At 40.6% G+C, this 144,179-nt stretch overlaps 3 protein-coding genes across 10 annotated transcripts in view; 2 read left to right on the forward strand and 1 right to left on the reverse strand.

The window, feature by feature from the left end:
- The first annotated feature begins 13,236 nt into the window (after positions 1 to 13,236).
- Positions 13,237 to 72,283, forward strand: slc4a8 (solute carrier family 4 member 8). 3 transcript variants are annotated; one of them, XR_002289655.2, is made up of 26 exons: positions 13,237 to 13,518; positions 30,175 to 30,256; positions 34,260 to 34,412; positions 34,793 to 34,928; positions 40,023 to 40,183; positions 40,409 to 40,585; positions 43,949 to 44,052; positions 44,605 to 44,762; positions 44,854 to 44,941; positions 45,022 to 45,168; positions 45,242 to 45,342; positions 45,870 to 46,044; positions 46,124 to 46,257; positions 46,365 to 46,610; positions 49,441 to 49,546; positions 50,724 to 50,885; positions 52,259 to 52,372; positions 52,448 to 52,609; positions 52,692 to 52,943; positions 67,091 to 67,159; positions 67,799 to 67,972; positions 68,050 to 68,181; positions 68,265 to 68,368; positions 68,537 to 68,639; positions 68,795 to 69,915; positions 70,603 to 72,283. XR_002289655.2 is itself a non-coding variant. In XM_011494584.3 (25 exons), the coding sequence occupies exons 1-25, from the start codon at positions 13,480 to 13,482 to the stop codon at positions 68,798 to 68,800; spliced, it is 3,285 nt and encodes a 1,094-aa protein (XP_011492886.1). In that variant the 5' UTR covers positions 13,237 to 13,479; the 3' UTR covers positions 68,801 to 72,283. The 3 variants fall into 3 exon arrangements, 2 of the variants coding, with proteins under 2 accessions (XP_011492886.1, XP_020557101.1); XM_011494584.3 differs by having other exon boundaries at positions 68,795 to 72,283; XM_020701442.2 differs by lacking the exons at positions 68,537 to 68,639; positions 70,603 to 72,283 and having other exon boundaries at positions 68,795 to 69,650.
- Positions 72,284 to 79,702: 7,419 nt separating this feature from the next.
- LOC101162664 (fidgetin-like protein 2) lies at positions 79,703 to 96,648 on the forward strand. Of its 2 annotated transcripts, none has more exons than XM_004086150.5 (3): positions 79,703 to 79,879; positions 80,416 to 80,541; positions 93,094 to 96,648. In XM_004086150.5, the coding sequence occupies exons 2-3, from the start codon at positions 80,517 to 80,519 to the stop codon at positions 94,233 to 94,235; spliced, it is 1,167 nt and encodes a 388-aa protein (XP_004086198.1). In that variant the 5' UTR covers positions 79,703 to 79,879; positions 80,416 to 80,516; the 3' UTR covers positions 94,236 to 96,648. The 2 variants fall into 2 exon arrangements, with proteins under 2 accessions (XP_004086198.1, XP_011492885.1); XM_011494583.4 differs by having other exon boundaries at positions 79,740 to 79,879; positions 80,334 to 80,541.
- Positions 96,649 to 103,598: 6,950 nt separating this feature from the next.
- Positions 103,599 to 144,179, reverse strand: part of scn8ab (sodium channel, voltage gated, type VIII, alpha subunit b) — a 53,448-nt gene continuing 12,867 nt past the window's right edge. For 2 of the 5 annotated variants that reach the window (XM_078946794.1, XM_078946796.1), the window contains exons 3-28: positions 141,510 to 141,630; positions 140,349 to 140,436; positions 140,140 to 140,268; positions 137,571 to 137,662; positions 133,554 to 133,775; positions 133,365 to 133,428; positions 130,398 to 130,539; positions 129,193 to 129,399; positions 128,838 to 129,119; positions 127,352 to 127,708; positions 126,308 to 126,440; positions 125,947 to 126,185; positions 124,362 to 124,535; positions 123,902 to 124,258; positions 123,638 to 123,811; positions 123,212 to 123,508; positions 120,972 to 121,089; positions 120,644 to 120,798; positions 120,036 to 120,209; positions 115,825 to 115,947; positions 109,772 to 110,056; positions 109,626 to 109,679; positions 109,402 to 109,539; positions 108,995 to 109,099; positions 108,629 to 108,899; positions 103,599 to 107,117 (exon numbers count right to left, since the gene is read on the reverse strand). In XM_078946794.1, coding sequence (XP_078802920.1) covers positions 105,952 to 107,117; positions 108,629 to 108,899; positions 108,995 to 109,099; positions 109,402 to 109,539; positions 109,626 to 109,679; positions 109,772 to 110,056; positions 115,825 to 115,947; positions 120,036 to 120,209; positions 120,644 to 120,798; positions 120,972 to 121,089; positions 123,212 to 123,508; positions 123,638 to 123,811; positions 123,902 to 124,258; positions 124,362 to 124,535; positions 125,947 to 126,185; positions 126,308 to 126,440; positions 127,352 to 127,708; positions 128,838 to 129,119; positions 129,193 to 129,399; positions 130,398 to 130,539; positions 133,365 to 133,428; positions 133,554 to 133,775; positions 137,571 to 137,662; positions 140,140 to 140,268; positions 140,349 to 140,436; positions 141,510 to 141,630 — 5,667 coding nt within the window. In that variant the 3' untranslated portion in view covers positions 103,599 to 105,951. Of the gene's footprint in view, positions 107,118 to 108,628; positions 108,900 to 108,994; positions 109,100 to 109,401; positions 109,540 to 109,625; positions 109,680 to 109,771; positions 110,057 to 115,824; positions 115,948 to 120,035; positions 120,210 to 120,643; positions 120,799 to 120,971; positions 121,090 to 123,211; positions 123,509 to 123,637; positions 123,812 to 123,901; positions 124,259 to 124,361; positions 124,536 to 125,946; positions 126,186 to 126,307; positions 126,441 to 127,351; positions 127,709 to 128,837; positions 129,120 to 129,192; positions 129,400 to 130,397; positions 130,540 to 133,364; positions 133,429 to 133,553; positions 133,776 to 137,570; positions 137,663 to 137,925; positions 138,018 to 140,139; positions 140,269 to 140,348; positions 140,437 to 141,509; positions 141,631 to 144,179 lie in introns of all 5 variants that reach the window. The other 3 variants (XM_078946797.1, XM_078946798.1, XM_078946795.1) reach the window with 3 other exon arrangements.

Below are 144,179 nucleotides of genomic sequence, written 5' to 3' on the forward strand. Positions count from 1 at the left end.
GTTTTTCACAGTCTGGGAAAGCTGCACTGTAGTGCTGATGCTATTTCAATGTTTCCAGCTATTTAGAATCTCCTTGACACAAACAGAACACAGACATAGAATGTGTGGTTCACTGCTTCTGTGAAGGATTTTTTATTTATTTATTTTATTTTTTTAAATTTATTTATTTAAGTCGGACAACAGGACAACAAAACAAAACAAAACAACAAACACTTGAAAAAACAGATCTGACAAACACAGACAGCTATCAATACTAACACATAAAGTGTGTGTGTGCTGGCGTTAGTGTGTGTGTGTGATCTAAGGAGAACGAGTGAGAATTCCATCCACAAGCTTGAACTAACCGTCACACATTCTGTTAACTATACATATTTATGGTACATTATTAGAGAATCATCTATAGACCTGAAAGGCTCGAGACGTATAATTATGCATTCATTGTATTCTTGATACTGGAAAAGAACAATAGCGGTCTCTATCCTGGAACCCACTCTGTAAATAATCATCTTGTCATTGTTTCAAAAATAAATAAATAGATAAAACAAATAAACAAACAAAGTTGAGAGTGATTACACATAACCATCAGACAGACGCCTGCAAATGAAGTGAATAGAACATAATAGAGAGAAAAAGGTGAGGACACACGACAGTCACATATTTGATTCTCAGATGAAACTTTATATTGGTCTAGGAACTCCATGAAGGTGACCATACTGATAGTGGTTTGGTCGTGTCGGGGGGAGAAGGCGATAAACTGGCTAAAGAAATATATTCAAGAAATTAATGTTTCCATAAAGATAGGTTTATGGTGTTCTTTGATTTCCAGCTCATGAAAATTGTTTTTTTAGCTATTGTTATTGCTACAAGAGTGAATTTAATCTTAGATGGGTCAACATTCGAATGTGTTAATTCTGATAGGTCTCCTAAAAGACACAATGAGGGTGATAAAGGAATGAGGCAGGCCAAGAAGGTAGATAAGGTTTGGGTAATTTCTTCACAAAATTCTTTATCGGGTGTGCAGTCCCAAGTTGCATGAATATATGCGTCCGGAGTATTCTGAGTGCAAAATGAGCAGATCTCTGAATCAAATCCCATTCTTGATATTGTCTCTCTTGTGTAGTGAATTCTATGGAGGGTTTTGTATTGTATTAGTTGTAAGTTAGTGCTTTTTTGTCATAACATAGATGTTTTTACACATTTGAACCCAGAACTAAGTGTTACCAGAAATGGAAAGATCGTTTTCCCACTTTGTTTTGGGAAGTGATAAAGATTCGTCTGAGAATATGATTATTTTATATATTTTAGAGAGAAGTTTCCTTCTTGAAGTTATTTTTATTAAATCTGTTACTGCAGGTGGAAGATCTAGATTTATTGTAGTTACGTATATTTTAAACTCAAACTCAAACTTTATTTATATATATAGCGTCTTTCATTTCAGTTAAAAACACAAAGCGCTTAACATAAAAGCAGATAAAACAGTCATAAAAACCGAAAATTGTTAAAAACAGCAAACAAAGGACAATCACACAAAGATGGGACCCCTCCCTCACCCCCCCCCCCCCCCCCCCAACCAATCCACCCACACCCCACCGACCCAGTTAGAAACAAAGAACTGCAGCTTAAAGAAGGTCTGGCTTGGTACTGCTGCGAGGAAACGATATGATGGGGATCCATTCATTCCAAGGCCCAGCCCGACCACAGGGGTCACTACCACAGCGCCCGCCCAGCACAGAGCAGCCCAGGGCCCACTCCATGACTATTAGACCACAGAGCGGGACCCCAGCCCGCCCAACGAGAACGGGCACCGCAGTAACAGCACCCCCTACAGGTTAAGCTGGTGGTGCCCCGGAACAATGGATCCCCAAGAGGAAACACTGGAGTAGAAAACATCAGAATAAAAATTATCATAAAATAACAACACTAAAAATAGAAAAAAGATAAACAATAAAATAAGATATAACAATGTAAGTAATTAAAAAATAAAAAAGGGAAACTGATTAAAACATAACCTACGTATCATTGGTAAAATAACAATAAAAACAATAGCATATTAAAAACAGAGATAATAATAGTCCTTACAAAAAAATAAATGAATAAATACGTAAATAAATAAATAAATTATTAAATAGACAATAAAAAAAGACATAAGAAATGATCAAAGTCATGTCAAAGCCAGACTAAAAAGGTGGGTCTTGAGCCTCTTCTTAAAAACCTCTACGGTCTCTGCGGCCCTGAGGCCCTCCGGCAGGCCGTTTGTTCCACAGGTGAGGACCGTAATGGTGGAACGAAGCCTCACTGTGTGTCTTGGTCCTCACCTTAGCTTCTATTGAAGATTTAAGTTGTAGGTATTCTAAAAATTGACTGTTCCTAATGCTGTATTTTTGGATAAGATAAGAAACTAGGACTAGACCACTGGAATTAAAAATATGTTTGAGATGTGTAATACCCTTTGTAGCCCAGAATTGTAGATTGATTGGTTTTTTATTGCTTAAAAAATCTGGATTATTCCAAATAGGTGTAGAATAAGATACAGATAGACTTGAGTTTGTAATTTTATAGAGTTTCCACGAGGCATTGAGAGTGGAGCCTATTGTCATTACTTTATAACATGAATGACTCTTGATAGATTCACTTAGAAATGGGATGTCAGAGATTTGGAGTTCTTTGCACAATTCTTTTTCACTATCTAGCCAGATGGTGTCTGACTGACTCGGATGAATCCACTCATAGATATATTGAAGCTGGTTAGCTAGCGAGTAATATTAAATGTTGGGAGAGTCTAAACCTCCCTGAGATTTGGGTTTTTGCAAGGTGGCTAATTTTATTCGTGGTGTTTTATTTTTCCAATAGAATTTTGTAATGATTGAGTCTAAGGATTTGAACCAGCTGCGAGGGGGTGGCACCGGAATCATTGAAAATAAATAATTTATTTTAGGAGGAATTGTCATTTTAATTACTGCTACTCTACCCATGATGGAGATAGGTAGATTTACCCAGCGTTGCAGGTCATCCCTTACTGTTTTCAACAGAGGTGTAAGGTTGAGGCTAATCAGCTCTGAAGCCACTGGAGAAATTTTAATACCCAAGTAGTCAGATGTGATTAAGGCACACTGGAATAGCTGAAGTAAAGGCTGTATTTTCCCATTTAGTTTTATTCAGCGGAAGGATAGCTGATTTGTTGCAGTTAACCAAGTAATCTGCAATTTTTGAGAATTGATTAATTAACTTCTTGTAATGATGATTGAGGATTTTGTAGAAACAATAAAACATCATCAGCATATAAACTAATTTTATGGTGGGCTAGAGACGTCTAGATTCCAATTATGTTGAGGTTCTGTCGTATAGCTGCTGCTAAAGGTTCAATAAAAATAATAAAGGAGAAAGTGGGCATCCTTGTCTAGTTCCTCTGTGCAGCGTAAAGCTCTGTGATGTAATGCCATTGGTGGTTATTGTGGCTGAGGTGCGTTGTAGAGAGTCTTAATCCAGTTAATGAATGACTCCCCAAAACCGAATTTTTCCATGACACTAAAGAGAAATGTCCAATTGACTTTATCAAAGGCCTTTTCTGCATCTAAGGTAGCTAAGATGGTGTCTTCTTGCTGTACAGTAGAATGATGTATTAAATTAAACAGTCTTCGTGTGTTGCTAGAGGAAAGTCTTCCTTTAATAAAGCCAGTTTGATCTGGGTGAATTATATGGGGGTTACTTTTTCAATCCTGCAAACTAGAGCTCTGCTGATGATTTTAAGTCTACATTAATAAGAGAGATTGGGCGATAATTTGATGGGAGGGTTGGGTCTTTATTAGGCTTTGGGAGCAGAGAGATGACTGCTGTATTCATGTGTTTTGGAAGTATTGAGGTTTGCTTTATTTCTGTAATTGCTCTGATGAATAATGGAGATATAATATTCCAAAAGTGCTCATAGAATTCAGCAGGGAAGCCATCCGGTCCTGGTGATTTATTATTTTCCATGCCATTAAGTGAAGTTACCAGTTCATTATCTGTTAAAGATTTGTCTAATTTGTCCGCTTCTCAATGACTTTGTTCTTTAATTTGTAAAATTGAGGGTCTTCCTCAGGACAGTTTGGAGTTTAAACTTGCAAACCCACAACTTGTGCATTTTGTGTAGCTGGTATGGCACCAAAACACTCAAATGTGCGGTATCTGTCAAGCTGTCATTGGTCCAGAATGCATTGAAACGCCGCAAACGCTGAGATACTATGAGCCAATGAACAGCCTCAAAACATTTTGAAACATTGAATTTTGAAGGGAAAGAGAGATGTTCGTGGCTTTGCACTGTCATGTCGGTGTTTTGACCCAAGCTCCACCACAACGCTTTAAAAACCTCATTTTCAGGAAGTGACACAAGCTCCAACGCCTACCATTTGACTATCACTGGAACTCGGTTTTTCTACTGTGGTTTTGCTGGTTTCCCGACTCTCACCTATTCTCTGACAAGTAACCTTTTTGACATCCTGACCGCTGCCTCTCTCTTCTTTCTGTTGTCATGTCAAGTACCGGACCAACATCTGTTTGGGAAACAAGCCTCACATTCTAAGTCTAGTGTCAAGGTGCTTTTTCAATTCAATTAAATTACATTTTATTTATGTAGCCCAAAATCACAAAAACGGTCGTGTTTCTTGTGAAAGAGAACGTGTTTCAGCGTTAAACCACGGTGCTACTCGGTTTTGTCTAACGAACTTAGGTTTCAGGGGGGCAACAACATGGAGTGTACTCCTGAGGGATTGTAAGGCATCATTAACAAAGTGGTCATTTATACTAGGACTGATGCTATGGGAGCTGGTCTCAGAGTATTTTCTCAGAATATCACTAAGTACTGGCTGAACTGTGTGTTTAAACTCAGACACAGAACGGTCAGTTAAGGTTCTTCTAAGCTGTTTCTTATTCACTGGGGCAGAAGGATGTTCTAATGTAAACTGGAAGGTAATCATAAAGTGATCAGAAATGATGGGGTTAAGAGGAAGGACACTCAGCTGGCTGATCTCTATCCCATGGGTTAGAACAAGGTCCAGGGTGTGCTTATGACAGTGAGTGGGTTCATTCACACTTTGGGTGAAACCAACATCATCTAATAAAGCTGCAAAAGCCTTTCCTAGGCAGTCACTGGGGTCATCAACATGAATATTAAAATCCCCTAATATTATAGTTTGATCAGAATCTAAGACAATAGTCGATAGGAAGTCGGAAAACTCAGTTAAAAATTCTGAATATGGGCCGGGGGGGCGATAAATAATTATGAGTAAAACAGGTTTTGGAGTTTTCCTGTTTGGGTGATTTATAGACAATATGATGCTTTCAAAGGAGTTATAAGCATTTTTAACTTTAGGGCTGAGAAGTAAGCTAGACTGTGATATTACTGCCAAACCACCTCCTTTCCCTGAAATCCTGGATTTCTGATAGTTAGCATGAGTGGGGGGGATTGCTTCATTCAATCTAACATAGTCATCCTGTTGGAGCCAAGTTTCTGTTAAGGCTAGAAGACTAAGTTGAAACTTAGTTGTTATCATTGATTAACTCATTGACTAAGAGGGACTTAGAGGAAATGGATCGAATGTTTAAATAACCATATTTAATGACATCATAGTTCTGCTTGTTGTTATTGAGAGGACTGCTGTCTGTTCACTTTAAGGTTTCTGTGTCTCACTCCTTTCACTTGCCTTTCAGCACATAAGCTAAAGCTAGGAACTGCTCGACTGTCCCTGCATTGGGTTTTGCACCAGCACTAACCCTAAGGGAGGCTGCTGCTCTGTGCCGGGTCTCGTCTCTGGGTTGTCAGGCTGCACGATTAAGGATAGCAGAACTGTTCCTAGAAAGGAGAGCGGTTCAAAGTAGGATGGATGCCATCTCTCCGCATGATTTTTTTTTACATTTTTTGTTAGAACTTTAAAATATGACTCTTTTTGTAACTGACAGCTTGCCAGAAAAATTGTTTGGTAATATAGCGACCCCTGCTGATTGGTTGGTGTCATGAGAAAAGTAGATTTTGTCTCCCCACTTATTGGACCAAAACTTTTCATCATTCTCATTGGAGTGAGTATCCTGAAGACAACATTGAACATTCTTGGCTTTTGCAAAACAAAAAAAGTGATTTTCTTTTAACAGAGTCCCTAATACCCCTAGTATTTAGTGAAATAAAAGACCACACAGAACTTAAATACATAGTTAAAATAATAATAATTAAAAAAAGAGAGAAAATTTAAGATGAAAGAAGCTGGTAATTTTAAATAAAAAATTAGCTGTGCCCTAACTATTTACTAAATTTAAAACTGAGAGTTTTAACATTAGATGGTGAATTTCACTGAAATATTTCAATGGAAAAGACTTTAGAAAAGTTTTTAGATTTCCAGTGCAGTTATATTTGGCGTCTTGCTATTAGAGAAGCAGAAGCAAGTACCAGTCTATCTTTGTGGCTATTTCTTAATGTATCTGGCCTGTAGCCAATGCATAATTTTCTTTTTAATAATTTTAAACTGACTCTTGGGTTTTTAGTGCTCCAGATGAATGAAGAAAAGCTTTTTTCAACTGATTTAAAAAAAAAAATAGGGATATAGAGGGGTACGCGCTGAAACAGGTAAAGGAATCAGGGAAGTGTGTTCATTATTATACAGTTTACTTTCCCTGCAAGAGACAGTTTGAGAACTTCCCAGTTCTTCAGGTCTGTTTTGACTTTCTCCAGTAAAGGAAATGTTACTGGTACAGACTTTGCGTGTCTCGTGTAATGGGAATTCCTAGACATCTGAAATGCTAAAGTAGCGTCCTGTAATTGAAGCACTAAATTATTGGGAGGGAAGCTTTGACTTTTACTGAAGTTTAAGTTATATCCAGATATAGCAACAAATTTTTGTGAGACATCTGTAATGTGGGGAACAGCTGGGACAGGGTCAGAGATATACACTAGAACAGTGGTTTTCAAACTGCTGAGGCGCGAGCCACCCGGTGGGACAAGGCTGGGAAATGAGGGGGGAACTAACTCTCTCTCAAATATTTCCCAGACAACAGTGCTCAACACGACTGGCTGAGAGCACCTGCTGATTTTAGTTCTGCTTTTTTTTTTTTTTTGGTATAACGGTTGGTATTTTTTTAATGCTTTATTGTTCAAAACATATAGAATGTGTGACAATAGTCATAACAATGGGAATGCCAGGGGATGCCATATATATTGCAAAAGAAATATTGTAAAACACGTTAAAATGCATTGGAAATGTTCAAAGGCAGACAATTTTCATACATACTAAAGAATAAATAACCCACAGAACTGGTTCAGAATCATTTTCAGCAGATTAAGCATACATACATGTGAGAGGCCCCCTGCAGTTTAGAGGAACAGACACATGGGAGGAGAGGCTATGGAGGTGGGTGCCAGGCACTCATGGCATGGGGGAAGGCTCTTTGTCTTTGACAAGAGATTGACCTCCCCGCTTAGGGTGTTGATCCTGCACAGCCTCCCTACAAGGAGTCACTTGTTTTGTAACTTGAAAGGTCACATAGGGACATTTACAATAATATGAAGTAAACACTGTAAGCTCCAAGCATTAACATTTCTTCAATCTAAATACCATTGAGACCTGCCACCGGCTCCCCAGGAGAAAGGAGATGGATAAACCAGCGATCCTCATCAGGTTTGTGAATGAAAACCACAAACTAGCTCTGATGAATCAAATGAGGAATCTGAAGGGATCTGGTGTTTATCTGAACGACCATCTGACCAGAAGGAATGCTGAAATCACCAAACATGCCAGGCTTCTCAGGAAGTGAAGCAGATTGAGAACACTTGGGTTAAAGGCTGGAGAATCTTCCTAAAACCACTCGGTCCATCGGACCGGTCCAAGGTTCTGGTTGTGAAAAACACGAAGGACTTGGAGAAGTGTTTGATCACGGACGCCTGAAGCAACAAATGCAGTGATAAATAGTCATAAAGAGTCAAATATGATTTCAAGAAAAAAGGCACCTGGGATCAGCGCTATCTCTAAAAGTCTGAAGTGACCCTGATTTTCAGCAGAGAGTTCTGACCTGCAGACAACTTGACCTCAACTTTCAGCTGCACTGATAACAGCCGCAGAAGGATTCAGACTTTAATCTAATGTCTGCAGACATAACAGCGAAGAGAACTATAAACTCTGTTTAAACGCAGAAGAACAGCTGTTAATCAGCAGAAGATGGAAAACCAACCTTGGACAATTGACAGAAAATGGACCCTTTTTCATTTTACAGATTTATTATTATAAAAAAAAGCTTAGTTAACCCTTGTGTGGTGTTCATATTGTTGTTACTCAGCCAGTGTTCGTGGGTCTGGTGGACCCGTTGCATGTTGTGGTTTTTAATGCCTCACAATCAAACACTTTGATGTTAAAATACTCGACAGATGTTTACCTCATCCATTTACAATCAGTATATTTGGTTAATATTTGCCCTTTACCTTTGTTAGATCACATTCATAACTCATTATCTAAAACGTGATAAAGAAAATCAATTAAAATCAAGATATGAGTGGAAACAAATTTTCAAGTGAAGCAAGAGGTTTTCAAAACTACTGACTTTTATTTATTTGAACACAGAAACTGAACCCATTCAGGTGCACAACACAAGCTGAACACATAGAGTAAACCTATTAGTCTAGACAACACATCAGTCCCATTGAACACATGGCCTTCTAGCCACTAGCCTGTACAACACATGGTCCTGGCTGCTGACGGCCTGGTCCTGTGGCTGGGTGCTGATGGCTTCGTTTTGGAACTGGCTGATGCTCAATCTGAATGGTAAATGGTAAATGGCATATACTTATATAGTGCCTTTCTTCCTACAAGGACAAAACACTTTACAGTCACAGACCCATTCACCCAGTCACACACACATTCACACACACATTCAGACACTGGTGGCGGCTCCGCTGCCAAACACAGGCGCCCGCCTACCACCAGAGGCAAGGTGGGGTTCAGTGTCTTGCCCAAGGACACTTCGACTCATGGGCGTGCAAGGCGGGAATTGAACCTGCAATATTACGATCATGGGCCAACCACCCGACCGCTGCTCCACGGCCGCCCCAATCTAATCATCTTCTTCAGAGTCACTGTCAGACTCTGAATTTTCAGAAATGTGATCCTCCAATTCTGAAACCTCCTCTTCTGAATCGTCTCCCTCTACATCATCATCAAAAACGTCTCTCTCTTCTCAAATCAATTCCAGGGCCCTCTGCGCAGAAAGCCTTTTGGCCATTTTGATCAGTTGTGATAAGAAACCACACTGGCAAAGCTATATTTAACGTGTCCCGCCTCCAATTTGTAGCTGATAAAGATTGAGATATTAAAGATTCCCGTAAGAAAGTCAAATGGTCAAATGTGCGGGAGAACGAGAGCAAACAGAGTTGATGCTTGAACTATTCTAACAATGTTGCAACCTTGTGCGGGAACCGCAGGTGCAGAAACAGAACTCACATTTACAGTGAATCTTTCTCTCTCTGCCACTCTCTCTCTCTCTTTCTCACTGGTCACACACACACACACACACCTACACACACACAGCAGGCCCAGACAGGTGGAGGACAGAGTGTAGGTACATAAAACATCAATTTCCACACTTCTATTAGCCCCGGGTCCAGTGGACCCGAACATCTTATATGTAATAGAAATGTGTTTGGGGGGGTATACGGTGTGTGGTCATTAAAAATGTATTCTGATATATGTTCTTCACAGAAAATGAGCCAAGGCCAGTGAGTCTGAGTTTGAAAATTAATTAATTGTATCATTTTTCTTTTGATAAAAAATGAAAACGGGTCCCACAGACCCGAACACCACATAAGGGTTAAGTATTGAAGATGGTTAAAATGATTGATTTTCTAATTATATTTCTTCACTTGCTTCAAAAATTCATGATTTGTTTATTTTCTGATAGTGTTATTTTTAATCACAAACGTGATTTTTCTAATGAAAATATCTGAATATATTTTAAATAACTGATCCGTAGGTGGTATGTTGTTATACAAAATAGTTTTATCTACTTTACATAATTATCAAGTAATTCATCATTGTCATGTGATTTATTGATACTTAAGCACACGTAATGAACTAAAACTGTGTTGGTAAGGCATTGATACCAGATGAAAAGTTATGAACCGGATAATGATAAATCATGTAATAACAATGGTTACGGTAGAACAGGGGTGGGATTATATAAATTTGCTTCCATCCACTCCTCTTCAAGCAATCTTTGATTTAATATCTAATTATCCTAAGTTTGATACGTCTTTGAAATAGTGTATAAATGCTTATTGTATTGTTTTGTGCATTATTCCTTGATTGCTTGAAATAAACCATTTCAAATAAAACAAGAAATAAATCAAAAATACTTGGATTTACAGCAGATACCTTCACATTTCTGTGTGTATGTCTCATTACAATGCATAGAAGACACAGAGGATGTTTAGAGATCATATTTATTTATTTTAATAAGTTCAACAAAAGCCTCGGTAATCACGTCTGCATATCTAGGTTCATTCACATCCCGGTACGTTCTCCATCCTGCAGCTAAAGCTGCTTTCCGCCGCTACTTCTGTGTCTCTGTGACCCACATTAATTCAAGAGGGGAAAAATGAAAAACAAGAATCAAAAAGGGGATCTATTTATTATTGTCTCGATGAAAATAGTAAAAATGTCAGATTAATGATTAAGGATGCCAGAGCTGCATTTCCCCTGTCCGTCTGCCAGGAAGACAAGCAAACGAGCTTCGGCGGGCTGGTGCTCTTTTGCTTGTCACAGCTCCGGGGTAGCTGGGTAGCCGGCAGGCGGAAAGCCGCTGCGGAAGGCGATTTCTTTTATTACCATACTCGTTAGCGGTCACTTTTCATCCGAAGGCTACATGCTGCCTATCCCATCATGCATCACACATATCCCATGCATCTGCATAATGCATCTCGACCAATCAACGTGTCCCTGTAACTGTGGTGAATTCAAATACAGCAGGATAAATGTATTTTCGTGGGAACAAATTATTTTATTTTTATGCCCATGTCAGATCACGGGCTCCATTCTGTTTTCTTTATACTATTAGAAATGATACGTCAATGAGATTCTAATTCTTTAATTATTAAAGGAAAAAAAGTTGTGATGAAGAAAATATAGATTTGTGAATGTGAAACTTATCAAATAGGAATTCTGAGTCCGGCAGCCCGGACTACGTAAACCGTGCGAACGGTTTATTCGATTTTTTTTCTTTTTAACCACCGGCACCTGGAGGGCTCCATACTAACCAGTGTCAGTAGCTTCACATGTGAGCTACAGTATTTAAGACGGACAGTTCTCCTTCCAGCAGTTCATGGTTTTCACATGGCTGGTTTTGACTGATGTTAATTGCTTTTACTGCAGCAAAGAATCTCCTGGTGCATCCAATCTCAAGATTTAGTCGGTTTCCTTGATCTATTGGTCTGTTTTTACTGTCTCTCAGTGTTTCCCTGTGGATCGCTGACTTTGGATTTATTTGCCCTCTTTTGTAGATTTTAGTGCACGAGCTTCTGCCTTGCTGACTGTATTTCCATTGCAGCCCTTCCTCCTGCCTCGACGTGAGCTGCTAAGGAGATTCAGGTTTCCCTATCCTCTCATGACATCAGGTCTCCAGGATGCTTCCACCAGTGGGATTTCCATCTGTTATCACAGTGTTCCCAGTGCTCCCCCATGCAACTGATGATGCAGGGAATCAGTCACTCTTTAAGATCTAACAAGTTATTACACAGCTAAAAAAAATTAAGGTAAGGGGTATAATATGTTATAGTGGTTATTATGAAACAGCACATTGTTTTGCGCAATGCTCTCATTGAACACAAGAGGGCGATCTGGTGCGTTCTAGAAAACTCCATCAGGCCAAAGTCCCTATTTTCTCACATCCTTATTTACTTTTCTTACAAACTTACAAACTATCTTAAAAGAAAAAATATCTTGCATTAGTTTTTTTTTTCTTTTTTTTTTTGAAAAAAAATAAATATATATCTTGCATTAGTTTTACAACTTTAAAAAAGTAATTTAAAATGCATTTGATGTTAAATGGCAGTACTTTCCCTGCAAAATATTAAAGGATTAACCAATAGGAGAATGTGGAAAGTTCAAGCCTTTGGAATTCTTTCTCCATTTTTGAAAAAATAATAAAGTTCGAAGTAGTTTATCATTTTTCAATATAAGGTACTTGTTAGATTTTTTAATCTAATCTGTGGCTAGTATTTTTCGCTTTAGTGATTAATTTGCTTTCAGCCGTCAACATAAATCACTTCACTCCACGTGAACAAGACATGGGAGAGGCTGGTAAAGAAAGAAAAAAGAAAGTCAGACAGAATAAAACTGAAAAATTCACAGTTTTCTCCCAACATAAAAATCACATACTGAACAAGGAAAAGGGGATGAGATCCCTAATTTAAAGGATTAGGCTGCTAGGAAGACTAAATGAAAAGGTTAAAGTTAAAGAAACAATTATCTATTCAGAAATAAACTGACAACTAATCATGTCAGCTACTAGTGTAAAAGTTATAATAATGGTGAACAATGCACCAATTTAGGAAAACTGCATTATGTAGGCTACTTTTTTTTTCTAACTCAAGGAAAACATGGTGACTCTATAATTAAGATGTCTCCCAAAAAAAACAACAAAAAGAATTATAAGCAGTGACTACAAATAGACATTTTGTCCAGGTCTGTGCACTACATTGTTATGAAGTTTTGGATCTGGACAGTTTTTTATTTGTTATTAACACAGTGATATAAAAATTGTCTTTTTTTTAACTTGTCCTGTCCAACAGCTGGGCAAACAGATGAAGGCCTCTTGTGTTGGACATATTTTGCTTTAACAATAGGGGTTATAAACCTTCAGACAAACCAGGGGTATGTCTGAATAAACTCCTTTGTAATCGAGGCCAAACTTTATTCATTTTAATCATATTTGAAAATCTTTTGTGTTGGACCGGACGGAAAAGGAAAGGAGGTGAGAAGAAAGCGGGGGGGGGGGTTGGAGGTTGAATATAAAAATTGTCTAATGTTGTAAGTTTGTGTGTAACCGAGCTGCAGTTAGACTACAAACAGGAAAACTTGTCGGGGACATTGTGTTCCATGAGAAGCTCTGCAGACAATTAGCTTTGATGGTAGGAAGCGGCGCGTGCCGTGGAGCCAATGAGCGCGCTCGCGCTCATCGGCTGCACCGATGCCGCCTGCATCCTGCTGAAACACACAGGACGGGGGGAGGGGGGGGGGGCTGAGCGAGAGGTGCGGCTCGTTACCGGCAGGCGCGTGCCACATCCATCCCGCTCACCGCTTTGGTCACGTCAAAGACATGCCCTTCGTCCTTAGATCTGCAGCAGGTGCCTCTGCGCCTGCGTCGTGACCGTTTTGCTCCATAAACAGCCTGATAGCACCGGAAAGAGAGGCTTGAGGTTCAGTGACAACTCTCTCACTTTTACACACCGGGAAGCAGGTTCACCCAGAAGCCATGACCGCCAACGACCCCCAAAGTATTCTCTGTTATCAGGTAAAGCATTTTCATCCACTTCTGACTGTGCTTGGCCGCTTTTGGCGTTGGATGTCTTTATTTCTGGCTCCATCCATGATCTGCGCTCAGCTCTGTGCTCCAGACTGAACCCAGACTGCGTGAACACAGAGACGTTCATGCTTCCAGGGATGTGCTGACCGGTTCAGGTGATGTCCCGCTCTTCTGATGGATGCTCTGATGACGTGTTTTTAGGAGCAAACGTCACCATAGTGCTCCAAAAAAAGCACAGTGGCTTCAGGTTAAGAGTCTGACTGTCAGAGGTCACATGCAGGATGATGACGTGTTGACGTGTGAGGGTGAGACAGGAAAACTGTCTTTAACCAGGTTCATATTTTAGAAAGATTCTGATGAAAGCAGATAGTCTGCCTGAAGAATCAGCACTCCAGCTCTGAAACCAGGCTGGCTTTGGCACAACAACCGTGGCACGCAGAACTGGAGCCTAATGGACCCCCCCCATGCTGGTTTAGAATAACATCCTGTCCGCTGTGTCTGAAGACTGCATGGTAAAGAACCATGGGATCTGGCTAGATTCTGAGACCATTATGAGCAGCACCTTTAAATGACAGGTCATTTTAAAATCTGACGTCGTTCCGCCCACCTGTTGAAAAGATTGCTGAATTTAGAGGATCATTTTAACAAAAGATATGATACGAAAAAAGGCAAGGTATAACTGTTATGTAATCTTTAATTTGAAAGGGCCTATGTCATGCTTCAGCCTTTCAGAGTAAAGTATATCCACATATATGATAATATATTACCTTTGGCACACTAAAGAAAGAGCTTTTTCATGAAATATGAGTTCTTTTCGCAGCTCATTTTCCTACCTGGCTCTCCATCTCTGAGGCCCCTTGTGGGTACCACTCATTTCATGATGTCAACCTAGAGTCAGCCACGGCAGCGTGTTTGTGTTTTGCCCATGAAAACAACAACATGCTAACTTTTTCAAAGATGGATGTGCATATTGTGTATATAAATAAAAGAGTTTAGCCAATCACTGCTAGCTCCACGGACAAAGTGGGTGTGTGTGTTAGCCTGGGGGCGGAGCTGGCCAAATGACCTCTTTGAGGTTGTTTTTTTGGTGAGGAATGAACATTACAATACACTTAAAAATTCAAAAAGTTGATTTTGCGTGATATAGGCCCATTAAGAATTGTAACAGAAACTGAATGTAAATGTATACAAACTGTAAACTACAAATCTCCAGGACTGATCTCAGCTGCTTACTGTAACAGGGTTGGTTGTGAAAGATGGGAGACCAGGTATGGTACTGCGAATACAACAGTAGCCTTTTCCAGTGGTCCATGTACCACTGCTAAGTCCAGGGGGGTGCAGAGGATTGGGTCAGGAAGGGCATAACTGAAGCCAAATGTGCATGTCTGAATTCGGAGGTGGTCAGCTGGGATGGGAGTAGCTGAAGGGAAAGACGATGAGCACACCGATACCTCCGATTTTGATGTATTTTTCCCTCTAACAAATTTAATTCGTTCTTTGTTTATTTTTAAGTTGATACATAAATGTAAAGTTTGCGGTGTAGTGGTTCTTTCTGGGTTCTTTCTGTCATGTTCTCCCTGTGCTTGTTGTCAGGACAGATGTTGGATTGGTAACTCGACACTGTTGATTTCTCACTAACCACAACCTTGTAGGAGACACAAAGAATTTAAGCATTTAAATGTTTTAATTTTCTCAAAAATCAACAGTGAGCTTAATGTCTGAATTCTGGTTGTTCTCACTACCTGGAACTGATTTCCTGTGCTCCATGGTGCTCAAAATTCTATCCAGATGTTTTAGTTGGACCTTGGAAAGGTATAAATCCACAGTGCCTGGTGGATTGTTGGAGCATTGTGGGTACTGTAGTCAGGTGACTTGCTGAGTGATAAATACTGTGCTTCCTCTGTTTGTGAAGGAGTTGAATAAAGTTTGACTTCTCTTCCTGTTTTGTTTTATTCAAAGCGCCTTGTAATCCGGTCCGCCTCCTGGTTTGAAAAATGTCTTATTATAAAAAATGATCTAAAAGAAACCTTCTTTAACTAGATTAGTTGGGTCGAAGAGCCGAATGGAGCCTCAGGTTACTGCCTCCTGCCTCCACTTGGATAGGCCCCAGCAATCATATAAGGTTGTTTTTTAGATTAGTAACCATTACATTTTAAGTACTATAGCTACTGCAAAATGTAACAGTTTATTCAAATTATTTGACTTTAACATTTTAATTAAAAAGTATTTGATTTGATTAAAAAAGAGAATTTTATTGTTTGCTTGAGTATCCAAACGGCAGTCAAAGAATGACAGTCATAGTCTGAGCAACAGTATGCTAACATGGAATATTTCTGTTGATTTATTAACTAGAACTGACACTTATTTTCAATCAGGAATAAACATAATCATGTTCAGTAATAAATGTCTGTGTTGGAGAGACATTGAACAGATTTTTTTTATTACCGGTAATTAAAACTATATATTAGAAGTTTCAATGTTGACTATTTTGTGTGAAAGTAATGACTTCATTTGAGTTTGTAAGGTTCCAATGACATTTGTAGTTAAAAAACAATGAACAGAAACTGTAGAGAGTCAACGTTAAATCAAATAAGGTGTGCATGACTCACGGCGACTGTCACCCAGACTAAACGGCCACCTCCCTCATGCTCTCCAGCTCTCCTGTCTCGTCTGTTTTCCATCTTTACATGTGAGGGTCTGTGGCAGGAGAAGGGTTACTGAGGGGGGGCGATAATCCCAGCTCCTTTTAGAGTTGGGATCTTTGTTGTCAGCTCTTGCTGTTTTGGAGACAGAACAAACAAGAATAAACTACAGATCATATCATAAAGAGAACATTGTGTTTGGATTTATAAGCTGTTGATGTCATAAGGAAGAGATTTGCAGAGTTTATGTGCAGAGCGACTAAAAGCTCTGAGCAGGTAAATGGAGAGGTTAACGGAGGAGAAGGACCTGAGAAAATCAGAAGATCGCTAGATTTTAAAGACTTGAAGGAGACAGGAAATGGGTGGCTTTGATTTTTTTTACTTGGATTACCTGAGAGCCAGTGAGGATGGTGTAGAAGAGGTGATGTGGTGAAAAGAAGGAGTCTTTAGTGACGGTGAGCGCTGCTGAAGGGTTGTTAAAGGAAGAGGAGAGAGTTTTAAAAATCAAGACAAGAAATAACAAAGATGTGGACAAGAATGGGGGTGGGGGTTGGAGACTGAAAGTGAAAATGCGCCGATTGAGTGACAGAATTAATGTACCGTAAGAATGAAAAGATAAGGTGCCGTCAATGATGACACCCAGGCCAGACCAACTCGCAACTGCAGAGGACGGGGGAGGGGCTTAGACTTACCGCCTAAGATTCCAGAACCCGCAACAAACTGACTGCTGCTTCCAAAGACATACATTCATAAATTATTATACTTTAATTGGTTTACTGGATTTTTTTCAAAAGTCAAAGAAAAAAAAAGGAGTCTGCATCAAATCTGTTTCCATCATCTCACTCATCTTTACTCTGGTGTTTGACAGACAGAAAAGTCTGTTCAAGGTTGTGGAAAATGGACAAAAGACCAAAGGAAACAGTTTAGAAAAAAAGAAGTAAAGAGGAAAAAGAACTTCAATAATAAAAATGCAGGTGGTGTCCAAAATGAATACTCACTAATACGACCAAATTTACTGTTTGAGGAGTAAAATGTTGAGCAACTTTTGGCAAATGAAGGTTTGCAGTTAGTTAGACTAGTCTTGCTAATTATCTTATTGGTGGATTTCATCTAAGCTCTTCTGCCGTTCTCTTATACAGTCAATGCTTCAGATGCAATGTCCACAATCGTTTGTCTTTTTTTGTCAAGTTTTATGTGACACTTCAGTACAAAAACACAGAATATGTCCTCTAGTCTCCATTGATGTTCATTCATGAAGCCAACGGAAATGACCAGAATTAGTTCATTCATAATTCGTGTCAGGGTCTATTCAGCTCAAGAAAAAAACTAACAGCAAAATGTGACAATTTTTACCAGAAGCCAGCCAACCTTCAAAAAGAAAACAAACTCATGAATTCAGATTCCGCCCCAGACTATCGTGTGGTATGAAAGACTAAGTGGTCAAGGATGGATGTAAGAAGCAGTTCAAGTAAGTTGAACATTCAGGATCAAACTGAACTATTTTCTCATGTGTTTGGAGATGAATCAATCCATCCTCTTCTTCTCTTTCATCATCTGGAGGCTTTAGTTGTCATGGGGCAAAGACAAAAGACACCACAAGCCCTAACCTTCAATTCCCAAATTATATTCTAACCATAAGGTACTCAGTTCCTCCAAAGACCACTGGAGGCTGGTGTCAGAAGGGGCAATTTCCTATAGACTCCCAACTTAAAAAGTCATGTTTAACACCAAAAAGTAACAATATTTATTTGGTGCCAAAACACAACAGAATTGTGTAGATTCCATTGGAGCTCAAGTGTCCACATATTTAGGGGTTTGTGTTTTGGTACGAGTGGACCCCATGGTAGGACCCTCAGAGCTTCAGACTGACCTTTTGGGAACATTGTTGAGTTTGTCAGAGTGAACACTGGTAAACAGAATTTCACTGTACTGAATCCATTTGACACTAGATATTTGTCTAGTGGGGAGCAAACTCAGACACCAGGAAACCTAAGAAAACTGTTCTTGGTTCAATGTTTATTTGACTCAGAATCTTAGTTTTACACCTAAAGTGCCTGTCTTCCTACAATAACTGCAAACATACGGCAAAAGTAGAATAGTGTGCTCGCTGAAAAATGCTTTAAGTCCACATAACTGAGACAGAACCTTTTGAAATTAAGTTGCAATAAATTTGGTTTGGGCCTTGCCCTTCACAGATATTCACTTCAGCCTTTTAATGCAGCTTTGAGCCTTAATCACATGCATCCACATGGGTGTTGACATGTACATGTGCTGCATGTTTTCTTGGGATGTCTGGGGTCGTGGAGCATCCTAGACGGGAATAGCTGCATCTTAAGGGGAGCACAGGTGTGTCTTGCAGTTCTCCTGAGACTCGTCTGTCTCTCTACAGGCTCAACGAGCGGTCTAGGATCTTAAGGCGGTGTCACTCAGCAACTACGTAAATTTTCCACGTATGAAATTTCTGTCTTTTGTGATACATGCGTGATATATGTCATTCATAAATGTTTCTTGCATTTGTCGATGTGCGCAGATGTCTGTTGAGGGTTTCAGCCAACAGGTCTTTACGTGAAATTGGTTTTGAGCTGTTCAAAATTTTTGTTTGGTCAAGAATGATGCATTATGTGCAGTTTATGTATATTTTACGTAGTTTTACCTAATTTTTGCGAAATGCATGGAAATTTGTGGCTCTATACGACTGTTTCATGTCTGGCTAACGGACTTTTCACGCATGTACCACTGATGTATAATGTTTATATTGTGTATACGGCACACATATCACATTAAAATTACGTAATTGAAGCACAAAACACTAATGAATTGCATATAAACAGTGTAATAATCATCCACAATTCATGCTGGTTTACATGTTCTATGCGTGGTTTATTCATACTTCTTCTGTGGTTTTAACAGACTTCATTAGTTATAAATCTGTAAAAATTTCACGTACAGACCACAACTTTTCCCACTTTTTCCACAAATATTCACGTATGACAAGTTTTCATCAATGCAATATGCACAAAATGTGTGCAATGGCTGTGTGACATGGCCTTTAAAATTCATGCGGGCCACCTGAATGCCCAGTGCAGGTTTCACCATCATTTACACGCAGACGGCCACCAAAAAGGGCAGTTGTGACTTACAAATTCACACAGTAAGAACTGTAGCCGACAGAGGTGTGCAATGAAAAAGATGAAAACTGAACCACAACTGTGATATTTGACTGCTAAATTCAGAGCAAAGGAAGAGGTCAGTGACATTTACTGGAGTGTCACATGATGCTGTGATGTGAGATTTGTGCTGCTATGTGTTTTGGTGCAACACATTGATCGTCCTGCTCAGCCAGGGCATTCAGCCAGGGCATGGGGAAACTACAAATCATTGCTGCTCTACTTGTTCAGATTGAAACCCTGGTGTTGGTCACTTTTTGGTGCACCTTTATGTTACCCTTCATAATGGACTGTTGCTTAGCTTTTTATTTATTTATTTATTTATTTTAAAATGTTACATTTTGACTGTTGAACAGCTCTGACTGTGTCTGGAAGTAAACGGCTTCATTTAAAAGGAAAAACATTGTTACTTTAAATAAGTGAAAGAAAAGATGACTTATTCATGTTGTTGCAAAGCTGTGGTTAATCAACAATTGTTCAAAATGTTGCTATGATGGGGTAAAGAGATGTGTCTGCAGTTGCTTTCTGCTCGATAGTCAGAGGCCTATTTAGGACACTCCATGTTACTGTGCTGCTCCATACTACTGTGGAAATCCACAATCTTTGAAGCTCTGCCCCATTTTTGCTTAAGATTAGTTCCCTTTGATTTGAGGATTGGTTGGTTGTCATCACTGCACTGTAGACATTTAGGGGCCCTTGGTGGGGAGGGGGTTTGGACATCACTGTGAGCAATCAGGATATGTCCCCTCAGTGCCCTACCCACCAATTTTAACTGCACCCTTTAGTACACACACCCTTTACCCCTCAAAAATATACACTCCAACACACACACACACATGCTCACAAACACACACATACATAACACAAGGAAGGTGGGACCTTTGACCATCTGTCCCCTAACCCATCCCTGGTGGGCGGGTACTAGGCCCTCGGCAGTGGTGGCTGTGTCACTTGGGTGTTGACTTCCTGGGCCCAGCAGCCCTCTCTCCACGCAGGGATAGGGATCCCTGAGTTCTCTGGGAAGACCAAGAGCTCGGGATTACATCACATCTGACCCTGGGGTGTCCATGTCCCTGTGGTGGTCCTTGCCCTCAAGCGCCGGCCTTCTCCAAAATTCCAACAGGGGGTGAGCCTGGTCGGGCCATGTTTACAACACTCCGTGTGGACCCCACTTCTCTTGGGCGTCCTCCTCCTGTGCAGGAGTGGCCGGCTCCTGCCTGGCTCTCTCCTGGACGAACCGTGGGCAGGGTGGGTGGCTGTCTGGAGCGTGGGACGGATCTCCATTGGGGGGGCCCTGGCTCGTGCCTGGGGTTGGGGGGATGCTCAGAACTCCTGGGTGGTAGAGGGCTGCTCATCTGGGGCTGGGGGTGCTCTCCTGGGGTGGGGCCCCGCGTTGGGCCCTCCGGGCATGGTGGTGGGGGGGGGGGGGGGGGGGGGGGGCTGCTCTTCTGGTTGGACCGGAGATTGCACTCTCTGTCCCCCTCTTCTTCCGCTCCTTTTCTTTTCTGTCCGGTCCAACAAAAACTGTTACAAATATGATTAAGATGAATAAAGTTGAGTTTTTATTACAAAAGGGGTTTATTCAAACATACCTCTGGTGTGTCAGAAGATTCATAACCCCTATTGTAAAAGGTAAAATATGTCCAACACAAGAAGACTTTAGCTCTCATCTCTTTGCTCAGCTGTTGGACAGGACAAGTACAAAATAAATTAATAAATAAAAAAATGGAAAAAATGTCAGCATGTTTAAAGTGCATGTAGTTCTCCAAAAGGGTTGATATGTAAAACATTCTCAATTGTGTAAGTTTTGAAAATTTCTATGCCAATTTTTTAAGTCTGCATTATTAATGTAATTTCTTTTACAAACTATACTTTTAATAGTTGCAGTTTCTCAGTTTTCAATGATGACTACAAAAGACAGCATTTGAAGCCTTTTTGGATCAGTGGACTGATTCAGGAAGGAACTAGTCTCCGTAGAAACCAATTCGTCCTCCAACCCACCCCAGTGCTGTTGCTGATGTTGCGCTAGAGGACATGAGCGAAGACTGAGGGGACGTTTGCCAGGAGAAATAATTAATTACTCTCAGAGGAAAATCCTACAAGCATCATAGTTTTCACATATGTTCACACTCATTAAAAACAAACAGATTTTTCCAAGTCAAGTCAACTTTATTGTGCTTTTAAGTGCTTTTAAAACAGCAGAAGCTGACAAAAGTGCTTAACAACGCAGAATAAAACAAAACAACAAACTAAAACAAACAGCATAAAATCAATAAATTCAATAAATAAAACCAATAAAAACATCAACTCACACTGATTTAAAAGCCAGGGAGAAAAAGTGAGTTTTTAACTTGGATTTAAAATCATTCAACGAACGGGCCTTCCTAACCTGCATAGGCAGTGCATTCCACCAGCTGGGGCCAGCAACGGCAAATGCTCTTTCCCGTCTGACTTTCCGCCGTGTCCTTGGCACATCCAGGAGTAGCTGGTCAGCTGATCTAAGTGAGCGGGAAGGGGAATGCAGCTGCAGCAGTTCAGAGAGGTAGGGTGGAGCCAGACCTCTTAAAGACTTAAAAACAAATAAAAGAATTTTAAAACAAACTCTAAAAGCCAGTGAAGAGAAGCCAGAACTGGTGTGATATGCTCTGTCTTCCACGTTCCAGTTAACAAGCGTGCAGCGGCGTTCTGCACCAGCTAGAGACGGGACAAGGATGAGTGAGGGGCACCAAAGTAAAGAGAGTTACAGTAATTCAGCTGAGTTGTAACAAAGGCGTGGATTACTGTCTCAAAGTGCTTTCTTGATAAAAACGATTTGACTTTAGCCAGCTGCCTTAACTGAAAGAAGCTGGATCTCACCACCGAACTGATCTGCTTGTCCAAATTAAAACCATTGTCCATCTTCACTCCTAAGTCTGTGACAGTAGATTTAACAGATTGAGTGAGAGAGCCCAGAGCTATAGGGTGTGACTCACTGTTGCCTTTTCCTCATTGAGGTGGAGAAAATTAAGAGCAATCCATCCATCCATCCATCCATCTTCCTCCGCTTATCCGGGACCGGGTCACGGGGGCAGCAGACTGAGCAGAGATGCCCAGACTTCCCTCACCCCAGCCACTTCCTTCAGCTCCTCTGGGGGGACCCCGAGGCGTTCCCAGGCCAGCCGAGAGATGTAGTCTCTCCAGCGTGTCCTGGGTCTTCCCCGGGGCCTCCGCCCAGTGGGACATGCCCGGAACACCTCTCCAGGGAGGCGTCCAAGGGGCATCCGGACTAGAAGCCCGAGCCACCTCAGCTGACTCCTTTCGATGTGGAGGAGAAGCGGTTCTACTCCGAGCTCCCAGGTGACCGAGCTTCTCACCCTATCTCTAAGGGAGCGCCCAGCCACCCTACGGAGGAAGCTCATTTCAGCCGCTTGTATTCGGGACCTTGTTCTTTCGGTCATGACCCATAGCTCGTGACCATAGGTGAGTACTGGAACGTAGATCGACCGGTAAATTGAGAGCTTTGCTTTTCGGCTCAGCTCTCCCCTCACCACGACGGACCGATAGAGCGACCGCATAACTACGGACGCCGCTCCGATCCGCCTGTCAATCTCACGCTCCGATCTTCCCTCACTCGTGAACAAGACCCCAAGGTATTTAAACTCCTCCACCTGGGGCAAGGACACTCCACCCACCGAGAGATGGCAAGCTACCTTTCTCCGGTCAAGGACCATGGCCTCAGATTTAAGAGCAATCCAGGGTTTTAATTCCTCCAAGCACTCAGTTAAAGAGCTGATTGAATAGGCATCCTCCTTGGTTATTGGCACGTATATCTGGGTATCATCATAGCAATTAAAAGCACAGTTGTGCTTTCTAAGAATGAAACCCAGGGGGAGTAAGTAAAGGGAGAAAAGCAGAGGCCCAAGGACTGAACCCTGCAGGACCCCGTACAGTTGAGGAGCAGAGGAAGACTGAACATTATTGAGGTTTACACAAAACGTTCTATCTTCTAAATATGACCTGATGCCTACAAATTGCTGTAATCGGGAGATCAAGTTGTTGTGATCCAGTGTGTTGATCCAGTAGTACCAGAACCACATGCTCCCCAGCATCTGTAGCTTAGAGGATGTCGTTAAACACCCTGAGCAGAGCTGACTCGGTGCTGTGTAGAGATTTAAAGCCAGACTGGAAAACCTCAAGGTTGCCATTTTCATCTAGAAAATCCTTCAATTGGACATACACAATTTTTTCAAGAATCTTCGACAGGAAAGGGAGTTTGGAAATAGGCCTAAAATTGGACAACACAGAATGATCCAGGTTAGGCGTCTTGATCAATGGCTGTACTGTAGCATGTTTGCAGTTTCTAGGGAACACCAGAGGAAAGGCTGCTGTTTACAACAGCAAGAACTGCAGGTCCCAGAGTAGTGATAACCTCTTTAAATAATCGGGGTGGAACCACATCAGAGGGGGAACCTGAGGGCTTCAGGTGTTTCACAGTCTCATATAAAATGGACAGAGTCACTGGTTCAAATTGGTGAAAAGTTCCAGTGCAAGGCACAACAACAGAGGGGTCAAATGTAGGTGGTGATATGAGGGCCCTGGCATTATTCACCTTGTCCACAAAGGACTTAAGGAAGGTTTCACATGTCTCCAGCGTAGGTTGGACACAGACAGACTTGGGGGTGTTAAGAGCTGCATCTATGGTCCTTAACAGGACACGGGGCTTGTGACAGTGTAACAGGATAACATTTGACAGATGTTCCCTTTTTGCCTCTTTTACAGTAGCCTGATAATGATGCCAGCTGGCCTTCAACATCTGTAGTGACACCTGTAGCTTATCCTTTTTAAACTTCTGTTCAGCTTTTCTGCGCTCACGTCTAGCAGCAGGAGTTACATTGTTAAACCACTGCTCAGTTTTAACTTTAGGCTGCCTGGATTTAAGTGGAGCCACTGCACCCAGTACTGTCAGGCAGGTGGAGTGTAACCAGGAGCTGAGCTCATCCATACTAAAACATGTGGACTGTGGGATGACACTGGTTTGAATAAAAGAAGCAGAGAAAAGAGCTACAGTGGAAGGATTGATGATACGGACGCACTGCGCTGGACCTCGAGGCCTACAGGTGTTACAGGGCAGAGTGATGTCGAATAAAACAGGCATATGATCTGAAAACACTGCATCACATATCACCAGGTTAGAAACAGAGAGTCCATATGTCAGCACCAGATCAAGTGTGTGTCCACGTTCCTGCTTGGGTTCCGACTCATGCTGAACAAGTTTAAAAGAGTCAATAAGACTCTTTTTTCCCCGGGGTTCCCCCCTCCTGGGCGGGGGCGGCGGGCCCCTGCCTCGCTCCTCCCTGGACCAACCGTTGGCCGGGCGGATGGCTGCCTGGAGTGCGGAGTGGGTCTCCCTTGGGGGGTCCTGGCCCGTACCTGGGGTTGGGGCGGGGGGGTGCCCGGAACTCCTGGGTGGTGGTGGGGTGCTCGTCTGGGGCTGTGGGCGTCCTTCTCCGGTGGGGCCCTGCGTTGGGTTCTCCCGGCGCGGCGGGGGGGCTGCTCTCCTGGTTGGGCTGGGGCGGCGCCCTCTTTCCCTCCGTGCCTCCCTGCTCTCTGGCTCTGGGGGCCTTGCGGCGGCCCTGCTGGCCCTGGCCTGGGTGGCGGGCTTGGTCGCCCGGGCGGCGGTTGTTCCCTGCCGGTTCCCGTGTGGTGTTGGGGGGAATCCGGCTGCCGCTGCTGGTGCGGTGGGGGTCTTGGGGTGGGGATGGCTGGGCACTCTCCCTCCTTCTTTTCACGTTCCACCATCCATTTTAGAAGAACATAAACACTCACCTGAGCACAGGTGTCAGCTCAACAGACTGAATGACTGAAATATTTCACACTAGTTGGTTTTAAGGCATAAGTATGCGTGTGAACACTATCTGTTTTGTGTACATGTCGACAGGTGGACATTTTTGCAACTAACAGGTGTGTTTATAACATTTGAGTGTGTGTGTGGACAGGCTCCGCCCTTTTTTTTTTTTTGTTTTTTTTTTTTACATTTGAACCTTACCATAATGATTAACAACCAGTAAACTTGTTGCTTTATGCTGCTTCATGGTCTTATCCCCCTTCCCCTCCTATTATCACCCCCTACCCCCCCTCTCTCTAACGTCCCTCTTTCTTCTTCCCCTCTTTCCTTTTCCGTCCGGTCCAACACCAAAGATTTTCAGACATGTTTGAAATTAATAAAGTTTGGCCTCAATTACAAAAGGGGTTTATTCAGACATACCTTTGGTTTGTCTGAAGATTAATAACCCCTCTTGTTAAAGTAAAATATGTCCAACCCAAGAGGCCCTCAGCTCTCATCTGTCTGCCTAGCTGTTGGACAGGACAAGTTAAAAAAAAAAAAAAAAAAAAAAAAAAAAATAAGACTCAAAAAGTCCTTAGACATTGTATGGTCTGGACAACAAAATCGATCATATTTAACCAGGACTTCAGCCAGCAGCCCAGAGAATTCATTTACAAAGTCCTTATTGTATTTTGGTGGACGATAAACCACTGCACACAGCACAGGTGGAGAGCAGCCCAGTTCAAAAAGTTCAAGTTCAAAGCTGGACAAGGAAACCAGCAGAGAGTATGAGCAGAGATGTATGTACAGATGTATGTACAGATGTATGTACAGATTTCTAAACGGTGGCGATTCCGCCTCCTCGGCCTGATGTGCGCGTGGAGTTGAAATGGTAAATGGCGTATACTTATATAGCGCTTTCTACCCTCTTTCGAAGGCCCAAAGCGCTTTACAGTCACAGTCCCATTCACCCATGCACACACACATTTACACACACATTCACACACTGGCGGCGGCTCTGCTGCCGAACACTGGCGCCAATCTCCCACCAGAGGCAAGGTGGGGTTCAGTGTCTTGCCCAAGGACACTTCGACACATGGGCATGCAAGGCGGGAATCGAACCTGCAATCTTACGATCATGGGTCGACCCCCCTACCGCTGCACCATGGCCACCCAATAATCACAGTCCGGCAGTAAAAGTTCAGAAAATGCGCTGGACTCACCAACGTTTAGCCACGTCTCCGTCAGACAAAGGAAATCCAAGCCCTGAGAGGTGAAAAGATCCCTGAGGATGAAAGTTTTGTCCGCCAGGGACCTAGTGTTCAGCGGGGCAAATCTGGCGGGGCCAGGGTGTTGATGGTCCGGCTGGCCCGGGGGAGCGGCCGCAAGCTCTCCGGGTTCACCCTGCGCTGCCTGGGGCGAGGAGAACAGGGACCGTCAGGCTGGAACAGCTGCTCTGAGCCGGCGACAGTTAACAGCCAGGTGCTGACAGGCTCCAAAGGGCGCCGGGAAGGAAAGAGTCGATAAAGCGGTCCAAACGCATCCAGCGAGGCCACCGCAGAGTGCCTGAGACTGGTTGCAGCATCTGCTTCAGATTCGCCAGCTTACCCTCACGTTTTAGCTGTCATGGCTGACGAGACTGTGGCAGACCCAGATGCTGAAACCCGGAAGGAATACTCGACAGGCGAGGCGGAAGAGTAGTAAAGGATTTAATGGAGGAATGACAGGGTTCCAAGAGAGGATGTTTTGTGGATGGTTGGAGGCTCTTGGCGGCGAACACCGTGTTTCCAGAAGGATGTCCAGAGGGGCGACGAGGAGGGACCAGAGCGAAGGTGAGTCGGAGTCCAGAACGTGACAGGCGTGATCGTGACCCTAGGCAGGCAGAGACAAGACAAGGTTAGGCGAGGCAGATAATACATGGACTAGAATAGCGAGCAAGGCCAGAGAGTGCACCGTGGAGTACAACGAACTAGCGTCGAGTACGGGTCCTGGTTCTCCTTAAGAGTCCCCCGGCTGATGAAGATGATGAAGCGCAGCTGGAGTCCTCAGGTGAACCTGATGAGGAGGCGGGGCCAGCAGGGGGTACTATGACATTAACCGATAACAACGATGGCGTTTCCTTCCCTGAAGCGTCACTGAGGTGCGGCACAGGTAAACAGGTACGTCGGACAGCAACGGGTGCAGCGTCTCCTGACCATTGTGACTAAACTGCACCAGCTTTGTAGGAAAAAAGCTCAGATCCAGGAGCGTCTGGCGATCATACACCAGTAAAGAGTTGATGATTTTAATGACAGTTGTCAGACGTAGCACAAACACAAATACCAGTGACAGACGGCAGGCCGTGCACACTGGCGCCATCTTAAAAACCATTGGAAATTAGCTGAAGAACTTAATGTGGCTCATAGGAGGTGAAGTGTGAATGACAGGAAACTATAAACCACTTCAGGAAACATAGATAGATAGATAGATAGATAGATAGATAGATAGATAGATAGATAGATAGATAGATAGATAGATAGATAGATAGATAGATAGATAGATAGATAGATAGATAGAGAGATAGAGAGATAGAGAGATAGATAGAAACTTTATTAATCTCCCAAAGGAGAAATTCAGGTGTCTGGGAGCAAAACACACAACCACACACAACAAACAACAGTAAAAAGAAAGTTCACAAAATAATATCAGTTCATATCAGGCAGGTTCATTAAACAGCCTGATAGCTGCAGGGACAAATGAGTTCTCAAAGCGCTCTGTCCTGCAGCGCAGTGAAAGGAGCCTATTACTCCGTGAGCTCCTCTGACCAGACATTGTGTTGTGCAAGGGATGTCTGGGATTGTCCAGGATGCTCTGAGTCAAGGCCCTCATCCTCTTCTGCAGCACAGATCCCAGAGAGTCCACCCTCCTCCCGATCACAAATGCACATCTCTTAATCAGTTTGTCCAATCGAGTGCAATCCCTTGTGGTCATACTGCCACCTTAGCATACAACCCCATAGAAGACAGCACCCGCCACAACCGACTGATAAAAGAGGAGCAACATGTCAGTGCATACATCAAAGGACCTCAGCTTTCTCAGGAAGAACAGCCTACTCTGCCCTTTCTTATACAGAGCATGAGCCTGCTCCGACCAGTCCAGTTTGTGGTCAAGGTGCACACCCAAGTACTTGTAGGAGTCAACCACCTCGATTCCCCCTCCATCGATGATCACTGGCTGGTGGGAGGACTTCCTACTAAAGTCAATAATCATCTCCTTGGTCTTTGATGTGTTCAGCACAAGGCCATTGTCCCTGCTCCAGGAGGTGAATATGGTGATGAGCTCCCTGTACTCACTCTCATCCCCTCCCTTTACACAAGCCACAATAGCAGTGTTGTCCGAATACTTCTGGACATGACAAGCTGCAGATGCATAATTAAAGTCAGCAGTGTAGAGTGTGAAGAGAAAAGGCAATAGTACAGTTCCCTGTGGTGCTCCGGTGTTGCTCATCAATGTCCCAGATACACAGTCTCCTAGTCGGACAAACTGTGACCTAAGAGTCAGATAGTTGTGGATCCAGTGAACAAAAACTGCATCAACTCCCATCCTCTCGAGCTTCCCCTTCAGCAGCTGAGGCTGGACTGTATCAAAGGCACTTGTGAAATCGAAAAACATCACCCTCACATATCTGCCAATCCCTTCCAGAAAGGAGAGCACCCTATGGACCATATACAGGACTGCATCCTCCACTCCCATACTGTCCTGATAGGCAAACTGAAGGGGGTCCAGCGCCCCCTCCACCTGGGGTTTGAGCCTTCGGAGTAGTAGCCTCTCAAAAGTCTTCATCATGACAGATGTCAGGGCAACTGGTCTATAGTCCTTCATCCCTGCAGGCCTTGTCACCTTGGGCACTGGGACAAGGCATGAGGTCTTCCACAAGCCAGGGACACATCCTGTCTGAAGACTCCTGTTAAAGATGGTTTGAAGAGGCACAGCCAGCTCTGACGCACAGTCCTTTAGCAACTGTGGTGATATTCCATCAGGACCAGCAGATTTCCAACCGTGTCAGCTGTTGTCAGTAGTCAGTGCTGTCTCTCCCACTGTTCACCGGCGGGAACTATCTCCAGAATTCTAAACACACTTCATCTTCCAGAAACTCCAGCACACAGTTTGGATGCCACACACACCTGACTTTCATTTGCATTGAATCACAGTACACACCAGCACTGCACTGAGCCTCGCTCAGTGTGAAGTATTGTTTGTGTCACGCTGCCTGCATTACCACGTGTTATATCTGCATCTGCAGACATCTGCTGTTCTGTCTCTGACTCCGTTTGCCTGCCGCCTGGCCCCTGCCTCGAATATCGCCTGGATCCTGACTACTCTACTTTCCTCTCTGATGCTTCTATGCTTGTTATTGACCTCTGCCTGCCTGACCCGGATTTAGCTTTGTGGACTTTTATCTGAGCTAAAAAACCCTGCTGCAATTGGAACCAGCTGTCTGTTTGGTGACACGTGAAACTGAATGTGTTCAGTTTAAAACTGACTTAATTTTCTATAAAAGTATGAAAATGTATGAAAATGAAAAGTGTGAAAATGTTCATGAGTGTCTGAGAAAAGTGTTTTTTTTAGAACATAACACTTTGATAAATGAAGGAACACTGTGCTGTTTTTGATTGATTTATGGTAAAAGTCATCTCAAGTTTATGGGATCAATAAAGTTCTTTTTTATTCTACTCTGTATGTCAGTCCCCCCACATTTATGCTGATTTTCATCCCCAGCTGTCAGCAGTTAATTCTCCTCACTGTATTTAGGTGTGGGGTTTGCAGGTCATCCTGCTCAGGTCATCTGCTTCCGTCACTCCTTTTGTTCATGCATTTGTCTTGTTTAGGTGTCTTTATTCATCTTTTAGGTTCCTACCATCAAGCGGGTCCTCTTGTACTTTTGGGTCCTTCACTCCTGGTCCCTGATACAGGCAGACGTGGGATCATTTGAAACAGTTGCCACTGCATGTGGCCAATTGTTTGTTCACGTTTTTGTGTGTTTGCCTTTTAGAGACCAGATGAGGAGGTGGTAGTAGACCAGGGTGGAATGAGCTCAGTGATGAACATTCATTATGAGAAGGAGGAGCTAGAAGGTGAGTTATATCCACACTTGAAAGGAACACACAGTGATGGTTTATTGTTTTGTCTTTTTGACTCACCTCTCTTGAAACTCACCGTTCTTTTGGCCTGGGTGACGCTGCTCATGTCTGTGGGGTTTAGTGGAAGTGGGCCGGGGCTGATCAGTCGGTTCTGTCCTGGGGGGATGGTTGTGGGTTGGGGCGTACACTGATGGGACAGAGTCTGAGTTTGACCTGCCGGGGTCCTCACTCAAACACTCATTGTGACTTCAACTGGTTGAGTGCCTCGGCTCAGGCCGTCCCTGACCACAGCTCTCACAAGGGTGAAGTGCATGGGGGCGGGGCCTGGGTTTGCCTCTGGGACAGACTCTTGGCTCCTCTTTGTGTGGGATAAAAAAGGGTTTGGTCTGGGCAGTTGGTTTTGTAGCTGTGACTTTGTTTACCATCTTTTTGTCACCTCTTTATTAGAACTGTAGTCAGCAACACTTTGAGCCAATTATTTTGGTAACATAGTGTCTGTCAACATATATATCGTGATATTAATAATACGTTTGTGGCCAATAATGTCTGAGTTGCTCAGAAGTGTCCCTAATGTTTGTTAATGTTTTACATTAGAGCACTCTGGACCTGGTGTTTTGTTTTTGTATTATTTTTTAATTTTTGAAGATTGAAAAAAATCTGCCTTGTTGGTGTAAAAGGAAAGGTTGGAAGTCAATTATAATAAAAAAAAAAACTTCCTAAAGCGACTTTTTTAGTAGTATTTTGATCTTTTAATGTCCCAATTTTAAATGAACTTACCCCAAAATGAGGCTTTTCACAGTAATTATCTGGTTAGAATAAAAATACATTAACTAAATTAATTAAAAACATAGTCATAATTAATTAATCACTCAAAAAATGAATCACATGACATGGTTTCATAAAATTACAAGACCTCTGGGAACGCTTTGAAAATAGATCAAAAGACGATAAGAGTGAGACTTTAAATAGTAAGAATCATGATTTGGGCTGTTAATTGTTTATCTTGATTTGTTAATCAAATTGGACCTAAGGAATGATCCACAGCCCTGATAACATGGTGGATATTTGAAAACCAAACAAATATTAAAGGTCAATCTAAAAAAAGCAAGAAATGACCAACAGAGATAAATTCAGAGAACAAGTGGAGACAAAGCTCCTCCTGAAGTTGTTAACACAGATCCTAAAGGCTTGATGTGAGTAGGGCTGTGACGATAACCGCATCACCGCATCACCGCGGTGATGAGGTCATCACCGCGGTGATGACCTCATCACCGCATCACCGCACTTTTTTTTTTTTTTTTTTTTACGTTTTGCATATGGTGCGTGTTTGGAACTATAATAAACACATTCATCTTTGCTGATAATTTCCTTTTTCTGCTAGTCCTGTGTTCAGACTTTCTTTCTTTCAGACTGTTGTCTCCTTTTCTCCCACGCGCTCGTGCTCTGTGTCTGCCTTCGCGCTGCACGTGGCACGCGGCTCCGTTTACACAAACAGGCGCGCGCTTTCAGAAGCACACATCCTTATTCTACAACAGAAGTTTCCGTCTCGTGAGGAAATACGACAAATTTACTGCTTTCTATGTATTAATTTCCATTGTATTCATTTCCATTACAAGCTGCGTGCGTTCCTAAGTGCGCGACACGGCCGCCCACCGGAGGATTTTGTGTTTTGGGGGGGGGGGGGGGGGGGGGGGTAACTGTCCTCCTTCAATCCGTAACACCAAACATGAACGCGCACTGTTAGATTTCCATAAAAATCACTACATGTTTTGTTTGGGAACTATTTTTTGCAGCGTAACGTTACGTTACGTGTCTGTATAAACAAAGGCGGAGCCTCCTGCCCCGCGTTCTTCATGGGTGTCAGGCTTCACGGCTACCGGAAAGGTGACAGCGTCTGCAGTCTGTTTATTACTGGGCAATAAATAATATTCTGAGAAGATGTCTGTACCAGAGAGCACTGGTGAAACTTGCGTGCAGCTCCAGAGCGGTCCGCTGCAGAAGAATCAACACGCACCCCCAACACACGTGTGCGCACCTTCCTACTATAACTACACAAGACGCTCCGCGCTCACACACACAGTCAATCTACAACACCTATAGTTAGTTCACAAGTTAGATATGTAGTTGTTAGTTGTTGTCATTGTTAACAAAGAATAGTACGTTGTAACTGTATTTATTTCCGATGCGGCCGCCGGGGGATTTTGTGTTTTTTTTTTTTTTTTTTTTTTTTTTTGAGGGGGGGCCTGCGGTTAACCGCGACACCGCGCCCCCTGGTGGTTCATCACCGCGGTGATGAAAAATTCGACACCGTCACAGCTCTAGATGTGAGTGAAATCAGTTTGTTCAATCTGGGAGTGCACAGTGATCGCGGGTGATTTCTTCAATTCAGTGGCTGATGATCTAATTGAACGAGTCAGATCAATTAAGGTTGAGGGAGAAACTAGTCAGATCGCTTCATTTTGCTTTTTTTTAAAACAGCAACTTTTCTACAGATCTTAGCTGTTTTTAATTATCTTTAAGAATGTATTTCTGTTAATAAAATCAAATTATACATTCCTGTTTATTCTTAAAGTCAAATACTTTCCTTCCAAAGATTATTCTTAATTTTTCTTTTAAACAAACCTTGCAACAGACTGGCGACCTGTCCAGGATGTCCCCTGCCTTCGCTCACGGCAACGCTGTGACCCCGAAAGGGACAAAATGGATTAGAAGATAATTGAAAGTGATAATCTTTAAACCAAACTATGAGGCGAGTGTTATCTGCTGTTGGTTGGTGTTCCATCCCAGTAATACCCTGATAATACTTAGAGACAACAGCTGAGACTGCTGTGGGAGAGGAAGCGTGGTGTTCTGGAGTTTTCCCTGTGGAACTTTCTGTTCAGCTGAACCGCTGTTCACTGTTCAGCTCTGTTTTCTAACAATGGAGTAAATGATTCTGTCAAACTGTATATTCAGTGCAGCCTGAGCCACTTTTCATTTCCCTCCTGCTTCCAGCAGCCTCTTGCCTGTTCCTATTAAGATATTTGCTATATGTAGATTATTAACAAACAATCACAACCTTAAAAAAACGTCAGGACAAAGAAAGAATTCATCAGAATACCAAGTATTGAATCTGGTAAAAAAAAAGAGAAAAAAACGGATTTTTGTTATGAAAAAGGTTTTACAACATCCACCAACGCAAAGCTTCTTTGATTTAAAAAACGTCCTGCTGTCAAAGTAGAAACTTTTAAGCTCTGAAATGAACCATCTAACACTAGAGACACTTGACTGGACAGATTTGGTCCGCTTAAAGTGAACCAGAGTTCGTTTCTCCCGATCCAGGAACACTGTACTACTTTGCTCTTCTGCCTTTTCTGTTGGTTTTGCATCTACTCATGTTTCCAAATGTTTGGTAAAAGTCTCCATTCACAAGAAGAACCGGTCCAGGCTGTGCTTTCTCGACAGGCTGCACTCATTCAACATCTGCTTCAAACTGCTGCAGATGATTTATCAGTCAGTGGTGGTGAGTGCCCTCCTCTATACTGCTGCTGCACCAGCACAGCAGCAGTAAAAACAACAACTCCCAGCTAAATGAGATCACGAGAAAGACGAGCTCTGTGGTTGGGCTGTAGCTGGCTCCAGTTCAGGAGGTAGCATCATCAATCCCTCACACCCCTTGCATGAGGGCTTCACTGGGACGGGGAACATGTCCAGCAGCAGACCCTCTCCTGCTTCTCTTTCAGCCATTTCTTCACTAGATATTCAGAAATATCAAAGGATTGCTGTTTATATCCAGAGGAAGAACTGACATATCTAACTTATAAAAATGTGTGTCAGTATCTTTACATGAGTCTGGCTCATGTCGCAGAAGTGCTGCATCAGCAAAGGAAAAGCAGAGTAAAGTTTCTCTGAAACGGAGCAAAGGAAACACTCCGTTTGAAGAATTTAGCTACACATTGATAATGACTGATGGACCAGTCAGTGATCAGAGTAAACTCTTTTCTGTGCCTGGATTCAGGTCACAAGGCTCTGTATGTGGGGGTTCGGATGCAGAGGCAGAGCCATCGTCATCACAGGCCGCATGGATCCCGCCACCGCAAGAGGGACAGGCGGGCAGGAAGCATTGCCACTCAGCAGAGTGAGGACAGTGAGGCCAGCTTCTCCACTCATGGTAATTCCCACACAGGCCATCACTGGAAATCACAGCTTTGCTCATGTTTGATTTTCATTCTTCACTATACAGACATCTGTTCCAACTGTCTAACTAATAGAAATTGAACTTTTGAGTTGCCTCCCCATGAGTGACTGTTATATAAGGCCTATCAATAATGTGGCATTTCTCACATGCACTGACACATGCAGCACTCTAGGCTAATATTGACAAGCTACACATGAGTGAACAAAGAACAGGAATTAGGTTGTTGGGTTTTATTTTAACTTGTGTTGAAATGTGCACGTTTGAGGCCTTTTTAAGTTAATAAGTGTAGAAAAAATGGAATTCCTTGATGTATTCACCTCATCTTCTTTGTCACATGCATGTCATTCCCTCAGACACGCCGTCCCAGCGAGTTCAGTTCATTCTGGGCACAGAGGAGGATGCTGAGCATGTGTCCCATGAGCTGTTCACCGAGCTGGATGAGATCTGTGTGAAGGATGGCAAGGATGCAGAGTGGAAGGAAACAGCCAGGTCAGGCCCTCCTTTGGGAGCAGATGGAAAGAGAGCTAGGCAGTAAAGCCTTGGAAAGCTGGCAAGCTGCAGCTGTGCTGCAATGAGGAAGGACATGTACAACTACAATTAACCAATATTTTCTCGTGTACTCAAGCAGGGAAAATCTTACAATCTCTTCTTTAATGTCATTAATAGCAAATATCAGTTTAATTGAAGAATATTGTTGTAAATTCAGAATTTCTTATAAGAAGAAATCTTAAGTCAGAGATCACAAACCTCTGTTCTCCTTACAGTTCAGGCCTTTTGCCTCCGTAGGTAATGTGATTACATTTGACAAACTTCCATTAAATCCAAGTGCTTAGTTTGAAGACACATAAAGCAACCCAACTCTCAAAGAAAAAATATTGAAATGACTTCACTTATTTAAACAGATTTCTGAGTTTTTAAGATGAAAATAGTGTTTAGGTGTTTTTTTACTTGTTTCTTGTGACATTTTTCTCACAATGGAGGACATTTATAAAGAAAATTAAGATTACAGCACCTTCCAAATTATTCTGCAAATGATATATTCCTAGGATTTTCCTAAATCCTCAATGCAAATGACAGTCAGCATCATTTTAAAGTCACTAGCCATTAGAGCTTTTATTAAATGTTACTGAACAAATCTCCTAAAGTTAACCGTATTTGTTTTAAAACTAAAAAACCTTCAAAGTCACGCTCCACATTATTATGCACAACAGAGTTCCACATGATAGATTCTAAAGAACTGAAAATGCTTATTTGTTGAATTTGCTGCATTATTCATTTTCATTCATTCATCTTCTTCTGTTTTGTCCCAGCCCCTTGTGGGCGAAGGAAGGGGAAACCCTAGACCAGGGGCGTCAAACAAACGGCCTGCAGGCCGTATCCGGCCCCCCCAGATGGTTCAATCTGGCCCAGACATGAAAAGTAAAATTTATAAGGATGTTTAAAAAAACAAGCACGTTTCTATTCCATTCCTGTGGCGAGTTATGATCTTTTAAAGAAATAACCGAAATGCGCAATTCTGCCACTAGGGGGAGAAAAGGAAAAGCAAAACAGGTGAAACAGCTTGCTAAAAGCAAAACCTAACAGCTGTGCAGCTGGGTAAGAGGCAGTTTGGTTCCCTGCGAGCCTCACTGCTGTTATGTTGATATAAGAATGATCAGTAGTGACACACTAATGACCAAAATGTTGTCAAACAGAAAAAAATGTTAAGGTGGAGTGCTGAACTTTCCAGGAAAAATGAAAAGCGTTTTATTTGTTCACGGAGCTGAATGCAAACCTGCATGCTTGGTATGTCATCAATAGGTCTCAGTGCTCAAAGAATACAACATTCAAAAGTTTCACCAGTTGTAGTTAAGAAAAGGGAAGATTTATCAAATATTAGTTGGACAGAAAAACAACCGTTGGCATTTACTGCAGCCGTGACGTCAATGATGGAGCCTGATTGCAGACAAGTTGGAGCAAACATCCAAACCATTTTCGGATGGTGAACTTATTGAAAAATGCTGAAGGCTGCAGAAGTCTTGTTTCCCAAAAAGCAGTCGACCTTTGCCAATATAAGTCTGTCAAGGATTACAACTGCAGATCCAACATCTCTGAGGAGACTTGGGTGCCAAATGAAGGAATCCAGTCATTGATTTTGTTTACGGTCACTATTGATGAAAGCACCGACATCACAGATATGTACAGCTGTGCATATTTATTACAGGTGTTGAAGAGACGTCACAGCGGAGTTTCTTGAGTTGATGGACACAACAGCAGCTGATGACATAGTCAGCTCTCTAGTTACTGTACCAGACTATGTTGGAGTTAACTGGTCACGTGACGTCAGTCTGGTCACTGATGGCGCCCATTAAAAGGTCGGAAGTAGGCAGATGTTACCACAAAATTCAGGCAGTAACCAGGAAAAGATTCATATAATAATGAATGATAATAATAATGGACATTTCTTTGTGTTTTACACACTTGAATGACAGTAAATATGTTTCTGCACAGGATTTGAATCCTGATATTAATGGCTGGGTGAAGTTTGAGGAGAGAAAGGAAGTTAACTCCAAATTCTTATGTTCACAAATGTTTGCAAGTTTAATTTAGTTTATTTTTTTTATTGATTTACACATTTACATTTTAGGAAGGGTGTTTCATTTTTTCCGTAGCCCCCCTTGAGTTTATCATTGGGATTGCTTCAGTGTCAGATATAAAATAATGTGTCTGTATGGTATTGAATAAAAACATTTTTTTAAGGTGAAATCCATTTTATTTGAGATCCATTGGTCTTTGTGAATGAATGTGGAATAATAATTGATTAGGCTACAATGTATGTTGAGGCATTTTTTCCAACTGAGTTAAAAAAAAAGCTGTTTTTTGCTTTTATGTTATGGTCTTGCCCACTTGGGATCAGACGGGTTGAATGTTGAATGAGTTTGACACCCCTGCCCTAGACAATTTGCCAGTCTGTCGCAGGGTAGAGTGTCCACAATCACACACTCTCACACTCACACCTAGGGACAATTTAGAGTAACCAATTAACCTATGAAGTATGTTTTTGGACAGGGAGGAGGCCAGAGTCCCTGGAGAAAACCCATGCATGCACGAGGAGAACATGCAAACAGAAAGGTCCCCCATTGACGTTCTGGGTAAGGTCCCCCAGCTGGGACTTGAACCGGGGGCCTTCTTGCTGTGAGGCAATAGTGCTAACCACTGCACCACCAGATTTAAAAGGTGTTCCATGCAAAAACATCTTCATAGGTCAAGTTCCATTTGAACACAGGAGCCCTTACTTTGGAGCAGCTTCACAATTCTTGTATCCGTTGATCTTGTGAGTTTTTGGAGAGTTTCTGCTTGAATTTCTTTGCAGGATGTCAGAATAGCCTCCCAGAGCTGCTGTTTGGATGTGACCTGCCTCCCCCCATCAGATATTTGCTTGAGGATGCTCCAAAGATTCTCAATAGGGTTGAGATAAGGGGAGGATGGGGGCCACAGCCTCAGTTTATCTCCTTTCCTGCCCATAGCAGCCATTAATGCAGAGGTAGGTAGGTAGAGGGGAAAAGCAGGCAGAGAGGCGGGAAAGGGGCTTAGACTCCCCGCTTATGATTACAGACCCCACAACAAACTAACTGCAGCTTCCAAATAAATAATAAGATTTCATTCGTAAAATTTGTATACTTTATTGGGTTTATTGGATTTTATGAAAAGTGAAAGAAAACAAAGGAGACTTCATCAAAGTGAATTTGTTTCCATCATCTCACTCATCTTAACTCGGGTGTTTGACAGACGGAAAAGTCTATTCAAGGTTGATGAAAATGGACAAAAGAACAAAGGAAACATCAGGTGCCCAGTTTAGAAAGAAGAGAAGAGGAAGAAAAACACTCAAAGGATAAAGAAATGCAGGCAGTGTCCAAAATTATCACTCGCCAGGCGCCAAAGGAGACTTTACCGTTTGTGGAGTAAAACGTTGAGCAACAAGTTTCGACTTAGACTAGTCTTGTTAATTATTGGTAGTCAATCGTTCAGATGCAAAGTACACAATTGTTTGTCTTTTTTTTAAATCAGTTTTATGTGACACTTAAGCAGAAAAAAACAGAAGAATATGTCCTTTTTTTGACAGTTGAATACAATTTGCATTATAAACTGGAACGCACTGTAATGGTGTTTGTTTGAGAGTAAAATAGTATTTTTGTGAGTTTATCCATGTTTATAAACTAAATGTTTTTGTCCAAGAATGTTACGATATACGTTTAGGAATATAGTGTTGTTTGTAAATGACTGTAATAGTACTTGAATAATAGTATAGTTAAAATCTTTGCATAAAGAAAATGCCAAATCTGTTGTAGGGCCTTTCAATGTCTCTGTCACTTCACACAAATTCATCAACCTATCATGGACTAATGCAATTATTCCTAAAACCTTTGTATATACAAATTTATTTCCTCTTAAATGAACCAAAGGTTTATCTGCTTTTCATTTCCTGTGTTTTTCACTGCCAATACAGCTACTTTTTATTTTTTCTGCTTTTTAAAAAAATCATCCTATTTTTATAATATATTCATTATGAAAAGACACATTTCTTTGATCAATAAAGAAAACTGATGATTATTTTTATATTACTTGTATCACGCTTTCTGTTAGCATTAGAGATAACGCCACATGAACCCCCCCTCATGTGGAAAATGTTTAAAATGGCTTGATCTGAAAGTATATTAAAGTTTCACTCCGATCACCTTTTCATATATTTTAAAAACATTCCCAGTAGTTTTTTATTATTATTATTTTATTATTTTTTTATTATTATTTATTATGCCGATTTTAGCCAAAATCAAAAACATAGGCCATAGTTTCTGCAGCGCAGCAGGAGTTCATTAGAATGAGTGGTGGGTGGGACTGTTGGCGGGGAGGAAACCTTCTTTCATTTCGAATCAACCCTTTGTTTACACTCTCTCCCTTAGCTTACAGCCCCTCACACCCCCAACCTAACATTAGTGGTGCAACAAGTGGGCAGTATCAGATTTATCCAGGTGTACAGTTTAGATCCAGATTCCAGCTCAGACCAGGAAAACAAAGATGCACATGGATCTGTTTCCTGCATCAGAATGGAGCAGAGCAGGAAGCTTGTGGCCCGCCAAATGTAGTTTGTACGTATAACAGTTAAAAACTTTTTTTGTCTGCTCCTGATTTAAAACAATTTGAATAAAATGCAGTTAATGTCCATCATGAGAAAATGCCACAAGAATACATCAAAACATCCAAAACACATTCTCATTAGAGTGGGACTTTAATGTCAGATTTAAAAGTTTTTCTCTAAGTTCACCACAATTTAAATAAAGATATGCTCAGAAATGCAGTTTTAACCCTAATTGTCACAAGAACATGTTAAAAACACCAAAAATATGGTTTTCATTGGAGTGGGTTTTTTGAAATTATGATTAATTCAGAGTCAAACAAAAGTTGTGAAGCACCAAATATTTACTTTGCTTAGAACATTAAAACCAGGCTAGATGTTTTTTTTTTATTTGAAGCATAAGAGGTATGACATGTTTATTTGTTCTGTTTACATGACAAACTTTGTTTCTGCTTTTCTTCACCTCACAGGTGGTTGAAGTTTGAGGAGGATGTTGAGGATGGGGGAGAGAGGTGGAGTAAGCCCTACGTTGCTACTCTTTCCCTGCACAGCTTGTTTGAGCTTCGCAGTTGCATCATCAATGGCAGCGTGCTGCTTGACATGCATGCTGACTGCATTGAAGAGATTGCAGGTAAGACTTTCATGCATGTACCTGTATTTTATTTTTAAGAAGAAGGGAGACGTGCAGAGTTTTAGCTGAGACCTAATGAAGTTATTGAGGAGAGAGTAGTGGAATCTAGACTGAAGTCAGAAATGCAGATATTTTGTAAACTGTGTAGTAGAGGACCAAAGATGAAAAAGGTTTTTGAGAAAGCAGTGTGCAAGAACAACCAAACCGACACATATTACGTTACAGACATGGTGCTGGACCACCAGGAGGCGTCACATGAGCTGGATGACACCGTAAGAGTGAGGGTCCGTGAAGCTTTGTTAAAGAGACACCACCACCAAAATATGAAGAAGAAAAACTTGATTCCCATTGTCCGTTCCATCACAGAGGGAACTCGCAAACAGTCAGAGGCTTTCCTATCAGGTGGGTTTCGTAGCAGAGATGAACAAACGAGTATATGTTAGAAGAATGACTTGATGTTTGGTTTGTTAGTTATTTTTTCTGTTATCCTTTTTAGTTTTATATTTGTACTAACATCTCAGCCTATTCATTTATTTTAATCTAGAACAGAAAGACAGAAAAACCCAGAAGCTGTTAAAGCCAACCCAGTACCAGCTCCATTTGAGTGCAAAAAAGTTAGCATGACCTCAATAGAGGCAGAATTGCACGTTCATAAAAATATTAAAAATTTTCTTGGTTATAATGTTTGTGATGCTGATCGGCCCTTTGCAGGATGACCACACTGTAGCATTTCTATCTCTGATTCATTATTTTAACATTCAATCAATGACTAACATCTGAGCTCTTCATTGACATCTTCTGTGGTAGATTTTCATTTTGGGGATTACATTATCACTGGTAAAACTCCAGACTTGCCTGACAAACTTTCTGACAGTTTGGAAATTTTTTCCATTAGCTTTTAAACAGCATTTATTTGTGAGAGACTATATTTGTGTGTAAAAATGTGTAAAATGTAGAAAAAATGGGACTTTCTTTCCCTGCAAAAAGCCCACTAAATATGGGATGGAAGTGATTTTGCACAGTAAGGCTTCAAAATGTATAAATCTAATCCAAACATGTTTATTAGTTCAGTGTTTCACCCCTTTATCCAAGTGACTTTCCAAGTGAATGGGACGGCTTCAAAAACGGTAAGAATGGAAAGAACCAGAAAGTGGTGACTGTGACTCCTCCTCCATGGCACAGTCAGGGTTTTGTGTGTAAAATTGGCCTTTGTTGAGTAAGTGATGTTCAAGTACAGGTCCAGGACAGTAAATATTTGGTAGAGATTGACATGTTGACCAGAATGATTCTGAAGAAGCAAGTCCTGTTCTCCCTCCAGCAACATCAGCACCATCTCTCTGGTTCAGATATGGGGATGACACCGGGGTGAAGATGTGCACATAAAAACAGTAGACTGAAACACTAAATGTACCAGGGAGGACACCAAGAACAACCAGCAGTCAGTAGAAATAGTCATGAGCAACCTGCAACTAGCAATCTACAGGAACTCACACAAACTGGGAATGATCAAAACTCTGAACAAAAGGAAGAGATTCAAAACAGCTTTGAAAACACGTGGACATCACAAATGAGCCTTTAAAGTCTCTCGCTGATCATCTTTTGATCTATTTTCAAAGCATTCAGTGGTCTTTTAATTATGATGTGACCACCAAAAAAAAAGGTAAAATTATGAGATTTAAACTCAGAAATGTACGATTTTTTCTCTTGTAAAATTAGGAGAAAAAAAATCGTACATTGGGAAAATGTGCGGTCCTTCACGCAAGCTCTGACCCAGGCGTACGCACAAAAATGGATGAAATGAGAAACGGCGACGCCGTCGGCAGATGGAAGAAACACGTGAAAGTGAAAATGACAATACTGCCTCTCAGAAATAACATGAAGACTTCACAAAGCAAGTCTTACAATAACAGCCTACATGAAGACCCGTTTGATCGATCAGCAGTGAAACAAACAAAAAAAATCAAACGAAAATTACAACAGAAATTCAAATGAACGCATATTTGCAGAAAGAAAAGTAATATTGGCATGTTGTGCAACTCATCCTCATAAATAATATAGTTAACAGAAGGAAATAATGTACAAAACTGATATTCTCGTCAGTGTGTCCGTCTGGCGGAGCAGATAGAGGTGCAATTAGACAGACAGATAGACATATTAATTGTCCAATGGGGAAAGTTGTTTTCATATTAAAACATTTCTTCATAAGCTACAGAATTATGGTATTCATGCATATGCCTTTAGTTTGTTTTATTTTTGATAAAACAATGTATGGTGTATGTCTCAACCATTCAGAAAGCAACAAGAAATTACATTTGCGCTGAACAATTTCCCATTTCCACATTGATTATTACCGACATCTGTAGCTTGTCAGATGTAATTAAATGGATGGAAATATAATGCCCCATCACAATGCGTAATGACGCACAATGGCTGATCTTGCACTCTTAGAAGATGTGGCAAATGGAAGAATTCGGAGTGAACGCATCTTTAGACAGCAAGAAGACGTGCTGGCAAATGAGGACGAGTGGCTTATGAGCCGGTTCCGACTTCCTCGAGCCGTCCTGTTGGACCTCTGCGGGCTTTTGGGCCCGGCGTCACAGAGGAGCACTCGGAGGAACCACGCCGTGGCAGTCCCACTTCAAGAGGGGTCAGCTCCGGGGAAGCTGGCTACACTAACAATTATTTGATTTTAAGTTGCCAAAAGGTTCAGAATTTCTGTTTCTGAAACCTATCCGGAAATAAAGCTTCACAAAATGCTCCACATCTGTCATCTTCAAGATACGCTCCGATAAACAGACAACTTTTGTGTTTTTTCTCGTCAATTTATTACGTTATTTCTCGTACATTTACGACTTATTTCTCGTTGATTCACTAAATTTAAAGTCGACAATGTATGACTTTATTCTCGTAATTTAACTCTGTCGTATGATGATGTTGTTTTTAGCCAAAATCAAAAAACCTGTGTCATTTTCTAGGACATAGTTTCTGCAGAATTTATTAGAAATTCACCCCTGACTTTTGGGCGGATTGTTGGCGTGGAGTAATCCAGCCCATGTTTCCAACTGTTTACACCCTCTAACGCTTGCTGACAGCCCCTCACACCCCGACCTAACGTTAGCGGTGCAACAAAGAAGGTCGAGCAATAGTGGAGCTATCCAGCTGTACAGTTTAGATCCAGATTCCAGCTCAGATGAGGAAAATAAAGTATTAAATAAATAAAATAAAAAATAAATAAAATGGATCTATTTGTCTGACAGTGGATGAGCAGAACGGAACGGAGCAGGGGGCTTGTGGGCCGCTTCAGTAACTTGTATGTCACATTACAAACCTTTTTTGTCTGCTCCTGATTCACAACGATTTGAATAAATAAATACTCAGAAATGTAATTTTAAGCTGAATTTTCTAAATGTGTCTTCCATCATCAGAGAAATGTCACAAGAGCATGTTAAGAAAAACACCAAAAAACACATTTTTTTTTATCAGACTGGGTCTTTAACAAGGAATCACCTCCCACCACGTGGGTAAAAAGTTCTGAGTCCAGAGGCCATGACTCAACTTTGAGATGTCACCTGAAAAAATGAGAACATTCATTGGGAATTGTAAGCAAAAAAAAACAGAAAACAAGCGTCATCGTCAAATTGTGTCAACGCTTGCAGAAAAAAATTGGAATAACCACGTTTTTTCCTGTGCTGTTCGCAAGACTTTAAGCCATTGACTCTGATTAATTCTCTTTTTCATGTCTTTTTGCATCCCATGCATCCACAGCCACACTGCATCCTGCAGGGTCAGTCACATGTCAGCCTCCACCTGCGTCTGAACCAGCTAAGAATGTAGCTGGACAGGACAGCTCTCAAGTGGATCTTAGTAAGGTAACAGCAGACTCTGGAGAGTGTGTTTCAAGAAAGCAGGAATGATGATGATGATGATGATGACTTTATTTATCCTCACTTATCTGTGGCAGCAAAAACAACATTCAGAAATAACAGCAAAAAAGGACATCAAAATGACATTCTCATTATAAATAAATACAGCTACGGAAGTGGCATGTGATCCACAGCAAACATGTGATACAATTTAAATTTAAAATTAAAAAAAAAAATTAATCCAAAAATAAATAAGTAAAAAAGTACATGTCAATCAACTGTTTAGGAACAAGAACATTTGAAAAACAGCAACAACTATAACAAAAATAAATAAATAAATGAGTGAATGATGCATAATTCCCAGTTGAGGATTTTTTACTGCCAGTTCATATAAGAACAGCAGTGTTAGATCTTGGCTGGTCAGCAATCAGTGTTTGATGCAGACGCTGGAGAGAACAAATCCAAATTATTACATTTATTTACAGTTCTCTTCAATTGTTAATCATCTTTATAGCACATTGACTTCTTGCAAGTGTTTATATCTATTTACCTCAACAGGTGGACTTACATTTTATGAAAAAGATTCCTGAAGGAGCTGAGGCTTCCAATGTGTTGGTTGGAGTTCTGGACTTTCTGGAGAGGCCAGTCGTAGCGTTCGTCCGCCTGTCCCCGGCTGTAGTGCTTACCGGACTCACTGAAGTCCCCATTCCCACCAGGTATCTCCGTGCAGATGTGCTTGTGGCATGCCAGCTCAGTGATTCAGAAGCAGTTTACAAACCCTAAACGGTGTAATGATGATACTTGTAGATTCCTGTTCATTCTTCTTGGGCCTGACGGAAAGGCTCAGCAATACCATGAAATTGGTCGTTCCATGGCAACCATCATGACAGATGAGGTAAGAGCTTATAATCAGACGCCAGCATCTGTCCCAGAGAGACTAGTGATTAGAATAATTATGTCTTCCACCTGAATCAGATATTCCACAATGTAGCATATAAAGCAAAGGACAGAAGTGACCTGCTTGCAGGAATAGATGAGTTCTTGGACCAGGTGACTGTCCTGCCACCAGGAGAGTGGGACCCCTCCATCCGCATCGAGCCCCCAAAGAGTGTTCCATCTCAGGTACAGGGCCAATGGGACAACAGGAACTTTAAATGTGTGAAGTTTAAAACTGTCCGTTCCTGGGTATCTGCAGGAGAAACGGAAGATGCCAGGAGTCCCTAACGGCACACCCTGCGAGGTGGAGGAGGAACTACATGCCGAACAACACGGGCCTGAGCTGCAGAGGACTGGAAGGTAATGGATCCATCAGCTGGTTCATTTGAGGAAACACAGACATGGGCTCAGAGTCAATCACTAAATATTTTCTTTTACTAGAACCTGCTCAACTTTATTTCATAAAAAATAATTACGGTCTTTGGGAAAAGCCAACTAAGGATACTTTTATTAAGTACAGTGGTCCAATGACAAGGCCATCAGCCAATCAGGACACAGAACGCATTGCGCTGTAAAAAACAAAGAAAAATTGCTAAAAGAAAATCGGCGAAACAGCGACACCACGAAAGGTGAACCGCATTATATTGATCCAAAAATGAGGAAAGAGCCAGTGACTGTACAGTGTAGATCTTAGATCCCACATACCAAATAACAAAATCAAAATAAAAACGTTTTGTATAAAGTGTTGCTGATATTTCTTGTGTGAGTTTATAATTTTCAACCATTTGTTTGTTTAAAAAAAGTATTTTCTGGGTTTGGATAAAGGATATTTTTTAGAGAAAACATGTTCATTCAAGGAGAGAACTCTTGTTGTGTTTTGTGTTCAGGCTGTTTGGCGGTTTGATACTAGACATTAAGAGGAAAGTTCCCTTCTATCTAAGCGACTTTAAAGACGGCCTGAGCCTCCAGTGCGTGGCCTCTTTCCTCTTCCTGTACTGTGCCTGCATGTCTCCAGTCATCACCTTTGGGGGGCTCCTTGGGGAGGCAACAGAGGGACATATTGTAAGAGCAAACGACACAATCAACGACACTGTAGACTGTAGAGTGTTTTATGAAGTAAGCAATGTCTCCTCTACTCTAGAGCGCCATAGAGTCCTTGTTTGGTGCATCTATGACAGGAATGGTCTACTCTCTGTTTGCTGGTCAGCCTCTTACCATTCTGGGCAGCACAGGTCCAGTTCTGGTTTTTGAAAAAATCCTCTTCAAATTTTGCAAGTAAGTAAAGTTTGATCCCCTTTTACGGCAGTTCAGTTCCAGCTACAAGAAGTTTGTCTGGTAGATTTTTTGTGTCCACCCTCTCCTCTAATCCTTGTCTCTTTTAGGGAATACGATCTGTCTTATCTGTCACTGCGGACCTGCATTGGCTTGTGGACAGCCTTCCTGTGTTTAATACTGGTTGCCACAGATGCTAGTTCTCTGGTCTGCTACATCACTCGGTTCACTGAGGAGGCCTTCGCTGCTCTTATATGTCTCATCTTCATTTTTGAAGCTTTGGAGAAGCTGTTCTATTTGGGAGAACAGTACCCTTATAACGCTCACAGCGATTTGGACAGACTCACTCTGGCACAGTAAGTAAAAAACATTTATTCAAAATGTTCTTTAAAGAACACTTTTTTCTGTGTGTTGTTCCACACTCTAAAATTAGATGCTGTTGTGATGTAAGGGTCTATTTGTTTCTTTGTTTTTGCGTTTGTTTTCTCTTCCTCCCACTGTTCACGATCATGCTTCATGTTGTGTTGGAGACTCTCAGTTGTCCCTTAGAAATGAGTGAGTGTGTCTGTCTGTGACCCTGCAGTGGCCTGTGCAATGTGAACCATATCTTAGCCCTGAAAAAGCGGGGATAAGCTCCAGCAACCCTTGTGACCTTGCACTGGCAAAACAAGGAATAGAAGATTGACAGACAAATCCAACTTTCACCTTAAATGGTGTTACAAATGAGAATTGTTTATAGTTTTCAACATTAAAGACTAGACAAAAGCCATGGAGTGAAAAGATATGTTGTCTCTCTGCACTGTAGATGTTCCCCAAATTTAAAGAACGGTAGTGGGATTTATTTCTTTATTTTTTTAACTTGTCCTGTCCAACAGCTGGGCAAACAGATGAAAGCTGGTAATAGCAGACACAGGAAGAACTGTTTGATATGAAAAATATTTTTTTTTGTGTATATTCAGAGCAAGGCAGTTTTATGTTTGATCCAAAATAACTGATAGACAAATGCTAAATACATTGCCTATTATATGGAAAGTTAGGGCATGTAATAAAAAGGTATGCAATGTTTAAGAACATTTTAATAAAGCATTACATTTTTAGAATCTGCACTCAACCCAGTTTAAATGGGATTTCACAGTCTGGTGTGAGGCAGAGGTGGGTGCTGCCTCACCTTACGGCGTGAATTTATCTAAACAGGAACAATGCAAAATAGGAGAATTTGATTATAAAAATTATCGAAATGATTACATATAAAGCACATTTTTAGCACAGATTAGTAGACACATATGTATTTCATTATTAGTTTACAGTTGGGGCAAAAAAGAATGCAGTCAGCCACCAATTATCCAAGTTCTCCCACTTAAAAAGATGAAATATGCCTGCAATTTTCATCTCTCAACCATGAGAGACAAAATGAGAAATCCAGAAAATCCCATTGTCGGATTTTTATTAATTTATTTGTAAATTATGGTGGAAAATAAGTATTTGGTCAATAACAAAAGTTCAGCTCAGTAATTTGTTATAAACCCTTTGTTGGTAATGACAGCAGTCAAACATTTTCTGTGAGTCTTCTCAAGGTTTTCACAAACTGTTGTTGGTATTTTGGCCCATTCCTCCATGCAGATCTCCTCTAGAGCAGTGATGTTTTGGGGCTGTTGCTGGACAACACAGACTTTCTACTCCCTCCAAAGATTTTCTATGGGGTTGAGATCTGGAGACTGGCTAGGCCATTGCAGGACCGTGAAATGCTGCTTATGAAGCCACTCCTTCGTTACCCGGGCAACGTGTTTGGGATGGTTGTCATGCTGAAAGACCCAGCCATGTTTCCTCTTCAATACTGATGGAAGGAGGTTTTCACTCAAAATCTAATGATTCATGGCCCCATTCATTCTTTCCTTTACATGGATCAGTCACCCTGGTCCCTTTGCTGAAAAACAGCCCCAAATCATGATGCTTCCACCCCCATGCTTTACAGTAGGTCTGGTGTTCTTTGGATGCAACTCTGCATTCTTTCTCCTCCAAACACGACGAGTAGAGTTATCACCAAAAGTTCTCTTTTGGTTTCATCTGACCATAGGACATTCTCCCAGTCCTCTTCTGGATCATCCAAATGCTCTCTAGCAGACTTTAGACGGTTCTGCACATGTACTGACTTTAGCAGGGGGACACGTCTGGCACTGCAGGGTTTGAATCCCTGGTGGTGTGTTACTGATGGTACCTTTGTTACTTTGCTCTCTGCAGGTCATTCACTAGGTCAGCCATGTGGTTCTGGGATTTTTGCTCACTGTTCTTGTGATCATTGTGACCCCACGGGGTGAGATTTTGCGGGGAGCCCCCAGATTGAGGGAGATTATCAGTGGTCTTGTATGTCTACCATTTCCTAATAATTGCTTCCACAGTTGATTTCTTCATACCAAGCTGCTTACCGGTTGCAGATTCAGTCTGGTGCAGGTCAACAATCTGGTTTCTGGTGTCCTTAGACAGCTCTTTGTTCTTGGCCACAGTGGAGTTTGGACTGTGACTGTTGGAGGTTGTGGACGGGTGACTTTATCTAGATAACCAGTTCAAACAGGAGCCATTATCACTGGTGGACAACAGGATCCTCCTACAGAAGAAGGTACAGGTCTGTGAGAGCCAGAAAATCTTGCTTGTTTTTAAGTGACCAAATACTTATTTTCACCATAAATTACAAATACATCCTTTAAAAATCAGACAATGTGATTTTCTGGATTTTATTTTCTCATTTTGTTTCTCATAGTTGAGGTGAACCCATCATGAAAATTACAGGCCTCTCTCATCTTTTCATGTGTGATAATCTGCACAATTGGTGGCAGACTAAATACTTATTTCCCCCACTGTACCTTTTATGAAGGCAGATGAGGACGATAACACGTGAGGCACTGTCTCAGCTGCTTCCTTTGACCGCACATACCTGGTATCCAAGGAACAAAAGCAGAAACTGGGAGCAAAAACTACAATACTTCCTAGTGAGCTGGTCATTTAGTCACATATTGTTTGTTCATTACCATCCATCTTTGATCTAGTCCCTCTTTTTTGTTGTTTCTATCACCTTGTGCAATGTCGTGAAAATACTTTGTAGTTTTATATTCTATGTGCATAAAAAGAAAAAAATGTTTAAATTAAGTCGCCGTTACATTTTTATTGCTGTGTGTGTGCTTTTGTCTGCAGCTGTAGGTGTGCAGAACCAGATAATCCACGTAATGAAACTTTGAAGATGTGGAGTGATAGAAACATCTCAGCCTCGTCTGTATCCTGGGACAATCTGACTGTCAAGGTAGTGCTGATGAAAACCCAAGATAACTGTTTTTACGGAAACATGAGATTACTCTGGAATATATTGTTTTTATAAAGAGGATTAGTCTGGCCAGCCTTAAAATCTGACCACATTTCTTTATATCACTTTTAAAAGGAAGAAAACGATTCCAGTGCTTTGCCCAATTTTGAGCTCACCATGGCCAGTAAGACTTTTTTTTGTAGGAGACAGTAGCAGTTACCGTTTATTCACATAAAAAAGTTTTAATAAAAGGTGCTACAATTCAGAACTTTCGGTACAGGCTAAAATTAGGGTTGGCCAACCCGGTTCCTCAAGAGCCAAAGCCGTGCCTGTTTTCCAGCTCTCCCAGACCAGGTTGCTGCTAATTGATTGAATGACGTGATTCCACAGCATGGTTGGCTGAACACACCTGCTTTAGTTAGTCAGCATCACGCTGAGGCAGATGGATCCATATGCAGAGTTTATTGATATTGACGGGAAAACAGGAAAAGCACCGAGAGCTTGAACAGCCGTCGGCTTCTGGCCAGCACGAGGATAAGGGACAGGTAAGGATAGAGGCAGCAAACTGGGTCCGAGATCCAGCATAGATCAGTGGCACGGCAGAATAAACACAAGGCATTAATATAAGGTGAGTAGATACCAGACTTTGCACTGCATAAAGCTCAGTACACTGAATATATAGAGGTTGAGTGACTGCAGATGACAGACAAGTGAGTGATGAATGAATGGAAGCAGCTGTGGAACATTCAGGTATTGAAGGCAAGGGTTGATGGGAAACATAGTGTCTGGTGACGGTTCCCGCTGATGACCAGAGAGGAAGTCAGGGGACCGGTTCCTAACAACAGGCAGGGTTGCTCTGAGGACAAGCGTTGGCCAGCCCTACGGACTAGATCATAAAATGCTTTTGACAGTTTCTGCTTTGTCTAGCGTTTCTACATGCACCACCATATTTACATTTTTTATTTGAATTTTCTAGCTTAAAGAAGCCACTGTATTTTTGTTAAATTACAGATTTGGCTCTTTTTTAATTATATATTTTTTTACAAACACCTTGACAGAAAAAAACAGTTTGGATTAGTCCAAGTCTATAGTTCAGATGAGGCCTTGTTCCTGTCTGTATTGGGATTAAGGATCTGCAGGATTCTCTTCTGTTGTGACCTTGGTTTTTTCTCTCCAGGAGTGCATCAGCCTGCATGGCCAGTTTGTTGGGACAGCGTGTGGTCATCATGGCCCGTATACCCCCGATGTCCTCTTTTGGTCTGCTATCCTGTTCTTCTCAACGTTCTTCATGTCTGCCTCCCTCAAACAGTTCAAGACCAGCCGGTATTTTCCAACCAAGGTAGCCAAAGAAGCAGGGCTGTCAAACAGATAATCTTGGTTCATTGTAATTCTGTTTCTAGCATCAATTTTTAGATTTGGTCAGGAGCAAACTATCAAAACTGAATCTATGGTTTGATAAAAAACAACTTATCAGTAAATCTAGACAAAACAGAAAGTATCGCTTTTCGTTTTCAAGAGATCAACACAAAGGTGAATTGATGACTAAGGACAGAATGAGAAGCGGAGTAGATCAGATTAAATTCATTGGCCATAAACTGAAAAGCTAAACATCAAAATGTTAATAAAAAATATCCACCCCCAGGTGTGTAGGAATACTAAGCAAAGTTAAATATTTTCTCAATTAAAATACTGTGTATATAGTATATTGTGTTCTAGTACTGCCTACTTCCACTATAGTATTAGGGTTTGGGGGAAATCAAGCAAAGCCTACAAGCTATTGTGCACATGACAAAAACAAGTGTACACTTTTTCACTTTATGTTTATCATGTTTAATAAACTATTTTATTTTATATTTAAAAATAAAAGGAAATCAATCAATCAGTTCATCACAAACATTGAATCATGGGCAACTAAGAGACCAGTTCAGTTTTAATCTAATTAAAGATGGATTATTTTTAGAGTACAATCTGAGTTCAGTTCAAACTCAGATTCAGATTTGTTAGAACAGCAGTTATGTTAATCCTTAAAAAGCAGTTTAGTTTTTCAGTTTTCTTTAGTAACTTTAAAATCTGCTCTGTAGGGTGGAAAACAGGGAGATGGATAACTTTCTATTGATCATCTGCAAACTAACCTCTTAACTCACAGTGAAAATAGAATAAATAGTAAACAGGACAATTCTACAAAAGCTGCAACTAAACTTACTTGAAGTCAGATCCTAAAGATAGAGAGGGTGTCAAAGTCCAAGATCAATTGTTTGAATCTCCAGAATCCAAAGATACAGAAAAATTGAGTCAAAATTCAGACATAAAATTAAATGAATGTTTTTAAAAAGATAGAATGGTGCACAGTCATTTAGTAGTTTTTAAATGAAAACAAGCATTTGACATTCAAAATTGGACTAAACGATCAATCAATTGAGAAAAGCAAAAAAAGCAAAATGTGATTTTCTTCTGTAAGGTTTCAGTGAAACTTAGCTGAAGGCTTTGAAAGGAAAAGTTGGGACATTTGTCTAAAATAATCATATACTGTAGCTAAACTAATAATCTAAAACAATACAAGTTAAAGTTTTGATCAACAGAAAAAAACAAGCATTTCTAAAAATCCTGAATTAAATGATAATACATACAATTATACTGAATACTTCATTTTATCTTTAAACTCATTTATGCAGATCCATTGATGTGGTGGTGCATGTTTTTTCTCTTGTCTAGGTGCGCTCTGTGATCAGTGACTTTGCAGTGTTCCTCACTATTGTCATTATGGTGCTGCTCGACTTTGTCATTGGAGTTCAGACACAGAAGTTAAAGGTTCCCAGCAAGTTTCAGGTACAGACTCAAATTAATTTTCCTTTGAGTTCTGCAATTCACTGAAAGCTTCACTGATGCCATCTGTTCCTGCAGCCAACCAGAGATGACCGTGGTTGGTTCATCAGTCCATTAGGACCCAATCCCTGGTGGACAGCTATAGTTGCCTGTTTTCCTGCTCTTTTGTGCACCATTCTCATCTTCATGGATCAACAGATAACAGCCGTCATCATCAACCGTAAAGAGCACAAACTTTTGGTAAAAAACAAACAAACAAAGCAGGACAGTTCATTTTTTTACAGATGATTAACTTTAGTCATACTCTGCCTGTATTCTACAGAAAGGCTGTGGGTACCATCTGGATTTGTTAATGGTGGGCGTAATGCTGGCGGTGTGCTCCATTATGGGTTTGCCATGGTTTGTGGCAGCAACCGTGCTGTCCATCTCTCATGTCAACAGTCTGAAGCTGGAGTCAGAGAGTGCAGCTCCTGGAGAGCAGCCTCGCTTTCTGGGCATCAGAGAGCAGAGACTCACCGGCCTGCTTATCTTTCTGTTGATGGGCTGCTCTGTGTTCATGACCAAGGCTCTGCAGGTCGGTCCTACAAAGCACATGCAAGTCACTTCACAAACTAGATTAAAATAGTAGTTTTTGTCATTGTGAAGACTATTTGGAAAAACTAAATCTAGAACAAAAATCATAAAGGGTTATCTGGGCATTTTACTGCTCTTTTACTGAAAATAAGAAAAGTTCATCAGTCCATGTTAAAAGTAGCACAGATTTTAGTTGTGCTCTAAAATACAACCTTTTTTTTAATGTTGTAACAACCAATATAAAAATGTTCTTGGATGTCACCTGCTGAACAAGTTTAAACTTTATATTTATGGAATATGAATGTAGGTTTCCAATGAACCTGTCAGGGTGAGAGCGTGAAGCTGATGCATGTTCTCCACAAAAAAAGGAAAGAATGAAACAAACAAAATGGTGGAGGTGTACAAAAGAAATGAGGGGGGGGGGAGTCATCCACTTGCGGCCGGTTTTCTTTGCTTTATTAACATCCTCAAAAAGTAAAAATAAAACAACAAACATAAAATCCACTTACTTTCTTGTACTAATATGAACTTGAACATGAACATGAACACGGTCAAAAGAAGACCGTGCACGCTCCTCACTCTGTCTCCTGCAAGTACCGACACGCCAAACTCCCCCGTCCCTCTCTCATGTCGGGTGCGCTACGTTCTTAAAGGTACATGATCTTATTTTTTCTGCACATAAGGAAAATCATTAAATATATCCACATCCAATATATAATTAAAATGAACTTGACAGAGAAAAGAAAACGCAGCAAAATTATAACTGAGAACAAACATTTTCAACTTTCATAACTAAAACTAAGGTCAGATTTAAACTCCACCAATTGAAATTAACATAAATCATGTGACCTTACATATCGCACTTACATTGAATATTAAATGAGAATCTTTACCTGGTAAGGATTTTAGTCGGGGGGGGGGGCTGAATCCGAATTCTTCCCCTACCCCTCTGGCTCCTCCCTATTGCTCCAATTGTAGGGGCATTTGGAGCTGTAGTGGTGTCCAAACTTGTCTTTTTAAGGGTGAGCCATAGTGACTTAGGGCAGGGTATTCCTCTGCTGGTAGGGTGTTCTGCGTCGTGCTATGACACAATGAGAAACTAATTTCTTCACACACAGAACTTTACATGTAAATGTACATGTGTAACCGGTCGCTTTCTGCATTGTGCTGGTTAATTATTTGGAGTGACACAGTGTTAGTCCCTCCTCCTGCCCTGGAGCATCTCCCTTTATTTCTGGTAACAAACAAATAGAAAAACCACACTGTATGATCCTGCCCACTCCAGTTCCTCTCTAACAGGAGATCGTACAGAAGGGAAAGGGAACAGTAGCCTTTGGAATACATAGGGGTCAAAAGATGAAGTAGAAGAAGAAGGTAGGAGGGCTATGACTTGGAGTGTAATGCAGCAGTTTGTTAGAGATCTCTCAGGTATGGTAACACTTGAACAGATTTTGTGCTATTATAAAATAAGATAAAAGTTATCCTGGTTACACCCCCCCTCTAGAATAGCACAAAATCCCCAAAACTCCTGTCAGCACATATACCTGAAACCACAAACAATACAGGTTCAAAATAAGGACATACCATCAACAAAATGATCAAAATGCCAGCAAAATAGCTACCCAGAAAAAGGGTTGAAAGCTTGAAACATGCTCGGTGAGTAGCACATAGTCCAGATACTCTACAGACAACATGAGGTGCCATTTACACCTCATCTAGATTTAACCATATTCACAATACCAGGTGTAGAGTAGAAGAAATCAAATCAAATAAACTTAATTTATATCACCCAAAAAAAAAAAATCACACCAAAAAAAATAGGTAACAGTTTATCAAAAACAGAAATTATACATTTACAGTACTTGGATGAACATAATGTGTATCAAGTAATGCCTCAACTTGGGCCATAGATTCAAATGGCAAACTGGTTTTATAATCCTACCAAACCGGGAAGTAAGCCTATGACCCATATCCAAACTTTCCCCATCCTATCAAGTGATAGGATGGACAATGTGGGACTCACTGAGGGGATTATCTGTAGCACCAGCTCCAACCAACCCACGGGGCTCCAGTGGAGGCAGGACAGACCAGGAAGCGGTAGACCCTTTGATCTCTTGTCATACTGGTCACGCAGATGTTTCTGCTCCCTGACACTATGCTCCAGGGCCAAAAGCATGGCGGAGCGCAAGTTATTTGGCAGCGACTTAACATAGGAGTTATAGTCACATATGATGTCATCCTGATGGACATTTTTGAACATGAGGTCAACTGGCAGTCGGGGAACCCTCCCAAACATAAGGTAGAATGGGGCAAAGTCTGTGGTTTCATGGGCAGTGCAGTCGTAGGCAAAAGTCAAGGACTGAATCATTTGTGGCCAGTTCTGATTTGACCGAGGGGGAAGAGACCTCAACATATTGCCCAGAATGCGGTTAAACCTTTCTGTGGTCCCATTACCCATTGGATGGTAAGGTGATGAGTGTGATTTCCCCACACCACTCAGTTCCAGAAGCTCTGCAAAAAGCTCACTCTCAGAATTTGCTCCCTGGTCTGAGTGTATGCGCTGAGGAAATCCATAGATACAGAAAAATCCATCCCATAACTTCTTTGCCACTGTCTTAGCTGTCTGATCATGACACCGAAGTGCATGTACTAACTTTGTAAAATGATCAGTGACCACAAGAACATCAACTGACCTGTTGTTTCTGTCCTCAGCTGACCAGAAGTCAATACATACGAGTTCCAATGGCGCCGAAGTCTTAATTTTCTCTCAGTGCTCTTTCAGTCGGCTCTGGAGTCTTACTGAGGACACATCTGGGCCAGTTCTTCACATAATTACGTACATCCCTCTTTATGTCAAACCAGAAAAAGTGATTATGAGCTGAAGAGAGTGTACGCGGCTGACCCTGATGATATATCTGGATGGGCCAGCATCACACAATTGAGAAGTGCAGCCTTCAGGTCCTCAAATGCACTGTCACTACTGGAGTCCAATCCTGAGGGGTCAATACTCTGTAGGCTCCAGCCCTCCCACCTGCATTACCCTTTAACTCTTCTCTTCTGAACTGCCGTAAGAGCAAAGAGTGTGCAAGCACTCTGGAATAAAGTGTTGGCAGAATATAACTACCGGTAACCCAAAGAAGGACCTCACTTTCTGTTGAGATGGTGTGCAACCATCGGGGTTTATGAGGTCTTGCTTCTGGAAACTGGAAATCAGCTGCACTTTATCCTGATCAACAGAAACCCCAGAGGCCTCAACCACATCTCCTAAGCACCTGACAGACCTTCAAAGATAGTCACATTTCTTCTGTGCGAGGTTTCTCTAGTCTCTGCAAGGCCTCAACCTCCGAAGGCATAAACACCAAAAGATAATCGAGATAACAGAGAAGACTGGAAAATTTCAAGTCACCAAAAATGCTGAGCATCATCTTCATAAAGGAAGCTGGACTGTTACAAAGACCCTGTGGGAGGCGGTTGTACTCATAGAGGCCCAAAGGTGTTGTGAAAGCCGTGTAGTGTCTGTCAGACTCATGCAGGAGAATGAAACCCAGACGTCAAGTCCATGGTACTGAAGAGGGCACCAAGGGCAGCAAGACAGTCAGACTAGTGGGGCAGCGGGTGAGCATCCTTAACAGTCTTAGCATTAAGCCAACAAAAATATGTACATATTCCTAAGTCTCCTGATTTCTTCCAAACCATACGAGGGGTGAAGCGTACTCACTGACTGACTTGCTTATGATGCCTTTCAGTTCCATGTCAGACTACACTTCCCGCAGCTTCTGATTGTCAGGACAGAACACAGGGCTGGACTCATATGCAGAGTTTTAAGAGGATTTAATTTCCAAAAAAGCTTAAGCTGTGGCGCTTGAAAAAACCAAACAAACTGGCACAGGACAAAGGGAGACTCAAACTACGGTATTTAAGACATGAGGAAGGGGAACACAGGTGGAAACAATCCGGGAAGATTACACAGTCACACCTGTAGGGAACAGACAAGGGCAGGAAGGAACAAGGCCTGAAACGAAAGGAGAGGTAGTGTTTCAAAATAAAACAGGAAGTACAACACGAGACAACACAGGTGACAGACATAGACTAAAAGTGCACAACTCAGGACAAAAGCTAAGACTGATGAGACATGACACTGATAGTGTGCTGGGGGAACTCGTCGATAGGGCAGCCAAAAGGGGTGGTTATAGATTAAGTGAATACGATATACAAAATCCTTCTCCTCACCACAGTCCAGCTTGTCTCTGGAGAACACATCTTGATACTTAAACATAGTTAAACCTCACATCCATCAATGTCAATGTCATCCAAACCACAATCCCTAAGCTGTTGGAAAGGGTCACCTCCTGGAAACAACTAGGTCAGCGAAGCAGTGGCCTGACCATGTTGCATTTCACACGTGGCTTGAGTAAAATACAGATTTTCATCAGCAACACATGGAAAGACATCAGCAATTTTAGCATTGCGTCGCAACATCACCGACGCTTGTGTGGGATTAATCACCTTGAGTGGAACCCAGCAATAGCCCCAGATGGTTGTTATGACTCGACCCACCAGGATGTTTTTTGGAGAGGAATGGGCAAAGGAAGGCTCCACAATCACTGTGCTGCCGGGCGACACAGAAGTAGAGGGGGGCAACTTCCCCCACACCACATACTCTTGGTGAGCCAACAAAGTCACCGCCTGTCTCAACCTCACCGTCCCAATTAGATCAGGTAATTCAGGAACTGACCACCTAGAAAATGCAACTTTATTAACTGGAGAAACTGTTCACATTCTGGGTTCCATTATGTTGGATCAGACTTCATTTTCTGAAAGATGGGCTGAAGCACGTTGCTTCCAATGATCAAGTCATCTCTCTGTCCATGCACCATCAGTTTGGCATTAAATCTGGGTCCATAGATCTCAATGTCCAAATCATAAATACATTTCTGTTGAGTGAGAAACCCTCCACAGCTGACAAGCACCACATTTTCAGGAATGACCTTGGAATTCAAAACAACACCACCAGCCTTGAGCTTGAGCTTTGCTGACTCACTCAGTGTGCATGACATTATCCCCGAATCAAGCATCTCCCTCAAAGTAGATTGGCCGCCAACAGACACTTTGGCAAAAAAAAGTTCACTAGCACCCTCAACTCTCTGAAATCCAACATAAACCAATTTTTTATCTTGAGAAAAGCTTTTACAAGTGTCAATTTACACAGAGGGATTATCTGGTGAAGTTTTGAGGGTTTCGTCATTATGCCCCATGCTGCCCCTCTCATCACCTGGACTTCCTAGTTTAGAGCAGGGCTGGAGGTGGAAGCTACTGGCATTGCTACAGGTGAGACAGTTCTTGGGCAATCACACTTCATGTGGCCAGAGTCACGGTAGTTGAGACACAGTCTGAACAACCGCCAGTGAGAATGGGTCGAGTGTTCGTTCGAACTACAAACCCTACATTGGGTTGGCTAAAATCTCTGGGAGGCAGGAGAATTTCAGACTGACATCACCCACGTTGGCTAGTTGCAAGAGAGGCAGAACATAAAGAGAGGACTTTATCATACATATCCACCATCTGTTGAGAAGGATGCCCAACTACAGGTGGAGATGGAGTAAATGTTACAGGTGCTGCATGTGAAGGAGGCAAAGAGCGAGCAGTAGAGGGTTGTAGATGACACACAGGCTGAACACCCTGAGCTTGGTTCTACCAAAGATATGGGGGTGGGTGATGAAACACTAACTGGACTGACGGTGGGAAGACCCACCGTCTGGCATTGACTGTGAGCATGGACACCCCCAACCTGTTGTGTGTGAATCCGTGCCCCCCTAACCTTCCTGACATGTGCTTCTGCACCTTAGCTGCCGTCCATTCCTCGGTAGACTTTACGTGAGATAACAGCGCAAGAGCAGGATCATGACAATGATTAATGAATAGATTTGTTTGGACGAATCCAGTAATCCATAGCATCGTCAACAAATTATTATGTTATAAAAGTCTCTAATCGGAAGAGCAAAAAATGTCCGTTCACTGAAATTGTTTTTAAGAATATCAAAGACGGCTATAAACATTTCAATGGGACTCAGCGCGGGCCGAGACCGAAGTTACACTTTGACTACATCCCTGGCCTTACCAGCCAGCCGGGGCATGACATTGTCAAACATTTCTGCAGGGGTCATACAGTTCACCCTGGGCAGGTAACATTATATGATATCCTTCCATTAGTGGATCGAGAACGTATCGGACCGATCACCTCTAAAGTATGGGGGAGCCTGCACATCTGACTGAACAACCATCCGCACCTGCGATAAGTCATTGTGACTACATTGGTGGGATTGGCTGTCAGCAGGCTGAGGCTGGTGCTGGCTGGGCTGGTGCATAACAGTGAGATTTGCTGTAATAGTATCCACAATCTGCTTTGCGAAATCAGTTATCATGTCACTGAGAGCGTCATTCAAGACAACCTGACTGGGCTGAGTCTGCAGTATCACAACTGGTGTGGAACCAGCAGCAGGAACGGAGAGGTTTATAAGTGACTTGTCAACAGAGCTCTCAAAATCACAGGAGGGAACTGGCCTGCCCCTCCCAAATGAAACAAAATGTTGACCCCTTCCCAAACTGAAAGTAACCTGATGACCCACGGGGACTATGTTCAGCCATGTCACTGATAAAAACAGCTCTCAAAAATTACACGATGAAACCAAAAGAAGAAAAATAGTTGGTCAAACAGGGGGGTATTCCAAAAAGGAGGTTATGCTATCCCCCCCGTTAAGTTTGAGGCTGAGGAGGATTACCTCAGCTTTTGGTTCCAAAAACGAAGGTATGTTTCAGGGTATGTCAAGTTGCCATAGCAACTTATGATCTGAACATAACCTGGTCTGGAGCAGGTTTAGTTGAAGGTTAGTTTGTTTTCAGAGAGGTGAAGCAGCATGGCGTCTCCATTTGAAGATGATTTAGTGGATGAAGAAGCTCAGATAATACTTTTTCCACCATGAGAGGGTGATAAGACCACATATGGATGTTGGAAAAATAAACCTTTTTACTTTGATCTAACTTAATTATTTGCTTCAGTTAAGATACATCTTTTTTTTTTTAAGTTCAGTCAACCTAAATATAACATGTAGTTATCAGACATTTATTTTACTTTCATTCAAATTAATTCAATTAAGTAGGTGTAACTTTGGTGCTGCTGTTAGATCGGTAGCACAAGGAATTGTGGGATACCATTCCCTTTGCATGTCTGGACGGATTTGGGTTTAAGTGTGGGTTTTTGACCAAATGTGTTTAGTTGTTTAGCTGTTTTACTGCGTTTTGCTGAGTTATTTTGTCCTACTATGTTTAGTTCTTTCTGCACCATGAGTGAGAGGATAATGAGACTATTTAGCACCACTGCTGCATTTTGTTAAAAGAACTGATGTTAAACTCAGATTCACGATAATTGACTGCATAATTTATGTTGTAAGTCCTCACTGCAATCCTTCATTTTAATGTTATAAAAATGAGAAAATCTGCGGCCTCAAACTTTGACATAAGAGAGTATAAGAAGTACAATAAATTAATTTGGAAAAACATTTAATTGAATTTAAGTAATATGACATTTAGTTAGATAAATATGTAAAATTGAGTTGTATAAACAACTATAGAGTTGGATAGACGTAAGAAATCCGGTTGAATAAATTTAACTAAATTACTTGTTACCAATTGAATTAATTCATTTAAGTTGGATAATTTGTACATATACGTACTTTCAACATTTTTAAAAAAAATAATTAATTTAAGGTTCAGCTGTAGCTCACCTCTCCCCCAGGGGATGGGTCAAATGCGGAGAAGAATTTCCCATTGTGGGATGAATAAAGTATAATAAAAAAATATATATATAAAAACGCCCCTCTCACCCTCCGCGGGTGGTTTCTCCTCCAAGCTCGGGTCCTCTACCAGAGGCCTGGGAGCTTGAGGGTCCTGCAGTATCTGAGCTGTTCCTAGCACTGTTCTTTTCTGAACTGAGAGGTCTGAGGTCTTTCCAGGGATCTGTTGTAGCCACTCCTCCAGCTTGGGGGTTACTGCCCCGAGTGCTCCAATTACCACAGGCACCACTGTCACCTTCACTTTCCAGGCTTTCTCCAGTTCTTCTCTGAGTCCCTGGTATTTCTCCAGTTTCTCATGTTCCTTCTTCCTGATGTTCCCATCGCTTGGTACTGCCACATCCACCACAACGGCTTTCCTCTGTTCTTTGTCCACCACTACAATGTCTGGTTGGTTCTCCATTACCATCCCATCAGTCTGGATCTGGAAGTCCCACAGGATCTTTGCCCTCTCATTCTCTTCCACCTTCAGAGGTGTTTCCCATTTTGACTTTGGGGTTTCCAGTCCATAATCTGCACACATGTTCCTGTATATTATGCCAGACACTTGATTGCTTTCCCTGCCAGCATCTTACACCCTGCAGTTATGTGCTGTATTGTTTCAGGCGGCTCTTTGCACAGCCTACACCTTGGGTCTTGTCTGGTGTGGTAGATCTACACCTTGGGTCTTGTCTGGTGTGGTAGATCTGAGCCTCTATGGCTCTGGTGCTCAGGGCTTGTTCCTAAGCTGCCAGGATGAGTGCTTCAGTGCTGTCCTGTAGGCCAGCCCTTTCTAGCCATTGGTAGGACTTCTTGATATCAGCCACTTCAGTTATGGTCTGGTGGTACATCCCATGCAGGGGTTTGTCCTCCCATGAGGATCTGTCCTCCAGCACTGTATCCTCTGTTCTCCATTGCCTGAGACATTCACTGAGCACACTGTCAGTTGGGGCCTCGAGCTTGATGTATTCATGCATCTTGGATGTCTCATCCTGGATAGTGGCTTCTTCACTCACTAGTCCTTGGCCTCCTTCCTTGCGGTTAGCATACAGTCTCAGGGTGCTGGATTTGGGGTGGAACCCTCCATGCATGGTGAGGAGCTTTCGTGTTTTAACATCCGTGGTCTGTATCTCTTCCTTTGGCCATCTTATTATTCCTGCAGGGTATCTGAGAACTGGCAGTGCGTAGCTGTTTATTGCCCGGGTCTTATTTTTTCCATTGAGCTGGCTTCTCAGGACTTGCCTTACTCGTTGGGGGGTATTTAGCTGTTGCAGCTTTCCTTGTTGCCTGCTCCAGGTTGCCATTTGCCTGTGGAATTCCAAGGTACTTGCAACTGTCCTCGATGTCTGCTATTTTTCCTTCTGGGAGTGAGACCCCTCCTGTGTGGACTACTTTGCCTCTCTTAGTCACCATACGGTTGCATTTCTCGAGCCCGAATGACATCCCAATGTCAGTACTGTAGATCCTGGTGGTGTGGATCAGGGAGTCAATGTCACGCTCGCTCTTAGCATATAGCTTGATGTCATCCATTTAGAGGAGGTGACTGATGTTGGCCCCATTTCTGAGTCGGTATCCATAGCCAGTCTTGTTGATTATTTGGCTGAGGGGGTTCAGACCTATGCAGAACAGCAGTGGGGACAGAGCATCACCTTGGTATATCCCACATTTGATGGACACTTGTGCAAGTGGCTTCCCATTGGCTTCAAGGGTGGTTTTCCACCTTCATTGAGTTTCCTATGAAGGCTCTTAGGCTGCATTTCCACTGCAGGTCTTGATGCCCAAATCCGATTTTCTGACTATATCCAATTTTTTGGACGACCCGCTTACATCACCTTTTAAAAGTGACCCGTATCCGATTTTTGCATTTACACTATACAATGTTGACGTTCTGAGGACTACGTAGCAGCATTTCCGCCTTCCGCGGACCTCCTTCGGACTTTTGTGTGACTGCGATTGTCATGGAGGCAACGCAGCAACGGAAGGGGGCGTTGCTTTAGGCGCTCCAGGATGAAGCAGGCGAACGAGAGGGGATGCGAAAGGAAAAAGGGGGGCTGCTCGGCCGGCTTATGTGCTCTCTCTGAGTTTTGAATGAGGAAGTGTTTGCAGACGTGCTGTACTAACAGTTTGATCCAAGTGCTGAATCTTTCCTGTGCGATGACTTCTCTTTTTCCGATCGTGGTCAAAAACGCACGGGAGATTTTCCTCCAGGGCCGATGGCGGATACTCCTTCGGGGTTCACTTTCCCGTTCGGAACCCTCAGCCTCCAGAGTGGGTTAAGAAAGCCTCCAAAACAGTTCTTTTGGGGGAGACACCTTCTTTTTATTACGGTTCTCCGACACTCTCCCGCTCCGCGCTCACACCCTCTCTCCTCTCCTTACACACACACGTACGCGCGGTCCCCATCACATACACGCCCCCACTCCGCAACAACACAAGCGAAGATATAACCGGCTTCTAGCCTGTTCCATAGCAACGGTGTCCAGCTTGATTAGTTACCGTTTGCGTCCCGACCGGGACCGGACCGGGACCAGACCGGAAATAACAGCGGTTTCCCACTACGGTCTGAAGCCTGAGGCTGAAAGGTAACCCGCTGACAGCCACATCAGCACGCAAAAGCACCTTAATAAGTCATGTGATCTCAGTTGGGGGTGTCCTGAGTTGACGTCACTGACGTACGACTCGTATTTACTGGGGAATATCCGAGTGGTCTGCTTACATGGCACACGCAAATGCATGTATCCGATTTATTTCCACATATGAATGAGGCCTGTATCCGATCTGAGAAAAGTGGAATCCATGCGCTTTTGTCCTGCTTACACGTTCACCGATCATATCCCATCTGTGCCACATGAGAGGAAAAAATAGGAATTAGGTCACTTGAAGTGTAAATGCAGTGTAAATGCGGCCTGAGAGTCCTCTTGATGTTGTACAGCTCCAAGCATTCAGTGATCCATGTGTGTGGCATTGAGTCATAGGCCTTCTTGTAATCAATCCAGGCTGTGCACAGGTTGGTGTGTCATGACTTGCAGTCTTGAGCGACTGTTCTGTCGACCAGGAGTTGGTGTTTGGCTCCTCTGGAGTCTCTACCAATGTTACTCATGAATTGATCCATGTGCCTATTTATCTTGGTTGCAATGATGCCTGACATGAGCTTCCATGTTGTGGAGAGACAGGTTATTGGCCGGTAGTTGGATGGGACTGCACCCTTTGGGGGATCCTGGATCAGGAGCCTTTGTTTGGCAGTTTCCAGTGCTTCAAGTATAGGCATCTGGCTGTATCTCTTAGGTACTTGCTTTATCATGTACCTCTTTGAGCCTCTGTCAACTTACTCACATCCCTCCGAGTTGCCTTGATTTTGGCCTCTAATCGTTGCTTCCATGGTGGTTATTGTTTTCTCCCATGGTTGCTCTTATAGGCAGGCATCTGAAGGATCACTGCTGCTGAAGTGTAAACCAGTTCATTGGTTTCTGTGATGGTTGTGGTAGGAATTGACGTCAATACATCAGTCACAGTTTCCAGTCGACTTTCAGGCGGTACATCATATATTATATATTATATTCTAACAGAACCATTCTAATTCTATGGTTCTGTTAGAATATATATATATATATATATATATATATATATATATATATATATATATATATATATATATATATAAATATATTATATATATATATATATATATATATATATATATATATATATATTTTAATGCTTTCAACCTTTTTAAAATAAAAGAAATATAAAATTTGCAATCATAAATGTTAGCAACTGACATTTGGGCCAATTAAACCAGACTGCACACCATAAATAATCATTGTTTTTCATACAGTCATTCATTTTCTCACGTTGGAAAAATACGTTTATATTGCCAATGTGTCTCCCAATTATACATTTGGTGTAATAAACAATCTTTTCAGACACTCGTTAAAATTAAAAATGGCATTATTAGTTATGAGGAAAAGAATTTTAGGTTGCAAAATGAAACGTTATATGAAAATATAGAGCCCCAGCAGATCTAGACTCTACGTAGCTATGTAGTTTGTCCAAGCGGTGTTACCGTAGTGTGACGTCATCATTAGTCGCGGGACCACGAACAGGACCCCCAACAGTTATTGCAGGCCAACTGTAACTTTACTAAAAAGTTTTGGAAAGACTGTACACGTTTTATAAATCATACATTTGACTCACAATTTCAAATGAAATTTGAAAATATTTTATTTGGCCTACACAAAAAAACACAAAATCAAACATAAAAGTGGCAATTAATCTAATTATAATATTTAGTAAGTTTCATATTCACAAATCAAAATTTTCCTCATCACAACTCTTTTTCCCTGTTATAATTAAATAAATAGAATCTTATTTACACACTATTTTTTTTTAATTTATTTAACCTTTATTTACCCAGGAATTGTCCCATTGAGATTAAGAATCTCTTTTTCGAGGGAGTCCTGGCTACGGGGGGATACAAAAAAAACCTACAACGTCTGTCTCCACTGAGAGTGAGAGACTCATTAAACTAAAGGAAAACCAGGAAGACTTTTCCAACAGGTCATAGAGCTTTTTGTAGAGATGGATTGGCGCATGGACTCAAAAAGTAAGGCCAAACATGGTTTTCAATGTTTCTCTTTTAAAAAGAACATGGGAGTAAGTGATAAAAAATTGTAAGCATTTGAAAACTGAATAAATCTTAGGGCTAAAAGAAATATTTTTTATTTTTATGATCATTTTCACAGACAACATTTGATAACTGATTAAAGCACCAGAATTTGAAGTTGGAAAAATACCAGAAAAGGTTACTGAGGGTCAAATATGTGCTGAACACATCTGTATACTTTAGTTTGTTTACAGTACATATGAATAATTAATACACAAGAAGAGTGTTCTATCCAAGTCCATAAAATATTCTCTGTAGGACAAATATCTTCTTGTGTGTATTTTATAAGCTGTTACCTGCTGTTGGATAAATTGGAAAATATTCAGATTTTGTAATTGTAAATCAGACTCCAGAGGAGTGAGTGCCTCACCAGCCATCAACCTCACCGCACGTCACTGTACGGCAAGGATGGGGAACCAGTAGCCTTTGGAATATATAGGGGGTCAGAAGAATAAGGAAGGAGGGGTTATGACTTGGAGTGTATTGCAGCAGTTTGTGAGAGATCTCTCAGGTATGGTAACACTTCAACAGATTTTGTGCCATTACAAAATGAGATAAAAGTGATCCCGGTTACACATGTACCCAGAAGTAAGACGACTTGATCTCTAAGGCACTGCCTTTTGCTCCTCGTGGGTGCCACCCATTTCAGGATATCAACCTCGGCAGTGTGTCTGTGTTTCGAACAAACATCATCCAAACTTTTGCAAAGATGGATGTTCCTATTGTGCATACAAAAGGAAAGAGTTTACCCGATCACCACTAGCTCCACAGAGAAAGTGGGTGTGTCTGTTAGCCTGGGGGCGGAGCTCAGTCACAGGTTTTTTTTCCGTGTTTGACACATCCAAAAGGTGCACCGGGTGTTAAGGCGCGGGCACGTTAACGCCCCATTCGGACCCTCAAGGCCTCCAGAGAGGGTTAATAAAAGAAACAGTCTCTGTTCTTTAGAGGAAACCTTTTTTTTTCTACTGTTCTCCCTAACTGGGTAAAACAAACTGAATGTGTGATCACAGACTCACTTGAGCTCAGCGTCTGTTGTTTCCCACACCATGAGTTTAGGGAGCTGTGAAGAGAAGTGACTCTCATGTTGTTACCATTGATGTAGATGGTTAAAGCAATTGGCTGTACTGCTGTATATTAGAGCGGGCATACTACTCTTTTCTTTTAAGTGCGCCTTATAGTCGTGAAAATGCGGTATCTTGAAAAGTTCCAAGTTCGGAGCGTCAGTTCTTTACCTTTTATTACTACCTCACATTATTCAGAAGTTAAAATATTGTGACTGGTTGTATGCAGAACTTTTCCAGATAGACAAAATGCTAGAGGAAGATTGTTCAGGTTCATCCTGTCTTACACCAGAGCTCAAATGGCTTATAAATGATTTTCTGTAGTGAGGACATCCCATAAAATAACTCCTCGGGTTAAATGTAAAAACACCAGATGCCTGATATGTCCGGAAATGTACGCACTCTTATAAAACCAAATTTATTGTATTATTTTGTCTTTGTGGAAGGCCCTTACAGAGCAGCCCTGAACTTTTTTTTTTAGCATTTCAAAGAAAACATTTCAGACAATGGGGAAAACTAAAAATCAAAGTTCTTGGTTTAAATGAACATGGAATTACTCGTTTGATACTTAACAGACGTATTTTGTGTCTTCTTTCAGTTTATTCCCATGCCGGTGTTGTATGGTGTTTTCCTTTACATGGGAGCTTCTTCATTAAAAGGAATACAGGCAAGATGACATCTCATTATTCCTATAAGTTTACATTTTATTAGACTATCTTTCTTGTACAAACTTTATAAAAATGTTATCAAATTCATCTTCCAGTCCCACTCCGATCTTCTTTTGGTCTATTTTCAAAGTGTTCGCAGGGGTCTTTTAATCCTCATGTTGTTTTTATCCAAAATCCCCAAACCTGTGTTGTTTTCTAGAGCATATTTACTGAAAAGCGGCTAGAGATCATTAGAAATTCCCCTCTGAGCTGTGGGTGGGAGCGTTGGCGTGAAGCAACCCCACCCCCACCTCCCCTTTCCCTTACTGAAATCTTACACCTGCTTCTGATTCACTACAATTTTGGAAAAGAAAATACAGACATACAATTTTAATCTTAATTTTCTTTATCCATGTCTTCCATCATCTGACAAAATGCCACAGGAACATATTAAAAACAGCAAAAACACAGTTTCCATCAGAGTTGCTCTTAAAACACCTAAAGTCCAGTGTTTATAGCATTACCACAACAGGATATACCCCTAACTTACAATCAAAGCATCATGCTCAACATCTTAGTTAAATAGTTTTGTTTTTCAGTTCAGCTGTATTTTAAAGAGTGAAACTGTCGGCGTCTTGATCTTTGATCTTTTTTTTTAGTTTTTCGACCGTCTGAAGCTGTTTGGGATGCCAGCAAAGCATCAGCCAGACTTCATTTACCTGCGTCATGTACCTTTAAGGAAGGTGCATCTGTTTACCGTCACCCAGCTCACCTGCCTGGTTCTGCTCTGGGTCATCAAGACGTCCCCTGCTGCCATCGTCTTCCCCATGATGGTACTCTGAGTCCGTTTAGCATCTGAGATATCTTCACTTGTTCCCTCTCATTTTTCCTGTGTACTTTCACCTTTTAGGTTCTGGCTCTGGTTTTCATTAGAAAGCTGCTGGACTTGTGTTTCTCTAAACGGGAACTGAGCTACTTGGATGACTTGATGCCTGAATGGAAGAAAAAAACCCTTGATGATGCCTCCAAAAAGATGCAAGAGGTGCTCTAAAGGCAGTCTCTACATGCGCAAGAGTTGATAAACATACAGAAAAGCATTTAATTTGACCATGTTCTGGTTTTTAGGAATCACAAGTCATGCTCACTTCAACCAATCAAGATCCATCTGTTGTTCAGATTCCCCTGGAGACCACAAAGCCTTCTCAGAATCCAAAAGCACATGATCCCAGGTAATATTTACCCTTAGTTGGACTAAAGGCATTCTGGAAATGACTCATTTTCCAGCCTGTCTTTTGGTTGACACATTGCTTTTAATGGTGTCTAACAGACAAAGACTTTTCCTCCAATCAACCCCTTGTGCTCTGTATGTTTGTGCGTTTCCACTCCCCGCTTCTTAGGTGTGATCCCTCTGACATTAACATATCTGATGAAATGTCTAAAACCACCATGTGGAAATCTCTCAACTCCAATCAGAAGGACATTCGTCCTGTTATAAAAAAGGCAAGGTCCTCCCCTTCTTTGTTCCTATCCCCTCTTTCTGTGGACGTTTTCCTGCTCCATAGTGGCCACCGGCATTTTTCAGTCCTTCTTCTTGTTAAAAAGTGACCTTTGTGTAGTTTGCTGTTACAACATGTATTGTGTGTTTCCTCCTGCAGGATTGAAGGGATCACATTCATCGATGAGTAAGGAGAAACAAGCAGACACAGTTCTGTTCGTCTGTCCAAAACTACTGGGCTGTAAAGTTAAGTTCTAGTTCCTGCACAATCAAGTCCTAACTCCTGGCCTCCAACATTCATTTCTGCACAAACAAATCAAATGATGCAGTTCTCCTGTGTGTCTACTTACATAAGCCAAAACCTTAACTCAAACATTAACTCATGACCAAAGCAGCAGCATCAGACTATGCATGCACAAATGCTTGTTCAAACTGCTAGAATACATCATCTTTGATTCCAAAACAGAATTTTTAACTCTTATTCTTTGGAAAGAAAATGAGAAATTATGAAAACATTATGGCGTGTACTCACGTGTTTCATATAGAACAATTTGACACCGTTGTGTCATAGCAACGGACTTTTGTCGAAATAAGTGTTACCGTTTTTTAATTTTCTTCCTGTTATCATGCATTAGTAAGTTACAGCATTTACACAGATTTGTTTTGACAACTCATTTTACTCTTATATGATATTAATAAATGATATATTATATAATTCCTTACAAAAAGGAATTTGAAAGGAAGTGCATGTCCTGCCAACACCAGCTGACGTCAGAAACTAACACTATACCGCAGCAGCTACAACAAAAGAAACTCTGTCTCTGGATCTCTGTAAGATCGAATCATAAAATCTTCTGCTGAACATGCAAAATCTCAAAAACGTTAAGAGCACCACAGCATCAACAGTGTAGAGCGATTCACATTTAGTTTTATTTCATTTTTTGCGTAACCTAGCTAAACATCTTTCCTCCATAAACTGACTCAAAGTCTACTGCTCTGACAGCAGAAGAGAAAAACTGAAGAAATATTTTTATTTCATCATAAAGGAATGAAGAAATAACATTTGACAGGAAGTTTACTTTACCTGGCAGCAATAAAATGTTAGCATTATAGCACATGCTAATATTATATGTAAATCAACAGCTTATCAGCTTTGCATTTAAAATAAAAGCAACTAATTGCACTCTTAGGGACGGTCATCCTGTAACCAGGTTTTAGTTGAGATTACACTTAAAACGTCAGATGAGAAACAGGAAGTTCCATTCGACTCACCTGATACAGGTGTGAAAAGTCTCCTGGCTAGTTTACCTGAAGGTTTGGATCCACTCAGACACTTTGATAGGCGGTGAGAACAAGCAGGAAAGATCCATAAAACTAAAAATATTCATTTGTTTCTTAAAATAACATTTTATTAATGCATCTACAAACTTTTTGTTTATTTTCAGTGATGACAAAAAACGTAAAAGGAAAGAACGTTTGATTTCTGTGTTTTAATCCTTTGCTGTTTTAGCCATTTGTTTTGGAATGAAGAACTATGAAGAACTACATTTTTTCTTCCGTGTTCTGTCCTACAATTCCAAAAAGTCACTTTACCTCGATGCCCCTGGAAACAAACCACCTTAAAGGACGTCACACACTGGCAGTTAAACAACTGCATCTGCAAGTGTGGACGACCGGATGAGCTTCAAACTAGGCCTTCAAAGTTAAATAAGTGAACCTAAAGAATATCGTATTTGTGTTCGGGTGTCTCTTCTGGTACGTGTTATTCATCATTTTTGGGTTGCACTGAGGATTTTAAAGCAATCAGTTAGTTTTATCAAGTCTAAAATGCAAACAGAACTAAGTAAAAATGTATCAAGGTATTCTTCACCTGTCCAATAATTTTGGGGAATTTAGATTTGGAGAGATTAAAATAAAAAAGTGAAAAAAGAATTTTGGGACCAAAAACAATCCAATGCAGCAGTATAGGAAGATTAACGAGGGCCGGAATAATTTTCGATTACAGGTATTAGGGTTGTTTCGTTTCAGCTTCAGTTCAGTTTCTATTGCTATGATGTTTTGTTTTAAGCTAAACTTGAACATAAAATATTGCCCTGTTGTAAAACCTAAGTCTCTTCTTCCTCTTTTGGCTTCTCCCATCCGGGGTCGCCACAGCGAACAAGTTGTAAAACCTAAGTCTAATCTAATTTATTATCTTTATTGTGGGTCAAATGTGGATCTTCTCTGGCTGGTTTCACACACTTGTTTCGCTTTAAAAAAAAGGATGACCAGATTGTTGTTCAGCCAAAGCAAAGAATTTCTTTTTTAAAGCACTTTCTGTAGATAAAGAAACGACTCTATTTTTTTCTAGATCTTTGCTTTCTTTTAGAATTCATTTAACAAAAATACAAAGTTTAAAAACAAATAAATATTACGTATTTTTGATGCAAAATGATTTTATTTTATGAATATTCCATAAATGCAAGGAAAAGTAGAAGAAAGAGAAGACTTACTGATGCTCATCTGAACGAACTCCTGCTGAAATGCAACCAATGAATCATTTCAACCAAAGGACTGATGCTTAATTTAGTCTGTAAAAACTCAAGTATTTATATTTTTCCATGTCTTGGTATGTAAACATTTACAGTTTAGGATAAAGTTGCACATATACTGAGATAGTTGTACTTTCACCACATGCTTGATATTGTTTCCTTTCTAAATAGATTCTTCTGAAATGTATGCAAACTAATAATTATGAGTTTATACTTCCCCGTTTTATGTCTTCCATTGCTGTCTTTTCTGTTGAAACCACTTAAAGCAAAATTCACAGCGGTTAAACCCCCTGGTTAAGATGTGTGGCTCCACCTAATTGAAGAATGTTACCCTTCTGAAGTGTAATCATGTCAACCTTCTTTAAAAGGATCATCTGTTGAGATGGGGACCCTGCAGCTCACAGAAATAAGCAACATTTGTTTGCTTTGTAAATAAATGTACAAAGTGAAAGCGTGGGAGAAATCCAGTGGTGCAAATGAAGGGAATGATTATTAGCTACTTATGTGAGTTTAAAGACTAAAAGGCACAACAATTTGAATTTCTTTGAATTAACTTAACCTTAAACTAAGCTTGGAACTCATTCTTGTGGATGTGGATGTATGCTAAACATACAATGAACTGCCTTGATTATACTGTGAGTAGACTACATATACTGTAAACTCAGTGCATAGAGGTCAATTATTTAGATGGATGTATTGAACAAATCTATTTGCAGTAGATAGAATGTTTCCTAATATGCCGTATTTCCTCTTACATTCATACACATCTGGATTTCTAAAGGCTGACTTTTTCAGAGTTATGGGATGTGAAGTGTGCTTTAAAAAGTTTTTATTTTGGATAATCTTTATTTGGAGTTCTTTAGCGTCCTTATCTTTGTGTTAGACAGTAAAATCAGTGCGTGTCCTCCTGAATGCGTCGTTCAGAGTGACAGGATGTGAGGTGATGGAGTGAGAAAACAGGAAGCTGAAACGTCATCCTCTCTGGAGCCATAGAAAGTGTTAGACCGTGTGTCTTTACACAATAATTATTCTGGAACAAAAATGTTTGTTTTTATATTCATGTGTAAGTTATGATTTGAATATTTGCACTAGGAAAATAAACAAAAGTTAAAGATGCATCTTTGCTGTTGAGTCACTTCTCTGCAAACTGTATATGTTTAATGGACACCTCAGTCCAGGGGTCTGCAACCTTTAACACCTGAAGAACCATCCAGGTTTTTTCTAAACAACATTTTATTTAGATTTTTAATTAGTTGTACAAAACAACATAATGAGAAGAAAAATGATAAGACAAAACACAGCGGTCCGGGCTAAAATAAAGGAAAATACAATTAAAGGACAGAAAGTCCATGGACAAACACAGATACTAAGAATAACCAGTGGGGCGAAAAATGATTAAGTCAGCCACCAATTGTACAAGTTCTCCCACTTAAAAAGATGAGAGGTGCCTGTAACTTTTCATCATAGGTCAGTGCTTCTCAAATAGTGTGGCGCGCCTAGTGGGGGTTTCAGGCACAGGTAATGCGGCAATTGTCCGGTGCGCACAGGGGGGGGGGGGTGACAGCAGCTCAGTGTTTGGAAAAAAATCTGCGCCACTGTTGGTTTCCTATGATGTGTTATATGACAGAGTTTGTAACAGCCTGAAACTGTGAACTGCCGTCCCTGCAGCTGCTCCTGTCTGCTGTCACTCACGTGTGTGAGAATGAAAGGGGGGAGGGGTAGTGGGCTCAGGCTGTGAGGTGGAACGGCGCACGGAGCACAGCCTAGATTGCCCAACACCAGGATCATCGTGTGCCTTTAGATTCCTCAGTTCATGCTAATAATGTCATTCTTTATGAATTATTGTAGACATTTTGATGATGTGTCTTTATTTCCATCAATGTATTCTTTGTCTGCCTGTGGTTTAGTTGGTGTCAGTATTTGACATACAGACAGCAGGTAATGCAGGAAAACAGCTGCACTTTATGAGATCATAAATAAATAATCCATCATTGAGAAAAAAAATTAGAGCAATGTTTTAATCTATTTCTTCAGATTAAAAACGTTAAATACATTGGTGGTTACTGTTTCAGATCAATTTATATTTAATGTTATTTATTGATTGAATTATTTTTCTCAGCATCAAATGGTTCAGTTGTTGAAAATGTTTCTAGTTTAAATAAAGAATGACAGATTTTTTTATTTCAGGCACTTTAAGCTTCTTTTCTGTTTTAGACTAGAACAGAGTTTCTGTGGTAAAATAAAGTTAATATTTGTTGAAAGTGGATTTACATTGATTTTTTTTCTTTTGATAATTTTAAAAGATACAATTTCAGGTATACTTACACAATTTCTATACGTACTAACCTAGTATAACGTCACAGCGCGAGTGCGCGTCCACTATGGAGACCAAATAACTCTCTAAGGACACCAGAAACCAAAATATTGACCTGCATCAGGCAGAAGACTGAATCTGCAATAGTTAAGCAGCTTGGTGTGAAGAAATCAACTGTGGGAGAAATTTTTAGGAAATGGAAGACGTTGAAGTCCACTGGTAATCTCCCTCCATCTGGGGCTCCCTGCAAAATCCCACCCTGTAGGGTCAAAATCATCACAAGAACGGTGAGCAAAAATCCCAGAACCACACGGGGGACCTGGTGAATGACCTGCAGAGAGCTGGGACCAATACCTACTGTAAAGCATGTAGGTGGAAACATCATGATTTGGGGCTGTTTTTCAGCAAAGGGACCAGGGTGACTGATCCATGTAAAAGACAGAATGAACGAGGCCATGTATCGTCATATTTTGAGTGAAAACCTCCTTCCATCAACGTTTGACTGCTTTTATTGCCAACAAAGAGTTTTTTTCAAAGTATTGAGTTGAACTTTTATTATTGACCAAATACTTATTGTCCACCATAATTTACAAATAAATTCTTTAAAAATCAGACAATGTGATTTTTTTGGATTTTTTTTCCCTTCTTCTCATAGTTGAGGTATGTCTATGATGAAAATTACAGGCCTCTCTCCCCTTTTTCAGTGGGAGAACTGGCACAATTGGTGACTGACTAAATAATGTTTTGCCCAACTGTACAACATGGACACCAGCTGCAGTAGAACAAACAAAAGTAAACGGAGGGTTAAAAAGTTTGTGAGCAAATACCTTTTAAAAACTTGCCAATTTGATTAAGTCACAAAATGAAATTTTAAAATGACACAACCCACTTTTCCATTTTAAGTGTCATTTCCATAAATCCAATGCTAATTTTCAAGTTTGACCATGATGTTGTGAGGCAGCTGTGGCGCTAGGTGGCAGCAGAGTTCCAGTCTTTCCTCAGTGGATCAGACTGTCATGACTTTTCTGGAAACTGTCGTTTAAAATCAAATAAGCAGCAAACTTACCCATGAGAGTCTGGACGGCTTCTCTTTGGGCACTAACACTCCCAACCTTCACCCCCCTCCCCCAGCATGTGTCCTGAGGTAAAACTCAGCGGGCACATCTGGAGGTGATCCTGTCTGCAAAGGGGTGGGTAGGGGTTTGAGGTTAAAGATGCATTGCCCTGTGTGTGTGTGTGTGTGTGTGTGTGTGTGTGGGTGTGGGTGTGGGTGTGGGTGTGGGTGTGGGTGTGTGTGTGTGTGTGTGTGTGTGTGTGTAGATGTACAAGTACACGTGTGCCTTTAGGGTGTCATGTGATTCTCATTCCCAAGTGCTGCTGATTACAAGCAGCTGGTAGGGTCATGCATCAGCCAATGAAACGTGCTCCTTGTGATGACATCAAGTGAGGAGGCAGAATTTTAGATGTTTATGAGAATTCATTTTACTCAGATTGATTTAACACCTAGATGATTAATCAGAGGCCAAAATGTCTATTTACATCTCTTACTCTTGATTATAAAATTTGAAATTTTCTTGTATTTCTTTAGAAACAGTCATTTCTTATTGCTCTGCATGTTAAATAAATTACAGAGCAATTGTGTGTGTCTATCTTCAATGCTTCAATGGTCTGGTCCAGGTCAGAAGGGTCCAGGTCCTGCTGGAAGATGAAACCTGCATCTCCATCCAGATCCTCAGCAGAGGGAATCCTGAAGTTTTCTAGAACTTTCTGTTAGTCGGTTGCAGTGATTCAGTATTGAAGGAGTTTACCAACACCAGTGCTGAACATTGCAGCCCAAATCCTGACTGACTGGATGGAGATTTCACTCTGGACCTCCAGCAGCTCGGGTTCTGCTCCTCACCAGTCTTCCTCCAAACCCTTGGACCTTGATTCCCAGAAGAAAGACACACTTTCCTTTCATCAGAAAACAGGACCTTGGACCACTGGCCAACGGTCCAGTCCTTCTTCTCCTTGGTCCAGTTGAGACGTTTCCTCCAGTGGTCCGGGCTCAGAAGTGGTTTGACCCGGTTGTAGATGTAGCCTGTCTCCTGAATGTGTCTGAATGTTTTGAAGCTGTCCCTTCATCTCATTCCACTTTTTCTGGACGTCAATTTGATAACATCTGGCGAACTTGTGCAGATGCTTTGAGTTCAGTAGATGATTGTTGGTTAGCTAAAGTCAGTTAAAACATTCATGTGCAGCAAGATTTGTGTAAATTTCTCCACAGGATTCTTGCTTTGTGAAATCCTGTTTTCTTGGGTTTCATGAACTGAAACCCTAATTTACGTAAAAATAGACAAACAAATACTTTAAATCAATTAAACAGCGCAGCCTAAATCCATATACACACTATATGAAAGGAATTATGATGAACACACTTTTCCTTGACATGCTAATTTTTTTTGGAAAGGTTCTGTATGTATTTATACATTTCCGAAATTTTACTCTTAGAAAGCTTCAGGCTAAATTATTCAATGTTATATTTGAATTTAGCCGTAAAAATGCGTAGAATCCAACAAAACATTCCTGTTTCTCTTTTTTCCTTGTTTCTTTTCTCCTCCCTTCACTGTGACTCACTAAGCAGTTGTCCTCTTTTCAAGCAAACAGAAGCGCCTCTCAGCTCGTCCCTCCTCTCCATCAATCATTGTCATAATTCTGCCAAGCAGTGAGAAAGGGAACTGCTGAATACAGATTTGTCAGCAATTAATCTAACCTCTATTAGCAAGCGTAGATATTGTATGCCCTGAGTGCCAGAACAATGAGCTACTCACACATTGTGCTTTGTGCTGCATATGTGCACTCACTGTGAGTCTTGTGCTGTGTGTTTGTGTGTTTCTACTTTTTCTAATCCGATTTTAAAACAATATAAGTCAAAGGCCTTTTTTTCTCATTTGCTTTTCCAGACGGACTCGTTTCTGTTGTCTTTTTGAACTCGGTGAGTGGCTTGACAACACAAAATAATGGAGGATGTTGGCTGTGCTGGTCAAACTAGTGTCTTCATAGAATTCAGGTCACATGATGTTTTCTCCCAAAACTGTCCTATAGTAACTGGATCAAGTGTAATTATTCCATCTTTTTTCTGAGTCAAATATCTTGGCCACCCCTGGGTCATTAGGTCACCAATGAATTCCTCCTGGATGCTAAATGTGAGGCCATCTGTCCAGCCGCACAAAAGTGTGTCATGCAACGTCCAATTGCATGACCTCAGTTTCCACAGCAAGTGAACTCCACTGTGACCATGAAAAGCAAGAGCAAGGCAAGACCTGGCCAAGCCAAAGTCCAGATCCCAAAGTGTCTGAAAGGCTTTAGAGCAACCTAAAACAAGCTCCGCTGAAAGCGAATGGAACAAGTTTGACCAAAAGTCCTTCACAGTGATGGGAAATACTTAGAATGCACAAAAACTAGAATCGTCATGGTTCAGCAGTGTGGCTCATTTTCTTTTTCAGCTGGGCCATGTCATGTGTCCATGCTAATTAGAATTTAGAGGCAGGATTATTAGTCCACTAATATCATATTCTGACGCATAAAAACAAGGAAATGAAAAGGTGTTTATCTTTTACAACAACAGTTCACACAAAATTATATAGAAAATGGTAATTGACTTTTATTTGCTTTCATGAATTTGCAGAATCTGCTTCTGGACACACCCACTCCCTACCTTTTCCTAGGAAGGTTTGCTGTTGCTGTTTTGCCCTTTTTTTCTTGGCTTGTTGCCTTTTCTGCCTTTTCCTTGGCCCCTCATGTCAGTGTCAATTAAACTGTTTGTTCAAGTTCATTTTCTTTGTTCCACTCTGAGGGAAAAACCTCAAACCCAATTTTTCAAATATTTTTTTAACGTTTTATGTGTCATTTTTAACCAAATTATCTTCTGCAACAACATCAAGCAGAAGTTGCCACATAGTGAGATCTTTACAGGGAGGTGGAGTGCAGTGGAGTGGAGAGGAGAGGTGGGTCAGAGCTCAGCTGCTTCAGACAGAATTAGAGTGGCTAACAGCTGAGCTTCTGTGAGGTGTCACATCATATGACCTATCCCCCCCAGGACCAAAGCAGCACAGGGTTAGAGTTACCTGGACTCCACTCTGACTGCTGAATGACAAACAACTGATAGTGCAGAAAAAACATTTCAAGGGGAAATTTGTTGCATTTCTGAGGTCGATTCTACTGGAAACCAAGTCGTAATCTTTTTCTTCAAACTGTCAATAACTACACATTTATGTTTTATGATAATCATTGGGGATTTTCTGTTCTAAATCCCTCTAAATGTTCTTTATGTCTGGACAGGTTGAGATATTTCTCATTAGAACTTGACTTGGGCTGTTTATTTGTGATGATGAGAACTGTTTGCCATTATTCAGATGTTTGTAAAATAATGCCATCATTTTGTTCTGTCAGCAAACATTAAACAGACACGTTTTTGCAGACATGTCACACATGTGGCTGAGTCCATGAGTCATAAAGTTAAGCTGAAATTCCACTAGTTAATTATCACACACCTGGGTGTGTAATATTTGCTCTTTGTATTCGACTCATCCCTGGGGAGTAAAGAGCTATAGTGACAGCCACACTCAGGAACCATTTGGTGGTTTAAGCCCCCAACTTCAACCTCTTAAAAGTCCCCCTCCAATCATCTTTTGATCTGTTTTCAAAGTTAGTTTTCCCATTCGTCTTTTAAGTATGATTATGCAATTTTTAACCAAAATAAAAGTTTCTAAAGTTACATAGTTTCCGAAGAGCAGCTGGAGTTCATTAGAAATTCACCTCGGAGATGTGGGCAGGACTGTTGGTGCAGAGCAAAGCCCATTATTTCCCATCATCCCTTTGTTTACACTCTCTCCCACTAGCCTACAGCCCCTTAAATCCCCAACATAACATTGGTGGTGCAACAAAAATGGTGAGCAGTATGGTAGCTATCCATCCATACAGTTTGGATCCAGATTCCAGCTCAGACGAGGAGAACAAAGACGTTCATGGATCTATTTTTCTGCAAGTGGATGCATCAGAATGGACTGGAACAGGAAGACTTTGTCCCGCCAATTGTGGTTTGTAAGCAACAACTACAAGCTCTTTCAAACTGCATTTTTTGCCTCTGCTCCTGAATAATCATACTTTGAATAATTAAAATAATCAGCAATACAGATGTAGTCTTAATTTTCTTCATACATATAAGCCATCATAAAGAAAGATGCTACAAGATGCTGTTAAAACACAATTTTATTGGATGCTGAGTCTCAAGTAGTGTGGCATTGGCTCCCATTTTAGTCTTTTAGTCCAACAGTGGATTGAGATCTAAAACCTCAAAATCTTGAGGCAGACACTTTACCGGTAGGTCACTGGTCAGCTGAAGTACCATAATTTATAAAACCTACACACTTTTAAGGCCTTTCATTTGTTTTAATAATAATTTAGTGTAGATGGATGAGATAAGCCATCTTTATCCCTTGTGCTATCCTATGACCCCCCCCTTACATTGACGTGTTCTTCCTACCATGACAAAGGTGGATAAAGGTGGAAAGATTTCATGTAATCCATGGACACCAGTGAAGATCACAAATCATTGAAGAAAAAGGTTCAGAGCACTGTCTGGTGGGTCTAGATGACCCAACTCCCAACGGTAAAATGCCTAGGATAGGACAAGGGTTAAAGTCAACAGTTTGAGGGAAATGTGTAAGTCATCTTATGCCGCATGGATGTGTGTGTGAGTGGTGGGGTATGAGGGGGATGGTGCAGCACAGAAATTGAGTAATATCAACATGGTTGTTTCAGCTTTCCAACCCAACTTAGATCAATGCAGCAAATCAATAGAAGTCATTGACCATTACTGAGATTCTCATGTGATCAGTGAAGGAGAAAATTCAAAATATTCCACTCACATGTGTCCCAGTGTGTCTACTGATTATGCTGCAGAGTTGCAATCATGCAAACAGGATCACACACCAATGCAGCCATGCAGAAATGCACAGATACAGCAGAGGGACACAGATTCTTGTGTGAACAGCCCGATTGGTCACTTTTTCCCTCTTCTCTCTACCTTCCTGCTGAATAGTTTGAACAAAAGGGGAGAGAGAGGTGGGGAGGGTGTGTTGGTTGGGGGAGGGGATGTGTGCGTGCTTGTGCATGCATGTGTGTGTATGTTAGTGCATGTGCTCTGTTGTCACCAGGCTAGTTGAAAGGGGGAGGGAACAGCGAGTCAGAGGGAGTGTAGGAGAAAAGGATAAGGTTCCAGAGGAGAAAACGAGACCCCTTCAAACGCACATAACCACTAACAGGCTCACTTCAGGACCCCCTAATGTTGTACTTTGTGGGATAGTGGATTATTTTCCTGTTTTCCAAGTACTTACCGAACACGTGCAGACATGATCAGGTCAGTAACACACTACTCACTCAACAAAATACACATTTTTCCTGTTTTAAAAACTGAAGTTGTAAGTCAGAGTTGATTTTTTGGTGTTTTTTATCCTGCTAACACTACTCTTGTGCATGCACCTAATGCTGTTCTCCCTTTTTCTATTAATCTAAACTCGTCTGTCTGCTCTCAGTCCTAATTATCAAGCATGTTGGTCAGCAGAGTCACTCTCTCAGGGTGCAAAAGTCCATTTGCTGCTGTGGTTTATAGTTGGAGTGTGGAAACACTGGAAAAAATGTTCAACTCAAAGAAAAAAGAGCTTTCCTTGAGGTTAACCCTCATTTTTATACAATTATTTCTTTAGTTAGAACAGATGAAGTCATTAGATTAAGTCATTAAAAATGACTTGTGGTTTTAATGACAACCTTTTTCTGGAGATGCATGCAGCCACACCAGTGTTTGCTCTCCGCAGGTTGCAGCATGTTGTGGTGGTGTAGGAGGAAACATGGAGCTCTACATCAGGAAAGTCACAAATAAAGCCTGTGTCCATCCAGTCTACAGCAGGAAAGCAGCAGCCACCCAGGAAGGCCCCACAGCATGCAGCTGAGCCCTCACTAAGTGGAGCCGGTCCTTTCCTCTTCTCTGGGGCTGCAGAATGCTCAGTCTTGTCACCCCATACAGTGAGTATTTCATTTGTGTGCACGCTCACTGCCCTGTCACCATTGTATGTCATTGAGTCAGCTCAGCTTTAGTCCATTTTCCCATGCACATTTTTCATCTGGGACCTCTTTTGTCCGTCTCCTGCGGTTATGTAGAGGGAAGCAAGCTGCCGATGGGGGGGTTCTCTGAGAAGTCATTTTGAGAAGGCACATATGCTAATGGATTTACCAGCTGAGTCTCAAGGTTTTGCTTTGGAGAATTTCACACAGTATTTTTTTCCATTCCTCACATGTGAAAACACTTCTCTGAGGTGACATTTGCACAGACAACATTCAAAACAATTAAGGTTACCTATAAAAAAAAGTTGTGTTGGCTTCTTAAGCAAACCAAAAAGTATGGGGCAAGGTTTTTATTGAAAATGGTAAAAGTCTCACTTTGCTATTTGTGAGGCCAAAATCTGAGTATTAAACTACATGAATGGTGAATTACTTTTTTCTGTGTAAAAGCAGAAAAATTGAAGTAAATGCTATATGGCTGGTGACAACTATTCCCCTTTAATTTACTGCATGTGCTAACCATGAGAGGTTTCCATCTCATCTTGTGAATATGCTCATATTGACCTGCTGGGTTATTGATTAGGCCAAGCTTTAACAAGATTACAACACTAATCAAATTGGGTATTCTGCAAAGGGGAAATTTTTCTTCAAGGTATTTCTTGTATTTTAGGGCAGATACACACAGACACTCATTTAGTTTGAAGCCTTGAAGGAAGAATGAGGGAGCTGTCTGAGCAGATACAAGTTTTACTGGTGTGCATCAGTCACATTCCTCACCACAGCACTATTCTAGCTTTTATCCAGCTTCACTTGTCACACCAACAAACCGGCTTCTATTTATTTTCACAATTAAACCTGTTAATGAATCTATTGTCGGTGAAACTTTGAACAATTAGGTAGTTCACCTAATAGTGAGGCTTTATCCAGAGGCTCTGCATGTAAAGGCCGTGTCACACAGCCACTATGGACATTTGTTGCATTTTCAACGTATTAAATTTCGGGGTTTTGTGAAACATGCGTGATATACATAATCCATAAGTGTTTCTTGCGCACGTCAAGGGTTTCAGTCGATGGGTCTCCATGTAAATTCGATTTTTAGCTGTTCAAAAGCTTTGGTCTGTTAAGAATGACGCATTTTACGTAGTTTATATACAATTTTTATGTGAATCTTACACAATTGTGTGTGATTTTTGCGAGATGCATACTCAAATTTGTGGCTTTCCATGCTTTTCCATTACCGTTCCACATATCTCTAATGGACTTTTTTCTAGCATGTACCACCAATGCATCCCTTTTATATCGCATGTGCGTCGCTCCTATCACGCTGAAATTACGTAATCGACACACAGATTTTGGGCGAGATTTGGCTTTTACGTTGTACTTGTTCTGTGCGTGGTTTATTTGTACTTCCTCAGTGGTTTTAACATGGTTCATTTGTGATACATCTGTGAAATTTCATGTAAAGACAACTGCATAACACATAATGTGCTGCGTGTGCTGAGTGTGCTGCGTGACGCGGCCCTAGTGAAAATAACGTGACGAGATTGATGAACTGTTTCAGCCTTTAGGGATAATGTAGCTCTGAATGAAAGCCAGACTGTTAGTAACTTGGTGTCAACAACCTCTCATTAGTCTTAAACAACGTGCCACATACACGATGGCCCTTTTCCTCACACATTACTTCCACAAAGTAAAGCTTGTTTAGCAAATTGCAGCCCGCCTTCAGTCTTCATTAAGGCTGTGGTTGGGATGACAGAGAAAGAGCTCAGCAGAGGACAGATGGAGAAGACGTGACGAGGGAATGGTCAGCTGCAGCTTGATATACAAGTGGACACAATAAGCAAAGAGTGAGCCAGCCTCCGCCACATGTGAGCTGAAGGAGTGGGGGATGGTCCGACTGACCACACAGGCTGGGATACACAGTCATGTCTTTACCACACAGCAAAGGAGGGATGGGAAAGCTGTAGGCTCGAGGACAGAGAAGCAGAGAGGCAGAGAAAAGAAAGCAGGGAAAGCGTGGCTCCGAATGAGTAGGATTTCAACGCTGGCTTGTATTTAGGGTTACATTTCTGAAGATCATTAACTGAACCCGATGTTGAATGCTATTTGGTTGGCCTGACTGTGGAAGGAGCCGCACGTATCAGAAAGAAGAGAAAGTAGAGATTGTTGTGCCGTCTTTAAGGCTACTGCCATCAGAACCAGTCCACCCATATTCATCCCGCCAGCAAAAACAACAGATAGTAGGGGGATGTTTGATGTTTGTCTAATTTTCTTTTTAATGTTCTTCTTTCTCTGTATTGATCTTGTAAATACACTTTTCCCAAAAACTAATCACCCAACACAAACAGAGATCGTCCATAAACACCATTAGTCAACAATCTAATCTTTCTCCTTCTTTTCCTTGAAGTTGGAAGTGGACCGTGTTGAGTATATGGAGAGGAAATATGCTTTGAAATAGATCTCAGGTTGGATTCCTGGCATTCCAGCAGCTTGACTTGTTTGACAAATGACCAAAAGTCCTTTTGCCTCTTGGCCGGCCGAAGCTGAACACTGCATGAAAACCAGTGTGGGAGTGTACTTCACTGCCACTTGTGTGTGCGTATTTCCGATTGTCTGTCCGTCTTCAGGGGATCTCTTTGTTTATTGTGAGTGGAGTAAAGCGCACACAGAGACCCTTCAGCTACAGAAGGGTGATTTTTTTTTGGTTTCCACTCCCCAACAAACCCACCGGCCATCTCTGATACTTCACAACCCCCAAATCCCATCTCAGCAGCCCCTTCCCCCTCATGTACTTCCAGCTTATTAACTCGCTAACTACTCATACCGACCATGCAGCAGACGTGGAGTCAAAGTAGCTTTCACTGATGCTAAACATGTGAATAAATTACACATCCTCGCATTCCGGACAAAGGAAATCTAAATCCGTGAGCAGTTTGGATCATTGAATAAATATTGTCAGGCTTAAGCAAAGGTACCCTGTTTACGTGGAAAATGAATGCTCGCCAATGTTTTATCTTCATGTCTGAATTTGATATATGGTGAACTCCAGCACAGTCCAGCATTCATAAAGATTTTTTTCTAAAAGTCAAGTCTTTGTTTTGTATCAAAAACGAAAGGCAGTGTCACACAACCACTACGTTACGCTACAGGACTACATTTTGCGCATTTCGCGCGGAAGAAAATTAATCAAACGTTACATGCAAAAAGTGAAAAAAGTTGTGGCCATATAATTGCATATTTACGCATAAACTGTGTAATTGTCAGCCTACCAAAAATGTTAAACAGCTCAAAACCAAATTCACATAAAGACCCGTCGGCCGGAACCCTCAACGAACATCTGAGCACATCAACAAAGACGAATGCGAGAAACACTGAAATACATCACCCATGTATCAATAAAGACAAAAATTTCATCCGTGGAAAATGCGCAAAATGTACTTAGTGGCTGTGTGACACGGCCTTAATGGCACGTTTAGCCCATATAGTTATAAGCGTTGGCAGATTGGGTTTGCCTGAGCATATAAACTATTCAAACCTTCGTTTGATTTAGTTGTCAGTTTGCATGACCAAGGCTCCTCGAGTAACAACCATAAACATGTATACATACATTCCATATACAGCATATACACGAATCCCAGAGGATGCTGAACGGTGGAATCCAACCTGACGTGTCTTAACTCTGCCTATTCCCAAAATGGCTGATTGGGTGGGACAAAGCATTTAAAAGTTTTATTAAATCAACCCAAAAGTTGACACACTTACTTATCAAGGAAATGCAAGTGGGTTGCTCAGTCCAGTTCTCATTTACTGTCAATGGTATCATCATCGGCAAAGTCAAAACTACTAAAACTCATCAATACAAGCTTTTTTGGAAAAATAATGAAAGCAATGTTTTTTAATGAAATCTTGAGTCCCTCAAAGTCTTTGCTTGGCCCCTGTATATGTCGCCTAACTTAATTTCTAAACTATCAAAAGTAATAAGTTTAAGGATCCTTTTTGGTATGTGTGATCTGATTTGATAACAAAGATTTCCACATTTAAATAACAGAAATGTACAATCAAAACTTTCAATCTAGCTTTCTGTTCACCCTTATAGTTCATCACTAGTGTTTTAACTGATCACATTTTTTGAAACAAATCTTGACTCAATATGTATTTAATTTTACTGGAGAGGTGATAAATTTTCGCAACAGAGTTATGTTTATTTGAAAGGAACATTTGTAAATGCTCCTGTAGCAAGTTTTCACAAACCAGAAGTAGTTTTTCTAAATCTTCTTTCCCTACAGTGTCAATAAGAGCCTGAACTCTGCAGTCCCAATGTTTCTCAATAGAATAAAAGATGGTAATCTATGAAAAAAATAATAATTCTGCTGTTAAACAGTTTTCGCAAATTTTTTGTGTGAATTTAAATCTTCAGTAAAATATCTACAGACAGTTTAAGCTGTCTTAAGTATTGACAAATAATAAGTAATGAGGAAAGGCACTCGTTGGAAAAAAATGAAGAGTAATCTACTTGCTGGCTATCTTTTTTAGGATATTTTGTTTTAATTTGCTTCAAAGAGGACAGTTTAAAGGACAGAGCTGAACCAGGCTAAGAAAAATGTCTTCTAACCAAACAATCAAACAAAGTTATTCAGAGGTCTGAAAGCAACCCCAAGTTTGCTTTTTTGTTTTCCAGAAGTATCAAAGGAAGCAGGCATGTAGCTAAATAATTATAATATTTGTCATTTTTAATATGTTCATGTTGCTATAATTGTCATAATTGTGGTCTTTTATAGAAAAGTATGACCGAAGATATAAACAAATCATTAAAAATAACACTGATATCTATTCAGAGGTCTCTTTTATAAAATCAGAAAGAAAAAAAATAATCTGTATGTTTTCTGTGAGCATGATCTCACCGTTTATTTGTGGTTTAATGGTGTTATTACAGAACATCACAAATGGGAAAATGACCCAAACTGACCAGAAAAACAACAACTTAAAACAGACCAAAATAAATACAGACTGAATAGAATTTTAACAAAGTTGATTAGACTTAACATCACATTATCCAAACAGTCAGTGGTCTGTTTCCATTTCCTACATGATTCACACACACAGGCTTCTATGAAAATTGATGTATAAAGAAACTCACTATGAAACTTTCCATGAAAGTCCCCCCCCCCATATTTTTAATTTTTTTCTGTGCGTGGGGGGCAGCCTGGTGGTGTAGCGGTTAGCACTCTTATCTCATTGAGTATACCCTGGTTCAAATCCCAGCTGGGTCCTTTCTGTGTTGTGGTTGTATGTCCTCACTGTGTGTTTGTGGGTTTTCTCCAGGCACTCGGGTTTCCTTCTGCCGTCCAAAAACATGCTTCATAGGTTCATTGGTGACCAGTGGCAGTTCTACACTAACTTACTCCCTGGGCGAGTAACCCCACAACCCCCCCGCACACAGGGGGCCCAAATTAAAAACACACTTTAGGTTTTGGGCCGAACAACATAAACATTTACTGAACACACTAAAGCTAAACTTTTAAACACTTTAAACCTTTAAAACTGAACTTTTTGAACATAAATATGAATAAAACAGGAACATTAATCCAGAATAACTCAAGTTAAACCTTAAATAACGAATAATATTTTGCTATCCATAAAAATAAATTCTGTAGAAATTATACAAATATGAACATGCTGCAGAACAAAACAAACAAAGCCTGAAAATATTAATAAGAAATTACAAATCAAATAATTCCGTTTTCTTTGGACTCCTGCATCATTTTAGCAATAATTTCTTGGTGTGTGACGTCCTGAGTGTGTCTTTGTGAAACATATCAGAGGGATTGGATAAAAAAACAACTTCTTGTGAATATAATTTTTAGGTCTTATAAAACATTAAAAACTAAATCATAGAACTTATCAGTGGGATTCCTCCTAAAATATTTGGCATTTCCCTAATTTTGTGCATCACCAACATTAGAAATCCTCCAAAAAACCTCAATACTTTCATAAAAAATGATCTATAGTTTATTTATGATCTCATAAAGTGCAGCTGTTTTCCTGCATTACCTGCTGTCTTTATGTCAAATGGGTTATAACACCAACTAAACCACAGAAAAGACAAGTAATAAAAATATCTACAATATTTGGTAAATAATGACACTATTAACCTGAGCTGCTGAGTGATCCAACACCACGCCATGATCCATGATTCCTTCTGACATATGCAGCTCCGTCTCTATGACAGGAGCACGCAGCGGCGGCCTAGAAATGATTGTTAGACTGAAAAAGACTCCCAATCACCTGTTAGTGTGATTCACCCAGCCACCAGTTGCGCCCCCCTCTCGAATTTTTTGACTTGTTATGTTCCAAAGACTACCTCAAAGAGTTGTGGGCACAAGTGTCTTGCAGGAGAGGGCGGTGGTCACGTGCACGTTGGGTATTCTGTGTGGGAGCGGGGAATTGTAGGAAATAATCCCCATTGTCTGCTCTGGTTGAAATTGGGTTGAGCACTGGTTTTTCTACTGCCTAATTCCTTTTCATGTGACTGTTTTATGTTGTTTCACTCTTAGTTATTTCATCCTTTTTTTTTCTTTTTTTTTGCACCAGAAGTGTGGAGAGGGGAAAGGATAAAGACATTGGTGCGATGTTCAGTGTCAGATATGTCAAAATAAAAGCGCAAAGTGCCGGCTGTAGCAGGCATGTCAAAATAAAAGCTGAAAGCCTCCTGTTTGACTTAAATATTTCCTTGAATGTGACACTGCGGGCACGGTCAATGCGGCCCCCTATAATCAGAAACCGCCACTGTTGTTGACTCTAAATTGCCCCTTGTAGTTGTTAATGTGAGTGTGTGGTCCTGCTTCCACCCACAGGGGCTGGATAGGCTCCAGCAACCCATTGACTCCAAATGGGAAGAAAGGAAAATAGTTGGATTGTAGTGTATGTTTTCAATTTCCTTTAAACCAAACCTTTTCCCAAAGTCAGAGGCAGTTCTGGTTTCTGATATGATGGTGTTATATTATCAACCCTATAAACCTATGTTAAAGATAGCATTTGATCTTTTGGAGTTTGTCATTTTCAGTCCAGTAATGTCAAGAATGTGGCTGTAATTTATGCATTTGTCAGTCCTGGTTCTTCATGTCTTTATAATTCCTGTGCTTGTTTCAGGCAGTGCTATTCCAAGCAGTCCTAAACAAAGTCCTGACATATATTCTTATCCCTTGTGCTATCCTATGGGGTCAAGATGACTATTGACGTGTTCTCCCTACCATGACAAAAGTGGATAAAGGTGGAAAGATTTCATGTAATCCATGGACACCAGTGAAGATCACAAATCATTGAAGAAAAAAGGTTCAGAGCACTGTCTAGTGGGTCTAGATGACCCCACTCCCAATGTTAAAGTGCCTAGAATAGCACAAGGGTTAAATTGGTGGTAATAAACAACATTTGATGTAAGATAAATGGATGCAGTGAACATTTTAACTTTTAGGCAAAACCAGACAAACCACACAAACAACAGAGGTGATAAACCTTTCTTGTACATCACAGTTCGTAACATTCATGTACATTTAAGGAGGAGTTTTGAAAAATACAGAGCAATTGGTCGGCTGTGTTGCAGTGGTAGGGCATTCGACCTCTGATCGGAGGTTCAATTCCCGCCTCCCCGCCCATGTGTCGAAGTGTCTATGGGCAAGACACTGAACCCCACCTTGCCTCTGGTGGAAGGTTGGCGTCAGTGTTTGGCAGCGGAGCCGCCACCAGTGTGTGAATGTGTGTGTGATTGTAAAAGCACTTTGGGCCTTCAAAGAAAGGTAGAAAAACGCTATATAAGTCTATGCCATTTACCATGTAAACTGGATAATCCACTGTCCTTTTAAAAGAACAAACCGAAAGGGGTTGTCTGATGTGGGGATGTTTGATAAACACCCACCTAGATTTCTCCCCTAAATATATATCCTGTGGCACTTTTACTAGTTAATTAAATCATTATTGTCTGACTGACAAAAAACTGATGGTGCATTAAAAAAACTGTATTCCAGGAATGGAGATTTGAAAATTTTAAAGTTTGAATTCTCTACTTGAAGCTGAGTGACAACTGTAGAGCTACGTGGGGCTAGATAATAATAATAATAATGAATTTTATTTATATGGTGCCTTTTTGGGCACCTAAGGCTGCCTTACAGGTAAAAAAAACAATCATAAAACACAGTTACAAGAATAAAACAGTAGTTAAAAGTTAAAAGAAAAACACAATGCTGACGGTATTTTATAGAGTTTTTAGAACATCTAAATGCTTTTAAGATTTTGGGTCAAAGAGTTCTTCATGCTGGCAGCAATGTGTCAACCTCAATTTTTCTAAGGGTTTGTCTTTCAGTCAGATGATGGCCCAGTAAATCTTTAAAGTCCCACTCCAATCATCTTCTGATCTTTTGTCAAATTGTTCCAAGTGGTCTTTTAATTATGATAGTGCCGTTTTTAGCCTAATTCAAAAACCTGTGTCCTTTTCTAGGATAAAGTTTCTGCAGAGCAGCAGGAAGAAATTCCCCTCTGTCGTCCCTTTGTTTACACGCTTTCGCTAGCTTACAGCCCCTCATAACCCCGACCTAACATTAGCGGTTCAACAAAAATGACGAGCAATATCAGAGCTATCCAGCTGTACAGTTTAGATCCAGATTCCAGCTCAGACGTGGAAAACAGAAGCGTACATGAATCTATTTGTCTGCAGGGAGCTTGTGGCCCGCCCAGCGTATTTTGATGTCACAAATAACATCTTTCTGAAACTTAATTTTTCGTCTGCTCCTGATTCACAATGATTTTAATAAATAAACACTTAGAAATGCAATTTTCATCTTTTATTTATATGTTTCCTTTATCATCAGAAAAATGCCACAAGAACATCTTAAAAACACACTAAAAACACTTTTCATTGGAGTGGGTCTGTAAGGCAGTTTGCTCAAAACACATCATTTAGATGTGCGTTACTGTGCCTTCCACAGTGTGGACCTCAAAGGTGTCCTTGCTTCTTGCACATTATTTTTACCTTTTTTATTTCTATCAATGCTGTTCTGTGTAATTTTATGCATGACTGTTCGGGGGATAAAGCTTGACATGATCCATGGTGCCAGACATGTGCACGCATTCATTTAGTTTCTCATCTGGATTACTGTATTCACCCTAAATGCTTTTGCTTCAGTGGGAGGACAGAGCTCCAGTGTTTCCATGGGCAGCCAGGATTCCCTGAAGCATAGGGGTTTCTCAGATATGAGGTGGAGCTTGTTCCGGTCAAAAGCACGGCAAACTCTGAATTGAATGAAAGGGATTATTAGCATGAGGAATAATTAGAATTACAGGGCATTACAAGAGGACATTTTAGTGGCCCCTCTGGTGTTCCTCAAATAGTTAAATCTCCACTTTCACTCATGAAATTTCATTACGGTGTATGGGCAGGCCCAGGGCACACAATGGGGATTTGGTTCCTTTGCAGTTGTACCTTCCCCAGGGTTCCATCAATACTGTGACTTTTGTTCTCATTTAGAGTCAGTTGCACCAATGGGTTGCTGTCCCTCAGGGAAAACACAAGAGACACTTAGAGAAATGCTGCATTCATGTGGGGTTGGAAAGATTGGAAAAATGACTGTCCAGCTTGAAAAACACACATGAACGTCAGAAAAACAGCAAAATCGTCCAACACCACATGAATGGAGAATACCTGCTGCACCCACACAAAGGTCAATGTATTTATAGAGCGCCATCTATGGGGTGACACTAGAATTACAGGAAAAATGTAAAAATAGTACGGATGATCAAGAATAAATTATTGCAGTGTGGTACACCAGATTACATTTTTTCTTAGTCGCTTTAGTACAATTCTCAGATCAGAATGAAATTCCCAAAACTATTTGTTCAATATTCACATCATGATGTCACTTGTGCACATCATATAAGCAGTTTCTCACTTCTTTGAACAAGTTGCAATTGCTTTGGTACATCAATGCAAATGATTATGTACAATTCTCTGCTCTTTGCTACATTATCAATTGTTTATGTCATGTTGATCAAAATGTATTATATAGTTCACTGTGCAATAGTCTTACTCCTCAAAACACCTAGTCATTGGTTCATGGTATGTCATTAACTGCAAAATGGTTGACCAAGTTGTCAAAATGTGACAAACATGTTTCGCTACATTGCAAGAGAGGATATTCGCTGGGATGTGGATGAGAATTTGTGGCCTAACATACAGGAACGACAAGAGGTGTAGGAAGACCACACCAATTCCTACTGCACTGCCTGTACTAATGTACAGAATATTGTCCTATCTTTTTTTCCCTTTGTGTTACTGTTTGCAGTGGCTTTTTTCTATGTTGGTATGACATGGTCTGTCAACAAATTACAATATGAACAATAAAAGTATAAATAAAAGGCTGTATGGTGGCGCAGTGGTTAGCGCTCTTGCCTCACAGCAAGAAGGCCCCCGGTTCAAGTCCCGGCTGTGGGACATGAAAAACACAGCATCAATGGGGGACCTTTCTGTGTGGAGTTTGCATGTTCTCCCCGTGCATGCGTGGGTTTTCTCCGGCTTCCTCCCACCATCCAGAAACATGCTACATAGGTTGATTGGCAACTCTAAATTGTCCCTAGGTGTGAGTGTGAGAGTGAATGGATGTGTGATTGAGGATATTCTACCCTGCACCAGACTGGCAACAAGTCCAGGGTATCCCTTGCCTACGCCCAAGTAGCTGGGATAGGCTCCGGCAACCCCATGACCCTGAAAGGGAATAAACGGTGAAGAAGATGAATGAACAATAAAAGTTTAAATGTGAATCTTGTCCAGTCTCTTGCAATCAAACAAAAAAGGTGTAACTTACATTTTACAATAACTGTCATCCAAACTTTAGCCATAGTTTACATCAGAACCTCCCTCTAAAGTACACACTTATATTGACAACATGACTAAGTCATTTGACTGTCTTGTTCGTAGACAATGACACAAGGACTTTACATTCTGATGGCACTGACATGTTCAATGACACAAAGACTTAGTTTTGAGAGATGAACCAAAGATTTTGAGCAAGTTACAGGCTTTTGCAAGAAATCTGTAGTGTTTTGCTGTTTGTACAAATTGTTTTGAGAAATGCACACACGTATTTGCAAACTTCAATTCTGATCTGAGAATTGTACTAAAGCGACTGAGAAAAACTGAAAATATGCCGGGCCATAGTTTGCCCACCTGTGATATAGACCAACAAAAACATGCTGCAAATACAGAACAACTACTCACACACATGTGCGCATAAAAGCAGACACATGTCAAGCCTATATCATTACTGCACCCATACAACTACATTGTTTGTGCAGGAGTGAGCAGCTGTTCCAGAAAGCAGGCTATGTGACAAACACAGATGGGTCTGAGGGTTAGTGAGTAGATAACCTCAACTCTCAGTTTTAAAAACAAAAATGTCTTTCGAGTTATGTAAGAAATCCTAGCAACTTACCGTCTCAACAGGACTTTCTCTGGATCAGGTTAAGTTCCAGGTAAGTTTGTGTCAGTTAGATGTCAGGGTATGGTGTGTCCTTTTCAACGGTCTTGAGGAAGTGGAACCACAAATTATACACACACACACACACACACAGACACAGATAGATAGATAGATAGATAGATAGATAGATAGATAGATAGATAGATAGATAGATAGATAGATAGATAGATAGATAGATAGATAGATAGATAGATAGATAGATAGATAGATAGATAGATAGATAGATAGATAGATAGATAGATAGATAGATAGATAGATAGATAGATAGATAGATAGATAGATAGATAGATAGATAGATAGATAGATAGATAGATAGATAGATAGATAGATAGATAGATAGATAGATAGATAGATAGATAGATAGATAGATAGATAGATAGATGTAAATAGGTAGATCTTTAAGACATTGTCGTCGAACCCCTGGTTCAGACCATCATCAAGCTGTGGGTGTGTGGTTTGTGTGTGTGAATGGGTCTTGTGAGTGTAAAGTGCTTTGGAGATTAAGGTTTAAAGAATATATTTGTGCTTGTTTGTATGTGTCTGTTTAAATGTTTGTGTTTTTGTGTGGTTGTACACAAATGTAGCCCTCCTGCAAACAATTATTTCTGACTTTTGATCAAATCATTTCTTCATTCATTATTTATGGCACACAACCCAACCAAACCCCCTGACCCCCCAGGTTGCTAAATCAACACACAGTTTTTCTTCAAAACGCTGGAGCAGTTCTTGTGTCCTAAATAGGGAGGACAACAGAAGCCCCCCCATTCCCCTGTCCAGCAGCAGACCTTTTGAGGGGGGTGCAGTCCAAGAGATTTATGGTGAAACAACAAAGGCTTCAATGTAAGAAGCAAAAATAGAGGGTGATAGAGACTTATCACTATGGGTTACGCTAGTAACGACTAATTCTGTTTCAGGTGGACGTGGTTTTGTCAGACCATTAAAATCTCTGATTTTCCATTGCTTGAGCTAACTCCTGCTGTGTTGTGTCTTTTAGGTCTGTTAAAGATGCACTGGTCCCCTGAGCACGCTGTCCCTTTACCTCAGTGGCCTGAGCAGCACCTAGATGTCACCTCTACCACCTCACCCCCGTCTGTCTACAAACACGACCCCTACACTAACGCCTCTCGCTGCACATACACGTCTTCAGGGTATCCTTGGGCCAGCGATGACATATCTGCACTCACGGCTTCATCTCTGCTGAAACGTTATGCTGAAAAGTACTCAGGACTGGAGCTGTCCTACGAACGCCCTGTCACAGGGGGCTATGCAGATTCTGGAACTTTCTTAAAGACTGAAACTGAGCCTTGGTCTGTTGGTCAGGGCATGGAGTGTTATCCTGGACTGGAGGCACCAAGTGGCACCAAGGTGGGGTCTGGCTCTGTGGGAATCCCTGCCACGGGAAGTGTAACAGTAGTCAGCAGCAACTTGTCTTCTGAGCCAGGATATACAGCCCCTGGCTCCTGCAATGTCCCACCAACTCAGGAATACCCTCCTGCGTACAACAGCACCTACCTGTCTTCAGGATACTGCCCTCAGCCAAGTGCAGCACTTCCACCTGCCCCTCTTCACTCTCTGCAGGTCTCAACCGCCTTAGTGCCAACGTACAGCACCAGCACTCCTGCCTACAACTACCCACCAGGCTGCTACCCTCAAACCAGCCTGTCCTCCGCGTACAACCACCCTAGTGCCTCTTATCTACCCACTGGAATCAGTGCTCCTTTGGCCCCAAGGCCAACAGTGGTAGGAGGAAATTACAGCTACTCATCCAATAACCTTGGAGGTAGCGCTGATGCTGGGGTACCACTGAAACGCAAGGCTTTTGAGATGACAGAGGGGGAAAGAGAAAACCCAAAAATGGAGGTGTCACGTTACAGAAAGTATGGCAGTAGTCATGGAAACAGCCAGAGCAAAGGTAACGGTCATGGCAACAGCAGCTCAGCTTCAGACCCAGAGCCCTACAAATCTGTAAAGCCCCTCATATCACCCCCGTATGGCAGCATAGGAGACTACAGCCCACCACCCGGCCTGGCAGGTGAGAGTGTGTCAGGGGAACACACCTTTTCTCAACAGCAGAGAATGTCTATGAAATTACCTGTTGCTCACTCTCAAGCTGAGGATCCTCCTGGTGGACGTTGACAGCTCCGTTTGACCATGCTCCCCTAAAACAACTGCAGTTCTTTGGCCTAGTGGACTTGGGAACAGCAATGGATTTGAAAAGTGTAGTTTACTTGACAAACACTAGAGGGCACCTGACTGGTATTTCTGTATCCATGATTAACACATTAACCCCTCTCATACTTTTCCAAAGATTCATGGAGCATTTTGGCCTCCAGACTGAGTTAAGTCTTAGAATTCAGGTATTTTCTTCATAAAGATCAGAAAGAAATTAAGAGTATAAGTGTGCGTTTCTCTCAGGATCCTATTTATTTCCTTTCTGCTACTGTGGCAGTTGCTCCTGACTTTTTGATATTAATTATTTGCGGCCATAATATACGTAAGAAGGCCTTTGACTGCAATATTCTCTGCCCAGATGAGAGAAAAAATCCTAACTGACCAAAAAGTAAATAGAGCAATAACTGAAATGGCAAGACTGCCACGCTGTTTCAGTACAATCACTGGTACATGGCTGCAAGGCTTGATGCATAACTTTGCCTTGACAGGTGAAGGTGAATGTTTTCTTCTCTTTTTTTAATATTCTTTTCTTTGTTTCATTCTTGAATGATTTCTATCCCTCTCTGCTCAGGTTTTCCTCTGATTGTTTTTCTACATATCAAGCTGCTTGTTGCATGGAAGTGTACACAAAGTCATCCTTTCAGTTCAAATTCTTCTCATTGTAATGTAAAGGAGAGAAATTAGATTTTATCTTTTGTTTTGAAAACTAAAGTTTAGCATTTACAAAATGACCTTATGTGGGTTTATGCAAATCATCTTGTCTTTGCATCACCACATCTCCTAATGTTTCTTTACATAAAATCATGTAACCAGGCTCAGACTAAGCCTTGCCTAAATGAAAAATATACACTTAAGTGAGTGTCTGCTCTGAAACTGAGGTTGTGAGTTCAAATCTACAGCTGGGTCATACCAAAAGACTCTAAAAATGGGACCCAGTGCCTTCCTGCTTGACACTCAGCAGTAAGGGGGTGGATTTGGTCCCAGAGTGGGATGGCAGCTCATCGCTTCCCCCAGTGGATGGGTCAAATGCAAAGAAAACAGAACCAGGTGTGTGACAGCTAATGGGACTTTATGTTTAATGAGATTCAGAGAGAGAGCCTCTACTTATTGTTCTTGTGTTTGCTTATCTGCAATTTTTAGGTATTCTTTCTTTTACTTTTTCTTCTCAGAAGAGTGATTTATAGTCATTTTATTAAATACTCAGGAAGAACATTGTTACCTCTCAATGATAAAATATGAATGTATTAAATGACCATGTAATGTTGGTAGAGAGCTTTATGGAGCAAATTTGGAACCATGGCTGAAACTTCAGGGAAGCTGTTGACCTCCTATGGCATGGAGCAAAGCCGCTCCTGCAAACGTGCTCGGAGAAACGCTAGTTTTGCCGCCAGGCCTCAGATGATGAATGTGATTCAGTTTATTTGTTGTTGTTTATAGACATTACGTGCAGCAGTGTCCATCAGTGATGTTTTTAGATATATGATAAATATTTTTTTCATGTAAAGATGTAATTCTCCTGCAGGTTTTGGTGGGGTAATGAATTCCCGTGTAAAGTGTTAGTCTAGTTAGTGCTGGGGATAAAAACAAAACAAAAACACTCCTGATGACACATTTTATCACCAGAAGATCACAAAGTTTGTGAAATGTCTTAATTCTCTTCCCATGTCAGTATTTTTACATAACTAGTCTGGTATATGTGTTACTTCAATGAGTTCAGACACAAATGTGGCAAAAGGCCTTCTTTTGACCCATCATTGTTTACTAATGCCATGTTGTCCGTCCCATCACAAAACATGCCCTAACCTTTTTGCTTTTTCTACTTGAACTTTAAGGAGAAGCAAAACCAAACTCTTTACTGGAAGCGAATGAAGAGAATGTGGCATCTATAAAGAAAAAGTTGCTTATATAGAACAGAAGTATTTTGGAATAAACTCTTCTGTAGCAAAGCTTTAAGTATCCCAAAGACGTAACATTTTTAAGCCAAACCTATATTTTTCTGAACTTTTTAGGGCTTGACAACATGACAGGAACGCTTTTCAAGGCCAATCAGAAAAATGAACACATTCATTTAAACCCTGCAAGTGAGATTCTGTGAAGGATTTTGGATCAAATACTATTTTTGATGCAATCTTTGTAGTTGGGTTAAACATTTGTTGTGTCACACATTCTCTGTAACCATTTCTACCTCATTTTAAAGACCTGAAATGTGGAAGTATTTATTTCCTGTCATTTTTACATGCAGCTGAAAGAGCAATGTCTGCCATTCTCGGCCTGTAATATTCTACCTCACTGTTGTGTCATTGCAATTAATGAAGATCTACCAAGAAGAAGCATCTTTGACTTTGTCTTTTTGTTTTAATAAAATTGAGAACTGCAACACGACACTGTTCTTTTAATCAGACATTGGGAAATGTTTTAAATCACTCAATTTTCTTCTGTGGCAAATCCTACAGCCGAAGTGATATCTTTCAACAGAATCCACCAAGCTTTTCTATTTATATTTATTTGTTTGCCTTAATTTAAAAGCAAAACTTTCTCCATTTTTTTAAATTTATGTTCGTAAAAAATGTATATCTGACCTTTATTTAACCAGGTAAGAGAAGTGAAAAAAGGGCCACAGAGGAAGAAGGAAACACATTTAAGCATTAATCAAATACAATCTTGGATGACATTTTAAATCTTCCAGTGATGTGACATAAAATCATCAGAAAGACCAAAAAGTAAAAGTCTGTTGGAAATACTATATTATTGTGATTCAGTGGCCTGTAGACTGAACTTTTAACAAACTATTTTGCTTCATTTTTCACTTGGTGAAAAATTAAACGTGTTATAAATCTTTTATGGTATTTTTGAACATTAAGTCAATCTAATGAAGTCTTTTCAGTTCTCTTATGAACCCTCTGCTGCCTTTATCAGGCTGGAGCCTTAACCTGCAAACAGTTATACGAAAAAAAATTAATGTTAGTGTGACATGCTGATTTGTTTAGGATCTTTGTGTTGCAGCACTATCTGTGTTTGTTGATCAATGATTTTAGTATCCATGGCAACAGAACCACATCATTAATCTCCTCCCTCCATGCTTAATACATTTGTGTGTTATCAACCTCTTTGGCACAGGAGAAAGACTCATTTGGAAAGATTAAAGAATTTAAATATGTATAAATTACCGATAGTAACTTTAGCAAAAAAATATATAATGTACTCAATGTAAATGTAAACACTTGACCCACAACAAGTAAACCAGTTAATAAATAAATAACTCAGACAGTTAGATTCTTTTGTTCACATCTTAAAGCTTTTGTTGTGACTTCCTTGTGGAATTAATCAGCCAGCCCCCTTTTTAGGAGAGACGCTGTTATCAAAGTTCTGATCGAAATTTGGTGTTAGTGTTTTAGAATTGTATTTCTTTGTGTTAGCATTGTATTTTATTGTTTTCTATCTGTAAGGCCACCTTGGGTGTCTAGAAAGGCGCCATATAAATAAAATTCACTTAGTAAAAAATAAAAGTCTATGAATTTGTTAGGGAGGGGTTAAAAAGTTAAAAACATCTACAAATCAAGAAAAAGTTTATATTTTTCAAAAACCTATTTATGAAAAGTAACAAGATGAATACATATTTACTGAACAGATGAATGAATCAACAGAGAACAGCAATGACCACAGAGGTTAACGACAGTCTGCGCTTGGTTTTAACAAACAACGTACAGTTTTGTTGTACACTATGTGATAATACTAATGCCTACAAAAAAATAACTAAATTCCTTTGAATTTGTTGGCACTGAAAATCACCAAACCTTTAGTGTTTGATGGAACAAGCAGCAGACAGTGAAGGGAAAAGAGAGACATTAACCTGCAGATAGCACACTCTATTGGCCAACATACGGGATCCTTTTTGCTTTGCTGTGAATTTCAGTAAATTAGTCAGAGTTCATCGTTATCTCAAACAAACAGTATATTTAAATTTAAATATTTGTGGCAGAAAAATGTCATAGTTTTAAGAGTTTTTCTTTTTTTCACAGCAAAAGGGTTGTTTCATTCCAACGTTAAAGTTGCTGGTTTCACTGTTTCAATGCATCCTCCCACTAGGAGTAATGCATTAATCCAAACCATTGTCCATAAAGCTGCGTACTTTTATGAGTTTACTCTTTAAACCAGGCATGTCCAAAGTCTGGCCCACATTCAAATTTTTGCAGTCCCGCAGGCTCCTGTCATGAAATCCTTTAAATGTGGCACTCAGCAATTTCTAAAAACTGTTTGATTTTTTGATTGTGGTTGGCTAAATTCCATCATAAACACTGTCATACGACCCTTCTGTGACACTTTCGAGCTCCTTTCTCAAATGTTGACAGTAAATCAAAAAGAAAAAATTACAGTGAAGGTTACCGCTTCCAGAAAAAGTGGAAATTTATAGACTTTTTCATTTAAATGTGTGTGCCTAACATGCCAACAGACTGAGCCTGTTATGAAGGAGTTTAATGTAAGAGAAACTACCAGACGAGACATGCTAACAATGTAACTGGGAATGAAGAGTGCAAAAAATTTAGGTTAAAACGTTTTTAAAACTATTTATGCTCTATGTAAAAAAATCAAAAAAATGTAATTGCAATACATGTTCAGTAAACAGTTCATTTCTTTTTTATGTTGTCAAAATAGTTCAAAGACTGTGAAACATGAAACATTTTCACCTCAACCAAATCTGAGCCTCTTTGCAAAACGTTTGGACCCCCCCCCCCCCCCCCCCCACACACACACACACATGAAATGATTAACAACAGCGCCGTTTTTTTTAACCTTTTTGGTAAAATGCATCTTTACAATATTATCTGTGATTGTGATTCTGGTATGAGATTCTCAGCAAATGAACTTCTTCAAGTACATTTTGGTGGGAATGTTTGTAACTGTGCATTGTTTTATTCAATCGTGATTCCGTCTTTGCTTATAGTTAAATTAGTCATTTTTATATCATTAGTTATCTTTATGATTAACCTGAGCTGGCAAAGGTGTGGCTAAACATCTGTAAACATCCTGACATTTAACTGCCATGAAATCCTTCTGAGATTGACCGGAACACGTTCTTTGTTATTTTTTGTTATTTTAATCCTTTAATTCATCCATTTCTTTAAAATCCAACATTGACAATTAGATATTGATTGTACATGTTGGGATGTGTCGCTGACAAAAATATCCAGTCTGGTCTTGATAGTTTCCCTTTGAAAAGAAACAAAGACCTCCCTGGTGGGATCTAAGAGGTCTGAACAAGCTGCTGAAAGACAAACCGCCTTCTTATCCATTACAACAAAAAATGAAACATTGTTTTTTAGAAGCAGTTGTCTAACCCAGTAGCAGCCAGCAGGCCTCACTGAGCATTTCTGTTTTGGTTTTCTGTCATTAAGCTCATCTTGTAATTAGAAATAATAAATACTTTGGAGCCCCACCAGAGGGTGGTAGATGTCTGTAACAAATCTTCCCCTAACCTAAAAAAAACACAAAAGTCTGGTAGAGACATAATTGAACATTTTGGCAAAAAAAAAAAAAAAGTTCAACCATAGTTTATCAGATTTTATCATTTACAAAAACTGAAGTAATTTTCTTTTAAAACATAATAGAGTATTTAAAGTCTAAAATACTACGTTTATGTACTACTGTAATAATTCAAAAACTGCACAGTAAGAGTACCCAAATCTTTGTGAGGAGGTAGCGTTGTTGTGTGCATCACTATAATGTTTGTACTAATGCATAACTACAGCAGATAAGGCATTTTAGGATGCAAACAGAAAGCAGAGATGATCACGTTTCATGATCTGTTGTAAACTGTATAATGGGAGCGGGGGGGGGGGGGGGCTCCATGGGCAGCGCGTGCTTCAGCGACACTGCTGCCTGCTTCCAATCTAGGGCCCGTGCCGACCTGAGCCGCTAGCTGGCCTTAGATGGCAGAAAGACTTTGCGCTCAGTGGATTTCCGCGCGCATGTGCAGTGACGTATCTATAAGAGGATATTCGATTGGCCGTTCTGCCTGTCAATCAAGGGACGTATTTCACCGTGACGATGAGGATTCACTGACAGATGTTTTTTTTAACCCTTGTGCTATCATAGATGACCCCCCTCCCTTCCATTGACGTGTTCTCCCTACCATGACAAAGGTGGATAAAGGTGGAAAGATTTCATGTAATCCATGGACACCAGTGAAGATCACAAATCATTGAAGAAAAAAGGTTCAGAGCTCTGTCTAGTGGGTCTAGATGACCCAACTCCCAATGTTAATGTGCCTAGGATAGCACAAGGGCTAAATACATACGTGTTTTGGTTATTTATCTTTGAGGTCTTGCGATCTACCCACACTTTGACATATTGAGCACCCCTGCTCTAAACTAACTGTTTAGCGTCCCTTTAATTGTTTATTTCTTCAAGGAATTGGTTATAAAATGTAGCTCTTGGCTTTGCTATGTTTTGACAGTGTTAGACATTCGCTGGGACATCCAGTTCTAGAAAATGTTATATTTATCTTGACCAGTTTAATCAATGTACACACTGTGTACATTCTGTAAAGAGTATCAGTGAAGAAACCTCTAGAATCCAAGAGTGCTGGACCTCTTTGGGATATTTGATAACAACAAAAATAAGACTTCAGTTCCTGCTATGCAATTTACACAGATTTATTGAAAAAAATTCCCTCCTTTCATTTGTCCCACAAACACACACACACACAAACAAACACACACAGTATTAGGAACTGCTCCCATTTCCAAAAACCCAAAAGTCAATCTCACTAACGTCCCACTTTATCCATGGCTGACCACTGCAGTACAGCATGTTTGCCACAAGAGTGAAAAAGACTCAGTGGCATAAAAATCCATGTACAGAAAATCCGTGTGGTTTGCAGGGCCTGTAAATGTTTTCAGAACCAGGTGCAGGCAGAGGAATATTAAATAGTAGTGTAGCACTTGGATTGTGATGCTAAATCAAGCCGTAGACTAAAAGTAATCGAACACTTGAAGGACAAATATTTGCCTTTCTGCTCTCCAGCCTCCTTTTCTCTCCTCCTGAAGAGACACACAGTCCCTCTGCTTGGCTTGCTGTTGGTGAGGAGGCGCTTTACAGTGCACTGTACAATGTGAGCCTGCTGGGAACACACTGCTGACTCAGCCCAGGCCACTGCATTCATCTATCTGCACTGCAGTGCTGTCTCTGCTTACCCCCTCACATTCATCCACAGCGTGCCACACACACACACAGCAAGGGAGAGAGAGAGGGGGGGGGGTGCACTCACGCACACACCTGCCATCTTAGTGATGTTGGACCAAGGCACGCCCAAAACCAGAAATTATCTTAGACGTTTATTTTTTTGTTTGTTTGAGTTGAAATAATTTTGCTGCTTTAAGTTGGAAAAAAAAAAGCAAACTTGAATTTTTAAAAGGCTAAAACTGCAAAAACGGAACAACAAACAGAGACAGAGCATTTATCACTCTTAAAACACTTGGGTTACTTCTTCTGCATAATTATTGGGTTATTCATGTTTCAGGCAATATTAATTTTTGGGTTATATATTTTAACCCAATTAATGTTTTTTCTTGAGTTAAAATAACAGAAAAAGTTTGTCCCTTTGAACCTCAGAGTTGGGTTAAAACAACCCCAAAAACGACATCAGCCAGGAAGACAACTGGAAGGCTGCTTTATTGGTTGGAAATAGGTTCGTGCTCAAATGAAGACATTCGTTCACTGGTTGTCTTTAATTTGTCCCATGTGGTTGTGCAACATGTGTCTTCTTTCTGACTTTGTTAGTGGCAAAAGAATAGTGACAGTCAAAAGATCGTTCCATCAACTTATTTTTAGATATAAAAATCAAATCAGTCATGCGTCAAAAGAAAAAAGTGAACTAACATCTGGAAATCAATAAAAGGGTATAAAACAAAAGGCAAGCTGTTTCTCTGTTAGCCCATTAGCCAGCAACAAGGAAACACATTGAGAGCACGTACTAACATGACTTTACACGGTGTTAGTCTGCTAACACTATGCTATGAGTTTTTAGTCGGAGGTCATTCTTCTTCATCCTTTTCGTCGTGCTCTGTTTTGATTCGCTCTGTGGGTGATGAGGTCATCACTGCTGATTCCACTAAATAGAAAGCTAAAAAGGCACGTGCCGTTAAGAGATATTGCACAGTTAACAAACACACAGACACTTTAAAACAACTTAACCTTAAATCATTTGACATATACTATTAAAAGTGACTGTGAAATCAAAGATCATTTCCTCCTTTGGGAGACAGAGGGTTTCAGCTGCAGCAAGCAAAGCTTCATCACACAAAGTGGTTTGAGGTCCACAGGCAACACCTGGGAACCAGCAGCATCACGTCTGTCTTTTCGTTTGCAACAGAGGAAATTACAAGCCAGACAACTTCACACAGGTACAGAAAGGTATGCTGGTTGTGCAATCCTCTCACCAAGGCAGACTCCACAGTCCACAGCAAGCAGCCAGTACAACTCCATGCACTGTACGCTCAAACCCAGGATGCCAAAGTGCCGAGCAGGCTTGGTTTTGGTTTTTCTCCTAACGTACCACCCAAAGAAAGAACACAAGTTTACCTTCACCTCGATGCACGGAGTGGACAGGAGAGTTACATACATTATTCTAAAAGAAATACATATATTTATATACATATATTATATATATATATATATATATATATATAATATATATATATATATATATATATATATATATATATATATATATATATATATATATATATATATATATATATATATATATATATATATATATATATATATATATATATATATATATATATATACATGTTTGTGTGTGTGGAGGAATATATATATATATATATATATATATATATATATATGTGGAACATAGTTCTGTATATGTGCGGGTTGATTCATAAAGTTTCTAAATACTTTTCCATTTTTTAAATAAAGAAATGTTTAGCTTACTGTGATGTTTTGAGAAAAGTGACCCCCCAAGAAAAGAAATCTACCCCCCCTCTTAACAGCGCATCACAGCCTAACAAGTGTGACAAGGGACATCAGCTGGAAGCCATTCTATTTAGGTTTATTAAGTGTTACATTATTAGCTGTAGTTTTTAAGGTAATCCATAATTATAAAAAACTACACATGCTGTTAAAACAATATAATACAATATTTATAGTTTCTTAAAAAGTCCAGTCTTAGCTTTTGCAACTTGTGCCTTGCGTTCACTTATTCTTTTAACCAAATGAATGACAAATTCATTTTTAAAATAGGATTTTTTTTACATGTCACACCAATGGTGTACAGAAATCTGGGAGAGAAGGAATGGTGGTGGATTTTAGCTTCTCATCAATCAGTTTTATTTGGTTCAAGTTCAAACCCACACTGACTCTGAACATCTCATGCAGCAACTGGACCTTGAAAATGGTTGAGGGCATTATTCATCAACAGGAAAAGTGACATCACTGCACAACAGGAGATGCAAAAGGTCGAATGGGGTGCTCAGGCTCACAGTACCAATAAAACACATCCAGTGCTCAGTAGGGTATTTGGTAATTGTAATGCAGTGGAGCATCATGAGGACGAATGGTACAGAAGAGGCTCATTGCGCTTGTTTTTTGCTCAGTTCTGAAATTTGGGGCCTTTGCTCAACCCAACAAATCCCAGTTCCGCTGTGATTGCTGTTGTTTCTGTGACTGCTTACTCTCAAAGACCATCAGCAGTGTTGGTGTTTCACTGAGACGCCTCCAGCCCTATGAGTCCAGGAATTCAAAGCAGTAACTGTCACATTTACCCAGCCAGGATCACTGTTTACCTGAATCCCATTAAAAAAAGGAAAACATGACTTCAGAAACACTGGCATCACAATCATTTGCATTTTCTTGCAGAGCTGATCTATAATATCTCCTGAGAAAAAGAGAATTTTTCAAGCATTGCATACATTTTTAATGTCTCTGTCTGATAACAACAGCAAACAATAGAAAAGAAAAGAAAACAAACTAAATAAGTAGAATGGGCAGGGCGAACTTCAGCCACGCCAATTTATAGGCAAAAGGGCAACAAGGGGTAACAAGGAAGATCTCTTTGGCTTCTCCACATTCAATGTTCTCATCAACCATTTCATGACTTCTTGCTAAAACAGGACACCAGTGAAATCTGATTCAACTTCCACAAGACCACTTCCCTTACAACCTGATAAAACTGAAAATCCTTGAATTTGTAACATAGAAAATAAATATATATATATATGTTTACTTGCAGGTAAAACAGGTCAAAGAAGTAACAGAAAAAAGAATTTAACTCTTCTCAGCCCTTTCAAAAAGGTCTATCCACCCTCACAGAAACGTTAAGAAAATGGATGGTCTACCAAAGCTGTGAACTCCACCAAAAGCACTGATAGCTCGACTCCTCCCATGACCAATCACACAAAGAAAAGTCAAGGCAGATGGTATGGAAAGTTACATAGGTGGATTCAAAGTACAAATGTAAGCTTTTAAGTTCTGTGCCCCTAAAAATAACAAAGTCTCGGATGGAAACAGGCAGCTTTGTCTTTACTTCTCACAATAAAAAAACACCAGCAAAGAAAGCAGTCGATGCGTCTTCTGTCTGCCTGCAGGGACAATCGCATCCATGACTTGTGTCAAAGCGATGAACCAACTATGTCATCGGCTTCATCCGGCCAACCTGCTGCTAATTCAGTTGAGCAAATAACTATGATCTTCCAAATTCTGTGAAAAAGTCTCAGTCGTACAGTTGAGCCACCAGCGTGGTCTTGGTATTAGTGTCTTGTGGACTATGCATGCAAGATTTTTGATCAAAACATGCCATCATGCAAGTCATTTTTATGCATTGAACAAGCACATTATTTATGTATTTGTTTGGAAATCTTTCTGAGTAAATGTAAGCCCTTGGCCCAAGTTGACTCCAAAATAAACAGACCTTTTTTGTTGGTGTGAAACATAAAGAAACATAAGGATCAATAAATAGACAAACAAATAAACGTTTCGATGTGTAGGTTACAAATCAGTGGAGGAGTTAAGTGACTGTTGGATACAGTTTTTTTCTTTTTCTTATTTATCAATTGCATTTCTGCTGCTAAAATAAACATTTTCTAGCATTAAATAAAAAAAAGTTGAAACACTTTCTGTCTTTGACTCACCAGTGGACACTGTGTTTGCCCACAGAGGACGCCACTTGCACATCTGTACATTGCAGTGCTCAGTGACACAAAAACTCGCCAGCTGCTTTGAGAGACATTTTTTTAACATGAAGCAGCTCACGTGTTTTACTTTAACAACACTTTCTTCCACGGGAATATGTTCCTTTTCATCCGGGCACTGATTTCTTTTCTTACCATCTCTTTAGATAGAGTCACTTTTCCTTATCTGTAGACGGATGGAAGGAAAGCACCTTTTCCTGGTCTGTTTCCTTTTTGCAAGATCAGCAGTCTAGCTAGAAGAATGTAACACAGTATGCTGATTATATTTGGTTTGACCAAAAGTCCTGGGTTCTCGTGCTTTTACAGACCACGCTGCTTCCTTCTGCATTGATAAAGTCTGTAAACAAAATTATTGGAGACTATTTTTTCAGACTTGCAATGAAATAATCTGTACATCTGTGTGAGTGATATTCCTCCCGCTTTGCATGAGATTACAATTCAATAACCTTTGCTGTTGTTACTGCGGTTGTCTAACATTTAGATTCCCTTATGTCTTTTTGGTTTCTTCCTTTCTCTTTCCTCCCTTCTTTGCCCTCGTTGTTGTCGTCCTGTTTTTCCTTGTCAGGTTTGGTTACGCTTTCATAAGAGGGCAGCGAGGCTGTTGAAGGAGTGCCCTCCTTCTTGTCTTGTTCCTGATTGTTACCGCCATTCTCCATGGTGTTACTGACTGGTTTGCGCTTACAGACAAACCCACGTCGGGCCAAGTAGGAGCGGTACGCCCTCTGGATGATCCTGGCTGACATATCCTCCTGCTTCCGCCTCAGGGTGGTAGTAATTGGCTCATAGGAGACCTTGGAAGGATTCGCTGCAACAAAGCGTTCCTCCATTTGTTGCCTTAGCATGTCCAACTCCCCGCTGTCACCCAGCACACGCTTGGTGAAAGCGAACAAGATGTCCAGGCAGTGGATGCGGTCTCCACTCACCATGGGCATGTCCATGGCGATCAGCTCAATGGTGTTTGGTTTGGGGACGCGGAGCGGGTGTTCAAGTGCATCAGCAAAGTCAGACAGCTTGGAATAGGTGATGAACTGGGACGCATCAGGGTCAAACTTCTCCCAAATTTCATAAAAGGTCTCAAAGTCATCCTCACTGAGCGGGTCAGCGCTCTCCTCTGTGGCCACACTGAAGTTCTCCAAGATGATGGCAATATACATGTTGACCACAATGAGGAATGATATTATGATGTACATTACAAAGAAGAAAATGCCCACTGAGGGGTTGCCACAGTCTCCAGTGGCAGGGGTGCCAGCGTTCTCCAAAAGAGGATCGCAGTCAGGAGGGTAGTTAAGAATGGGCAGGAGCAGGCCGTCCCAGCCAGCGGACGTGGTGATCATGAACAGGATGATCATGCTGTTGCCAAAGGTCTCAAAATTATACATGTCGTCTATTCCAGCCCCGTGTTTTACATAGCCAAAGTTGGACATGCCAAAAATGGAGAAAATGAACATGACTAGGAACAGCAGAAGGCCGATGTTGAACAAGGCAGGAAGTGACATCATGAGGGCAAACAGCAGAGTTCTGATTCCTTTGGCCCCCTTGATGAGACGGAGGATTCTGCCGATTCGGGCCAGACGGATCACCCTGAAGAGAGTCGGCGACACAAAGTATTTCTCTATCAGGTCGGCCAGAAACATCCCTGAAGTTAGGAAGACACAAAAGAGAAAAAGTGTTGAGTTAAGACACAGGAAATGTCCAGAATTCCAAAAATCAGCAGTTTTCTACACAATCTTGGTTTAATCTTGATAGCAGGGGTCACCGACGCTTGGTTGCCTACGAGGACCACTTAAAACCCCCAAAAGGCTTGCTTTAAAAAAATCACAGATTACAATGGAGTTCAATATAATTTTTTACAGTTTCAGTCATGTTTGGAACAAATGGGGAATGAAGCGCACTTCCCGCTAATGCACACCTGCCGCATGCTTCGTTTAAACCAATTGTCCGTTCACACCGAACCCACTGCGTGAGTCAAATTCCAGCTCACCGTCTTCATTTTAACATGCGTCAAAGTTGCTGCTTGACGTTTGTCCAGAAGTGAGTTAATCTGAATCTGTGTGGGAGGAGCTTCTGTCAAAAGCTTTTCTCTACTTTATCATGGAGGACATGGATGATGAGAGATCACATTTATTTAGCCGCTGCTCCTCTGTAACCAGTGGGAGGAGCTTAATAGCAGCAGGGGACACAGTGAAAGAATGTAAAGTAGTAAATTCTGTCATTCCCTGATTCTCTAACTTTGTTCAAATATAATTTTGTTTTTTTTCTTCAAGATGCAAAGTATCAGTGCATTGCAGACTTTTTTCACAAGGCCTCCCACCTACATAGTAAAGGATCAGACAAATAGCAGAGACTAGTTATTAAACTAACAGCATTAAGCTAAATATGTTGCACATAATGCTTAATTTTCATTCACTAGGTGTTAAAAAAACTCAAAAACTTGTTCTGACAAGAAGATTCATGATTTCCTTGGCTTAAAAAATGTTAGAAGTGATTTTTTTTACCACCAATTTAACTAGTGTCCCTCCTGACTTTCAAATGTTTGAGCAGATAAACAGAAAGAAATCCATGTTTCATGTTTATACGGGTTTTGCTTGTCGTTACTGTTGTGTAAATCATTAATTTGAATTATGGAAAATATTTACAATTGATATGTGAGCCATCAATTCATAGTGTTAAAATAATTACTGCTAGTTATTGTTATTAATATAATAGCTATTACTATATTAGTCTGTGGTTTTTTGGGGGTAAATTTGCAGTAGAGAGGTCCAGCGTAACCCTTTGAACTGCTCAGACTGCTCAGCCCTCATCCTCCAAAAGATTGGTGATCCCTGCTTCATAATTCAGTTTACTCATTTTTCTGATATTGTGTTTTGTTTTGATAATAATCCTCTGTGAAACAAAGTCAAATGTCAGATTTTGTTTATGTTTACTTTAGAGTCTAAGCTCATTAATTTTTCCGTTTTGTTAAATGTAATTATTTAAATTATATATAAAGTGTAAGCAGTGAAAAGCTGCTTTGAAGTGTTGCTTACCGGTGAGTTTTGTGGGGCTTCCTTTGTTAAAGTACCACCTGGTGCAGATAATGCTCTATATTGTGTTTACTAAAGCCCAGATCAGCCCTCCCCCTCTATTCTTTGGACTAATAAGACCTACCCACGATTGACAGGATGACCACCACCACGTCAAAGATGTTCCAGCCGTTGGTGAAGTAGTAGTGACGGAGCGCGAAGAGCTTTAGCACAAACTCGCAGGTGAAGACCACGATGAAGATGAAGTTGATCCAGTACAGCACAACCTCGGTTTCATCTGACTGGTCGTCTGTCTCCACCATCATGGTGACCATGTTGAGGCAGATGAGCATCATGATGGAAATATCAAACACCTGCTGGGTCACAAAGTCGAACACCATGCCCTGGATTTTGTTCTGAGGAGAAAATCAAGTCACAGATTGTTGACTGTTATGTCGCCCTCAAAAAACAACAATTTTTGTGTACTGGTACAGAAAGCAACGGGGTTTACTTGTGGCCTGGGTATCGGTTTTTGAGGTTTCTTCGACCCCAGTTTTTTCATTGCGTTGTAGTATTTCTTTTGTTCTTCAGTCATGAAGATGTCCTGACCTCCAAAGTAAAGTGAGAAATACAGTTTGGTTACAATCTGTCCACAGCATTGTATGCTGAAGGAACATTGATTAAAAACATTTCTACATTTGTAAATATATAAAAGTCTAATGTTTCTTATTTATAAGGATCATTATATACTGTTCATTTTAGGACATTCCCAAGTGTCAGTTATCCAGGAAAAAGTCTCTAAACATTTAGTCCCAACTGAAATGACTTTATGCTCTAAACCCAACTGCTTAATCAGGGTATAACTCAAGTGTCACTCGTTCTCATCTGGAGCCCACTACAAAGCACCACAATTCTTATCTTTTTCTTCTGTTGATTGAAGTTATCAATGATGACACCAATGAAGAGGTTCAGGGTGAAGAATGAGCCAAAGATGATGAATATGACGAAATAGATGTACATGTACAAGTTGTCCTCATAGATGGGCTGATCTTCAACCTGAAAAAATGCCGACAATAAAAGTAGTTTGCAACACGTAACAAAAAGGAGTCCAAAATTGCCAGAAATCAGACGTAGGCACCTACGTTTCTAGAATCTATAGCTGCATACATAATGTCCATCCAGCCCTTAAAAGTTGCCTGTTAACAGGTCACAGTATGAGGCAAAGTGTTCAAAATCTTTCTTTTTCAACAAATATTTAATGTCTGAACCACAGATGAAAGCATCTTACCACTTGTAGCAATGCCAGGTATCCTGCTCCCACATTGTCAAAGTTTATCTTGACATTTTTCCATCGGACTTCAGTGAAATTATCGTTTATGAGTGCAAGACACTGCGTTTTGTTGTTCACTACTTCCGGTTGAAACAACTCCTCAGCTGTCTCATTGAAACAGTAATAGTACTTTCCAGCAAACAGGTTGACACCCATGATGCTGAAGATGAGCCAGAAGATGAGGCACACCAGCAGCACATTCATAATGGAGGGAATGGCCCCCACCAAGGCGTTCACCACCACCTGAGGAGAGCAGCCAGGAAACAACAGTCATTTTGCAGTCCTACACCTGCTGCACAGCGCTGTTCACAGGTGAGAACATCAACACACACTCACGTGGAAATGCACATTTTTTTCATCAGGTTTTTCTTTTTTGAACGTCATTAATTTGATTTAAATAAAGTCTATAAGAGTGTAACAACCCTCAGCAGCTAAATAACAAACAACATTACAAACTTCAACTGAGATTTGTTTAAGGAGTTTAGGAATTTCTTTCATTAGATTTGTTTGGTTGGAATCAGCAACCACGACAATAGAGTTTTGTCTTTTCTGTATGCGAGTAATGAGATTTGAACTATCTGATATGTGAGACACACAGTGGAGGATTTGTAGATCAGACACTGCTATCCTTAATGTTTGCATTAGGCAGTCTTGGAGCAAAAATGTTACACCCCCCCCCATATACTGTAAAACTCACAGTGGGGGGGTGGGGGGGGGGGTGGCACACAGCTGGTACATAGTAAAAATGAGTTTTGGACATAGTGAACCTCCGCCACATAAAAAAAAAGGAAACATCACAGTGGGAGAAACCATCAAAAAAACAGTGGGTCTAATTTCTCTTCTGGAGCTCTTCTTCTTTCTCTTTCGGCTTTTCCCATCAGGGGTCGCCACAGCGAATCATCCTTTTCCACCTCACTCTATCATGGACATCTTCTACCCTAACATTAGCCAACTTCATGTCCTCTGTTAAGACATCCATGTATCTCCTCTTTGGCCGTCCTCTTGCCCTCCTGCCAGGCAGCTCCATCTCCAACATCCTTCTACCAATATATCCACTATCCCTCCTCTGAACATGTCCAAACCATCTCAGTCTGGCTTCTCTGACTTTGTCGCTGACACAGGCAACATGAGCCGTCCCTCTGATGTACTCGTTCCTTATCCTGTCTAACCTGGTCACTCCTAAGGAGAACCTCAACATCTTCATCTCCGCTACCTCCATCTCAGCCTCTTGTCTCTGTCTCACTGCTACCGTCTCTAACCCATAGAGCAGAGCTGGTCTCACCACTGTCTTGTACACCTTTCCTTTGAGTCTTGCTGGCACTCTTCTGTCACACAACACTCCTGACACTTTCCTCCAACCGCTCCAACCTGCCTGCACTCGCCTCTTCACCTCTTTTCCACAATCCCCATCACACTGAACTATTGACCCCAAGTACTTAAACTCCTGCACCTTCTTCACCTCAGTCCCCTGTAACCTAACGCTTCTACCTTGATCCCTCTCGTTCAGACACATGTATTCTGTCTTACTACGACTGACCTTCATACCTCTTCTTTCCAGAGCAAACCTCCACCTCTCTAGCTGTTCCTCCACCTGCTCTCTACTCTCACTGCAAATTACAATGTCATCCGCAAACATCATTGTCCAGGGAGATTCCTGTCTTACCTCGTCTGTCAGCCTGTCCATCAGCATAGCAAACAAAAAAGGACTCAAAGCTGATCCTTGGTGTAGTCCCACCTCCACCTTGAACTCCTCTGTCTGACCTACAGCACATCTCACCACCGTCATATTTCTCTCATACATGTCCTGAACTACTCTGACATACTTTTCTGCCACTCCAGACGACCTCATACAGTACCACAGCTCCTCCCTCGGCACCCTGTCATACGCCTTCTCTAAATCTACGAACACACAATGCAGCTCCTTCTGACCTTCTCTGTACTTTTCCATCAACATTCTCAAAGCAAAAATGGCATCAGTGGTGCTCTTACGGGGCATGAAACCATACTGCTGCTCACAAATCTCCACCTTCTTCCTAAGCCTGGCTTCCACTACTCTTTCCCACAGCTTCATTGTGTGGCTCATCAACTTTATTCCTCTATAGTTGCTGCAGTTCTGCGTGTCACCCTTGTTCTTAAAGATTGGGACCAGAACGCTTCTCCTCCATTCCTCAGGCATCTTCTCACTCTCTAAAATCCTATTGAACAACCTCGTTAGAAATTCCACTGCTGTCTCTCCTAAGCACTTCCATACCTCCACAGGTACGTCATCAGGACCAACGGCCTTTCCGCTCTTCATCCTTTTCAGAGCCTTCCTAACCTCATCCTTTCCAATCTCTGCTACTTCCTGCTCCACAACAACCACATCTTCCTCCCTTCTTTCCCTGTCATTTTCCTCGTTCATCAGCTCCTCAAAATACTCCTTCCATCTTTTCTGTACACTCTCCTGGGTTGTTAGCACCTTTCCATCTCTGTCCTTAATCACCCTTATCTGTTGCACGTCCTTCCCATCTCTGTCTCTCTGTCTGGCTAGCCTGTACAAGTCCTTCTCTCCTTCCTTTGTGTCTAACCTGTCATATAGCTCATCGTAAGCTTTCTGTTTGGCCTTTGCCACCTCTCTCTTCACTCTACGCTGCGCTTCCTTGTACTCCTGTCTACCTTCCTCAGTCCTTTCTACATCCCACTTCCTTTTAGCCAACCTCTTCCTCTGGACGCATTCCTGTACTTCCTCATTCCACCACCAAGTCTCTTTACCGTCTTTCCTCTTTCCAGATGACACACCTAGCACCTTCCTACCTGTTTCCCTGATAATCTCTGCTGTAGTTTCCCAGTCCTCTGGAAGCTCATCCTGACCACCCAGGACCTGCCTCAACTTCTGCCTAAATTCCTCACAAGTTTCTTCATTCTGTAGCTTCCACCACTTGGTCTTCTTTTCTGTTTTCCCTCTCTTTTTCTTCCTGACCTCCAGAGTTATCTTACACACCACCATGCGGTGCTGTCTGGCTACACTCTCTCCTACCACCACTTTGCAGTCATTAACCTCTCTCAAATGACCTCGTCTACATAGGATGTAGTCCACCTGAGTACTCCTACCTCCACTTCTGTATGTCACTCTATGTTCCTCTCTCTTCTGGAAGTAAGTGTTGACTACAGCCATTTCCATCCTCTTCGCAAAGTCCACCACCATCTGTCCCTCCAGATTCCTTTCCTTCACACCAAACCTGCCCATCACCTCCTCATCACCTCTGTTGCCCTCACCAACATGCCCATTAAAGTCTGCTCCAATAACAACTCTCTCTCCTCTGGGAAAACTCTCTATGACCTCATCCAACTCACTCCAGAATCTCTCCTTCACTTCTAACTCACAGCCAACCTGTGGCGCATACCCACTGACTACATTCACCATCACCCCTTCGATTTCTAACTTTAAGCTCATCATCCTGTCTGAGACTCTTTTCACCTCTAGAACACTGTTTACAAACTCCCCCTTCAGAATCACACCTACCCCGTTTCTCTTCCTATCAGCACCATGATAGAACAGTTTGTATCCTCCTCCAATACTACGTGCCTTGCTGCCCTTCCACCTTGTCTCCTGCACACACAGTACATCTACCTTCCTTCTCTCCATCATGTCTGCCAGCTCTCTGCCTTTCCCTGTCATTGTGCCAACGTTAAGAGTCCCTATTCTCAAACCTATGTTCCTGCCTTTTCCCTTCTCTCTCTGGCCACGGACCCTTCTGCCTCCCCTCTTTCTTCCACCAACAGTAGTCAAATTTCCACCGACACCCTGTAGGTTAACAGCATCGGTGGCGGTCGTTGTTAACCCGGGCCTCGACCGATCCGGTATGTCTAAAGTGTTGTGGATGATTCGCATGGTTATTTTGGCAATTTTTACGCCGGATGCCCTTCCTGACGCAACCCTCTCTATTTATCCGGGCTTGGGACCGGCACAGAGGCAACTGGCTTGCAACCCCTGTGGCTAGATTAATTTCTCTTCTGGAGCTAAATTAAAATAAAAAAAAATCCACAAATGAAACTTGGCTGAGATATCTAAAGGAAGTTTTGAAATCATTATGGGATGGCTGCGAGACCTAAAGGCTTGCTAGCCACTTTTTGGCAAAGTGTGAAATTTGGTGATTTTCATTTTTTGCACAAGGGAAAAGAAAACTTTTCTTCAAAAAGCTTTACAAAGATTTCACACATAAGTCCACAACCACAACCGAAGTTTTGTTGACCTTTGACCTTGGGAAGATGCTGCCATCTTGAGTTTTCCAGACCAGGGTTTTTTTACTGCCTGGGTTTTTACATTTATAAATTTTAAACGGCTTTAGCGTGGTGAGATTTCAAAAGCGTTTCCTTGTTGCTCACACTGTTTTATCTGAATATTGTTGAACAAAACAAGATGGCGTAGGATATGAACTTATAATGAATGTAGGTAACAAAAACTAAGTTGCCAGGGAATTATAAAAATGTACTTTTGCCAATTCTTCTAAACGTTACATAAATTTGTTTGTCACCTCTGGGCAACCGAAAAACAAAAGGGTTGCTATGGAGATGAAACCAAAAGCAAAGTCACCATTTTGAACAAAGTGTTTTGTTATGAAGTGGTCCAGCTGTGTGAGCAGGGTGGCAGAGACAGAAGGGGAGACTAAAGGGCATTTAGTCAGCGCGGGCAGGTCAAAGGGGGTCGGTGAGGGGGGGCAGCACCTGCGGTGCCATACAGCTCTGCTTGCGGCTTCTGTTTTAAATTGTAACTTTATAATTTAGCAATGAAATGTTGACATTTTAATTTATTTAGTTTAGACGGGCGAGATTGCTGTTTCAAGTAGATATTTACTCAGTTGTATTTGCATGTTATCAGTTGTATTGTAAAATTTTCTCCGTTCAAATGAACAATTACAAATGTGTTCCACTTTTAAAATATTGTTACACTCCTATTAAACTCATCCAGACACTGTTACTGATTGTACAAATATGTCTGTCACAGCAGGCATATACCATGTGAAGTAATTTATGTTTTTTTACTATAGAAATACACCCTTCAAATAAAATAAATGTGCATTTTTCCACACAAGCACCATGGAAACAAAAATTAATTAAAGTTATATAGACAAGCATTACACATCAAAATTCCTTATTATATTGTGGTGTTCTGTTTAAAATGCAATACTGCCACAATGCATCTACATGATAACTTTATATTTTTGCAAAACAGTGATCATGATATCATGGTGATGAGAATCACCAAGGAACGATGAGCAAGGATGGCAAGGGGAAGGGAGTATGCAACCAGAAGTTTGTTGGTCTTCCAGTGTGACAATGCCAAAGCCAAACCGATAGGATCAGGGGTAGTCGAGGCAGAGCATAAGTCTGAAAATGCTAAGCCTACAGACAGGCAAGTCGGATTTGTTTTTCCTTTGTGTTGCAACAACAAGAGGCTGATCCAAACCATCACGCGTTTGAGTGGAAGTCAACTGGTTCTAGAGCCGTTAAAGCTGAACTAATACCTACTGCAAGAACAATGCAAAGTACAGTGAGAACTAACAAAGCTTTTTGTTTTTGGTCCACAGGATGCCTCATAGATGTTTTTGGGATATTAAAGGAGAGCCTCTACAGGATGCATGTTTAGAGTGAAAGTTCACACCAGCCTCTCTGTTGTTTTTAGCTAGCAAACAAAAGCGCCAAGTTTTTTTTGTAATGTGGTGCATCTTTTCCTGAAAAATTTTGCCAAGATAGGGGTTCTTTTTTTTGTCATTTGTCAGTGCTAGAAACTGTAATATATAATAGTCTTATAATATATGAAATGAAATGTGATCAGTCAAATCAGATGCATCTCGACCATCTGAAATGATCTGCATCCATGCAAAAAGAAAAAAGTATTTCCTGCTTTCAGCGAGTTAGTTGAAACTTCTCAGAAAGATTTGGATTTTTCATTTTTCCAACTCTAACATGCGTTGATCTTTTTTTGTTGTTGTCATGCAAAAGGACCAGCTGCCTGGTGTCTGGGGTCTTACCCTCATGCCTTCAAAACGTGACAGGGCCCTGAGGGGTCTCAAGGCCCTCAGTGTCCTGAGTGATTTAATGGGGCCTAGATCGGAGTAACCCAAAGCATTAGCTATAAGGGTGACTATAGACACCTACACAGATAGAGACAGAAGGAGAATGAAAGACAGAAGCAAAGGAAGAGAGGACCCACACAGTTAGATGGGAAATAGAGAGAAACGGGGACCCTATATCAGCTGAAAACAGCTGAACGGATATAGACATATGTGAACAGAAGTAGTTTCTTTATATGTAAGAAGGTTTTCTTGACATGAAAGTAAACAATAATAGGGCTTATTACAGCATACAGAGATCAACAAAGTTCACTCAAAGGTTTTTTTTTTCTTTTATGTGTTTGTTCGTGTTTGGTTTAGTTTGGCAAGCCAGTCTATCTTGATAACCAGCTTAACAGCACAGTGAGCACACCTGGAAAGAAACTTATGGTTGACACAGTGAAAGGAAGAGAAGATAGTCAAACAAAGGGATAAATTAGAGGAGAGATGTGTTCACAAACACTAAATCAATGTGACACAATAATATACACACAGTACACAGTACGAAACAGTACGATTTCCACACCAGAGGGCATTATACTTAAAGAGGAAGGAGAAAACGCAGGAGGTTGAGGACAACTTTCAGGGTTAGAAGAGAGGATAACCTGTGAAAGTAGGAGCCCCACCAAAGCACACAAACCTTACCCTGGACCCCCAAACACCGACCTCAGTCCCTCTCCACAGCTGTACAATGTCTCTCTTAAATTAAAGAGACACATTTATAGGAACCTGCTGTAAGAGAGAGGACAAGTAGTATTAGGCTGGAGGAACGAATTTCTCCACAGAATATTTAAATGACCTTCTCTCTGAAGGATTGTCAGGGAGAACTTGGAACTCTTCAGGGCTGACTACATTAGGAAAATCAGTCATTGAAAAATTTAGCAAAATACAGTTTAAACAATTTCAACAGTTAAATAAAGACATGATTCATAATTCAGCACTTTACTTGTCTACTTGAGTTTAAAAAGAATAAATCTGAGAGGTCTCACATGGGCGCTGTAAAGGATTTACAAACCGATACATTCACAGCCTCTTCGAGGGTTAAAATCATTCTGTGTTGTTGCATTTTTGAAATGTTTGAAAAGTAGATTGTTGACTTGAAAAGTTTTGAGCTTGAAGTTTTTAAGCTTTCAATGTACTGCACCATGACGAGTCATTTTAAAGGGCCTATATCATGCTAAATAAACATTTTAAGCATATAAGTGTAACATAATGTTAATTTCTCACAAAAACAACCCCAAAGCTGTATTTTGATCCGTTTACGCATGTCTGAGAATTCCTCCAAAAACCTGCGCTGAGCACCAGCCCCTCCCAAACCACAAAAGCGAGCGGGTTCTCACATTAAGACGTTTCAAAGTGTGGAACAGCCCCTTCCAAAAAGAGTCTGCACTGCCAGCCCCGACCCCAGGCTAACACACACACCCATTTTCTCTGTGGAGCTAGCTGTGATCAGCTAAACACTTTCCTTTATATGCACGTCACGCACATCCATCTTTCGAAAAGTTTGGATGTTGTTTGTTTTTGTGGGTGAAACACAGACACGCTGCCGAGGCTGGCTCCAGGTTGACATAATCAAATGAGGGGGCACCCAAAAGGAGAGGAAGGCGGGGCCTCAGAGATCGAATCGTCTTACTTCCTGGTAGGAAAATGAGCTGTGAAAATAACTTATATGGTTCTTTAGTGTGCCAAAGGTAATCTATTATCATACATATGGATGTAGTTTACTCTGAAAGATTTAAGAAAAGCATGATAATAGGCCCTTTAAGCACCGTCTAAAATAATACACTTGAACTTGAAGAAACATAAAAGTGAAAAAAATGTTCCTAACTTCTCGTCATTCTGGTGTATCAGATTTTATGTTGAAAAAAAGAGGGACAGTGATCACACTATCTGGGCTTGGCAGAAAGAAGAAGCTCTTTAATGGAGGCATCCAGATTTCTATAAGAAGTGATGAGAAAATCTCTGACTTGTGGTGCCAGCAGGCACTAAGGTGTGACAGTGAGGCACTTGGTGTCCACTCAAGATCTCCATCTCAATGACCAACACCACTGTTCCAAAGGTTCAAAAAGTTCTCTTTGGGGTGTTTTCATACATGGGGATTTGAGGAGTCTACATAAATAAAATGTTTATGGACACATGAATCCGTTTTTCTGGAAAAGGAGGGGCATGAAAGCACCAGCTGACCAGTTTTGAAGTCCAACATTTATCCCCATCAAAAAAAAAAAAATCAAATTTGAGCAAGTCAGTTAGCTGGAAATGTTTTCATTTGATTGTGACTTAGGCTCTTTTTGATTGTTTTAGTGTACATCAAGTAAAAACTAAAAGCAAGCCAGCCTGCATGAGCAACTTTCATATATGCAAATAAAATAAAGGGGAGAATGATTCTTTTGCTACTATGCAATTATGCAACAGCAGGAAGCACTGGATCTCCTCGTCCTGCATCCTCACATCAGTGATTTGTGGTTTGAACATACTTATGAAAGTAAAGGTGGTCAACGAAGTGTGCACAGAAAGGGACTCACAAAACCTAATACATTTGATGCAGGGTACCTGAAATGAATACATTTCATGTACTTTAAGTTTACTAGTGGGACCTTATTAACTAAGCGTTTGTAAAGCTACACAATTCACAAAGCTACAGGTCAGAAGGGGGTTACTGCATATGGACCACCGAGAGCCATTCGAAGTTGCATTAACAGGATTTAAAGCAGGTCAAAGTGGGAGGACTTCCACTTTCTGTACCTCTACCTCGGTTATAAAACTTTAGTTCAACAAAATAAAAGATACCTCTACAATAAAAGACCAAAACGTGAAAGAAATTACAATAAAGGAACTAAGGAAGTAAGTTAAAAAAGAGTTGAAAAATCCTAGTACTGTGTGGGTCATTTACAAGGCATTTTCAAAGAGGACTGCTATCATGTCTCAAGAAATGCTTAAGTATAGTAAAATTATAGTTGCTATGCTCAAAGCTTTTCTGACAGTCCCCAAGGCTCATTTCTTCATTCTTGTGCTTAATTTTGAACAGACTAAAGCTTCAGTCACATGCACTCATACGGGGGCTGCAGGTTTTTGGGAATGTCAGGGGTCGTGGAGGATCGTACAGAGGAGCGGCTGCATCTTAGGGGGAGCATAGGTGTGTCTTGCAGTACCCTTTAGGCTCGTATGGCCAACTCAAGGGATGTCATGAAAATGGAACGTACCATTGTCATGGGTGCGGTAGGTGTATCGTGAAACGTATGTTACACGCACTTATGACATACCGGTGATGCCGTTACACCACACTAGCTGTTTTTTAAGGTGCACGTGAGACGTATATGCTCATAGGACGCCTGTATGATGTCCACACAAACTACACTCTGATTGTCTAATTTCCTTGTTCCTTACGGCCAGGTTGCACGAAAGGAGCGTGCACGTATCACATGAACAGCCCTAACGGGCTCCTTTTGCGCAGTCCAGGGCAATTAAAAAACGTACGTTGCTGCGGCTCACCTACTTTCCCCTCACTCACCCTGATGTGTTGTATGAGTGTTTGCTACGACATGGCACCCTTAGGAAAAAATGTACATGAAATGTTTCGATCTGCGGGTGAAAATGGTCAAACCTGGACACGGCGTGCAGGTTGCACCATTTACACCTGCAGGAAGCCCGTATCCACCCCCGTAAGGGCAGTTGTGACGAAGGCTTTACATCAATACTGTAAGAGTTTTTCCAAAAACATGATCTACACAAAAAGCCTGATGTTGCACAGGAAATAGTGCAATTAAAGCTCATCCTATTTTCAAACAAAAGCACAAAAGGTATACAAGTGAAAATAAAAAAACATCATTCAGTGAGTGACTTCTGTCTGAGAGACATCAGCTTAGAAACAGTCTATGTTGGAAGTGTGCTGTGGAAAAGCATTGCCAAAAGTAGGCTGTCACATAATAATATAAGGTTCTTTAAGTCATAATATTACTGAAATATTTCTCACCTTTTTTACTTCTAAAATGTTCCAAGATAATTCTGCACAAAGCAACTTCTTAGGATTTCCCTCAAAATGTATACAACTCACCATCTTTGACGCTGCAATTTTAAAATACATCAACTGAGACTTAAACATTTTTTAGGAAATAACCAAAGGTCAAACTTACATCCACGATGAAGAAGTCTAACCAACACCACGCGTTTGTGAAGTATTTGACAAAGCCATAAGCCACCCATTTTAGCAACATCTCCAGGATGAAGATGTAAGTGAAAACTCGGTCTGCATACTCCAAAATGATTTTGACTGTCTTCCTCTGCTCAATGTACACATCTTCAAAGGCCTAAGGAGCAACAAAAACACACAATAAACTCGCCAGTAAACCACATGAGTTACAATAGTCACTAGAGTTACAAATGGCACATTTGATAATAAACTTTCAAATGTATTTTACCAAACTATAATGTGTTTCAAAATAAAACTTTTGACAGGACAACCTTTAGAGCAAGTCAGTTAATTGTTAAATCAGTTAAGGTTGACGGGGAAGTCAGTGCTGTAGACATTTCTTCTTAGATTTTGATGATTTGGTCTGTGTTTCTTTCCTTCAGAAAGGTACCAACCCAACTGAATGCTTTCACGTACAGCAGGATGCTCTATTGTAGCCCTTTGCGTTCCATCAGTCACAATCATGCACGGGCAGTTGCACCAAAAACTGTTCTAACTTTCCATGGATACCTGTTTTGTTTTATTGTGTATGTGACGTGTTTGTCTGTTTACCAGGGCGCCGCTGCTCAGCAGGATCATAAAGATGATTAGAGTTTCAAACCAGTTGTGTTCAACTATCAGGTAGCACGTCTTCCTTAGGAACCACCAATATTTTCCCCAGCCGTGAGTGATGGGAACGTCGCAGCACTTGTATTTTGCAATACATTCTGTGACAGGTAAAGAGTAATAAAACACCAATAACAGACCAATCAGGAAGGGAAGCAAATAGTATTTTTACAACTATCAACATTGGTATAAAACGATTACATTGGTTAAAAAAAAAAAAGTAGGTGCCTTCAAATGTATTCAAAAAAAGTAAAAGTGTGATCATAGAACGTACCATCTGTCCAGCAGGCTTCTGGGTCAATATACTCCTCCACAACTTCCACCACAGCCACCTCCTCCACATCAGGCTTGATGTCTATTGTGCTTCCCTCAGATGAACTGGTATCATCCAGCTGAGACCAAAACAGACCATGAAAGCTCTGAATGACTCTCTGAATGAAAACATCCACACAGAACACTACAATCTTTTTAGATTCTAGAAATGTATCCAAATTTCCATTACATCGCTTAGCGCTTTGAGATTTTATCTAAAATGTAAAGCGCATTCTGAATAAAATTTATTATTATTATTATTATTACATCATAATTATGCGTACAAACACAAATCTACTTGTGTGATAAGTCATTCAAAAACATGGCGACGAATGTGATCAATACTCTGATTAACAGCAGATACATTGAAATTTCTGCCACAGCACTAGTGCTCATCATCATCTATCAAGGAGAAGTCTGAAACTTTTTCAGGCCATGGAGCTGCAAGCTCCTTACATGGGGGGTTTACAGATGGAGCCATTTTGGGAAATAATGGTTGGTGATTTCACAAAGGAGCTGTGGATCCAACAATTCACATGACTCATTTCAATTGAAAAAAGGGTTTCCATTGCCGTTTTGCGAAATATGTCCATTTCAATAAGCCTCAAAAACCATCCCCTCCAGGCGCACAAACTTTTTTTAGATAAAATGCAAGTTTTTCCAAATTGTCTTGTTTCCAGTAGGCAAATTTACTATCGCAAATCCAATTTACACAAGTTCATAGTCAATGGAAACACAGCTGATGTTAGTTTACTTCTTGGGCAAGTGTGCTAACCAGACTTGACTTTTTATTGAGAGGGGAATTGCTCATTTTGGGGGGGGGGCAGTTATGACACATTGTCTTTTGATCTTTTTAAACGCATTTATTCAAATCGTCACGATAGAAACTTGAGCATTGCTCACACCTCAAATGTAGATAAAAGCCTAAAAGGAGAACTTTTAAGGATGTGGGATTTTAGATAGTCTTTCTTTGTTTATTCAAAATGCTTAGTAAACTGTAGTCTGAATTGTTTTCAATGTTTTTACCATTTTCCTAAATGATTTGATCTCCTTCACGCTCATTAGCTCCTCTCCAGTTAATGCTTCAGTTGCTGTTCAGCTCCTCTGCCTTGAATGCCATCATAATGTGTTTCAGTTACATTTTTTTACAGCATTTTTACTTTCTAGTTTAGTTCTTTCAGTCATGTGAAAGGTTGTATTTGTTTGGTTTCTGCCACATCAGTTTTAAATGCTCTGCACTTCCACAGCCCTGTATAACACATTACATCATAAGGCAAACAGTCAGGGGTCACCATCTTTTGATCTTTTCTGCTTCCTTCTTCAATTACATTTTAGTGTAACCTTGTGATTATGATACCTCTAACAGATGGAAAAGACAGAACATGAATGAATTATCTAAACAAAGCATCCATAGGTCACTACTCAAATCTTATTCTTCATGTTTTTTTCTCACTTTTGTGATTAAACACAAATATAGTCCATGTTTTTATGCTTTTTGTTCAGTTATAAGTAATAAAAATTCTCTTTAACAACTGTTTTGTTTTTTTGAAATCTACTTCACCTTGAGCAGCAACGGATGTTTTTATTTCAATATCTTAAAACGATTTGTGACCTTCACATCCAAAAGGTATTTTTATTAAAAGAGTGAATTCTTGTTTTTCATTTATAGCTATATTTCATAAAACCCAGTTGCATTTTTTTAAGTGTGGTATTTGAATAAAAAAAAGCAGATATGCGGTTAAACTTTGCATGTGACAAACAGCCAAGCTGTTCACAGGAGAGTGACAAGGCCTTTTATGAATTTAAAATGTCAGCAAATAAAGTGCCCTCTGCCTTTTTTCAAACAGCCAGACAGATCTAAGCATTTCTGACTGGCTTCGTGCTGCACGTTGTATGTTTTCATCTCGCTGTGTTTCCTGTTGGCTGAGTGTATTCCACAGAGGATTGTTGTTTGCTTGTATGCAGGAGGAACGGGTAAGCCGTGTCAGCCTGGTGCAGCCAGTGGACCAGCTGTACCACTATTGTTTCTACAATAATTCAGGTCAAGGTGACCTACATAATGTAACTCTCTACAAGTTTGAGCATTGTATGGTTCACTTGCAAAGTAAATTAAAAAAAGAATTCTTCATCAGACAATTTAGTGTATTTGTAACAGGCAGTGGGATCAATTTTTAGGTGGTTTTGTTCTTGTCTTGTACTCACATCTTTACTGTTCTCAACATCTGATTCACTACTGAAGTCTTCCGTGTTGAGGTTTTCAAAGTCTGACTCGCCGACAGCGATGGGAACGCACACGGTGAGGTTTGGGTTGTGGATGAAGGACATGTAATCTTCATCGATCATGTACTTTCCTACACTGCTCCCAATGCCGCTGGTGGTGCCATTCCCATTTTTCGGGTAGTCAAGTTCCCGGTTAATGTCCACAGTGTGGTTTGCTATGCAGTTGAGCTTTTTCTCATACATTTCATCCAAAGGCTTCTGTTCATCTTCTATAGGCTGCTGTTGGAGAAGCAAAGGAAAAACAAGGCTGATATGATCGCCGTAAGAACAGATTAGTTCCACATATCATTGAACACAACATTTCACAGTGAACCGCAGCAGCTGTTTTGGGATGTGCTTTAAAAGTACCTTCTTGAGGACCGTTGCCACAAAGACCCTCATGTTTACTTTGAACCAGGCAATCCCAAACTTGATGCGAGCAACAGCAAGTTGGAGGTTGTTGGGTTCTCCATCATCATCTGTGGCTGCAAGGTTGTCTGCACTGAATGAGCTCAGCAGTAAAGCCAAGAACAAGTTCAGAACCTTAGAAAGATCAGAGCAAGCATCACAACCACCGCACTCTCAGCTAAACTGGGCAGCTTCATGGTTTACGCAGCGTTTTGTTTTTCTTACCACCAGATTTCCGATGACCATGACCATCATGAAGACGATCAGGCACATTGACTGTCCTGCAACCTCCATACAATCCCACATTGTCTCAATCCACTCCCCACACAACACTCTGAATACAATCAGGAAGGAGTGGAAGAAGTCGTGCATGTGCCAGCGTGGCAGCTCGCAGCTCAAAGCAATTTTACAAACGCAGTCCTTGTAGCTTTTCCCAAACAGCTGCATGCCCACCACGGCAAAGATGAAGACGATAATGGCCAACACCAGCGTTAAATTTCCCAGAGCTCCAACCGAATTTCCGATGATTTTGATCAGCATGTTTAGGGTGGGCCATGACTTGGCTAATTTGAACACTCTTAGCTAGAAGAAGAAGAGAAAATAGGATAATTGATGATTTGTGGTAATGATCATGAAAATATATACACATAAAACTATCATCGGACTGATGTTGTTTTTCACTCACCAATCTGAAAGACCTGAGCACTGAAAGACCCTCCACATCTGAAAGTCCCAGCTCAACTAAACTCAAAGTTACAATGAAGCCATCAAAACAGTTCCAGCCTTCTTGAAAGTAGTAGTAGGGGTCCATGGCAACCAGCTTTGCAAACATCTCCCCAGCAAAGATGCCTGTGAAAACCTGAACACCCAACAGAGAAACTCACTGAAGGTTTGAAACAGGATGTTTAAAAAAAGCTGTGAAATTACACAAAAGCATTTAGAAATATAGACAATTTTTGAGAAAAACGTCAAATATGAACATATAAAAGCAACAAAATAAAACCATTCTAAAATGTGCAAACAGAAAACAACAAAACCCATTCTGGACAGAAATGGCTTCTTTATATAAGCCTACCCATCTTTATTATCTTTATCTCAGCTTGTCCACATTTATGGTTTGCTGCTGAATTTGAACCTTTATTTGATTTTTTAGTCAAACATTTGATTATTACATTTCCCAACAGATCTTTTGATTTTATCCTGTCTTTTCTCTGATTCCAACCCTTAGTCCTGAGGCTTACTTAGGGTTGTAGACAAAACTAATCAATTTACAGATAATTTAACTTAAGCAAAAACCTGTAGAACCAGTTTTGTCTGTCTGCTCTTTTGACTAGTTAACCCTTGTGCTATCCTATGACCCCACCCTTACATTGACATGTTCTCCCTACCATGACAAAGGTGGATAAAGGTGGAAAGATTTCATGTAATCCATGGACACCAGTGAAGATCACAAATCATTGAAGAAAAAAGGTTCAGAGCACTGTCTAGTGGGTCTAGATGACCCAACTCCTAATGTTAAAGTGCCTAGGATAACACAAGGGATAAACTAGCCTGCTGGTATAGTATCAACATACTGATGTAATGGTAACCCTTAGCAAAAGTTCTGAGTAGTACATTTGAAGTTTATTTTAATAACATTGAAGAGCCCAGGAACAACTATCTTTTTAGGGATTTAACTTTGACTTGTCTTTTTGAATGTGTGTGAAATGATTTGTCTCCCTAACATGAGCTTCTTTCAGGGTTCAGTCAGGGCTGCAGAGGACAGCCGGTGATAAACTCTTTAAGCAAGTTGAGTTCCTGTTCCCTGAACACAGCACCAAAGCCTATGACATCATTTCCTGACTTGGTGCTGACACAGCCAACTGTGCAGCAACATCTAAAAGCAAGGCCAGAGCAGACGCATCAAAACGTTCATGCTATCCTGAAGTGCTGCAGCAGCAGAAGCTAACAGGGCAGAGTTTCTTTAAATGGGCTGCAAAAGACAAAGGATGAGGGATCTAAGTGAGGATGATAAGAGACTGGGGAGCAGCCAATCTGGCTACATTAAAATGGAAATCAATTTTTCATGAGATCCCATTTGATTGCTGCATATGGTCAAAGGTGTGGGCTTTTAAGTGCAGACATTAAATTATTCATTCATGAGCTTGTTTAAAGTTATTTAGGGGGCATTAATTAAATCTGCAAAGCCTCTGCAGCTCCTAGGAGAGACACTAAAAGTTCAGTTGTCACCAAATTGTTCCAAAAAAGATAGAGAAAAAATAGATTCCCACCAGGTTTCCAACAGATAGGACCCCCTCAAAATCTTCAGTCATGGGGTAGTGCTCCATTGCCATGAAAAGCGTGTTGAGAACAATGCAGATGGTGATGGCCAGGTCAACAAAAGGGTCCATTACAATCAAGTACACTATGTGCTTGATTTTCAGCCAGATGGGACAACACTCCCAGATAAGGAAGGTGTTGGCAAACTTGTACCAGCAGGGAGGACACTTCCTTTGAGATTCCTCCAACTCTGTAAGGTCACATGAAAAAGTACAGCAAACTCACAATGTGAGTACAATTCTGCATTTACCTCACATCCAAATTCAAATGTCTGAGTGTAACTGATACTACATGTGGCAGAGTGATTTGCACCTTCCAGCAGTGTGTTGGTGACCACACTCATTTGGCTGTTGGCATGCTCCTTCCCTTTGAACGAGGAGTTGAGCTGATCCACAGAAACCATAAGAGAGCCTGAGTGTTTCTTCTTAATTTCCAAATCTGTGATCTGTACTCATGAAAAGACAAGATGCCGATCAGAAACCTCAAAAGACAAAAGGCAATGACAGGAACAGCTTTCTAAATAAAATTTCAACCTTCCTGCAACTTTACTTTCACTTTTTTACTTAAAAAACAGTTATACTGTTTGTCTTTTAAATTATTTATGCAACATGTACACACATGCAGTCATGCATTTTCTGTGAATAGACGGAAGTTCTAGTTTTTTTTTGCAACCCCATGCCACACCTTAGGAAAGAAAAGAACACAATGCATGGGACTGGCTCAAAAAAAGGCAAACCGTAGGAGATATGATGAGGTATTAAGGGGAAAAGGTGTTCAGGCTTGTCAGCCCATCATCTATTTAAAGAAGTATAATGTAAAAGAACAAAAGAGGAAGAGCTAAACCAACCAAGTAAGAGATTTGAAAACTATAAACTATAAAACTACATAACTATAAACAGAAAGACCTATGAGTAGATGAAGAGGAAATGAATCCAGTCGAGTAAAAGTCAGATACGTAATTAAAAACACAGGCAACTGAAGTGATAATACATTTCTGTAAATTTCTTTTAAGTTTCCAGATGGTCAGAATTCTTGTTAACTTTGAGACAAAAGTCTGATTACAACTATCAAGAAGGTAATACCAAAAAAGAAATGAAAGAAAACAGCTTTTGGGAGTGTTACAGCTATGATGTGCCTTTAAAAGCCATTCAAGACACAAACAATAAAAAGGCATTCTGTTAGGTTTCAGTGGGATTTTCAAACAGAAACTACATTCGGGGGGAAAAAAGCTCTTTAGCTCTAGGTAAATGAAACAAGGGCCACAGGGAGGTGGTGGTCAGGTGGAGCTGCAGAGGCCAGGGCCACCACCAATATCATCATGCCTAAACTGTATTGGTGTCCCATGGACGTCCTTACACTGTCATCAGTGGCTGCCTTATCTATTTTCACCTCAGGCAGAAGCCGTCTGCCGGGCCCAGGGCCGATGAGAGACACCACACCGTTGCAGTCCACAGTGCTGTTCCTTTTCCCTCCCGAATGCGGTGCCAGTGGATGGACCCGCGATGAGCCTTGGCTGTAGCCGCTGTAGCTATTGCGGCGGTAAGGTATGAACAAGGAGCCTCTGCGGTCTTCACTCTCCTCTACTGTGCTGTGCTCGTCATCTGCAAACTCATTCTCTGAGCCCATGTCCTTGGATCTGCCTTTAAAGCTGAAGATGCTGCTGCGGCTGTTGTGACGGGACATAAAAGGCGAGCCAGGGATGCTGAGGAGCGACTGGATTCAGAGAGACAAATGAAGAGGGGCAAAATTATGGAGCTTTCTAAATATAACAGGATCTATTCACTAAAAATTAACTAAACAATTGTTTTAAAAGGTCAGAGAACAGATGGAAAACCAAAAATCCAAAGGACACTATGAACCTGAAGTTCTGGAGCCACTTTTATCCCTCTAGAAAAGTTTGTTGGCTTTGATGAAAAACACCAATGATTTGAATTAATATTGGGTTTGTAGTTTTGATTCATTTGTTTTAGTTGATCTGGTTTTATGTTGAGATTTGTTTTATCGTGTCAGATCACTGAACAAAAGGATGGTAAAAGTTGAAAACCTACTGTCAGAGTGCTTATCATTAGAGTCAGTTTAAAGGACATCCTGCTCTCCTGTCACCATGACATATCAACACAGGCAGTCATTAGGCATTTCATTGTATTTACATTTATTTAATTCAATTCCACACCATTTTTACATTCAATAGTGAAAGGAGAAATAGAATGAATGTGCACCACAGTCATGAAGATAGAATATGTCATCTTTGACTTTTGTGCATTTCTCATGGTGGTAAATCTACTGCTACAGGAGGATCTGATCTGACACAGGCTGTATTTTATTTTGAAAGGATCCTGTATGTTCTTCTGTCAAAAGTAAAAAGTTAAATTTGCTTGAAAGCTTGAATGGTTAGAAAACATGTCGGACACCGGCCTTTGAGGCCTGGAGTTTGGACACACCTGCTTTAGAGACAGGAAGCAGAGCTGGAGGCAGCAGAGATTACTATAAAAGAGGCCCAGAGGAAGACCAAAGAGATAGCTTATGGTTGTAATGAAGGAGGACATGAGGGTGGTTGGTGGGCTTGAGGAAGATGCAGCACATGAGGTTAGATGGAGGCAAATGATTTGCAGTGGCGCCCCCTAAGGGGAGCAGCTGAGAAGCAAAGAAGTAACCAGAAAATGAATTCCATGATTTAATCGAAATGTTCTGTTCAGTGAGCTGCCGTTTGTCATATTGACGGGGGTCCTGGGAAAGGTGGAATCAGGTAGGCAGAACTGCCACAGCCAACCATTACAGTAAGCAGAGTCTTGAAAAAGAGCTTAACCCGTTTTTCCACAGACAGAATCCTGTTTGTATTCACCTGGTTTATAATAGAGGTCTTCCTGCCAAGTCGGGTTCCTGGGAAGCGAATGGTGCTTTTCTTGCTTCCGTCGTCCGACTCCGATTTAACTACCTTCTCGCTGTCTCCTTTCTCTTTCTCTTGTTCCTTCTGTCTCCATTTTTTCTTGCGGTTGCGACGCTCTTTGGCACTTTTGGAGCTCAGCTTGGAGACTTCAGAGGAACTGCGTGACAGGTGCCCTCCTCCTTCATCGTCTAACGCAGCTTCTGACACCGTACATGCAGATATGGCAGCAGCGGCAGCCTGAGAAGGAAACCCTTCCTGACATCAACACTTTGATGGAGGACATTATAATTTGTAAAAGTCTGGTACTGACCTGTGTCTCCTCTTGCTGCCGTTTGAGCTGTTCCAGCATTGCCTTAAATTCGGCCTCTTTTTGTTCAGCCTCCTCCATTGTGGCCTGGTTCTGCTCTTCATAAGCCATGGCCACCACAGCCAAGATGAGGTTCACCAGGTAGAAAGAGCCCACAAAGATGACCAGCACAAAGAAAACCATGTAGGTCTTCCCAGCTGCTCGAAGAGTCTGAAAGAAGAACAAAAGAAATTAGAGGGATTTGGGAAATAAGACAAACTGACAAACAGTAATTAAAATCTTTTCTGTATTTTTTTTTTTTTTTACTTTCCCAGTTAAGGCTTGCAGCCATGGGTGGACTAGGGTGTATTCAGACAAAAAATTTGTACTGGATTGTCGGGAAAAATGAACTCTTGTTCACTTAAATCGAACCAAATGTATCCAGTCTGAAAGAAACTTTACTATTAGGCAAAGGTTGGTAATTGACTGGAACCCCAACACTTTGGAGGCCCCAAACTGAACACTTACTCATAATTTCTAAACTCTTTATTATTTAACTCTGTCATAAAAAAAACCAATGACTTAAACGGCATTAGAATGCTTCAGTGAAAGTGTTTCGTCGTCCCTCTGCAGCAATGGACTATTCCGTCAACACAAGTTAGCAGCAGAAAGAGACTGTTTAAAGAAATCAATTTTAAAAAGAGTGGTAAGATGAAGCGTAGTTATTATTGGAGTGGCGATAAAAAAGGAAAAGGCAAAGAGAGAGAAAGAAATGTGTTGCCAATCTTCCAAAAGTACAAGAAGACGAAACAGGAAAAAAAACAGAATCAAGAAGATAAAAAAGTCAAGGATAAGAAAAGGGACAGAAAGGAGAAGAAATGTAAAGGGAGGGGCCGAAAATGGTCATTTTGAGAATATTCTTTTTTTTTATTAACACCACTACATAGGGCAATACTGTAAGTAGGTTTTCTTTTTGTTGAGTTAATGAACTGAGACCTGCTTCTAGATGGATTTGTGCTGACCTGTCCTGATGCAAACCTGACTCATTCCTGGCGCTGCTCTTGGCCCACATGTGTAGCTGCAGAGTACTATTGATGCTCTCATACAGGAGAACACACTTAAATCAGCTCGTCCGCCTGTTCTGCACAGCGGTGAGGGTGAAAACACCACCCTTCACCACCTCTCCTGACCACTAGGACCAAGAACTCAAGAAAATCAGAAAGCTTTACCAGCATGTAGAGGTTCTCCCAGAAGTCCTGTGTCATGAGGCGGAAGAGGGTGAGGAATGCCCATCCAAAGCTGTCAAAGCTGGTGTAACCATAGTTGGGGTTTCTTCCAGCTTTCATGCAGGAGTAGCCCTCTGGACATCGTCTGAACAGAATACAGTGAAACAGCAGCTTTAATGGGGGCTTCCACTGAAATGCTGCTTTCAGCTTTCAGCTGCGCTAAAGCGCTTCACTGCACTAAACTAGCTATGCTGACTATGACGGAGAAAAAAACACAACAAAATTATTACTGCTCTGGTAATTTCAGGGCTATGTTGTTTAATATTTTACATTTTTAAGGTTACCAGTGCTTTTTCAGAGAGATTTTCTTCAAGCTCTAGAGTGTTGAAGTCCTGCTCGTTGTAGGATGCTCCACAGAATATTAGCTGTTCGGTATAAACCGCGGGTCAGCTCTAATGCACATTTGATATCATCTTCGGGCCACAATAATATAATTACACTGCAGGCCACATTTGGCCCGCGGGCCTGAGTTTGACACATGTGATCCACAGTAACAAATGTTTTCAAAAATGTCCAAGTGTCAGGCTCAACTTCCGTAACTGCTCCCTAAACCCTAACATATCAAGTGCCCACATTTTAATGCAATACCAAAACGGGCGCATTACTTTTTTAACGGTAAATATGACATCAGCCATTTTCCAAAGGAAAAACCAAATAGATATTAACATTTTATGACAAATATTTATGAATCAACTGTGTTCTGATGAGAAAAACTCGAATGATTTATAAAAAATAAATGTAGGACTACATCTTTTTTTCTATATGTTTTTCACAGACTTATGGGAAATTTCTAGAGCACTTGATTTTAGAACTGTAGGCCATGTCTGAATCCCCTCCTGTACTTCCAAACTACTAAAAATCTATATAGTGCGGGATTATTTTGAGCCCTAGATCTTAAAAGCCACTTAGTACCTTTTGTTTTAACAGCAGATATGACGTCACCAATTTCACAGGTTGAAATCTAACAAATATTATAAGATGACTTTTTATGGATCCACTGTGTTCTGACGATGAAAACGTTGATGGTTACTTAAAACAATACATTCAAACACTTTTTTTGTGCAGAAATTATTTAAATGCAATGTATTGTGGTCTATATTCACCAATCTAGGGAGTATAGGTGCACACTGGTTTTTCTCAGACTTCTGGGAAATTTTAATGGCACTCGATTTTAGAATTGTTATGGAGCCCAAGACCTGACATGGGTAAAAAAATTCTAATAAAAAACATTTAATTCTAGAAATAATTGTGAACTTTTACACACTGTTTATTTTTAAACAGAAATAAACTTAAATGCTTTCGGTTGCATATTTACTGTTAATAAGATAACTGGTTTAAAGCAAAAATATAAATAAAACCAATTTTACCATTGCATCATTGATGTTTCCATTGACTACATCGAGGTGATCGCTACAGCGGGCTGCCCCTGGGTGAGCTCCAGCGGCGCAGCCCGCTATGCCGGACAGCAAAGCTCGTTTGCTTGTTATGACGGCACCTAGGCGGATAGCTGGCCAGGAGGCAGAGTCCCGCTGCACAATGGGAGGGCAGCCATCTTAGACCTCCTAAATCTTATGATATTGTTCTTATTTTAATCAAGAAAATAGAAAATAGATCCCATGATTTGATTCTTGTTTTGCTTTTTTCCTCTCGTGACCCAATGTGGATCACAGAGAGACAGAAGTGGCGACGGAAAGCGGCTTTCACGGCGGGAGGGGAGATCACTATACTAAAATGAGCTCATGAACCCAGACATGGAGGCGTGATCACCAGTGCTTTTGTAGAGCTTTTTAAAAAAACAAAAACAAATCCGACATCATCCGTGCCTCCCATGCATTGTAATGAGGTATACACACACACAGAAATTTGTGTGTATCTGCTGCAAATTCTAGTTTTGCTCACATCCGTGGTTATATGAGTTGGTTTTTGTTTATTTGCACAAACGATTCAATGAAAACAGTGTAATTACACATTTTGCAAAGTGAAATTTGGCAAATTAAACAAAGTAGATGAGAAGATTTGCTTCATGTTACTCAAAAAAAGAGACTATCCGACAAGTAACTACTTCTGGTTCATGCGAACAAAAGTCAGCTTTTAGGATATTCTTTATTTTAAATACTTCTTCGTTCGAACGCATTCATATTTTGAGGGAACAAATTATTTTTCAGTAGGAGTGATTTCATTGTTCTGTGGGAACTAAATACTTTTTTGTGGTAAAGAAATCTTAATTCGTGGGAACTATTTAATTACTCATGTCAGGTCACGGTAGTAGAACTGAACAGCTCTACAAAATGCCATCCGCCCTGTATATAGTGCACTAAGTGGCAAATAGTGAAGAAATTCAAACACAACCATTGGCTGTATAAGAGAACTGGACTGAGTCAGTGTTAGATCAAAATGGTTTATTCCAGCTCCAACCAAACAAAGTTAATTCAGTCGCCATTTTTCTGCAGACGCCACCATTTTGAGCCTTACGACGTCAGTAAGCAGTGATTGGTCAGAGTCAACGTTTCTATGGCAACTACTGTGGTCAATCAGATGTGAGCTTGTTGGAAGTCCACACTCCTTCCACTGAAAGTGGGCTTTACAAAATTAGTGAAAAGTTTTAAACATTCGAGGTGTGGGTCAGCAGGCACCACATTATTTTATTGAGGCGTCTGATTGGTCAGTTTGTAACTTGAATAACTTGCACTAAAGTAAAAAATGGTATCATATAAAGAACGGTTCTTCTGACCAATAGAAAGACTGAGTAACAGATGTTTGTTTTTCTATAGAATCTATAGGATTTTGGCTTCTTGGAGCCAGCATGTACTTCCTGTTTGGAACAACAGGGGGGAGGAGTCACTGAGTCCAGTTTTCCTTTACAGTCAGTGGTGTTAACTCTAACAAGGCACAAGCCTTTATGTTGCTCACCCCGAGTCAGAACTGTTTCCACACAGCAGAGCATCCAGAGCGCCAGGAAGGAAGTAGAAATTCGCTGAGGTAGAAAGATAGTCGTTTACACGAGTCAGTGCTTCTCTAACAATTAAATGATGGAAATGTTCAAGAAAATATTCCTAAACAAGGTATTAGTTGAAACATTGAATCAAAAGCATTAATCACAGTCATTCATGATGTATGATTTCCAGTCGAAACCCCTGCTGCCGTTTTCCAGGTACTGCTCAGTCATGTTGATTGGCCAAATAACACATTTATTCCGGAGGTTCCCCATGAAGAGCTGCAGTCCAATCAGAGCAAAGACGCTGAGACAGAAGACTGTTAGGATCATCACATCCGATAGTTTCTTGACAGACTGGATCAAAGCGCCCACAATGGTCTTTAGGCCTGTTGGAACAAACACACACAACAGGGAATGAGAACACAAACAGGAAAATAGTCACTCACCTGTATACTGACATGCAGTGTCACACCTGTGTTTGTTGTTATTAAAATGTAGTCCTTGAGTTACTTTTTATGAATTTCATAGAAATAACCTTGTGCTGTTGATCATTTGTGCTGCATTTCCATGCGACTCATTTTGAGACTCTACTAAACTAGATCATTTTTACCATCTCATCGAGTTGCTACACTAATGTGTTTTTAATCTTAGCATTGTTGAGCCTTTTGCTGCTCTGTTCAGCTCTAAAGCACACTAGCCCGAATGCTTTAAAAGCTGCACAGAGAGGTCAGATTCACCCAACCTACAGATGTTAATTGCTGCAGCAATATTTCTTTGCAACACACGACGGCAGAACAGCAACTCTGCAGGGACTACAGAGAACTACTCAGGAAAGAGGGGCCATTCAATTTAGGTAAAAAAGCGCAGAAGTCTAATTTCTCTTGTGTGAATTTCATTGAGGTAAATAAAGCTCTCAATCTTTGAAAACTGAAATCTTCCATCATTGAAACATGGATGGAAGATTGCAGTTGTTTTAATTTGGTGTTCTTTTAGTGGTGTTGTGTTTCTTTTATCTATATGCATCTTTAGTAGGAGCTTTGGGGCTGTTCAGTAATGGGATTACTTCCTTCCACTCCCTTTCAAGCAATAATTAATTTTATGTCTAATTATCCCAAGTTTGATATGTCATTGTATGAATGTATAACTGATGATTGTAATGTTTTGGTGTGCTATTCTTATTTGATTGCTTTAAATAAACCATTTCAAATTAAAAAAATAAATATTTGATTTGAAATAAGTGTGGTTATATAACACTAATGTCTTATCCATGTTCAAACATGTATTGGGAAGACATTTTTTAATGGGCCTATATCATGCTAAGTCAAATCTTTGAGCTTTTAAGTGTACTCTAATGTTTATTCCTCACTATAAACAACCCCCAAATGGCATTTTGATCAATTCACTCATTTCTGAGTGTTCCTCTGAAATCATGCTCTCTAAGTACCAGCCCGTCCCACTTCACAAAAACGAGTGGGTCCTCACATTGTGACATCACAAAGTGAGGAACAGCCCCTTCCAGGAAGAGTCTGTGCTGCCAGCTCCGCCCCCAGGCTAACACACACGCCCATTTTCTCTGTGGAGCTTGCGGTGGTCAGTAGAAAGCTTTCCTTTTATATGCACAACATGCACGTCCATGTTTGCAAAAGTTCAGATGTTTGTTTTTGTTTTTGAGAAATGCAGACACGCTGCCAAGGGCGACTCTAGGTTGACGTAATGAAATGGGCGGCACCCACACGGAGAGAAAGGCGGTGCCTCAGAGATCAAGTCGTCTTACTTCCTGGTAGGAAAATGAGCTGTGAAAATAATTCATATTTTTTATAAAAAAATGTTTTTAAGTTTGCCAAAGGTAATATATTATCTAATATATATAGATATGGTTTACTCTGAAAGGCTTAAGAAAAGCATGATTTAGGCCCTTTAATGTAAAAATGTCTAGAAATAAAGCTGGACCAGCTTGGGGTTTTTTGTCTGTACTTTGTCACCATGTTGGTTCGTCTCACCTGGCAGAGGCAGGCTTGTTTGAAATGGTGTAAAGTATTTCAGAATTGTTATATTTTTCTTGTGAAACTTTTTTCTCATACATTGTCCTTGAATTTCATGAAAGGTGCTATTAAATAATTTTAATTATTATATGTTAAATGTGTTAAGAGAGGTGGCCCTACAACAGACTTGAGATCTGTCCAGGCAGACTGTACCCTCATCTGTAGCTGGGATAGGCCCAAGGACCCCTTGACCCTGTTTGCAGGTTTAGAAGATGAATGGATGACATTATGTTTTTTTAAGACTACTGTTTGCATTTGAAATGTCAGAATATTTGCTCTGTTGGCTGTTGGACTTCATGTCACTGGACCACAGATACTAAAGTTAAACATTAAATCTAAATCTTAAAGCAAAAACTAAACTTTTGTCCTTCCTTTTTACATTTTTTAATAGAAAGCGCTTATTCTAACTTATTAAATAGATCGTTAATTTAAGTAAACACTGCATGTTTGCCATCCCTAAATTCAACAAATGTCAACTTTGTAATAGAGAGTAGATAATAAAGTACATTTAGGTGTTAAAGAACAACACACTCAGTCCTGAAGCTGTCTGGGATGTTTCCATCACTCATGATCTGCTGGTATGTTTGTAAGAATCAGAAGAATCTTCTTTTACTTCTCTGAGGCGAAGCAGCCTTGAGTGTACATGAATTCATGTTCCATTGGTTTCTTTGTATTAACAGTACTGAAACATCCCTGACTAACTTCAGTTCATATGGAAAAGGCATCACAACAAACAGCCATCAGTGCACAGTCAGAACTTAAAAAGAGAAAAAGAGGAGAGGAGGATATCTGGCCAATGAGCAGAGAGTTTGGGAATCAGTGAGAATTGGCATGCAGGTCATTTAAACGCCAAGGCTGAAGGAAATGATGGCAGCCCTTTACAAAAACTATAAAAGTGTTAACTTTACTTTAAAAGACATCACACCTTATGTCGTACTACTTTCACTCAAGAATTCCGGCTGGTTTATCCTGCTGGATAACTTCATTTGTACTCAGTTTATGAACGTTTCATGATAAATGTTTTGAATTTAAAAGCAATGAAGCCAATTTGACTATTTCTCTCAACTGTTGACATAAATCATTTCAGCCATACATTTTAGAAGAAAATTATTTCAACTTGGTCCTTTTTGATCTGTATATTTACTGATTTGTGATTATTTTTGCAATAAAAATTGGTAAAGATCAAACTAAAAAAGCCTCTTTTCCACTGAGCGGTCCGGAACGTATTTTGAGCTTTTCCATTATAAAATGGACCCGTTAAGCCGGACTGAACCATCACATTTTTGGCCACGTGTTGGTTGTATGTCCATAGAAAAATGGAATGGACCTGTAAGGGCGGAGCTACTGTTGAAACCCGTTGATTGGCTGAAGGTCATTTGGATAAAAAGAAAGCGCCAAGAGCGCAGCTGTATTCCTCGCCGTCCGCAATTTTCTCCCAAACAACATTAAATGCTTCGTAGATACAAAGAACCAAAAGCCAAGCGGACAAAAATGAGCTGCTGGATGACCTCCATTGTTGCTGTTGTCAGCTTGACCCTGCATACGCCGTGACGGTCCAGACCGGATCGGACCGGACTGCTCAGTAGAAATTAGGCTCGAGATCCATACCAACTCAACTAGATGCGGTAAATCTTTCTCTTTTTCAATTGTTGTTGATATTTTTGACATAAGTTCACTGGATTTAAAATGATATATCTCTTAGTTACCCCTTTGTTTTTTTTTTATTCTTATGCTTCCTTTTCGTGTGTTTTCTGGTGTTTTGGTAAATCTGGGTTTTTCAGTTGGAAGTGGCTTATTTATATTTGAAAACAGCTGCTTGTTAAATGTCTAAAAATGTGTCTGTGGTCTGTTTCACTGGGGGTTGAACATGTACAGAGGAACATCTGCTGTATTGGCTACCTTAACGTGCAGAAGCAAAAATCCAGCTGTGCATGCAGGATGAGTGACCCCATATGAAACTGTTAAAGCCTGCTAAGCTAATCAAAAATGGGTGGCTACCATTTTTGATTATCATTCAGCAAAGTTCAAAGAAAATTGGTCAGAAAAGCAGCCTTCTAGATAAAATAACAAACAAATCAAGGCAGCTTCAGTCCAGAAGCGTCTGTAAACTCAGCCTTAGTGTTTAAATGGGAGTCTCACCTGGAATGACAGAAATAGTTTTCAATGCTCGGAGAACCCTGAATGTTCTCAGCGCCGAAACATTCCCAAGGTCCACAAACTCAGTTACATATCTGTAACAAGGTAGGGTGACACACAGAACAGAACTCCATGACACACAACACACACAAAAACAACACACGTTTAGTAGCACAAGAGCACAACACCAGCACCACTAAAGAAGACCAGAAGGGGGACAACACCACGTAGGAGAAAAAACACCTGCTGGACCAGTGAGAGGAAGAGAGAAGTGGGAAAGAAGAGGAACAGAAACAAAACCACAGCTAACATCAACCCCGCCGACCGCCCGTCTGCAGACACAGACACCTGTTCTTACCTGGGATTACTGAAATTGTTTTCAAAGCTCTCAGAACTCTGAATGTACGCAGAGCTGACACATTGCCTAGGTTTACAAACTCTGTTACATACCTGCAAGGTGGATCACACAAAGATACTTAACAGTTATCCTTATCAAAGGAAAAAGGAACACAGATGGATTCTTTACATTGAGCATTATTACAATGTAGCAATATAAACAGAAGGTCAAGAGACATTGATTTGGTAAAAATCCATACAGATTAACATACATTATTAACATTACCTGAATTAAAAAATTAAAGTTCTATGACGCTTTCCAGACATACACATCAGTTTCTACAGACAGAAATGTGTCTGTCACTTCATTTCACACTGATAGCTTCTTAATGTAAAAACTGGCCTTGTCAATTAAAGACCATAAGGCTGATTTTGAGGTCACCTGCACCTGGATCCACCAAACACCATATTGTACGTATTTAAACTACAGAGTTATCACATGTTTTAAAGGTCTGCCTTTACTTTTTGATAGCAAACAGCTTTGATTTTTGCTTTTACTTTGATTCATTGTTTCTTCATACAGCGGAGGAAATAAGTATTTGATCTCTTGTTGATTTTGTAGGTTTAACCTCTTAAAAAAACCTGACAGTCTGTCATCTTAATGCTCTGTTCGTTTGAACAGTGACAGATGGAAAATCTAGAAATCAACTTTAAAGAATTGATATACCTGTACATTTATTTGCATTTCATGTCTGTAAATAAGTATTTGAAAGACCTTTCAAAACCCCTTTTAGCATCAGAGCGGTCAGGTGTTTCTTGCAGTTCATGAGAAGATTTCTGCACATATCAGGAGGAATTTTGGCCGACTCTTCTTTAGATTTGGTGGCTGTTGCTTGGCAACACTGAGCTTCAGCTCCCTCCATAGGTTTTCTATAGGATTGCGGTCGAGAGATTGGGTGGACCACTCCATGATCGTGATCTGCTTCTTCTTCAGTCATTCCTAAACCATTTCAGCACAAAGTGTGCCAATGATTTTCTTGGCGCTGTGATTCCAGCTGCTTTGAGATCATCAATTAGGGGCGACAGTGGCTCAGGTGGTTGAGCGGGTAGTCCAATGATTGAAGAGTTGGCAGTTCGATTCCCCGCTCCCAGCAGCCAAAATGTTGTTGTGTCCTTGGGCAAGACACTTCACCCTCCTTGCCTCCAGTGTGGCTCCACTGGTGTGTGAATGTGGATGAATGCTCCCGGTGATGGTCAGAGGGGCCGTAGGCGCGAAATGGCAGCCACGCCTCTGTCAGTCTGCCCCAGGGCAGCTGTGGCTACAACCGTAGTTTATGAATGAGGAGTGAATGAATAATGGACACAATGTAAGCGCTTTGAGCGTCTGGAAAAGCGCAGATAAATCTAATCCATTATTATTATTATTATTATTATTAAGTCCTGCCGTGTTGTTATAGGCAGATTTCTCTCTGTCCTCATGATCATGGAAGCCTCAGCAGGTCAGATCTGCTTTGGAGCCCCAGACCTAAAGGTGGATTGATGGTGATGTTGCAGCAACAGTTGTCACCTTAACCCCCAGCTTCTTGCTTATGGGTTTGTAGTCCATTCCGGTCTTGTGCAGGTCCACAACCTTCTCCCTTAAATCCACAGAAAGCTCTTTATTCTTTCCCGTGTTGGAGAGTTTGGAGTCTGATGGACTGATCCTGTGGACAGGTGTCTTTTCTGCAGGTGATCAGTTCAAACAGGTGTCTTCAACTCAGGTGACAGATTGATTAAGGGAGTCTAACTGGTCTATGAGAAGCAGAACTCCTAATGGTTTCTAGGGGATCAAACACTTGGTTTCCTTCAATGAAATGCATTTACATGTATATCAATTCATTCAAGTGGATTTCTTGATTTTCTATCTCTCACTGTTCAAATGATCTGACCATTAGGATGACAGACTGCCAGTTTATTTTTAAGTAGGCAACCCTGTTAAATCAGCAAGAGATCAAATACTTACTTCCTACACTGTACAGATCATACTTGTCAAACTCCAGCCCTTAAGGACCAGTGTCCTCCATGTTTTCCAGCTAACCTGCGGTTGTAGCTTCTTATTAAGAAAACAGACCTGATCCGGGTAATTACCAGTAGACAAGGCATGGAGGTAGGTCCTAGAAGCCTGGAGTCTGTCACTGCTGATACAACGGTAATCTAAAATCTTTGGATGTGATCTTTAGAAAATGTTGGTACTTACGCCATTGAAATGACCATGAAGTCAAGCCAGTTCCATGGGTCTCTTAGAAAGGTGAAGTCATCAATAGCAAATCCTCTGGCAACAATTTTTGTGAGGGACTCAAATGTGTAGATACCTGTGAAGGTATATCTTAAAGAAGACAGCAATGAGTAAAGAGCTGTACTGGATGCAGGTAAAGATGCTGTAAGGTTGTGTGGATGTGTACTTACTCCACTTGTTTGGACCATTCTGGTGGATCACTAAATGTCATGAATATACAGTTGGTCAAAATGGTACACATGATGATCATGCTGAATAATGTGAAGGCAGATCAGTTAAGGAAAGTTCAGGCATTGGGACACATCATACTCCAGGAACTAAAACTATCATCAGGGACAAATTTAAAAAATGATTGTTTTTTATTTTTTCTCTTTACGTTGTGTGGACATGCCCAAAAGCCCCAAATAATACATACATAAGACACAATCACTGTCCGAAATACCCTACATGTCTTAACGTACAAATGAAATGTATACAAATCTAGTAATCGTAGTGCATTACCTTTTTTTGAAGTTTTGTTTTTCAAAAAACATACAGAGGCTTAACTAACTGTTAAATTCTCCATTTCTTCTATGTTTATATCTTTTTGTCTACTAACGTTTCTAAATCCAGTATGTTCGGTTTAGTCGTTTCTAATGATTAATATTGTGTGTCTTCATCTCCTTGTGGTTAAATTTTGTCATTTTACAATCTTTGCTATTCTATTCAAAGTTCTTTTATTTCTTTTTTCCAATTTGTCCAACTAGTTAATTTTTCACATCACTGCCGTCTAGTATTTTTGTTTTTTTACATCTTACACACCACTGAGTCAGTGTCAACAAAAAATATCTTTACGAAACATTTCAACAGAGACGTCTGATCTAAAAAAGGGGGGAATTCAAATAGTAAAACACATTTTGATTATTAATAATACAAAGTTACAACATTTTAAGCTAATAGTAATATTAATTACATATTACATAAGTATGACAAAAATCCCCAAAATATCAGTAAACCTTTCCTTAATAAATTCTTAAGTTTTGAAAATTCTGCAAATCCTTTTAGGAGAGAATCTTATCTTTGATAATCAGTAAACAACCTAAGAGAACAAGGTTCTTTTTTCATTTTTATAAATGAAACCTGCTTAAAGAAGTTGCTTATTCTGATCAATTCACATAGTTTTACATGTAAGTGAGCCGCTGTTACGTTTCTAAACTTTCTGGACAACAAGCCCCAACATTTCCAGTGGACTAAATGTAGCCGCCACATAGACAACGAACAAACAATTGCTTTCTCTGAAGTGTCAACATAATATATGTTTACAAAAAACACAAATGACTGCTTGAAAGGATATGAATGTATCAAAATCTTTATAGCTATTCTCCTGAATAGGTTAAAAGGGCTTATGATGTACAAGGAGGGCGTTGCGCTGAAGCGGAAGATTGTTTTTCCTTTGTTTAGAACTATAAATGTCTGTGGGGGGAGAAGAAACACAGAGACAGTTAGGAAAATTGTCACATGGTGCTAACGTTAGCATTGTGCTGCAAGGAGCTCTGAAGATCCACAAAGACGTGAAATGCATTCGAACAAGGACGCTTGAAGAGTGCTCACTTAAAGATGAATGATTCTAGTATTAAAGTGAGTTTATACAATCAAAAGTTTGCTTCATAAGATACAATATAGTAAAAAAAAAACATAATACATTTACATATAGAGGGGTGATTATAGACTGAAGAAACAGAAATCCCACTGTTTACTTCTGACAGTCTTTTGTGAGCAGTCACCAAAAAGCCAGCGGTATACTTCTTTCTATAATAAAAGCACATAGAAAGCTTCCTCTTCTCCATGACCAGAGGAGTCTTAGTCCCAAGTTTAAAGCTTTACTGGAAAGAACCACAAATGCTGTCATCGATCAGAGCAGATGTGCTGACTCAGGGCTCTCAACAACCCCACCCTGTTCCTAACCAGCACTGAGTCAAGTGGAGAGTCTGCTTCTGTGCATTTATGTTGGCTCAGTGTTTGTTTGAACAAATTGTTAGAAAAAGAAAGTTGAAGTCAAAATGAATTGTTGGAGAATATTAGCAAAACATCCTATTGAGGCATGCTGCATTTTGGACGCCAGTGACAGCAGGGCTATCAGTTTGTGTTAAGAGAAATATGCACCAGTACCTGCTATTGCTTAGCTACATTAGATGAGAAACATTTACTTTGCAATTGTCTTTAAATCCGTCAAAGTGGTCTTTTAATTCTGATTATTTAGCCAAAATCTAAAAACCTGTGTTTTTTTTCTAGTTTCTGTAGAGCAGCAGGAGTTCATGGGAAATTCACCTTTGAGTCATGGGCAGAACTATTGGCGCAGACAAAACCGCATTTTCCCATCATCCATGTGTTTACACTCCCTCCCGCTAGCTTACAACCCCTCACACCGCCAACCTAACATTAACAGAAATGGCGAGCGCTATTGGAGGTATACAGCTGTACAGTTTGGATCTGAGGAAAACAAAGACGTTCATGGATCTATTTGTCTGCATGTGGATGCATCAGAATGGAGCGGGGCATGCCGATTGCTCCTGATTCACTTAGATTTGAATAAAGAAATAAAGAGATTTGATCTTAATTTTCCTTATATATGTCCTCCATGAGAAAAATGAAAAAAGGACTTGTTAAAAACACCCAAAACGATGTTTTCCTTGGAGCAGGTCTTTAAGGAGTAGTGAGGAAATTCTGAAACAACCCAAGACTTTGTACCACCTTAGCATTCTTTGAGATTCAAAAAGAGAAATCCAGATAAATTCCTTTCATTAAAGAGAGGACTTTCTTAATTTTAGTTTATAAGGTAAAAAGAAAGCAATCAACATCTCAGCGGGTTAGTTTACAGACAAACTACATACTGATTTGCTTGCCAGTGCATAGAGCTAATGGCTATAAATGAAGTCTAAAATGTCCCATTGGACCTAAACATACCAAACTGTGCAGGAGCTTTTCTGTACTGACATCACTATGGCTTAGTTCTTAAAAAGCTGCATAATGACCTGATCTTATCAGTTACATTTTGCTATATAACATTTTCAAATTATTGCTAGGAAAAAAAAAAAAAAAATTTCTGTTAGTTTACATATATGAATTGATACTTTTTTAAAGTGCTATCATTGTTTAATAAAAAAACCTAAAATGTGAATATGGTTAAAACACATTTTTGTCATTTAAAATGTGCTATTGTTTCATCAACTGGTAAATCCACACAAAGCCTTCGTTGCACTGGAACCCCATGGTGAGAAAACAGTTTGATGTCCTAAACTCCTAAATCCAGACCCACGTAAACCTGACAGCAGCTTGTTAGAACCAGCACCGAGCACAGTGGGGCTGGTTAAGAGAATGCCCATCTATCAACACCTTCATTTGGAGTGCACACAGAGTTGTTCTTTCCAAATGTTTCAAACCATTTAAAGCAGGATGAGAAGACAATTCATTTTCCTGATCTGATCATGGTCTACATTTATATTCTCAATTGGATTATAACTGACTGAGTTTACACTGACTGTATGTGTTGTCTGTCAAACATGATGCTGATCTGGTGCAGCGCTGCTTATCGTAGCAAAAAGGTTTATTCATATTAAAGAGTTTGATACCATGAGTTTACTAAAGGTTATTGTATTTAGCAATCATTTCAAAAAGGAAAAAAACTGTTTTATAAACAATTGATTGTCAGAGTCAACATGGCTGCCACCCAACACAACAACAGGCATAAACTACACAACAGTGAATATTCTGTCACAAGTGTTTAAACCTGCCTATTCTTGTTCAAACCGATGCTGGAGCCTCCCCTCTCTAGTGAAGGAGGGGACACCCTGGACAGTTTGCTTCTCCATCAGACATAGACCCACACTCACATTCACATTAGATTCATTATCGCATTCAGAAGAAGCCAGAATGCCCACAGAAAATCTGTTCCACAATTATACTGATTGCGTAACGCAAGGGAGCAAAATCCTGGGGTATGGTGTGCCATTCCCAAGTCCAGG

The sequence above is a fragment of the Oryzias latipes genome, chromosome 5, assembly GCF_053564925.1.
Source record: "Oryzias latipes strain Hd-rR chromosome 5, Olatipes_Hd-rR_3.1".
NCBI lineage: Eukaryota > Metazoa > Chordata > Actinopteri > Beloniformes > Adrianichthyidae > Oryzias > Oryzias latipes.

Bases quoted from the DNA above. Each gene is read 5' to 3' on its own strand.
- slc4a8 (XM_011494584.3), top strand. From the start codon at position 13,480: ATGACCGCCAACGACCCCCAAAGTATTCTCTGTTATCAG. The intron at 30,257-34,259 runs GTGAGTTATATC...GCCTGGATTCAG, and splicing joins TGAGAAGGAGGAGCTAGAAG to GTCACAAGGCTCTGTATGTG. The intron at 52,610-52,691 runs GTAAAAAACAAA...TGTATTCTACAG, and splicing joins GTAAAGAGCACAAACTTTTG to AAAGGCTGTGGGTACCATCT.
- LOC101162664 (XM_004086150.5), top strand. From the start codon at position 80,517: ATGCTCAGTCTTGTCACCCCATACA. The intron at 80,542-93,093 runs GTGAGTATTTCA...TGTGTCTTTTAG, and splicing joins CAGTCTTGTCACCCCATACA to GTCTGTTAAAGATGCACTGG.